The sequence below is a fragment of the Vanessa cardui genome, chromosome Z (assembly GCF_905220365.1).
Source record: "Vanessa cardui chromosome Z, ilVanCard2.1, whole genome shotgun sequence".
In the NCBI taxonomy this organism is placed as follows: Eukaryota; Metazoa; Arthropoda; class Insecta; order Lepidoptera; family Nymphalidae; genus Vanessa; species Vanessa cardui.
The window spans coordinates 8030254-8174432 of NC_061154.1; the positions used below are offsets into that span (position 1 = coordinate 8030254).

Genomic DNA, 144179 nt, shown 5'->3' on the forward strand with positions numbered 1-144179 from the left:
AATTCAGAAATGTATCTGTATAATTATACAGGTAATGATGTAGACTTTATGCCCCTTTTTGCTCTCCTGAACACGATACACGGATTCGCCGGTGGCCAGGTCTTTGATTATGCCAGTACACCCGAGTACCATGAGCAGTAACCTCACCATCTCTTCGGCGATTACCACAGGATCGTTTTCTGCTATATGCTTCTGTGAAGCATATTTCACCTAAATTTTCATCTCGCTAGGCATTACGCTTTTTCCCCACGTGGAAGTAGGTGGGAGTGACATGATTTCCGTTTCTTCGGCGTTTATTTAATACTTTTACCTAATTACCCAATACCATAATTGCGGAAGTGTAGGTACGGTTTAGAATTTAAATATTAATTTACGATAATACTGCATAACGCGTTCTCAAAAGCGAATAAAACTTGGTACTAAATTAATACGGTTATATACCTATATTAATTAACTACTAAGTTTTTTTACCTTGTTCGCTATATACATATGAAAACCATAAGATACTTTGATACCTATTGAATTTGAGTAAATAAATCCTTATAAAATAATTTGTCCTGACTAATTATCGCAGCAAAGTCTTTACTGAGATTTTAAATTTAAAAATAAAAGCAGGAACTTAGGTTTACATAGGTTTAAATAGGTATCCGTTGAAAAATTTTTGTTAATTTAACTTTAGGGATTGGAAATTTTGGTTAACTTTGTATCAACTTTTATCAATTGGGCTTTATCAATCTTGTGACTTTTATCCTAATATTGTTTGGAAGATTGTTCTCTTTGCTTTATAAGACCAATTTTGCAACGTTAATTTTTTTATTAATTTATAATTTTTATTTTGTAAAGTACATTTTATTGTAATTAAGAACTCTTTAAATATATTAAAACAAACCAACTACTAAGATAATTGACAATTACAAACTGTTAACGGAGTTTAATTACACTTAAATTACTTTGTATAAAATCTCGTAAACTACCTGTCTCTTTGCGAGTAGATAAAACTTATTAACACGATGTAGGTTAGCAACGTGGTTATAGATGTTACAGGACAACAGGCTTTTTGACAAGGCGAAAAATAAATTGTGAATTATTGTAATCAGTGTATATTATGAGTTTAAAAATGGTTATTTACTAACGAAAGTTGAAAATAATACTTAATTTATTCAAAAATCCATAAATAATAATGCATTTTTTCAAATGTTTGTCACGTGACACAAAACGGTTCTCATTGGCCGGGCTTATGATGAAGTCACTTTCTTGTAAACTTTGCTTTTCTACTATATGTACCACAGATTAAAATACAGGAAAGTGACGTCACTGACCCCATTGCAGCGCCATATTGTCCAAGTAGCGTTTTTGCGCGCTATTTAAATATGGGATTTTTAATATGATATTTAAATAGCGCGCAAAGAAATAAAAAACACAACTTTTACTGGGTTCCTTAACTTCTACTGAATAATATATAAAATTGATTTTAAAAACCAGTCAAATAGCCTATTATATTTAATTATAATTCATATATAAATACACTCTAAATAAAAAATAACCACCCAAACTGTTCATAAATATCAAAGTAAGAAATGTAAAAAAGTATACAACCAAATTGATAATTAATATATATATATATATATATATATATATATATATATATATATATATATATATATAGGATGACAAAAAGCGGATAAAATACCCGACTCCTGGGGGGGGGGGGGATGTCGGGTTATGTGAGATTGTACCTACTCACTAAAAACCCTGCGATGGCCGCCATCAGCTCGGACACGGAGAGGCTGCGGGAGTGGTTGGTGGAGCACGACTCAGATGTCATTTTTACCTATTTATATTTAATATAATTGCCTATTTATAGTAATAATCTATTGATCATTATTACGTTTTGTTCATTTACGTTTTTTTAATATGATATTTACTAATAACAAATACACCAGTTCACAGAATATTTATTAATTATTTGTTTTATTTTATAAATAAATTAATCCTGAAGTTAAAATAAAATCCAATTTATAAATCTCCTATATTGTCGTTACAAAAATGACTCATTTTTGTTTTTTAAAAAATATATTACTCGGGAAAACGGCTTGTATTATTTTTAAAGTGTTACGAATGACGTTTGGAAAGCAATTACACGTAATTTTATAAAATTGGATACAATAACATAATATGAGTATAATAAATATATACTTAATTATAAACGTAACTACAGAAATAAATATTTCTAACACTAATGGTCATCATAGTAGGTGTGCGATTGAGTTGTGTCGCTACCGACCTTGTAGTAAATTACCAAGACGCATGCGCAATACAGATCAGTATTGTTTTGTTTTCACTCTTTTGTTTCTTATTTACAAGTACATAAGAAATCAAATGATGATTGTATTAGACATAATAGATTATAATATTGTATGCGCATCTGAGTATCTGATAATTAATTTAAAGTGAGTTTGTAATCTATCGAGTTCAAGAGATAGATTACAAACTCACTCGCATAGTAGTGGAATGTGAGAAGTTTGACCCACTTTACACTCGAATCATCCTAAAATATCCTTTTCAAACTTTTACCATTCAAAACTGATATTTTTCAAGATTGTAATTTTTTTACGTATGTAGGTACTGATATCTTATTTTGTTCTCTAGCAGAGGTCATAGTTGTGTGACTACGGTTTCAAAAAAGTGACACATTGAACATAATCATACTACAAGTATTTAATAATTAATTGAATGCATCATGGAGCGAATAATTTAATTGGCGTGGTAAGTAACATAAAATAAATTCCATAGCTGCACTATGATACGCATACCGAAACAATGCAAGTGATGAAAAATTACGTTAGCAACTCAAACATTAATATAGTGCAATGTTTCGTATTAAAATCACATGTTATTATTTTACAAAATTGCTAGTAAAATCCATTATTCATCGGTGATTCAAGACCATCGTTTCATTCAAAGGAATCATAAATTACCACAATTTTCTAATTAATTTTATAATTCTCAAGGTAATAAATTATGTAACTTGCATTTATGTTCTTACGTGCTAATATTATATTATTTCATATTGAGAGACGTACTCATATATAATTAGAGGACACATACAATTTAACAGTACTTATATTAATAAATTGTAATTTTTTAATATAAGGCCTGGTTGGTCGATTGGCCGATAGCCCTTTTATTTAGGACATAAATGAAGATTATAAATATAACAACATTCGAAACAAGAGCTCAGTAATCAGTCATCAATATCTAATTGACAAAGATTCAAATATTCTAAATTTAAAAACAAAAAACAAAACGCATTTAAGAAACAACAATCTAGAAGACATATTCGTACACATATGATGGATATATCTATTATATAGAATAATACAATATATTGTGATAATCAATCGACAATTGATAACTATTAACACTGGACATAGAATTCTCAATGCTCGTTTGGATTCCACGGCTATTTATCGACTATAGAATTGGAGTGTGGGAAACAACACATTTATTTAATAGAAACCTGTACCCCGGACTTCATAATTACGTAAGGTAGTTTCTATATATCTTTATCTATCTATAACACTTTATTAAGATAAAGAGTGTGTTTTGTTAGTTTCATGAACCATACTTATTTATTTGTTTCTTTTTTTGCGTTCTATCTAATTTTAAGACTGTCTTAAATTTAAATAATTAAAAATATCGACGGCAAATAACTTTCACAAAACTCGAAATAATACTTTAATATTGTCCGATATATTTTTAAATTTTCTCATAATGCCATTCTTTTTATTTTTTCGATAACGGCTGTGAAGTGACCGACGCCATTTCGATGCTAATCGTCTGGCCATTTCTCCACCCAAATTATTAGATCTACTGAAGTTCATAGTGTTGAAGCACTTTAATTTGTAATTAAACAGTCGCTCCTGTGATATATAGACCACCTGAATGTTTCACTATAAGGTTTTCAATAATTTCACTAAATTATAATGAAAAAGAAAAAACATTTGTAAAGTCAGAATGATTTTGTTTAAAACTCAATAAATTGAGTTATTTAAAATTATAATGAAAATTAAAGATAACTCAATGTATTGAGTCTCATAATATGCAATTTACTTTGATAAGGGTAAGCACGTTGTGATATTTAAATTAATAAATTCATAATTACATAGGTTTCGTCACTATCACTCATAACATCTTTGGGCAGCATTCATGTTCAACTCAAACAATACTTCACTTGGTGGTAGGACTTTGTGCAAGCCCGTCTGGGTAGTTACCACCCATTCATCAGTTATTCTACCGCCAAATAACAGTAGCTACTCAGTATTGTTGTGTTCCGGTTTGCAGGGTGAGTGAGCCAGTGTAACTACAGGCACAAGGGACATAACATATTAGTACCCAAGTTTGGTGGCACATTGACGATGTAAAGAAAAGTTAATATTTCTTACAGCGTCATTGTCTATGGGTGATGGTGACCACTTACCATCAGGTGGCCCATATGCTTGTCCGCCAAACTATACCATAAAAAAAACAAACAGAACTGATCCTTTATTTCAGGTATAATAAAACCGTTCATTATAGGTTTGAACTAGCCACTGCATTACCGCACCAATTTGAAGGTAAAATTAAATTTTGTATGCGATAATAACGTATCGTGTCGGACAGCCTGTCTAATGAAATAGACATCATCATAAGTAATTCAATAGCGGTGTGTGTAGGCATTCATATTAAATATCGCTACCTTTGTTCTATCACACAAAATGGTCTATCATGTATTTAAAATTAACGTGATTTTTTATGATATATATCTATTTAAAAAATAATAAAAGTAGTAGTAGCATTTCATAGTAGCTCCATTCAGTATCATTAGCGTTATTGCTTTGTCTTTGCTGACACCAGATAAGGTAAACATAAATACGCCCCCGGTGTGCGGTCGAACGATAGTAGGTATGTAACTAAAAATGTTATTCATACTCTCGGAATACTCTGCATCGCCCAAAACATTTGTCTGAGGCGTTCATTGGTCCCACAGCTGTTAACTAAGCGTGATGCAAAGGTAGCGCCAAATTCGACTTTAACAAAAACAAAACAATCACAAAATAAATTTAATATCACGGAAGCATCATAACACCTTTCTATATGATTTTATTAATGAGATATATCACGTTGTTAAAATGTATACATTTCTCTATTATTTTATAATCCTTTAACTTTCAAAATCAAGAAAAATTCGATTCAAAGAAATATGACCGATGACAGTCATCTGTAGATTTGATAAAAGTTTAAATAGTAAAATAATACATAGTCTGCATAGTGCAATGCGACGGAAGTCCAATCCAGACATAACTACTATTCCATCGAGGTCAGAGTCAACTCCCCTCGTGCCAATTATTTAGTTTATTCTCCCGTCCTCGCTTGCAAAAGCCCCCTCTTTAAACATATATGTCTACTAGCGGTGAAACTGTACGTTCATGTAAGATGGTAGTAACTCCCATGATTTTAATTTAATTTAATTTCAACTTTAGACGATGGCAATAAGACTCAGGAAATCCGATCAATAGTGGAACAGTTATAGCGTTTTGGAAGATAAAATAAAACTGCAAATTAATTACTTTTTTATTCATTTTCATAAACTTCATTTAAAATGTGCAGGTTCAATTATTTCTATACACTGTTTTTACTTAAGGAAAAACATATATCATTGGTAAAAAATATATTTCAATATATAATACTTTAGTACCCTTTTCGCGTTTCAATTTCTAGTTAAATTTTAATTTGTTGAAACTTTGAAATCAGTGATTAAAAATAGACCTCCGCAGTTGTTTTTAGATTTGACTAAAGGACAATTTGATAGGCCCTTACCAGCCTTAATTACTCTCGACAGTAATTGTAAATTAGCAAAAAAGCTGATGGGTAGTATATTCTATGATCATTACGATGTTATATTTTTTTTTCCAAATATTATAATTAATCAAAACAAGTATAATTGCTAATTAGTTGGAACACGTACTTTAAAATTTTCAAAGCGCCTAATCCTCGAAGATTCATGAAAATACATTAATAACAAATTAAAAAATAATAAAATCTCATAAATTTTCTTGTTCATTTTTTTCATACTGATTATTTATTTCATTTACTGCTAGGTAAAACTATTCATTTGAGCATTCCTCATAATAACAAAAATGTGACAAAGTAAAAAACGTGTATTGTATGAAGATACGACTTTTAAACTTATATATAGTACTGAGATTGTAAATCATGTTTAAAAGCATTAAATTACCTAACATTACTTGTCCTGTAAATTACTCAACCTAATGGAAAATAATATACTTACGGGTAGGTGAAAGGTACATAAAAAAATGTGTATCCCAATTAAGTAACAGTGATTACGAATCCAATAATTGAGCAGTGACAGTGATATTCGATTACCAATAATTAACGAAATTGGAAATGTTTCTTCCGATTAAGGGCATAATTTATAGGCTGACATTCGCTACTTACTTACAACTAGCGACAACCAGTGACGGAATACTTAACAAATGAAAATGCATTATTAATACTTGTACATGTAAATGTATTAAAATATAGATCGGACATTATATAATCTTTTCTACAATATAGCCAAAAATAATTCGTTAAATTGCAATCATATTTTACGGATCACAATATTTCGATCGACTAACGAATTTTGTAATCTTAAGGTGACATATGTACCAAATTCAGATTTTAGAAAATATTTCACGTTGCATAGTTTTGTTACACTTTTAAGCCATTTTCCATTAACGCGCCTGGAAGCAGTACATTATTGACTGATTTTTGTAAGCCTAACTTTTAATCAATGTACTGGTCCCATTTTAATATTCAGATTTTAAATTGTTGTTTTGATTTAATAATTTTTAAACAAAATTGCAAAGCAAAAGCAGCTTGCGCCAAACGCCAACAATACTAATTGACTGAAGGCAGATTTTTTCGCGACACAATAAAATAATAGGGAACATGCAAATATAATATTTATGAACAATTTGCTATTAAAATGTTAAAAAAATATACAAGACCACTTCAAGGTTTATATTTGATATAATTTTGTTTCTTTAGTAATAATTACAAATTAAAGTAACGTGAAACAGGACGTATTTTAAAACACTAAGAAAGCGTTCACTGACGTGACTAAACAAAAATTAATTGCGTTTTTCGAATTAAAATGAAAATTGGGTTTGTCAAAGCAGACTCCAGACTCCAATTTTATGTCAGAAGGTCTAGTCAAAAACTATTTATTTGAAAACTTTATTGAAGTAGATGAACACATTGGCACAAAACATACGTCAACAAAGTTTTTTTCGGAATATCGATAGTCCGTTTTAAACTTTCACAAATGTATCTCAAAGGTATAGAAAAAATGCAAAATTATGAAAGCCAGTAAGAACAAGTACGATAAGCCCAGTAACAGACAGCAGTGACGGCATACGAAATATAGATCCGTTTTCGCGAGAAAATTTAAATTTACATTTTGAAACCACATTTTTTGCAGTAAATTACATCGTTTTAGATTTTTAATATACTTGCCGTCTATCCTATATGGAGTTCTTTAAAATAAACACAAAAATAAAAAGTCGATAGAATTATTTTCAGAAAATTCTCCTTACTAGTTGTAGTAAAAAATAAGAAGAGCTCTGTAAAAATTATAATATTTATGCCCAAATATTAATAAAATATGTAGATTATAAATTAATATGAAAATTTTATCTCATTTAGTCAGGGATACCACTACATAAATTGTCTTTGATGGCGGTCTACATTTTGAAACTAATCAATTGGGCTTTGTAACTAAAGTTTGATGTTATTGTTTTCATAACAGGCTACAAAGTCGCAATATTTAAATACAATAAAGATTTTAATGAAAATGTTACAATTAAATGTGGGCTTGCCAGCTAAGAGTTTAAATCATTATTAATTTTGTTTATTTTATATCAACACCACAACACTGCTGCCGATAAACATTACTGGCAACACTGAAAATGTATTGATTAGTTGTTTGTATATACTAATGATTTATTGATTTTTCATACCTATTAGTTGTATTTGTCCTTGACTTAACTCTTTTTCATCTGGCATTGATGCAGAGTGGACCGTTTATATTCAGACTTGCAGACAAGATCAGGTAAGAAAAAAAATGCTATGCGATATTACTTTGTGGTCTTGTGCCCTTGCGAAATGTAATATATTTAATATATACTAAAAACTATTATAATTAATATTCCGTCAGCTGGCAGCCACTTTTGACTAACGTGTGAGGTACCTTTTTGAAATGGCGTACGCTTGATTTAAACCTAGTAAATTAAGAAAATCTTACTCTGGCAGCATCAAAGCAGTTGGAACAATACTTCTTTTTATTTTATGTTAAATAATTTTCACTATAGGTCTTATTGAATATTTAATGCTCGAAATTTCTCTTTATAAAAATTCCTGGCAGAGATATTTAAAGTTGTCAACAAAGATTTCATTGTTTTGTTTTGTTTATACTTTATAAACAAAATTTACAGCCAAATTCTATTGGAATGTAGGAAACATTCCAATAGAATTTGGTTAAGGGCAAAATTTTCTTATGGTATCACAATGAATATTATTTTTTTATTGGCATTGTGAAACAACATTGTTACCTATTTTATAAATTAGGTATGACTGATCGGGTAGAGAATCATCATCTATAAAGTGACAATATTTTCAAACCCCAGACTCATCTGAATAAGTAAGTCTAGTTCTACATTAATGTTAAGGCACGGATCAGAGTAAGATTTTCTCTTAAGCAATTTCACTTAAATATTATGTTAATTATTAACATTTTACCTATTTCCAACCAACGTTGCTTGAAAGTGCTTGCCGGCTCTTTCACTATGGTATTTTATATTTCTATACATTCATGAAAGCCAATTACCACATTGTATATATTTCTGAACTGTCATTTTTTCAGGAGCCATCTTTTATGTAATGTATTATCTTCAGGGGTATTGATGCGGTTATTTCTTTTATTTTTGTGGCGGTTTTGCTAAAGATTGTACTTTGTGTTATATTGAAGTCAATTTCTCGTAAATCCGCTGTCTCTTCATTATAATGACTTGGTAGTTTGCTGAAAGCAACATAGAATGTCGGCATCTAGCGATGGGAAACATCCAATTGTTAATCTTCATTGGATATTTATGCTGTTGGTAGTTGTTGATATTTCTTTGTCTCTTTATATTGAATGCTGGACTATTATTGTATTATAGGCAGAATATTTATATATATATACATAAAATAGCATTTTTAAGTAATAAATATTTTCCTCTTTACTCAGTTTTCTTATAAGGATTTTTTTCAGCAATATGTCAAAAAATATATTGTAAAATTCAATACGAACAACAAATAAGATAGATATATAATGATAGATAGATATTGATTTGCACTCTTTAAGCCCTCTCTTGATATTGTGAATGTTTTTATCTTTAATATGTTAAATAGCAATACACATTGCTGTGTAAATTTGTATTGTGAATGATATTTATTATAATTGGTCGGAGCCAATACAACTGTCTATCCCCTTACTGACATATCTTTTCACATATGTGATATAAATATCTTATTAATCAAATATCATATTATAATTTTTTTCTTTCAATGTAATGTAAAGTAAATATTATTATATATCAATTGTATTTCAAATTAATTGTATATGTATATTGTAATTGTTATCTTTAGTTAAGTTATGTTTAAAAAAATATGATTATAATAATTTAGCTGTTACATCTTTGTTAAATGCATGTTTTTGGTTTTTATTTAATATTATAAAGTTTTATTTTGTGATAAATATGAATAAAAATATTTAAACAGTTTTTCTTTTTTTTCTTTTACTTTTTATATAATTAAATGGCTACTGATTAATACGATATAGTTCTAGTGATCTGATGACTATGAAAAATATATAAATCAAAGTTTTTTTGGTGTTCTTTCAAAATATAACATGCTTAATCTTTTAGCCTAAGTAGCCTATATATGTATTTGAATAAATTGAATATACCTTTATGATCTATGGAATATTTCAAAGTCTTTATAATTTATATAATTTAGAAAAATCAAATATTTAATTAAAGATGCTCATAATATTTTTAAATTCTTATTAAATAAATCTGTTATTCAAATAAAAATAGTATAAACAAAAGAAAAATGAGCATATACCAAAAATGTTCAATCGGATGTAGGGCAACATACCCAATAGTCAGCCTTTTAGTGAGGAATTAAATTTAGTTAATTTATACTTTGAACATGAAAAACTTTGCATGAAAATAACCACTGTATTATGAAAAGTTATTTATTAAATTTTGTGAAAAAATTAACAAAACATGAAACTTCTGTTAGAATCATAGGAAAAAAAAGCCATAATCATAGTATGGCACTTTTTCCCAGTGCTCAGCCTCATTTCTCCACAAGTCAGCCATGACTTACCCTAAAGTCAGCCCCTCACCAACTTTGCATATTTGGCATAAAAATTTCTTATCACATATGTTTTCATACATATCCTCAGCGAATTCAGTGCATTTTAAATGGTACCATGCAGGGCAATTATCACAACCAATATTTTTCAGGTCGTTTATTTCGGTATCGCTAGTCATATCCTCTTCACAATTATTACATCTTATCTTGTTTATAGTAGGTACAGGTCCTATTGTTCTATTTCTTTTACTTTGGTTAGAATTCAACAGCATTTCCGCTTTCCTTTTTGCGCTGCTTCTTTCTTTTTTTGTTTCTCTTCTTCTTTCTTTGCCTTAATTTCAAGTCTTTTCAGTTTCTTACTTATTATTTCGTTCTTTTTCTGTTCCTTTATTTCTTCTTTTTGTCTTTCAAACTGTCTCCACTCTTCGGAAGAAATACCTTCTATTATATTCATTGATTTTATCTTATTTTTTGATCTAGTTACAGCAGGTAAGGTAAAAAACTTATTTAAAACGGGCAACACATCTCCAGCTTTCACAATCACATCAAACAATATTTTTATTTTGTTTTCTATATATATTATATTTGTTTTTGTTAACCTCGTGCAGTACAGGTTTCATATTTATTGTCACGTCTTGTTCAGTTTTGTTTTTGATAAAGTCAACGTTACTAGCTGTTCCTATGTCTTTCACATTATCCATTACATAATTATTATTTTCTAAGATCAATGCTTCTCTTGTATTTTCCATTTCATAGCAGGTATGTATTTCTTGTTAAACGCCTTCATTTTCTTTATCAATTATACCATGAATAGTACTTATACCTAGTTTGATGTCTTTCTTTTCGATATAGTTTTCCGAAATTGATTCCGATGTCTCATTTGTTGGGCATTCTTTAACACAGTCGCCGTCCTGATCACTTGCAACAAACATTGGTGTCTGGTCTTGAATTTCAAAAATTTCGAAATTTCGAAAATCACATTGGTGAATCACTGCAACGTCAGTTGTGATTTCAAACTCGTTCGAGAATAACGTTTCTTCAGTAAAGTTATCTAAATTATTTTCTAATGTGTAATCACCTATCACTGTCAAACTTACGAGTTCAGTATTTTCATTTGATCCTGATGCTATTTTTAATTGGTTTTCATCAATACCACAGGCAGAAATGTTATCAATTGTAGAAACCCTAGTTGAATTGTTTGTTGAATTTAAACTTTCAGGTCCTGTCATATTTATTACCGCTCTCAAAACATTGATAACAGTTGTTGTGTCTACTCCAACATTTTTAAGCTCATTATCTAGATGATTAATACACTTAATGGCGGTATTCAAATACCAGTTCTTAATTTTGGTACCTGAAGACTTTGAATTTTTGGTAATGTAATTTTTTACACATTTTGAGTAGTCCAAAGCGCTTGGATCGTATGTGTATAATCCACATTTGCGAAAACCGTTGATGATTGATCTAGACAAATTTTCTTTATCTAAGAGCTTTTCAAGTAATCGACAAAATGTGGCCTTGGTCAAAACACTATTGACATTTTCAGGTTGAGTTGAAAGGCTTAAACACACTCACGTCAGCGGGCTGAATCATATGTGTTGCATTTGGTGGAAGTGCATAAAGGATAATACCGTTATCGTGACAATATTCGCTGAGACGCATTGTTAAGTGACTCTTGTGGCCATCAACAAAAACGAGAACAGGTTTTTTCATTTTTTCTTTTTCCACCCATGCGTTCAGACCTTTATCAATGTAATCATAAAAAAATTCTAATTTCATCCAACCCGTTTCTGACTTTCCCAATAACCATCCATCAGGCATACTGTTAATAACATCTTTTGGTGGTCTTACAAAAAAACTACACAAGGAGTAAAATTTTTCCGGACGCCGATATAAATATCAGGACTGTAACTGCTTCTTTTTCTATGCCTTTTACCATTTGGTAGACATTTTTGTAGCCTCTTGGTGCAATCACTTTTCCAGTCTTGGGGCATATAAAAAAACTAGTTTCATCACCGTTAAGTATTCGGTCAGGGTCGGTCAAAATATCAGTTGCGTTTATATATTCTAAATGCTTCATAAGTTCAGCAAACCACTTCCGAATACCTTCTTCAGTTACAGCAGCTCGACCCTTAGATATATTTTCAGGTGTCCTCTCACTTAACTCGGGATTTCTTCTAAGAAATGATTGGTACCATTTCTTCCCTGGTCTATTATTTACAAATGGGTTAAGTATTTTATCTTCAGATATAATATTATGGACGGTATTTACCACTTTTTCAATGCAGTTTCTTCAGTTTTGGTGAGCACTGAATCCGGTCCCATTTTACGGGGTAAGTCTGGAACCCTTAAATGTAGTCGATCTTGTAACGTCCCTCGCGGAACCATAAAAACTCGACTAGCTTCACTAATCTTCATACCTTGTCTAATCTCAGCCATAGCCTTTGTCAATTGTTCTTCTTTATATTGGTGGATAGGTCTTTTGGACATGATGGAAATCTAAAACAATGTCCACACATAAATTGAACTCTGATTTAAGACTTTATAACTTGACTTTAGTGCAACAGAACTAACGGCTGTTTACTGGATTCTTAGACCCATCGGTGCTCGGCCATTAACATGCAATTGTATTTGAACGCGGCTGACTACTGGTAAAATACAGAATTCGTATTAGAAAAGTTAAGTCCAAAATATTAAGCAAAGGAAAGTTAATCCGCTCCGTTAATTTCAGCTAAATCTAAGTTATTCCCAAGAAAACTAGTAGTCAGCCACTTAAGGCTGATCACTGGATCTGCAGTCAAAAATCACAACCCAGTAGTCGGCCGCATACCATACATTACAATATATTAAACAAATAAAATTTTTACTATCGTTGTTTTTATAGTAAAATAATCATTTTATCATAACACAATATGATCAGCCACTGTAAATAACAACATATTAACACAAAAACTTACCGAATACTCGGACGAGCTTCATTAGGAAAAAAATAGTAACAATGGCGCGTATCGTCACGTCGGTGACAGCAGTGCATTTGACAGAATATTGGTTTGTATGTGTGCGAACTAGCCAATCATGAGACTAGGATTCATTCAAACACAATTTTAATGGTGTAAACAAATATTGACACTATTTATAAAAAATAAAGGCTGTAAAGGCTGAGTACTGGTACATGGCTGACTATTGGGTATTTTACCTATGTGCTAAACGAAAACTTATCAAATTGAATTTCTTTCTAAATTATTAACATTATTAATACATATTTTAATATCATGCTTAATATACAAGTAAAATCATGAGTTCAGTGAACAAAACAGCAGTGTAAACTCAAAAAACATAAACCCCTTTCTACTATACATAATAGGGTAGTTAAAAACCTTTATTAATATAGAATTCAGAAAACCAAATCTATGAATGTATGAACCGGGTACTAAATAAATATTCAGTAATTAAGTAGGTAAACCTACTTTTAGTTAAATGCCTATTATTATAAATACACTAAAAATAAAATATATTTAAAAACGACGCCCTTTAAAATCTGTCAAATCTATAGGCATGATATATTATGATATCACTACGATTGAACAAAAAGCGTAAACATATGATTTTTTCGGCACTTACGACGTACGGTGGCTAGAAAACTAATTTATAGAAGCGAAGTATATTTTAGATGCACTAAATGACATTATGAAGATTTATCCTTGCAGCGAAATTCAGTTCTAACTATTAACAGTATTTCATCAAGTTGTTTAAACCTATTGATAATGAACTATATAGTCATGATACTACTATTAATCATGATACTATCATAAAATTTTAATCGTGTTTAACGGAAAAATGTGAACAAAAAGGGGTCACAATTGCGCAACTAATGTTTTCTTATTTTTATAGGTTAGTTCGGAATAGTAGGTTTCCATAGGTACCAACACTGAATAGGTTCTAGGTTGGGTAGTTCTAGACTTTGTCCATTATTGACAATCAAATGAATGAATAAAAGTTATTGGAAATATAAAATTAAAAAAAAAATTAGATTTCTTAGAATCAGAAATTACCAAAAGATACATTCCAATGAAGGTTGAGTTAGCTTTGATGCAGTCCTACTTTATTATTTCTTTCGTATTTAATGTCAAGGAAATATAGACCATAGCAAAATCGAAACAACGGAATGCTTTTTATTTTCATACAATTCGCTCTATGTCTATAGACAAGGCCTGAAAATCGGGTCGTACGAATTTTTTTCACTAGTTCACACAGCAATTTCAACAGACAGCTTTTTCATAGCAGTATAATTGAATAGCAACTTATTAAGTTCGAACTTTCGGAGACCGATGCAAAAAAGTCTCGATTCGCTTATTAATTCATTACCGTCTGATATTAAATCCAGCCTTGACGATCTAAATCTACCATTTCGAGACCTAACTGAACGACAACGCCCCCCAATTTACACCGAGGTTTGACTTCTCACGTGATGGGAAATAAAACTGATTATTTTTATGTTTAATATTGCCTTATTACATTTCCTATAATTGTTGGACTTTAAATAAGACTTTATCTATTGGTGATTATTTATAATCTAGTATTAAGATTATAGTTTAAATTGCTTAATATTAAAAAGTCACCAAAGATGTAATCAAATAAAAGAAAGATCAACTTCACGAACATAAATACATCTGGTTATGAAAAATCGGTTGAAAGGATTAATTTGTATCTTTTCCTTTTTAAAATCGAGTTATGTCACAATATACATTCCTAATAATTTACACTACTAATTAATAATAATAAGTGACATTCTGATGTTGTTATAGTTAGTTAGTTAATTTATGTTTTAGGGAAAAACTTGAAAATGAGTGAAGGGCAGGAAATAGGTTCTCCGCCAGAAAATAAACTAAAAACAGAAAATAGTAATGATGATAATGGCGAGAACAACAACGCCATTGAGAACCTTCCAACATCTCAAGAACAAATGGATATTGATGATAAAATAGAAAATATGGCTCTTCCGCTGGAGTTAGATAAAGAAGATGGGTTAAAAACACAAAAGGAGAACTCCAAGGAGAAATCCAAAAAGTCTGGACAAACGTCGTCGGGTCAAAGTGCTGATGGTACTTCAAAAATTTATTAAACGTTGTAATTATTGTCTAATTCATTTATAATTAAAACATATGTTGGATCTTTGCTCGAAATCCTTATTTATATTTATTGTTTTATGTATTCTGTAAGCTACAGCAAATTAGTTTTATTGCAGAAAAAAATACTAAACGCGACTTTCTTCCGTCCGATTGGAAAGTAATTTGGCACGATAGTGGCGTACCGATATACATGCATAAACCCACACGTGTATGTACCCTTTCCAAACCATATGTTCCTGAAGCGGTAAGGATAGATAACAATATAGTTCATATTATAATTTCTATTTTTCATATATAAACAGAATTTCATTGAAAACCTTACTTTTAGAATAAGGGAATTCCAATGAGTTCTATACCTTATGTGTCTCAAAGACGCGCCTTGGAATACGAAGAGGAAAAGATATCAAGTGATCGTCTAGCCCAGGAACAGAAGCAAAATATAAAATCCACTGAAACTCAAAAAAATCTAAATTTGGGATCTGATGAGAATAAAATGGATGTTAGTAATCTGCTTGCATCTTCAAGCGCTGCTGTTGAAAAAGAACCGTCAAATGAAGACAAAGCAATGGACATAGTAGATGAGGATGAAGAAGGGAAACAGGATGTAGCTGCTTGCATAGGTTACTCTGATAGTAAGGGATTTAGAACCTGCAGTCCTAGTAGTAGTGGCAGTAGCCACGTACCGTTGAGTCAGGACAGCTCCGCGCCTGCGTCACAGCAAAGCGAATCTCCTAACACTAATAGTGAATTTCAATACCATGTACGCGCGGAAATAAATGAGGCCTGCATGAATAATATCAAATTGGAGCCTTTTAATCACGGGCGAACTAAGTAAGTGTCTTAAATTTCAAAATAAAGTAAAATATAAAATATTATTGACAAATACAGTGGCCGCCGCACAAGTCAAGCCTGTTTTGCGGTTACCAAAAGATTATTTCAATTAAATAATAGATATTTTAAAATTTTAAAAGTTATTTCCGGAATAAATATAATATTAGTAATATTTAGACGGGTAAATTTTTGCTTTTATCTGCAGTCATGTCGGCCGAGCCAGCCGACCAACGAAGCCGACTTTTCATTCTCGTCGAGATTCTAATTTTGCTTCGACATCCACGAGCTACAGACCACGGCCTCGACATCATGGTACTGTGGCTAACAATATAAAGGATACTATTTTTTAATAGTTTCAATGCCTACATTACATTAAATAAAATTGTTATCATTTTTCTTTAAATTACATTTTTTATTATATTTTTATCAATGTAGTTAACGTTTACTAAACAATTATATTATATAAACAGGATCTCGCGCTATGCCATCTATCCAGCCGGAAGTTACATCTAACGAGGCTCGTTACTTGTCCATGTTTCACGAGTACGTGTGTAGTACATTGCAAAAACAGCCAACTTTCGTGTACAAACAGAGCGGTAAGACGATCACTTCTGTGTAAATAGCCATAACGAAATATGCTGAAGTAGAGAATTGCTTGATGTAAATTGTTAGAAACCTCGAATTTCCATATGAGACCAACTAAAGCGATAGGTGCATCATTTTCCATTCCGTTTTTAATATAAAATGTACCAAAAACTATACATCAAGGTAATGTTTCATAAATATACTGTAGTCGTTTAGTTGATGAGGTTAAAACCGTAACGAAGATTTCTTAAAAACTTATAATTCTTTGTGTGAATATGTGGCTCGTTTATTAAAATAATTCGCTTGAACGCATCACATCTTTTAGCCATCTGGCCATTTTAGGTAGTACTATCTTACCTAAATAAAAAATAAGGTTTTATATCTTTAACCGGAAGATGTATCATAGCATCTGTTTATGATACTATTTTTTTAAATATGATACCTTGTGGTTAAAATGTAGGATGGATTCTGATTTTATCTGCTTTGTTTGTCTTCATTTACAACATCTTCTGCTATTGTCCTTTTGGGATCACAGCTAAGTCATCAATGATAAAAGCCACCGTGCTGATTGGCAACGATCAGTATGGTGTGGGATACGGCTACAGCAAACGGGAGGCTAAGTTTAACGCCGTACGCTCGTCCATGCAAAGGCTTATACCTGAGGTGCACCGTTTTCTTCTACAGCCAGTGTCACAGCGCCCAACCAGTCCGAATATTTACGTAGTGAGTTGTTAATATGTGATTTATTATTTCTATAAAAGCTTTAGTGTTATTTGACTACCTTTTTGCATAAGCGCTTACAAACACCAATCAATAGTAAAGAAATAGTAAAAAAAAGTAAAGTAACAGCCTGTACATTTCCCACTGCTGAAATAAGGCCTCCTCTTCCATTAAGGAGAGGGTTTGGAATATATTCCAACACGCTGTTCCAATGCTGGTTGGTGGAATGCACATGTGGCAGATTTTCGATGAAATTAGACACATGCAGGTTTCCTCACGATGTTTTCCTTCACCGCCAAGCACGAGAAGAATTATAAACACAAATTAAGCACATATATGTATATAGTGGTGCTTGCCTGGGTTTGAACCCGCAATCATCGGTTAAGATGCACGCGTTCTAACCACTGGGCCATCTCAGCTCACTCCATTTCCATTTTTATTTGGATTACATATATTCATCAAACATGAGCTGAGCGTGAGCGTTACAGTTCATAATAGTTATAAATAGTTGTAGCCTGTCTAGAGTAAGACACGAGGAATATGATTCCAGGGCTTTGATTATCTTGGGATCACAGACCCGATGGTCTTAGATTGTGACGAGGCCACGCACGAGACGGCTCCGCATGATGTGTTGCTCGCTTCTATGAGCAAAATGGGAAATAAGGAGTCCCATGTACAAATTCAGGTATTCGAATATTAATTCGAATATTTATTTTCAATATAAAAAAATATACTATCTTATGCTTTTTTATAAAAAAAAATGACAAATGACAGTAAATTTAAATTAAGAACATAATGATTTGAAAATTATGTTTTTATTCTCTTTTTAGACCAGGCGTTTAAAATATAACTGCATTGAGCTGACAATGCAAGTGAACCAGCACAGTGCCACTGTGCTCGACAACAACAGGAGATCCGCTAAGCAGCGTGCTGCTCAGGTTATTCTACAGGTAACTTTAAATAATTAGTTCTTAAATATTATTCATCTTAATATCCGTTATAGAGACCAATTTCAGGTTGATTATTAACCTAGTTAATTAGAAATAACAGCATCACATGAACATGCGTTATGTTTTGCATGTTTGATTTTTCGAATTTGTCAGAGTGATTAAATACTGACGGCAAAATTTCAATTAAACTACAATATAAGTTTCCTCTGAGCATAGTTATATAATGATACTTGTTTTTAAATTCTTGTTTATGTTATTTCTCATTCATAGAAAATTAAATAATACTTAAACATTGTTGTATACCAATTAGGCGCTACACCCAACAGTATTGTCGTATGGATCCTTACTACGTTTGTACGGAATAAAATTCGTCACAAGAAGCAATATGACAAGGCGCCAAAGGAGGCGCAGGATTCGTGGAAGATCCCACAGCGAGTCCCATCGATACATACTGAGCAGACTCCGGGATGAAATGATTATAGTTCGCGAACGAGACGAGATCTATGCCAGGGCGGCGGCCGGTAACTGGTTCTTTCAGTCCTCACCAGAATGTGAAACTGATTAAATGAAACATGGAATGCAAGCTACATTCAAATAAAAAAAAATCCTATTCAATACCTTCTTAGTGTCCTAACCTGTTCAACAGTACTCGATAGCCGCATAACACTATTTCAACACAAACTTTATACTGTTGTAGTTGATGTACACAACAAATCAAATCCCTTTAATATGAATGATCATAGTAGTGTATACTGAGTAAATACAGAAAACATATAGATCTCCCATTTCCTTTTTTAAAGCTGCTAACAGCTTAAATATCATGTTACGAGGATTTATAAAAAAAACATCTTCATATATTTCCCGTATTTATCTGGTTTTAAACCAAGAAATATTCAAGGGTGCAATTATTACGGCTTTATCAGTAATATGTCGTACGCTTAATCAAAAACAGACTTAACTTAAAAATTGAATATTTAAATGGTGATTTAATGATTAAACGCGTATGACAAATATAAGTATGATTGTATATACAAATACAAACAAGACATTTACGCGACTGCAATTAATATTGATAATGGTCATATATCTCTTTCTTACTAACACCAACGTTTTTGATGTCAAAACATAAATTATTTATGAGACTTGCACAAATCATCTATCCAAATAGATGTCGTTTTTAAAATATTCCTTTTTTTGATTAAGCGTGCGCTGTATGTATCATTATTACTCTTATTATATTATACTCGATATATTATACTCTTGTCTAGTAATTAAGCGTTTTTCGCGATTTAATGGATGTTGTCACCAATGTTGAGTAAGTATACGATTCCTAACAATTTCTATTTTATAAATATTTTTTGTATTGGTGAAATTGTTTTTCAACCAAACTATGCCATCATAATTTACACGTGATTAATCGCATTTTTAAACGGCTCATGGCTGGACTCTCCGATATAATGTATATTTAATTGAGTATTTAAATTTCATAAAGATATAATTACATAATATACTATATTATTAAATACACATAATTATGCTTGTAGAAGATATGAGTTGTGTAATGTAAACAGACAAATGTAAAGGCGAATCTTTTTAGGGTATTGGTAAAGTGAGTACTACATTACGCCGAAAACATACTTTTTTTATTTTTCCATATCAATCTCGTATACTTACACATCAGTACCATATATGTACGCACAATTTTAAAAGATTAGGAATAAATAGGTAAGAATAAATTTACTCATTTGTATGTACCTATTCGATGTTAGGGTGTAAGATGGCATTTACTTAGAAGCGGATTTAAGTTACGTTAAATCTTAGGCATATTGTGTGCTATATACTATTTTTTACCCTTTGTTTTTAAATTCATACCATTCTATGGTATATATATTTCTATTACGTTTATCTTTTGTTTTTGTTTAATTATTTTTTTTTATAAATAACGTCCACGAAAGTTTAACTACTTTGTACCAGAAAAGTAAGAGTTCTAAAATATTAGTAGTATATGTCATTATAACGCACAGCTAGGTAGGAAAAAATAAATGCTGCACTGACTAAATAGCTTGGGAAAAAGGAGAAGAGGGAAGACTAAATCGAATAGCTAATTTAAAAAATTGGCACTCTTCAACGTCGTTGCCAGTGACTTAAATCCGCTCCAGCATATTTTAAAATATGTGTACCTAATTTTAAGGCTAGTCGAATATAACCCCATAGTTGATAAATGTTCTCATTCCTTCCTCGAGATGAGCTTTTTGGGTAATTTTGAAAAAATGGCAGGTCTTTGTCTTATAAAGACATTATTATTTTTGTAATAAATACAAGATATATATAATCATATTTTAAAAAAAGAGTTTTGATGTTATAACATCTATAAAGGACAATGCCCATTTGTGACAACGCTAATGAAATAAGCTGTGCCCGTATATTATTTATTCATAATATAAAATTTGTATATTTTATATTTAACCATATATTACCAAACTCTAAATTCTCTTTAGATATCTTGATTATTTTGAAAGGTCTAAAAGTTATATATTCCTAATCTAAATTATCTCTTATTAATTTATGTTTCAGACAAAAGTTGTTCGTTCAATGCACCCAATGCATAAATTTGTACGAGAACGTTTATTGATTCTACTATGTCCACGATAAGCAGTCTTGGTTCATAGATCAATCTCACATCGATTAGATCTTCTTATTTTGTTAAGTTAATGTTTATTAATTATATTCAAACAATTATTGCTCTCAGCATCATTGTCTTTTCCTGGAGATAAAGAATTGTGCTTCGTTTGTGGCATATAAGTTTTCTTCAAAATCGTAGTCACCTTGTACAATTAAACCGTTCTGAGATGACATTCAACAGGATCTTACTCGTTTGGTAGGTATCAATTTTCATTGATTTCATTGTGGCACCAAAATTTTAATTAAGTCGATAAGTCGACATGGGCATTGTTCTTTACTCTATTCCGTCCTGCCAAAATTGGTGTTGTGACGATATAATCCGCCTTTGGTTGCATTATATATTAAATTATTAAGAACTATTTTTAAGTAAAAAAAGTATTTCTTTAGCAATTTTTATAATCTATTCGACCAACCTCAGTCTGAAGGTAGTTGACAAAAATAAAATATTGCATTATCGAAATGGAATTTAGAGGAAAATTTAATTTTCCAAACATTTTGACTATTTTTATATATTTAATTTTATTCTATCATATAACACTAATTTATTGTGTAATTTTTACCATAACTAAGGTTACTAGATTTAAATTTTATGATACCATACTGTAGGTTTAATTAAAATTAATATGATAAAATGTATGCCAAATAAGTAGATTATTTTTTTCCTAAAAAACTTTTGCCTAAGGCTGTATTACACTGGCGATTTATACACAAGTTCAAACAACTTAAAATATTTATAATTAATTTTGCTTATACATATTTTTGTTTTGTAAATATTAGCTATTGATTCCAAGATACTGGGTATAAAGCCCATGATAAAATATCCTAGATATACCACAGTAGATTATCCGCCATGATCGAAATTGGACTACTGAACGATTTCGGTCCTACTAAACATCATCATTTCATATTTGAATCGCAATTAAAACACCCATACTATTAAGTGAATTCAATGTATTGTTGTATTAATAATGTATTACTTGAATGCATTTCTGTTAATATTAAGTGATTTCAATGTAATGTTACCATAATTAATAATTACTTGAACTCAGTTCTAGTAAGATTAAGTGACTTTAATGTATCAAGTTTTCTTCATAAAGTATTATCTGAATCCAGTTTTGCTAATCTTAAGCGACTTCAATGTATCACGTTGTCTGAATAAAGTATTTCGATGTGGATTAATCGTATTATTTTGTCGTGTAAATTATGTAAGAAAGTAATTCTACCAATTCACCCCATAATTCTCAAACATAGCGATGTATAATTATCATTGAAAACATATTATATCAGTTGAAAAAAAAATTATGTAAAAAAGAAGCGTTATTTTAATTATACAGTTGCAATTTATATTTTTATTCTGAAAAATTCTACATTCGCCTGTCATATATAACGTAAGTTAGGTATATGTTTATATTTTTTTTCTATGCTCAGACAAACTGTACTGTACTGGTAAGTATTATTACATTTTAAAAAAATAACTTATTTTGCTTTCATTTTTAAAGCACTGATCGGTTTTTTTATATTTGTCTAATTCTAAATCAATGAGCTTTATGATTCGTGTAATTTAGGATTTACCAGTTATTTTAATCGATTTTGAATGCCAAAGATATTTTCTATACATACATACCATACTTATTTCAATAGGTATTGATTTCCAATTAATTGTAAAAAACGGCTTTGGAAATAACTTATAGTTTTTAACTACATTTTTAAAGTATCTTCTAAGGATCAAAAATCACACCGTAAATAAATAGAGTTATGATACAACACAGTTCAAAGTGTATATAGATATAGATTTAAAAAAAAAATACGATTCTGCAGACTATGATTTATCACTTTCTATTAAAAAATAAAAAAATATTTCGACTTATGACTGAAGTTATTCTTTACTCCTGTACTTAATTAATTTTACTATTGATAACAATAAAACGAAAAATGTGTTGTTTTGATAAAACAATGAAGAAGAGCTTAAAATGAATATTAAAATAAAAGTTAACGCATTAGTTTTTTTTGTTAATTAGAAAAAAAAACAAGTTACAAGACTGCCCTCGCCCACCGACCATAAATAAAAAAAAACAAGATCCATGGTCTATGAATTTGTCTTGAAGAAATTTGACGATGACACTTGATGACTTGACATCAAAATAATGATAATGACACTAAGATATTTACATTTTGAAGACTGCAATCCTGTATATAAATTTTATTGATTTATACTCACAGGAATAAGATTATTTTTATAATAAGTAGGTAGCTAAGAAAAAGATCGTTTTAGAAAATTTTAAGATAATTTAATTAATAACAAGTGAAGTCTGATAGTGAAAGGTGAATAAAATAAACAAAATGTTTTGGAAATTAATAATTGTATTTTCTATATTTTTTGTGGAGGTACCAGTCAGTCTATATCTGAAATAAATATATTTATTCCAAAGTTAACTAATAATTATATTAATGAACATTTTTAGACTCAATTATATGAAGATAAAAGATGTCGTTGTGTTTGTCCTACTCCAACTTCGATACTGAATAGTACAAAATCGGAGAGAACTCTTTATATTGCCTATGTACCACCTAGCAAATGGTAACTCTTTTTTTGTTTATGTCTGAAAATATGAATATAAATTGGGTACTTGATAAGGTTATAATATTATTTAAAATTCACCCCTGCTCATCAAATGATGAAAATAAATTTCATATTACAGAAATAAATTATCAGTTTTATGTTTAATAAAATTATAATAAAATTAACAGTAACTGTGATGGAGTAATTCTGCCAAAGGCAGCAGATGAAATACGAGATAATGCCCAGATGTTTTGTCCACGATGTGATTGTAGGTATGAGACTAGGAATACAACCATAATTATGGTAAGTACATTAATTTCTCATCAAGGTACAACATTTGATAAGTTGTTTATCAGTAGACTTCTCATTTGATATCTTAAATTTAAAGAGCAACTTGGAATTAATTGAATTTGATAATTAGTAAGGATTAAAAGCTGTCACTTTAATTTCAAAAAGGAATCATTATATTATAATTAGTATTTAGTTATGTTAATTAGCTTATTTTACAGGTTGTAGTAATACTCGTTGTGTGGATGGTGATGCTGCTACTAGGGTACTACATATTTTTAATGCTGCTTGAAATGCTTGTGTCGAAAAAATCCACTTACTCATATCAAATACAAACTGCATCTGATGAAGTAAGATTATAACATATTTTTTCTCATTACAAAGCAATTACTTTTATGTTTATATTTTTATTTATAAATATCTTAATTAGTCTTAATTAATGATTTGTTTACCTAGTAGATATGTGTGAATAAATTCCAACAATTTAATGGTAGTTCCATCAAAATGTAACAATTGAGCTGGACTTTTGCGCATACTGGGGCCTAGTGAATAAAATTTAGCATATAATGTATTATTTTCAGTGTTTATAATAAGGCAGTAGAATGTCCTTACACATTCAACTGGATTTGATAAATAGTCAACTAAGGGCATAATTACAAATGGAGACTGGATTCCTAACATTGCTAATGCTGGGCCAATCTTTAGATTTAATTTGGTGGTCTTTAATAATAACATAGATTATTAAGAAACTAATTATTTCGATATTATTTTAAAAACTTCATAGTATTAAAGCCTTAACATCTAGCATGTACATAGCAGACTCAACTGCAGCCTGAAAGCACATCGTCATGTGTGTCATCTGGTTGTCATCTGTTGTCATGGGTGTCATCTGGTTCGGTTGCACAAAATAGGTCAATGGCAGGAATCTAATTTAGTAAGGCTTATTAAACTTAAAACATGCGATATGAGTGTCAACAAATGCCATTTTTATAACAAGAGTAACCGTTGATTACTCAATGTAATTTGTATGTAACATGCCATAGTTATATAGTTTTCCAATTTTAAATGACATTCACAATTCTGCACCTGTTAGACAATTGCTACTGAATTTATGAATAGTGACCCAGATTATGCCAGTGCCTTGACAATGTTTTAAACGATTTCACTGTTAATGTGTTGAATTTTTAGATTATATATGTACCACATTTGCATTGCATTTTTTGGCAAATAGTAAAATAGGGCACATGCTAATGTTATATTTATGGAATTTTTGGTATTAAAATGTTGAAAAATTATAAGCAAAGTCCACTGCAAGGTTTATTATATTTGATGTAATGTTGTTTTTTTTTAACAACAATTACGAATTAAAGTAACTTGAAAGGGAACGCATTTAAAAACACTAATTAGCGTTCAGTGACGTCACTCCTGCTATAACTACTTATTTGAGGTTATAGTTGTAAAAAAAGTGAGCATTGAAATGAAAAATAATTGCATATTTCGAATAAAAATGGAAGTTGGGTTTGTCAAAGCAGATTCTAGATTCCTCTTTTCAGCTTGAAACCACTTGTTTCTCAGTTTTGTGTCAGAAGTTCCACTCATAAACCAATTATTTGAAAACTTTGTTGAAGTAGATGAACACATTGGTACAACACATATGTCAATACGGCTTTTTTTGGAGGCCGTTTTAAATTTTTACAAAAAAGTATTTCAAAAGTCGAGTAAAAGTGCATAGTGCATAAGTATAAAAGCCAGTGATGACAAGTACTCTTACTGGGCCAGTGACAGACAGGAGCGACGTCATACGAAATAAGGATCCATTTTCGCGCGAAAATTTAAAATTACATTTTGAAACTGAATTTTTTGCACTAAATTAGTGTTTTGGATTTTTTGTATGCTTGTGGTCTATTCTGTACGGAGTCCTTTAAAATAAACACAAATATAAAAATAGCGCATTTCCTCTATTGTGTTCTTTACTGTGAATATAACATTTATTTACTTTTATACAGGTTCAGGTTAATCTGAATATAAGATTTATGTTACTGATATATTATTGTAAATCAGCCCTGTGTTAACATACCAATAATAACAGCTGTAAAACTATAAATAATGACCATTATTATACCTTTCTGTGTAACTTTAAACAGGTGTAGTTTATATTGTGTAATTTTAAAAAAGGTTTTACACATTCTAATTCAAAAACTGATTTTATTTTTTCAGATTGAAAATTTACTGATGCAAAGTGAGGAAACAGAAGACTAAGGTGCAAAATAACAACAATATTTCTTTGACGAACAGTTTATAATCGAAAAACATTTATACAGTAAATTATTTATGAATGTGCATATATTGTTATATTTTGTTGAGAAATAATCAAATAAATTTATATAATAAGTTAATGTTTTAATAATATATTAAAAATATTACATTTAAACTTGAAACTGGTGAATGAAACTAAAACAAACTTCTGAAAATGGCCGATATAATAAAAAATACTACTAATTCATTTTAATATCGAATTTAATAAAATTTCTAATCCTACTTATTAGTGGCTCATTGGTCATGAGCGCTACTGCATTTAGAATCACAATTAAGGTGCCTCTATTGACTGAATTTGTATTTATATGAAGTTCAATTCCTATCTAAATTACATGTGAACAGATCATACAAAAGTGATTGGTAGCTCCCTAAACATAACTACAATGTTTTACTTTTACTAACATATATATTTTTGGCATTTTTCTTTTTCCCCCTTACTTTTGAAGCATATTTATAAATGAACATCGTCCTACAATTATAAAAGATAATATATTTAAGATGAAAGTTCGTTTTCAAGATTTTTTTTATTTCTTATGAATTTATCTTTCTAACTAATATGATAAACAATTGCATGGTATGGTCTAATGTATTAGTTTAAAACTACCATATTCACAAACAAGATTATTTCAGTGTGGAAGCAATGGTATGTTGACTAAGGAAATTCTCATTGCATTGTTTTGTCATTTTATTCACCAACACTCAAGTACTTTACCATGCAGCACATGGCAAATAACCATTCTGTGCTAAATCTAATAATTGTTCACATAGTCAATCATAACTTGCACTGCTAGATTACCTTAGGTATTTGTGACACAGTTGTTTATAGAACAAATCTTATAGGTTCATATCATGTGCTGATTTTTGTATAACCCAATTTGTATTGTGACTCCCTCATTATTTAAATTTTCGTGAATTTATTGTGAAATGCTTTGTTTGTCATGTTATGTTTTCTGATTTATCCACTCCTAACAATATTGTATGTGAATATAGGCCTTAATTACAATTTAAATATTATGTTTTTTCTTATAAAAATTGCACACAATGTATGTTAACTTGTAGCTCCTTTTGATAGGCAGAGACATTGAATTAATATCAGGAGCTTGATTGACCATTTGTATTAGGACTGTTTAAACAATCCATATGTATTCCATGCTAGTTGAGCATGGTGTGTCTATCATAAATGTTGCGCCGCTGTTCCCTGACTTGACGCTTCCACTTATCTTGTTGATGAGTGACACGGTTCAGTACATTTCCACGTGTCCCCATTTGTTGTGATGAACCACTGATTGTACTTTCGTCCTGAAACAACATTGCTTGTGTCTTGTTAACATGTTAAAATTATTTTTTTTTTCTCTTAATATGGTTCAAATATGTTTTATTAAAGCTATGATCAAATCCTCATTAATATCATAAAACTTACATCTTCATTTGTGTGTTCTTGGTAGGAAGCCTTAGCTCTTTTGTTGATAAGTGGATCAAGGCAGATTAGGAAGCCCATGTAGGCTACCAGAAGCATGATGACCCATATCACAATGATAACGACAACCTGGATAATACAAGAGATTAATTTTATTATCATTATAAAGGAAATAGATTAGAATAAACTTTATAATAGAAGAAAAGAGTAAAATCAAGGCACTAATTTCTAATTTGAAATGATTTTTTAGATAAAGGACATGTTGATTAAGCAATAAAGAGATTTAACTGGAAAGGAAATTAGTTACTTAACATATTTGTTATATAAAAATTATATAAAACACTTGTTACACAACACAGAATTCAATTAAAGTTTCGACTATCTGCTCATATATATGTAAGTTATCGGTAAATTTGGTTTAGAAAAGAAGAATAGAGTCGAACCATCTTGGTTTCAAGTTTTCAATTGTGTGTACATTTCAAACCTTATCATCTATGTAGAGGACCTAGCTTATTATTTGCAGATGCACAAGGTTTGTTTACATCTCTACTCAGGTAATCAATATATAAAAAAATATATTTTTTTGTAATATATGTAACACAAAATTAAATCTATCTACTTTGATTATTGTGGTATTCCTGTTTTCATATTTGCATTCACAACGTGGACAAAATTCTTGTTCTCGTCCTTTGATCAATTCACCAACACGAGGCAGGATCACTCCATCACAGTTGCTGTAATTAATAACATTAATTTTTGAGTATAGAATCATTTACACTTAGAATCTAAAGAATAGTAAATATTTTAAAAATTTTTGTAATACATAATATGATATGCCATCATACTGCGACTGCTCCTATTAATGAAGCCAACCGAAGTCGGGACAAGTTCATAGTGTGTTATTTTAAACTAGTCCTCGCCTGCGGCTAATAATCATTGTCAAACATTGTTTTTTTATTACATTCAAAAACAAAAGCTATGTGCAAAAATATACAACATTCAAAATGTAAGTGACACAATTAATCTATTGATTTGAATTGAGACATGATAGGGTCTTTTATACTAACCACTTATTTGGTGGTACATTGCCAATATACAGTTTCCGGTCTGAGCCCACTGTGTTATTCAGGACAGCGGCAGGACTTGGACAAACACATTTACATCTTTTATCTTCATATGAACCCTGTAATTGTTACACAGAAAGTATAAATACCAGGATTTTGACACAATTTGCAAAACACATTATATGTAAAAATTTAATCAAATTTTAAAATAAATAGTATGTATAAAAGTGAAGCAAATTATATCAAATAATTATTAATAATTATTTTTTTGAAATTTTATTTTCTCAAAAATCTTTTTATTTTTTTCAAAAAATGGAATATTTAGGTCAAGGCTTTAAATAAAACATTATATTACATGCTTTCAATTAAGCATTCTAAATAAAAGTAAATTAAATTTATATTAATTAGCACTGTAATTAAAAAACAATTTATATAGTAACTAATTAAAGTAATTAAATTATAACTTCATATATTTCCTGCATCGGTAGGTAACAAAAAAAATTTCACCAATAAGATTAGTCCATAATTAAGAGACAAATACAATTTTTATTCAATCCGAAACATTTTTAAGAATGTATCTGATGTTCTTAGAAGTTTATTTATAAAATAATATCCCTTGTCGACTATTATTAAAGAAAATAACTTTTATTTTATCAATAGTTAATTGTGTGTATTACTAAGATTTCCCATTCTTTGTTAAGGAGATATGGGTTGATTGTTGTTACTAAAACTTAATACGACTTCTGTAGTTTTGTTTTCTTTCCATAATTTAAATGTAAAAGTAAACACAAATGTTTTTCATAGAATCATTTCATAGAATCTTCTTACAAATACACATCCCCTTTTATTCTAATGTATTATTTTGATTAACACTTACCGATACCAAGGTGAAACATGTAATTATAAATACAGCTGATATCAATTTAAAGGACATTTTGATATTATTTTATATGAATAGAGAAACTAACATGGAATTAAAGCAAGAAACTAATATAGAATTTATATATCGACGAACATTATACACTCCCGTACTACTACGATTTGTACCAAAGAGAATATACAAATATATCTAATAATATACAATCACTACGTTTTATCGTACAGGTACAACTACAAACTTCAACCACAGAGTATATGCTACGTTTGACTACAAATTTAGTCTATGAATACTTTTACTCTATGACACTAAGACAGCATTGCCAGGTCATATTATAAATATTCACATTAATTTTTGGTGACCCAAATTATCATTTATCATTTATGCTTAATATAATTAATATCGATACTATAATTTATAAAATACGTCAATAACTATAAACGATGATTACACCAAAGTTCTTTCTGAAATAGATTTAGGAAATAAAATAAATAAAGTAAGAAAGGACAAAAAGACGTAAATTAAGGCTTTATATTGAAATTTGCAAACAATTGCAAAAGTACTTTTCCGAAAAAGTAACTTTTTATTGAAATATCAGTATGTAAGTGTAATGTTTCTATATAAAAAACAATGTGAACCTGAATGTTACTGGATATTCAATTGCTGGTACATATTTATATACTTCGACATATATTCTTATCAGGTTAAGTCTGTGTAAAATTTAATGTTTATAAAGTGTTCCCTAAATTTCCTGTTAATAAAATGGTTTTTTTTTTTAAGTTTATGCCTTATGAGTTCTTTATAAAAATACTTAACGTAATGATTGCAGAATTATGTTATTATATCTATTATTAACATAACAAAATTTTCTTAAGCTTTCGTGATACTAAAGTATTGGTTTAATTCAAAGTAATTTAACTAGTAAAACTCAATGCACGAGAGAATATCTGGGTTCACGACTTTTGTGTCCTGATATTCGGTGAAGGTCTGTCTGAATTTTTTTTTCTTATATGGTATGGTAGATAGATTAGTATGAAGAGCTCAATTAGGCAAAACAAATATAATTTACAAACACATTTACTAAAAAACCGACACCTAACACGTATCTTAATCCAAGTTGTTCAAGTCCAGGCAAGCATCACTGATTTTTCATGTGCTTAAATTTTTTTTTCTTTTTTATGGTATAGGTTGGCGGACTAGCATATGGGCCACCTGATGGTAAGTGGTCGCCATCACCCATAGACAATGACGCTGTAAGAAATATTAACTATTCCTTACATCGTCAATGTGCCACCAACCTTGGGAACTAAGATGTTACGTCCCTTGTGCCTGTAGTTACACTGGCTCACTAATTATCTTGTATTTGCTTGTGAAGTTGCATCGATTTTCAATGAAATAACGCCAGATACGTCCAATAATTCGAATTGGATCAACGAGGTGGAATAAACCCCAAAACTTTATTATTTGTGTAGTATAAAAATGTTGTTGTAAATTAATTGTTACTTAAATAATCTCAATACTTTAATTCCTCGTACAATATATGCCATTCATATTTTAACCAAATAATGTACGTAGTTTATTAATTATTTATCAACGTTATTTAAACAATATAATAGTGAAATTTTAAAATAAAGAAACACAATAGTACTATCACGTGAATCTTGCTTAGCATTTTTATTTGAAAAATTGTGTTATCTGATGACATATTTTTTCATACAACTCATTAGTTCTACTGCACAGAAACGTTGTTTATATACAATTTGAGTCCGACGTCTTGCATAATGACTGCGCTTGACTTCTTTAAGATGGGTTCAGCCTTGCTACTTATCGTTGTCATTATTATGTTAACTTTCTTATAATAGGCTATTTGACTGGTTTTTAAAATCCATTTTATATTATGTAGTAGATTAAGGAACCCAGTAAGCGTTGTTTTTTATTTGTAAAGTAAAGTAAAGTAAAGTAACAGCCTGTAAATTTCCCACAGCTGAGATAAGGCCTCCTCCTCCATTTAGGAGAGGGTTTGGAACGTATTCCACCACGCTGTTCCAATGCGGGTTGGTGGAATGCACATGTGGCAGAATTTCGATGAAATTAGACACATGCAGGTTTCCTCACGATGTTTTCCTTCACCGCCGAGCACGAGCTGAATTATAAACACAATTAAGCACATATATATAGTGGTGCTTGCCTGGGTTTTGAACCCGCAATCATCGGTTAAGATGCACGCGTTTTAACCACGGGGCCATCTCAGCTCATGGCTTTTTTATTTGTAGTACATATTTGCTGAAAAATATCAAATTAAAAATTCTATATTTAACTAGCGCCCGAAAACGCTACTTGAACAATATGACGCTGCAATGGAGTCGGTGACATCATTACCCTGTATTGTAATCTGTGGTACATATAATCCACATACAGTAGGCAAACGAGGTTAACAAGCAAGTGACGTCATCATAAACTTGACTAATAAGGAGCATTTTGTGTCACGTGACAAATGTTTAAAAAATGCAATTTTATTTATGGGTTTTTTTAATAAATTGATTATTATTTTCAAGTTTTTTTAGTAAATAACCATTTTTAAACTCATATTATATACTGATTACAATTATTGACACTTTATTTTTCGCATTGTAATAGCCTATTGTCAAGACTTTTTAATCATCGAGATCCTTTTGTTATAATGAACATTAAATTAAGCCTTATGGCTTACATATAAGACATATTATATGCCCAAGTGACTAAATTTTATCAAAACAGCCCGAAGAAAGCGTAGTATATCGAACAGTAATAAAACTTTTCTCTAAGTCCGTTTACAGGTTCCACTTATTTACTATTTATGTATTGTAAACACTATACAAAGGAAGTGGTCACATAGGAACGGAGCGCTGCTATTCAAACTTGGGTTCGTGCTCGGAAATATGACAATGTTTCGGTCTACACCAATGTGAACATACCTTTAGGAAAATGTCGGACCATTAAAATGTAGCATATATTTATTAGTGCTTAAATCTTATTAACGTTGTTGTATTTTAATAGGATTGAAAAATATTTATTGTTAATAATGATTGTTGCTGGTATTACCGTATTTAATTCACACCAAATTAGCCATTGTTGATAATTTGTGATATTATTTTATTTTAAGTTGTGCTGTGACGAAATTATGAGAAATCATCATGTTTTTAGAGAAATCTTGATACTTGAAACTACACTGTACGTACATATATCCACATTGCTAGTGCTGTATGAAGTAGAAGTCTACATGGCACTTTTCCGTAGCAGTCCAACGGCCAATTCATTTAATTATTTAGCCATAACAACAATATCCTAAATATAATAACTAATTACAAGCTCAATCAGTTGGTTATTAAATAATAATGCAATCTATTCGCACGCTAGTTTAACTTTAATAATACTACAATTCAATTTTGTTGTTATACAATAAATAAATGTATTACATTCGACGTTCATAATTTAATAATTATAAAACATAATTGCTTCAAGACGTGGAATGACATTAGTAAGTTTTGCTATTTCTTACGTAATGCGGCATTTTAGTGTGTTCACAACCGTTATTGTTCCCAGCGGGGCGGGCGCGCGAAATTCAGCGCAAAGACTACCTACCTACACCTCCAAAGTTTATTGCGCACAAATTGTATGCATTATTTATTTAATTTAAAAGCGAAGAAACCCGAGCGCGATCATACGGCTCCACGCCGAAATGAGAACGCGAAAGAGTGCAAAGTATAAATAAGTCCAGAGCATAAAAGTATTATTATGAAAGCATGTATTTCAGTGAAAATCTACGTTTTTCATTTAATGGCAATCATATAATAATATACATTGTTAAATTATATTAAAACCTTTTTGTTTCAAAATCAAAATTAAAATATATTTTATTCAGGTAGGCTTTCGCAAGCACTTTTGAATTGTCATATAAAAACTTTTTTTATATTAAGTAAAGCTACCAATTTCATAATGTGAATTTGACCAACAAAAGAAATATTTTAAATAACCTTGTTATCTCTTGTTTATCTTTTCACGTATTTAACCGAATACTAGAAATCATTGATGATATGTTCTTTCAATGTATTATACAGCAAACGTGCTTTAGTTGATTTTGTATTTTTACTTCACGTGAACTTGTACTTAAGTCGTAAAAACGTACGTAACTAACGCCGGTCAAAGAAACTTCCAGACGTAGGTATTTATTACACTTTAATTTCGAATCTAATTTTGGTTACTCGCTTTTCGATCTAGAATGGAATTTGAATATAGAATAAGTATTTGAATTTTTTTTACATAAATTCTTGAAAAAATAAACAAATAATACGGCATAATATTCATAACCTTAACCGATGTCATTTAAAAAATAAATTCCAATGACTTTGACATTGTGAATGTCAATAGTGTTTTAAATATCTATAACACAAACATATTATATAACATATATTGCTTGGTTTAGCGGGCTCATAATATATGTATTAGCGTCAACATTTGTTTCGTCTTGGCATATATTCAAAGGCAATAAATCTGTTTTATTCGTAAACTCACATTCTGTTCGTGAGCTCGATTCACATATTATATTTTTCCTTCGTAGCCTAACGATGACATATTGTATAGTTCAAGAGTATGTTTAATAGAATACAAAATCTATATCATTGTTATAAATGCGAAATTTGTGTTGAAAATTAGAAAATAAAAGATTTTTTTGTCTATGTCTCGGTCACCTCATAGAACCACTTAAAAAAATAGAATTTGTCTGTGCCATTGATTGTCTATGATAAGTAATACAGATTAAAAACTTTAAATTTGCATGTAAAATGATTGACTTTATATTTCATATAAAAAAACTATCTAACTACCTTATTTAGAAATACATTATAGGGTGGCTTGACCTCATGAAATCCTAGGTATGTTCGTTCAAAAACTATACAAAGACAGGTTCCTTTTCATAAAGCGTGCGCAACTCAATTTTCACTCATCAGCCACAACTACATATATAACACTAATCTTTGGCGTCATTTATTTTACCTTTCTTTATGATAAGTATTTGATATATCAATGATAATAATTATTACAAAATATACAAGTAAGTCTGATTTGTTTGGGCAACCATCTTGAAAAATGCTTTGCTAAATACATAAATTTAATAATACCAAACGATTCTTTAATATTGTTATTATACGGTAATCTTTTTGAGTGAATTGTCTCGAAAGTTAATATTTATCATCTACTAATATAATATTAAATAGACATTTACTTACGTATAATGTTTTTTCTTTCAATTAATTCTTATTGTTAATACACTCCCGTGCTATATATATAGTATAAATAAGATACTGCACCTGATCTCTTACCAGTTGAGTTGGATTGCCGTCTCAATGGATTATCGGAGTGAAGGAATAGATGCTTATATCTGCGAACTATAATCCTACGGTTATTCTCCCTTGCGAATGGCCACTGTAGCTGAAATTGGTCAGGACGACATCGTTGCGACTAAACCGCTGAACCACTAAATCGTAATTAAATTTGACATCTAATGGAGTTTTGTTGAAGTACAGGTTACGTGAATAGGTGGAATTATTTTTTTTCGACACAAGGGAAGACAAAACGAGATCACGTTATTCGATAATATTAATTATAATTAGTAAACTAGATTTAAATTATTATGTAACCAGTTTGTACTTTCAGCCACTCTTCCTATTCATCTTACCGGGTTTCCCGTCACATTCGTCTGATATCAAGTTAAATAAAGTGACTTTCTAATTCCATTAGTAAGTCCATTTTTATAGTTATCATCATTTTTTAGTCATGTGACAGAGAAATGGTTAAGAATAGTTTGAAAGAGAACTTGTTATGTTATTATATTATCTAAATGTATATGATGAAGTTATACATGTGAAAAGTTTGTCTCCTGAGTGACTGTGACATTACGTCTTCTTATTTCTTTTTGTTCGAATAAAAGTCTCAGATATTTAGGCATGCCATTATACTACGTTTTTTGTTCTGTTACTATCATCGTAAAAAATTATCGCCTGTACGTAATTATGTAAAGTACATAACTAAATACATTTAAAGTTTTCTAAAGTATTTTATTTAAAGGTCAAATCAGAAACAGTAGTCATACTAAACTTATAATCTTTCGAATATAAAATTTGTATGTAAATTATTGTGATCAAATCGCAAACTAATCTTCATTTTGTAAATTAAACTTATTGTTTTCTGTTTGCTTGTAACAAAGATTAAAAAAAAAAAATTACATGATATATTATGATTTTCAAATTTCGAAAATATTGTGAGCAGAAAAAAAACTCTCGCTAAGTTATATAAGTTATTTGGCATTCTTCAAAGTTTACGCACTCCGACCACGTCCGCGAACGCGATGGCCAGATGACAAAATGTCGTATAAAATACAACGAGCACGGCGAACGCTTTGCATGTTTCATGCACTATGTAAAATATGTGTTTAGGAGTATTATATACAAGAACATGAACGTGACAGCGGCCAATATTTTTATACGTCTTTAATATATCGGATGAATATTTTTTTCGACGCCTATAAAAATATATGCGAGTCAGTTTTATTCGAGAATTCTATTAATCTAGCTCTTTAAAATAAAAATAAAAGCTCAACATGGGTAATATAGTTTTTTGTCTTTTGAGTTCGTTTTTTAATAAATGACAGACGATACGAAATACGACGTATTTTCTTGGTGGTAGGGCTATACATAAGATCTTCTCGGTAGGATCTACACTCTCATTACATGTTCTAAACAATACTTAGTATTATTGTATACCGGTTTGATAGGTGAGTGAGACAGTATAATTGCAAACACAAGGAACAAAACATCTTAGCTCAGAAGGTGGAGGCATATTAGTGGCGAATGTTTATTACGGGTAGAACGGGGCGGTATTGAACACATACCACCAAGTAATTCATTTGCCCGTCTACAATTACATAAAAAAAACATTACAATTCTGTTAATTTTAAATTATTTTAAATTTGAAACTAAACTAATTAAAATTTTAAATTAAATTAATTATTTCTTGTTATTATAGATATATAATCGTAAAGTTGTAAATTCCGTTAGATTATGATCTATCTCGCGCAATTGTAAGATGTTGAAAGATTGTGAACGTTTATTCAACTTACAATAAATATAAGATTTCAATAGTTTATAAATATTGTGGTTTTTTTTATGGTGTAGGTTGGCGGACGAGCATATGGGCCACCTGATGGTAAGTGGTCACCATCACCCATAGACAATGACGCTGTAAGAAATATTAACTATTCCTTAAATCGTCAATGTGCCACCAGCCTTGGGGACTAAGATGTTATGTCCCTTGTGCCTGTACTTACACTGGCTCACTCACCCTTCAAACCGGAACACAACAATACTGAGTACTGTTATTTGACGGTAGAATAACTGGTGAGTGGGTGGTACCTACCCAGACGGGCTTGCACAAAGCCTTACCACCAAGAAAAGTTAGGTGGTTAGGTTAGAGTTATTATAATTCAACTGAAATTTACTTCGATAGATTGTAAACTACCAAATAATAATATGATAAAATGTAAGCAGTATGCTACAGTTTCTTTCGATGGTTGACAATTTCGCGATATAGTGATAGAAATATTAAAATAATAATAAACAGTAACGTCATAAACATCCCACAACTGGGTTCAGTCCTTTTGCTTCTCAACAGATTATACACGTGCGAGAATTTAATCCGGCTCAAACTGGTTTCCTCGCTATATTTACCTTCACCGCAAAGTACGAAATTAATTCTAATATAATAAGTACAGCGAAATACAATGTTGCCCTAATTTGATCTTTACTTATTTTAATTAGTCAAAACTAGGAGTATAATATAATTGTCATGCATCAGCTACAAATCAGTACAAAATCTTTTACGTAAGATTAGTATATGATAATTATTATTATTAATAATAAGTCAAATTTGTTTAGGTGCCCATCTAGTATATATAATATAAGTTTAAAATTTTTAACTAAAAAGACTTAATCTTTTTGCACCTATTATATCAAAATTACGAATCAAACGGAACAAAAATGCTAGTATCCTCGCCATTACTCCTCGCGGTTACTTTAATGAGCGTATTTATAAATATTATGTTAAAAACGAATAAAATTAAAAACAAAATTTGGAATACCACAAACCATTTCTCAACTCAGCTCATAAAATTGACAATGAAAATAATGTTAGGTCTATTAATTCCCTCGACAACCTATTAACAAGGGGTAGAACTCGTATTAAAATGATAAATGATTCTAATCATCATTTCTTTTAACCAGCATAGAATGATCTTTTTCAACCCAAGTGAGGTGGTTCACGAAATGCCTCACATAACTGGTTGGTTTTACCCTAAGGTTGTCGCTTCATGCGTTAACTTTTACAAATGACTGTGGCAATAAGAGTTGAGTTGCACAACTCAGTTTTGTCTGGCGGAGGCTGGTAAGATGAATTGTTCTTGTGACCCTTTTGTTAAATATTATCCTTATTTATAACAAGTTGTGTTAAAGATATATTTAGAGAAACCAACATCAGCTTACATAGGGGACAGTGTACTTATACAGTACAAAATAACTTCATATATCATCTAATTCAATAAATGAGTTTTTAATTCATACGTTTTTTAAAGTCTATTTATGGAATGAGTTGTATTATATGTATAACAGTTTTGTCGGTTGATTAATCCAATACAAATTAATACAAATATTTATTAAGAAAGAATTTCATCACTAGAGTTTGTAAACGAGAATCAATTCAAACTTGTGAACTACAACTAAAGGTTAATAGTCAAAAGATAAATAAATATAAATAGTTCAGCCTTGTATAATTTCTAAACAATTATATTTCCAATTGTAGTAGATTTGCTTTGATGGTTTATAATATCATGACTATATCATGACATTTCACATACGTTTTTTTTAAATTTATTTTCGTATTCGATTCAAGAACTAGGCCAAATCTTGAACAACAATAGGTGAACTGAATTTGGATATTCTTGTACAAGACTATTCCTAGGAGATGTTCTTATTTATAGACGTGTAAGGTGAGATGTGGTGAGCTTGAAGAATCTACTAAGTCGAGGTTGACATTAAAAGTTACCCACACCGTCATTCTCTTAACAAACGCTAATAAAGGCAACCGCTAAAAACGGAAATTCAAAAGTTGCTCTCCCGAAAGGGTTACCATTATTAAAATTAAAATTAGATTACGTTTTTCGGTTAATGCTGTTGTTTTGCGAGGTAATTATCTTGGAGGGAGTGAGGTGGGTGATTAACATCGTACGATCTAATTCGATAGCTACTGTAATATTTACAAGTATCTCGGTGAAGCAGTTTTTGGTACGTTTTTGATTGCAGTTTAGTCCCGATGATAATTACTTTTGGGAAAGGGTTGCGCAAACAACCTATATACAGGTGGTCATTTTGGTCATGATGTTTTTGACTTTTGACTTAATAATAACCATGAATTAACGTTAAATTAACTTTACCATGAATTTTAATTATTCTGTTTCTCCTAGGACACTAAAATAATAAAAATAAGGCCTTGAGCGGTAGTAAAAGTATTGTAAACCGCTACTTATGTTTATGGTGACAATAGGTATATGTAGATTTACGTCGTTAAACTTGCTTGATTAAGTGTTACCAAATATAATTTCCACACAGATCTCGTATCCTTATGCGTTGTGTTTGAGGAGAAAAACAAAGTTTGCAGTTATTTATAAGAATTAACGATAAAACAGTTTTTATATGCATTTAATGCAACTATCATAAGGCGGTTTGACGTACCATCAACGCGTTATATTTAAAATGTCAATAGTTCATTCACCTTGTACTCAACATTAATGATTGTAAAACAATTTATGTAATTAGCCATCCAACAAAGAGAAAAGAGTTTGAAACAAAAATTTCTTTATATGATTTTCATTTTCGTTTTTGGAGCAAATAAATAATCCACTTACATTTGAGTGAAAATTAATTGATGTTATGTCTAGGATTTAACATATCTATGATTAAAAGAAATATAATCAACTAATTTTAATACAATAAATATATAAAATAATCTTTAATTATTTATTGACTCATATGATTTTATGCTTTACATAAACCTAGATGGGTCATAGTTTCGCAATTAACATTGCAAACACAAGCATCCTGTAGGCAATACGCCTCGGCTGTTACTGTTATTGTGATTATGTACGGGGGAAGTTAACTGGGTACGCTATGACAGTGTATCACCCGTATACATTAATAATGAAATTACTTACAACTTGTACATTCCTAGTGATAACTTGCATCATATAAATGACGCGTAAGAATACTTATTGTGTAAATATTTAAATAATCATTTTATTTAATAATTAGATCAAAGAAGCCAACTCGTTAACTGCGAATTTATTAATGTAAAATAAAATATCATATATATAAAATACTGTAAGTTAAGTGTGTCAGTAATCCATAAAAGGATTTAAGAAACAATCTTAACAAAATAATTTTAGTCAACGGATCGTAGGCGAGAGATTTGTTTTTATTTTTTTTTATGAAAACTTCAAGGTAATCCATAACCAATCTGTCAACTTTGACGTTTCTTTAAAACGTTTCCATTCTAGCTGTAATCGGATACTTGGACTTGTTTTTTTTTTCAATTTATACCATCTTACATTTTTACTAAATACATTTTATGAATTTTATATATTGTGTTCGTTATTTTTAGGGTTCCGGATTTCACAAAATCAATGATAAAACGGAAACAAGGGTATATGGATTTAGGTATAGGAGATTGGCTGACATATAAAACAAATTTATTTTTAGCACTCTATATACTATACTTATTTTTAATTTAAAAGGCTTATTTTACAAAACATTTCTTTATTTGTTTGATACTTATAACTACACTACTACTACTACACTTATTTAATCCATCCTACGTGACATTGACGAAATAATCTGTGTAATGTCGGCACAACTAAAAGCCATTAAACTAAAAATTGATTACACTTATTGGACAAGAAAATACCCTAACTAGCGAAAGAAGACAGACATTATTTGACTCATCCTGTAGATTTTTATAATTTTCTACTCGTTAACAAATATGCTGAAAATCGTTTAAATACCAAGGATTCTAGGACTTATAAATATACTTTTTTTTTAAATATCAAGGACCTACAAATATACTATTTTTTTTAAAACTAAGTAATACCGAAGCTATGCCTATTTTTAGGTTATTTATTATTACAATTTTATCTGTTCTTATTGGATTGAGACCAATTTCTGTAAATCTACTATCGTCAAATCCATTTGTATGATCTCCAAATATCTGTTTTTTATATCTATCCTTGGTGGTAGGGCTTTGTGCAAGCCCGTCTGGGTAGGTACCACCCACTCACCAGTTATTCAACCGCCAAATAACAGTACTCAGTATTGTTGTGTTCTGGTTTGAAGGGTGAGTAAGCCAGTGTAACTACACGCACAAGGGACATAACATCTTAGTTCCCAAGGTTTGTGGCACATTGACGATGTAAGGAATATTTAATATTTCTTACAGCGTCATTGTCTACGGGTGGTGGTGACCACTTACCATCAGGTGGCCCATATGCTCGTCCACCAACCTATACCATAAAAAAATGTCTATCCGTGAATATATTCGTAAATCGAATGCAGGGAATACTTCTGAAATACCTTACCTTCAAGGATTCAAATTAATTAAAAAGTGTAAATCGATTAAACAACTATGTAATTTTGACGCGTACTTCCATAATGTGTTACTTTATTTAAATGCCGTATAAAGGCGGGACAATAATGTTGATAATACCCATTTTATTTACACCATTTCAGCTGTCAAATCACACAAAAGTAAATCCCGGTACTTAAGCTAGTCTTTGATGGGATAACGGTGAACTTAACGAGTAACTCGGAAAGGGGAGCCACGACTTTATATACGGGAAAGTATAAACCATAATGCATTCGGAATCTACGCACGGCTTTTCGGATATAGTTTTTAAAGTAAGTTAAAACGACCCGAACTACGGATGTCTGAGGCTGTTTGTGAGTTTATTATATCGAAGTGGTTGTGAGAAAATCAGAGCTTGTATATACGTATGATTTTTTAAACTACTAATCAATTAATTAAATTATTATTTTTTGATTCCACAATAATCGCGATATGATGATCGAATAAGAGTCAAGATGGCCCGGTGATTAGAACGTGTGCTTCTTAACCGATGAAATTCATGTACTTAATTTGTGTGTATAATTCATCTCGTGCACGGCGGTTAAGGAAAAGATCGCGAGGAAACCTACATATTTTTTTACACAAATTCTGCCACATGTATATTCTACCAACCCGCATTGGAACATCGTGGGGGAATATGTTCCAATGCTTCACCTCAAGCGGAGAGGAGGCCTTAGCCCAGCAGTGGGAAATTTACAGCCTGTTTTTGTATACACCACAAAAAATATTAAAATAAAATTATTGTAAAAAGTAGTAGTCTGTAATTACCTTACATTTGGACTACCGCTTCATTTCCTCATGAGAAGTCTTGAAGCTTATTACACTAGCCTGCTCAATAAGTGGATATCTTTTCAATGAATGCAGTTCTTTCATCTTTCATCTTCACGACGTTACTCTGCACCACAAGATTAATGTATGTATAAAGTATAGTTTAATTAGTTAAACTGTCTGTCAATATTTTTTATCACAATATAAAATGTTAGTATCTTAATAAATAATAGCAATGAAAAAGCACGTTGTCCATTAAAAGCGACAAGTTTTCTTTTAAATTTCCTAACATAAAGTAGGTAAGCAATAAATTTAAAATTATTGAATTACCGCAGAACGAGCGGAACAGACGTGGTACCCTAAGATTCCCCTCACTAGCACCATCTAATCGGCATCCTATGGTCTCTATAAAATCACATTAGGGCCTACTGTATACGCCTCGGGGCCGCCAAGGGCCGCCTCAGATATACTTGTATATTTAGATGTGTTACTAGATGTGCCTTCTAAAAATATTAAAATTGAAATCTAATAAATATGTCCTGATTTGAAATATACACATTTGTAATAATATACTATGAGTATATTTGTCCTCAACATAATAATAAAATTTAATACCATTATTATTAGATATTATTTAAGCGATTAACATAAAACAATAATACATACATACCGGAAATTGCAACTGTACATTTTTAGTATTAATAGTAATTAAAAAGGAGATAAAAAATCTTATATTGAAAAAAAGTACAAACTATATACCTAAAACATATCAATAATAGACAATATAATTTTTAGAGAATTACAAACACAGGATATTATAGTTATAAAAATAGGATGTTTGCTTGACTGACCTTATAAGTTTAAATGTTAAGAAATATAATTAAAGAATTACATATCAAAAAAAGCAAACGATAGTCGACAATTTCTGTTATAATTTTATATAAATATATTATAAATCACGAAATACAATATAGTAAAGTAAAGTAAAGTAAAGTAAAGTAACAGCCTGTAAATTTCCCACTACTGGGCTAATGGCTCCTCTCCCATTAAGGAGAGGGCTTGGAATATATTCCACCACGCTGTTCCAATGCGAAAGAATTTCAATGAAATTAGACACATGCAGTTTCCTCACGATGTTTTCCTTCACCGCCGAGCAGGAGATGAATTATAAACACAAATTAAGCACATGAATATAGTGTTGCTTGCCTGGGTTTGAACCCGAATTCATCGGTTAAGACGCACGTGTTTTAGCCACTGGACCATCTCGGCTCTGAAATACAATATAATATAACATAATTAATACTGCATGTCTCTTCCACGTCGTTTATTCTATGTAATCCACGTTCTGCGCACGTTTTTGTAGATTAAAAATGTAATTAATTTTTTATTGCGTACTCTATTGGCTTGTGCAAATGTTGTTTTTATTTTTGGCTCGCAAATAGGCCCGGGGCTTACTCCGAGGATTAGAAAGTTTGTTCTGTCTTGAGGTTGCCGATTACAATCTTAAAGGTGATAAAATATAAGGAAAAAAGTAAATCTACAATATTTAATAAACTTTATAAAGTCAATGTACATCCTGAAACGTTAAGATATTACGTAAGTTACATATTCATCTGTAGTTAGTACAAAAGGCATTAAAAACTTTTTTATTTGTATAAATATATCTAAAAAAATGTATTCGGTTTTCAACAAAAGTATTAGTTTTTTTTTTGAATGAGACAAACGATAAAACTCTTTTATATGATTACCGCCTTCTTAGTTTAAATACGTATATGTTAAAACTAATTATAACGGATTTAATCGCGTATATTAATTATTTTTTTAAACATCCCGACGATTCGAGCACTTTGCAATGTTCGTGGTCACGGGTAGACTGTCTACCCGTTACCCGTTATAATTAGTTTTATTTAAATGTGTAATAATCGTGAAAATTTAAGACAACATTATACGTATATGTTAATAATGTAAAAATAATGATTATGATCCGTAACAGAGGAAAAACAGAGTAGAAAGACGTTTCCGAAAAATTGAATGAAAATTGAATTGACGTCATCAAATCACTTGAATAATCTCTTAATTTAGTATACTCGTAGTGTTTGTTTTTGTCATTCTATACATTCGTGTATCGTTTATCCAATTTAGTTGAATATAATATTGATATGTTGTATTGTAGCTTTTCGTACTTGCGTAAAGTTTTCTCGATGAAGTTACATGACAGTAGCCAGGAATTCGATTTCACTGGAAGCTGCTAGGATGTGTTCGAGGTCTGGACCGGAGACAAGAAATAACCATCATCTTTTATATATTTTATGTGAAACGAAAGTAATTTAATTTGTGTTCCTATATTGTTCTAGGAAATCGTTATTATGAATGTGTAAGCTAATGTATAACTATTAATACTTACTTTAGAAAAGTATTAAAACAAATTTAGTTATATTGCAGTAAAATTACCAAAAATAAAACGAAAATATTTTATTTGGATTCATTAGCTAAAGCTATAATTTTTACAAATAAAATATTCCTATTGTTTCAGATGGAAAACTATACTTGAAGCTTTTATAGGTTAGGATAGATGTAAAATTTATATATTTTTTTTATATTAATTTTACATAATTGTTATTCTTTTTTATAAATTTTTTATCTCTACAGCTTAAAAATTAAACTATTTTTAATATGATTCAGTATTCTAAGTTAATGCTTGATATATATACCTCGTAAAATTTACTATTAATTCCTAAAATATGTTCGTACAATTGTAAAATTAGTTACTATTTTTTTTTATTTGAAATTCAAATATATTTATAAAATAAAGGTGAAGTGTTGCCATAATGAACTTAAACTTATACTATTACTTTCCACCAAGCATTTATCAGACGGCACGTCAGAGTTTAAATGCATATCGTAGTAAGTAAGAATGAAACGACAGCCGCTGCAGCGAAAATAATCAGATCAGGGGTACAAGTGGAAATTGAATTAGGGAAGTCTTGACCCATTGGGCGATATAAATATATTACTGGTACGCTAAAAAACACTTTACTTTACTTTTGTACAAAGTTTATAATGCAATGAATTGCTTACTTTTTTTTTAACATAACATATATTGCGCTCAATTCGTTTCGGAATAGAGTACGGTTTCGCACAATAACGTTTGCGTTTCAATAGAGGGGTGACCAGCGGGATCAATGCTTATTTGTATCTAATAGCAAAAAAACCAACAGATGCAGGCATTTTACGGGTAAAATAATGTACTTAGATGGATTTAGACGACCTCCCTTTGATCTCGGCTTTGCACTCTGGTGTAGCTAGCCTTTTATTGTCAGGTGACGTCAGATTATTTTTATTTTTGGTTCGGGATACGATTGGCTTATGATATAGGTTTCTGACTGCTGATAATAAATTGTGACGTAATGCTTTTTATGCAAAATATCTTTCGAAGGGTTAAAGTTGATGTGTTTATCTCATTTAATATTAGATTTTGTTTTTAAAGATAACTTATATTTATTTAAATTATTTTTTAAATAAATGCATTAGGCTTTAATTTATAACTAAAAAAAATTAAGTAGAAAATGAGATTCACAATGTTTAATTTTAATACTAATTTTTGATGTATTTAGTTAATTTATTTGCCGAAAATCTCTTTCACATCTGAGCGGAATCCCCAATTTTATTAGAGCATTACTTTCAAGATATTAAACAATAGTAACATATTTTGAACAAACAATCGACATCATCCCTTCAAGTACTCAGCCTATGATCCCAAGTGTAACGAGATATAATAAAACATAATCGATTATACACCCCAAAATTATTCCTTCAATAGTTTGCACAGTTGATTTTCTACTCGGATATAAATTACGTATCTTATTGTAAATGAAATAAGGTTCATATTTATCTGTTTTGAATTTAGCAATAGAAATGTTTAACATATTCGATATGAACAGTAAACTACGGTCACAAATTTTCATTTACTATTTTAGACCTTAAAGTATAAGTTTTAAAGCTTATTTTGCTTGCAGTATTTTAACATATTGTTGACAAAACTTTAACGGAATATGGTATAGTATGGTTAGCTGGCCCATTTCTCGGTTTGGGACCCCGTCTAAGCACATGGGCGGAATGTTGTCAGTGTTCGACTCTAATTTTATTGTTATTTCAATTCCATTTGCTGAACCCTAAATTTAGGGGATAATTTTTTGGTAATCATTATTATTTGTGTTACTGACGTTTAAGTGTTTATTGATTACCAATTGTCATTTCAACGTTTATTGCGTGTCCACCTGTTTTATTTGTACAATTTCGCCTACATATATATTTTTTTGTGATTTTTATCTGAAAAGTTACGTTCATAATGGGAAATATAATCTATTGAATTAATATATTTTTTAAAACACATCGTTTCTAGAGATTATGTTTTATGAGTGAACAATGTTTGTTAACTGTAAAATCGAATTAAAGAGCTTGCAAATCTCTATATCAATAGTGAAGAGTAAACTTTTTACCCTTTTAAGCATATTGCGAGCAAGGTGAAGTTCGTGATAGATTTTTAAAGTCGGATACATCGAAAAATATTAAATGGAAAAATTGCAGAATTGAAGAATTTAAAATCTCATTGGCGTGCTACCTAATTTGTAGAATTAGTTGTGTTTAGTTCTAAGTGCTATTTCCCGTATAATATAGTCTAAGTGAAAAGAGGTAAATATATAACAGATTTGACTTAACTCTACTAATTTAATATGATAATTTGTAAACAAATAAATGATTTTTGTGTTGGATACATAGAAATCTGTCATCTAGTTTTAAAGATATTTAATTATTTTTAATAAATATAACTTTAAAATACGGCATGCATATTGCATTTTTTATTGTACTATAGAATAGAATTGTCGTTTATTTGTAATATTTTTTAGAATGATTACTTTTTTTATTAAGAAACATTTCTTTATAGAGGTTATAAAATCTTAGGTTTTCTTCGAATGCAGTCGGTGCGCTATTCATCTTACAGCGCTATATAAACATGTAAGAAGTACAAACTCGGCTGCCTCTCACTTGAGTCGCGTCGTAAAAGTGGAAGATAGTTGCAAGCCACGTCTCTAAGCCATTTGTCAGGAGCCAGATGGACACTGCAATATATAAGGCTTAAGAGTGGAACTACCTTAAATTTGAATAAGGCTATTTGAAAATTGAACAAACCGCTGTCGTAGATATAAAGGTTATTCAATTTTGTTATTTTCCGTCTGTTATAAAACCTCATTTATAGAAATAAAATATATTTTATATAGATAATTGATAACATATTTGAGTAGCGTATTTTGATGTCGATGAAATATTTGAGAGAAAAATTATGATAACTTTCTTATCTCGTTTTGAATTCAGGTAAAGTTGAAGTCGAGCTCACCGAAATATTTCGCACATTACCTCTTATTTATTATCTAAAGTTGTCGGACCCTCATTTTGTAAAAAAAAAAACAATTTTGCAAGTTCTCGCGAACCGACGTGGGACTGTCAACAATTTTATTCGCCCGTGGAAGTTGCCGTGCGAAATAGTATCATAAAGTGGCGTAATGGACAAAAGAGGCTCTAACGATGCGCCGGCTGCGAGACCGGCTTAATCTCGTAAATAAAATATTAAGAAGAAATCACTGGAACCGAGAGAGGGGAAATGGTGCAAGTTTACGGCATGGAAATTTCACAATATCTTCGAGAGATCTGTATTACGATTTTCACAATTTTCTCGAGACGCTCTTATACTTTATTGTTTTTTCAAATAAGATACCTTAAATAGATAATCGTTTATTTTTAAATTTTTATTCCTCTTAAAATAAGACTAGTATTGGTGTACAAAATAACACATAAATTATATGATTTGATTTCTAAAGAATTGAAATCGTGGTAGAGAGTGCTCTCTGCAGTTATCGTACGGCATATTTTCGTCGTCTCCTTATCAAGCCTACGCAATTCTTCCAAGGCCTCCCTTAGGTTTTTTTGTCATGAATAATTCTGTCTCTTTCCTTTACAAAGACATAATTAAACCCCACGGATAACAATTCGGTTAAACTGGCCTCTTATACAGTATTCCCTTTGGACTCCATTCGGTTTGAATTTTAATGCGCACGAGTCGTTGGCGAGTTTTCTGTCATATTAACGTGATTGCTGAGTACTTGTTATGTGCTTCATTTAATTGGTACTCTAGAAGAAATTATAAAATTGCCGTTGCTTTGTAACTTTTGATTGGTTAAGGGTAACTCAATAAATGAATTAAGCTCCAGGCTCAGAAATTCCATCGCCTTAGGTTAAAATTGAAAATTATAGCTCACAATGACGTTAAATGGATGTGTATAGGCCATTACAACATTTTGTATGTACGGTCGCAACCTGCAGCTCATAGTTACGCATACGCGGAAAGCTCAGGAAAATAATATAACCTAATTTGCATATAAAATTCATTAAAATAAGTCTTTGTGATTTTTAATGTCGTAAGTGAATAATAATTTATTTATTAAATCAATTTATTTTATACAATGAATTGCTTTTAATTTTTATAAGTAAAATCGACCAATTAAGTAAGTAGTAACTTATTTTGTAAATCTTATTTTCCGAATAGCATAAATGAACAATAATAAAATTTAATATCCGTAATTAAACTATATGTTAAACAATATTATAAATTTCAGTGATATTTTATTAAATACGACATAACAACATTTCAAATAAAGTTATGAGATTAATTAAGTAAGCTAACTAAATTGTCTATTGAAAGCAATCATATCATATAAACTTTACCAAAGTAGTATTTTTTTAAATATTTATAAAGGAGTTGAGATTATCTACCATATTATTTAATAAATATTAGTTCCTCTAGAGCATTAATGTAAATAGCGTTACATTTATAATTTATTTTGTCTTAAAAATGAAGCTACAGCAAATTGTTGTATTAATTTACGTTTTTGAAGAAAATATATTACTATAGCGCATTTTTTTTAATTTAGAGACTGTAGGGTAATTTTATTTAAAATTACCTTTTGATGATTTAAAGTTAAGTTACACGTACTTTAAAATACTACAAAAACACACTAAGATAATCTTTATATTAAAAAGTAACACTTCACTAATATTTTAAAGATATATTATAGTTAATGGTAAGATTTAAATATTTGGATAAGAATACATATATTAGTTTTATACGAGTATAAGAAAAAACAATAAAAATTAAACTTTAACAATACAACTATCGTATATTCATATAAACGTCAAATTTATTTACACTGTTAATAAAATAAATAAAATTAATATCAAAAAACAAGTTTGTATGTTTAACATATGACTCAAAACAATTCACATGAATCCAGACTTGAGGGTTTACTAGTGTTGAATTGTCGTCCGGTATAATATACACCTTCATCTACATACCCCTTTAGTTACAAATACATACGTGAAAGTAATGACGTCGACTGTAAAAATAAATAATATTTCGTTAGTTGAAATAATGCCATAGAAAAAGAAATGACAGTCACGGGCTCAGCGGAAGCAGGTCTCTGCTTTTGAAATATTAAGGACGAATTAGTTATTGCGCTACAACTCGATAGACTGCAGATTTAAAGATAGTGAACATTAATTATGTAATTAAAAAAAAAAATCTTTTCAAACACTAAATTATTCAAATATTTGTATTGTTGCTCGAAAACGTACAGCTATCGATTTTAAATTCGAAATCGTTCCCGTTGTAAAATCATCCAATCGGATTATGAGAGTGAGGAAAGAAATGCACTTGCGTTAGCGCATACACTTGTAAACTATAACACAATCTGCGCAGCTGGTGGATCTCCCCTGCGAATAACCACCGTGCCCGAAATTGATAGCTATCGCAAACAAACTCACACACACAGCGATAACTTATAAATTTGTATGTGAATTTCGGGGAGCATACTTTACGTACATGTAAAATAATATAAAAACTCATTTGTTGTTCACTTACCGCTTTCTTGTTTTTTTTTTTTTTTAACGATATTACGTGTACGTCATTGAAACATCAGGGGTTGAGCTAGATCATGCTGTAGAAGTTAATTTACTCTTTATTTGGTTGTTAATCTATTCCTCATCATCATCCTACTGCCCTTATTCTAATTTTATTTCGCTTCGGCGCAGCATGTCTTCTTCCATGCTTCTCATTCTGACGTCATCTCACAAGTAACATTTTTTCCAGCTATATCTCTCTGTCATATCTGTCTATCACCCGTTTTGTTAATCAATTCTCATTTCAAAATATAAAATCGATGTTCATAGCTGTTCTATGGAGAGTCAGCTCTGTTGTAGATTATTGTTAAGCCCCCATGTAAGTACTATCTCTCCAAGTAATTAATATCTCTTTGTTATAACGCAATACGTGAGATTTTATTTCACATAAATACCAATTAAAGAAAATATATTTTACGAGAACTCAATTTTATAATAAAGCCGTATAAGCAATTAAAAAAAACATTGCAGAATTATAGAAGATTTTTTGTTTTATTTTTTATATTTAATGAGTAGACAAGTTTCATTTGATAAAAGTTTTTACGATAGTAAAAGGGCCGTTCGTAATATAATTCTTGTCATTTATGGTTAACAGCGTTAAACATAAACAAGTTATTAAAAACTAAAGAAAATTACTTTTTTAATGACTTTACTGTTCTGACGTAATTTCAAGTTAATTAAAATTTGATATTTTTTTTATTAATTCATAGTTTATTTTTAACAAGTCGAGATATTTTGTATATTATGAATCTTAATTACCTATCTACTAGTCTGTAAATGACCCTCGTAAAGGCTCATATGGCTCGGTAGGAAAGTAAAGAAATAAGCTTTTTTTTCTATATGTGTTTTGTGGATTTTACCAGTACCTACTAGATGATATCACAAATTAAGTATTTTAAAGAGTGATGCTTGGCTCCGGTTTGAACCCATTATCTTTGCTGAGAATTCAGAGATTTTAACGACAGAGCCTATTTCAAAATATTTTAATACATAATATATGAAAACTTATTTAAAATAAATTAAAAAAAACTACAGTCACCAAATAATACTTTAAAATTGCTTGAGGTAGTTAAAATTTTAACGATTTTTTTTTGTCTTTGATATTGTCTTTTTATTCGACAACCAATTTTTATGAACCTGGCTAACTTATAAACTATCGAGATGGATAGGTCAGACTAAAGTGGGTAATACATTTAAAGACAAAGACTAGCTGTGTGGCCTTCACGTGTTCACGAATTTAGTTCAACAAAGTTTACATGACATCGGCTAGGCTGTTAATTGTTGACGATAGTGTTTCCAGTTCAAAGTGGAACATAATTAAATATTTTAATGAAGTTGTAGAACTACATATTTAGCACTCGTAGTAGCGTCAGTGAACTACTCGATCTGAGCAGAGCCGGATTAGCCATTAAGCAGGCTAACTACACAATGCACCTAGAGCCACGTCGGCGGTGGGCAAAACATTGGAAAATTTGGTTTTGAAATTCATTGGCAATAAAATTATTCCAAATAGGAGAAACATTGGAATATGATACAGGTATTCATAAAATAATTAATTGAAAAATATTATAATTATAAATTAAATTGCGGCATAGTTGGTTAGGTAGAAATATAGATATTTGAGGAAGGTAGAGAAAAGTAATAGAGCTCTGAACCGTGCATTCCGGAGCCACGAGGCAATGTTAATCCGACTCTGGATCTGAGTTCCAATTTCCACCTCTAAATTAATAGTCGCTAAATTAAATAAGTTTATGGTAAAGTATTCGTACTTTGATTTTATACTGGTTTATTCAAGAGCTGAATAAATAATAATTTGAATGTATTCATAGTATTCATTGTTTTCTATAGAAAGAGGTATTGCACAACACATTTCATTATTTATCAAATAAATATATACCCTTTTTGGTTATATAACTTTATCGATAAATAAATGTTTTTACTTAATTTAATATCGAAAAAGAAATGTGCGTGCAAGTATAACCTCAACCTAGATATTTATGCAGTCTATTATGTTATCAGGTATAACAGATGTTTTGGTAATTGAATCACGATTTCAAATATACAGCTCTTTTTCGACTTATTTAAAGTAACAGTAGTCTGATTAATAAGATTGACTGCATACATACTAATACGGTATAATATAATTTGTTGCGCCTGAAAAACAAAGCGTCAGCTGCTAAAACACTGGTAGTAACGATTTATAACTAAATAATAAACTCATACGATGTACACATATACATCTGTGTTGTATATAGGCTTAGTCCTACCTAAACTAGTGAGATATTGTGATGTGGAAACTCTACATGCGATATATAAGTAAATTTTACACGAATCCGGACACGGACGAAAACAGTGGAAATTAAACCGATTTATTCCAGTTTTCGTTTAATCTGTAGTGTTTCTTCTAATCTTAGTAACTTGTGTAAATAACAACTAACTTCATTTATTTATTAAAAATTGCATTCCATCATTTTTTTAGATGCAGTCGTTTAAATATAAAATTATATGAATGAATTCTCAAAAACATATAGGTATTAATGTTTTAAATCGAAATATATATTTTTATTCCCTCAGTTAAACTTTAGTTTGCCGATAAAACTCGTAATGTTGCAAAGAGTTTTAAGGGAACTTCTATAACTGCGCTAGATTTGGAATATTGTAAATAATGATATTATTTGCTTATGGCAAATGAGCAGAACATCGAAAAGGGTTTAGCGTTAATCGATACAATTCTGTCTATCTGTGTAGAGTGCATAAACTAATCTATTTGCGATAGGCATGACGCGCGACGTGCACGCGCCAACTCTCTCGAGACCCGCTGACATTCATTTCACGTTTTATGTGATGCGCTCGAGACGTAAGCCACACATTCACAGACCTTAGTGACCCTCTATACTTTATTTCTAGTTTTTAATTTTCAGCTTAATCAATTTACGCAGAAAACATGAGTACAGAAAGAGATATCAGAAATATTTTGAGCGAAATATTATAATAATTTTTTTTTTGTGAATACTTATATCAAAATAATTTAAATTACAATATTTGAAGTAGGCGAATATGACATTATACACGATATTTTCCTTCTCCATCAGTTTACTTCACTTTGCAGTGTCTAACGTGACTATTATAATTTTCAGAACCTTCACATTCCCACTCGCCCTCTATTGTAATACTCAAATTTCTTTACAGCTATAAGTGAATAAGTGCGTTACAAGTGTCCCAATCGGGTAGTAAAATAATTCGTACACCCTCATTCGCCCTCAACCGACACGTGACCAGTAATCATACAAATTGAGACATGCTCGCTTGAACTTGATGCCGAAAAAAAAACAATTAAATAAAACGACTAGACAGACACCGTGGGATTAATGTACTTATTTATATGTAACTTTATATTTAAGTCGGTGAACTTTGCATTGTATAATTTGATAGAAAAAAAAACTGATATACTTTAATTCATTAACGAATGCATCTAAAACGTAGACAAGAATATAATATAGCGTACGTTTTAATAACAATTTACTCCGTAAATCCTTAATTTGCGCCTCAAAATACGTCCGGTAATAGACAGACGGCACGTGTCAGCCGGTATCGCTTCCTGATCGCACGTCGACTCTTAATTCGAAACTAAATGACGTCGACGAAAACATTTTGACCAAAAATAAGTGTTCATTCCTGTATTATAACAATTTGTAATGATTTCTGCTTTTAATAAAATTAACAAAATGTTACTTCGTAATGTATAAAGTTATCACTAAATAACCATATTATAATTTATGTTTTTTAATACATGTCGAGTCGAGATGGCACAGTGGTTAGAACGCATGCATCTTAACCGATGATTGCGGGTTCAAACCCAGACAAGCACCGCTGGTTCATGTGCTTAATTTGTCTTTATAATTCATCTCGTGCTCAGCGGTGAAGGAAAACATCGTGAGGAAACCTGCATGTGACAAATTTCATAGAAATTCTGCCACATGTGTATTCCACCAACCCGTATTGGAACTGCGTGGTGGAATATGTTCAAACCTTCTCCTCAAAGGGAGAGAAGGCCTTTCGCCCAGCTGTGGGAATTTACAGGCTGTTCTTTTAATACTTGTCAATGTAAAAAAAAAAATTTAGTTGTAAAGAATTACAATACAAAAGATGAACAATCTTTATGAAATTATTTTTGCAAGTTCAGTAAGGCTTAGGTATAAGAAAATAGATTTAAGTATACATGTGTTTAAATTATCGCGTATCTCTCAATTACCTTCAAATATAACCCAAAATAAAAACATCAAATCAAATGTGTGGATCTAGTGTATGTTCACTACAATTTTTAACCAAATATTACTAGACTAATGACCTTTTGATGTTGGAATCAATATTATACACTGATAATATAATTAAGTTTAAACGACAATAAATATTAACAGGACAAATTTTATATGTATCTTAAAAACAGTCTTGCTTATTTAAAGAGCTTGCTTATTTAAATTGCTTATTAAAAAAGATAAGAGGTCGGTTTCTTGGTTAAGAAAACAAAAAGACCATCGAGCACGTGATATTTTACTAACCAATTGTGTAATTTCTTGTATTTTAATCATTTGGTTATATGAATAAAGAAATTTGAATAATTGTTTATCAGCTTTTATATTAAACTTATTATTTATATAATAAGATGGTTTTTGGTCTTGCCTTTTGGTTTTATATGTGTATCCGTCAACACGTATTGGAGCAGCGTGGCGGAGTAAGTTCCGAACCTTTTACTCAAAAGGGAGAGCAGTGTTATTTTACAATATATACACGTATATTATTAACACGAATAAAATGTAATTTTTGCACGATATGGATTTTATACAGTATCTATATAAACAGAAAAATATATATTTTCAACTTTCTTACCTTGTTTGTTTTAAACCAGTGGTAACTTTAAGTTTATATATATAAAGCTGTACAACGAACAAGAGTTCTAGTACAAACCTACAAAAAATGCGAACATTTTGATTTTCATTCTACACTTCTCATTACAATTAACAATTTTATTTTTGCACAGAAGATAGGAAATGCGTTTCAACGGGGAAATGCTGCTAGATTTCTTACCACCATTCCACGCGGTCAAGATTTATACGGTAACTAGTTTTAGTCCATATTTGTGTATATTTAAGCAATTAGCAATTATTATGTTAATAAAAGCTATTATTTTTAAAATTTGCACGACACAATGTGCATATGTGTTGTTTCCCCCAAATTTTAAATAGAGCTTATACAATTAATAGCCTATCTCAAAATATATTCAAATCTTTATTAAATATAATGATGTTTAAAAAATGTGTCTCGTAGTCGTTACTCATATACTTTATTGACGTAAGTATGTAATTTGTAAATCAATTTATCCGTACTTTTGTATCACGATAAATAAATTAGTGTGTAAACAAAGAGAAATACAGCAACGAAATACAAAAGAGAGTTATAATTGAGATTAGCGCTCGCTTTTAATTCAACGTTAATTATGGTTTTAATTGAGGGTACGCGAATACATATTTTCCCGTTTTCATGAGCGTTCTCGGTAGCGATAGCAAATTACGTTTATCAAACTTATTGTTTACAAAATTATATGTTTAAAATAATTATGTTTTACGTGTATTTGTTTTGTTGTTTCTTTATTGAACATTAAAAGTTTAAAAGTAAAAAGCATGACACGGTGACTTTTTCATGAATAAAATTATTAATATTGATCTTATTCTAAAAACAAATAATAGTTTATTTTGACATGGTTGTAATATAATATAAATCGTTAAAAAATATGTTTTAGTATTACATAATAATAAGAGGCGATCCGAATGCCAAGAAGTATGTGCTCAAATTATAATAAATAAAATCCGATAAGTTATTTTATGAAATGTTTTATAAAGATTCTATGTTGACATAAATGAAATAAAATAAAACAAAACAATGAATTTCCTTGCAGATTGTATCAGTGCGTGCGCTGGGAAGGCTTGGGCGCTTCCGGGGGTGGGGTGGGGAGACCACATCCTCCGGAAGCTGGCCCTCTCTATGTAAACGTCCTACTATTTCTCGTTATTCTATGCGTATTTATATCGTGTAGGATTCTTTTATGTAGCATTCTTATGTTAAGTGGTCTGCTTATGCATGCGTCTGGATATTGTAGTGCATATCAACATTTATATTCAATCATTTTTAGTTTAAAAACAATTTAACTTATAGTTTTATCTTAAATTTATCTCATTAGAAAATTTAATTTAATATAAAACCACTATTTCAAAGGAGAAATAACCCGTAGTTTTTTTTTTAATAGAATTTGTAATAATCCTTAAGTTCAATGTTTAAAAAAGAATTTGTGAAAATATAAAAGACAAGTGCGTATAAATAGCATAAAGTCAGACTGTTGTTACTTTTAAAGTCACTATTCTGAGTTTACATAAATTCTAATAACACATTCCGCTCTATACTCTATACTGAATAAAATGTATTTATAATTTATTTATAATATTAAGTCAAAAATGTCACCATACATTCAAATCTTCTGAAATGATAACAATAAAAATTGAGAGCTGATCCTATCAAAATAAACAAAGGTTTTAAACTGCGTTGCGTATTTTTCATAGAGCTTATGACGTCAACAAAGTCGAATAATAGTAATAAACGGATCGTTTTTTTTTGGAACGAGCTCTGAGTTTAAATACACTACAAAAATATCTATGTGTTTTATGCCCAAGTTACAGAGAACATTTCTTTTTTTTAATGTACAATATTTAGTTAAACCATTTACTATTGTTCCACAATATTAATTCTAATTACAATACCTATAAAATGATCTGATTTTTTTTTTATGGAATAAGTTGGCAGAGAGTCATATGGGCCACCTGATGGTAAGTGGTCATTGGTCATGGTAAGTCATTACCCATAGACAATGACGCTGTAAGAAATATTAACTATTCCTTACATCGTCAATGCGCCACCAACCTTGGTAACTAAGATGCTATGTCCCTTGTGCCTGTAGTTACACTGGCTCACTCACCCTTCAAACCGGAACACAACAATACTGCGTACTTTTTTTTATTTATTTAGTTCAATAGTTTCAGTGGGATTTAAGTATGTTGAGTGCATAAGAAGTAGTAGCATTTGCTACTTGTAACGGCCATAGATGAAAATTTTAAACCGGATTTTTTCTAAAAAAATTGTTTTTATCACTATACTTATTGAAGACTTCATAAAACTTTAATCATACACGTGCAGTTGTTAGTTAGCTCATAAAGGTTACGTCAACATGCTGGAAAGTACTTGGAAAATATCATTTAATATACGAGTATCATTAATTTTATAAACTTTGAAATCAGTTGCTGAAAAAGATTACGGATTCGAAAGTTTTACAGATAATTTAGTTACTTATTTATTTTTTTTATAAATAATAACCTTTTATTACGTCACACCATCGCGATACCAATCTCGGTAGGGATGTGCCTGTATTTACACTGGATCAGATCAGAACAAAACACTAAGAGTTACATTTTGGCGGTAGAATATCGATGAGTGGGTGGTACCTACTCAAATGGGTTTATACAAAGCCCTACCATAACTGTAAGAGGCTGATTTTGAATATTCCGTACGTTACCTACACAGTTTATAATTACAAATGTATTCGAACATTTATATGAAAAAGTTAGTTAACATTATTTTGCAGGTCTTTGACGAAACAGTTCTTTCGAATTTTTTGCTTTAAATACTATTCGTATTGTACATTTTGCTCAACGAATCTATGCATAGTGGTTTAGCGCCGATATGCGAGACCCCAAAAAGGGTACGCGATCACGCTGTCACTTATTTTATAAACTTTGAGCGGAAAATTTACTTATAGAACATCGAGTTAACACTTCTGACCTGTTTATGATATCAAATAGTAGTTACGTTTAGAATGATTACTTTTTTATTTTTAATTTTAATGTAGAGCAATATCACGTTTATAATCGCAATGCAACGATTGTATGAAATTGATAACATTAAGTTTAGTTCGATTAACAAGTCATATCGATAGAATTATCGTATAGTTTACATTCGTATCGCTTATCGCAACTCGCTGCTACACGTAACTTAAACTTCGCACAATAAACTCCCGAAGGAACCACAGCGAGCGATAAAAGCGTCATGCATAATGTACGGGCGTCCGAAATCGAAAAATTAAACTCCCGCCATCTGCCGGTCGGGCGGGGTAATTACGCGAAGGGTTGCTCTTGTTTTGACATGTATCCATCGGTTTGCAGGGTTATGATCTTTACTAATAACGCACATCGCGTATCATCACGACTCACGCTCTACCATCTGGTCCCGGCGGAGTTCGTGCTAAAAACCCTTTTAGACTCAACTTTTGTTTCGATTACTAATTGACTGTACGGATATTAATGGACGCTGATTTTTGTTTATAATTTTGTTAAAGCTATCTTTTAATATTGGTTAAAAGTTTACAAATGATTGTTGATACTTTAGCTGTATATTTGAATCATTCTATTGTATTAATTGAATGTTTTTGTTGTTAGAATTATTGAACATTATTTTTTATTCGTGATCTAATATGATTTTTCATTTTAATTAATTTTTTGAAGGGATTGTTTCACGTCTTCATCGATTAATTTCGCGCAAAAAAATTGTATATATCACCACATATGACATACATTTAAGTTGATCTCATATATAATTAGTATTTTTTATGTTGATTGTTGTAATTGTAATTCATGTTGTGATTTTAAGTTATAAATCAAAATAAAATTGAAATAACACTTAATTCAAGTAGCCTTTTACAAACAGTCTACAAAGATGATTTTACTCAACTGTATTGAACGTTAAACTAGCATCGGAACAGAATGTAGGCTCGACAGGCAAGAACTGGCAGGAAACTCAGGAGTAATAATAAAGAAAAATCGATTAGATCTTGTAATTTCTAAGGAGAAAGAATATTTGTATTAATATTTTAGACCAATAAAATTGAAATTGTAATTTTAATGATTTTAATGTTAAATAAATAATTTATTTACATATTTTCCTTACGTTGCTACCTATTTAAAAATTATAATCGCGATTATTCCAACGATATAAAGGACTAAAAAACCGCTTGAAAATTAAAGTAGATAAATTTTTGCATCTGAATAAAAATAAGATTGAGAATTATTTTTAGTTGCAATTATTATTATATAAATAGAAAGCAAGCATTGTAGCTTGCGCAATGAATATTAAGGACATGTAATGTACCTTTTCGGTGTAAGCTTTTTTTTTATTTAATTAGAGATTGTTCGTGTAGTCGGATTTGAGATTTCTAATCAACATGTAACCACGGTAGAAGCATCTGTTGAAGCATCATAGCAACTTACTAGGTTCTTCATCTTTCACCGAAAATATAGAATAATTTTCGAGAAGTTGTATTTGAGCTACTTAAATCCGATACCCGACTACAATGGTTTAGCAATTTATTTTTGGGAATGTTATTATAATATTATTATTACAGTTGTTTTATAATATATAATATACATAAATATATGGATTGTTAAAGGAAGTTACAAAAACAACTAAAGTCGAATTAAGAACCTCCTCCTTAATGTTGTTTTAAAATTTCGCGATTATTACACATTTAAATAAAACTAGTTATTACGGATTTTAATCCCGTATATTAATTATTTTGGACATCCCGACGTTTCGAGCACTTTACAGCGTTCGTGGTCACGGGTAGACTAAGAACCTCCTCCTTTTTTGAATTAGGTTAAAAACTTTTCTTGGTAATAAAATGATGGCTTGGAATTTGAAAACAATAACGGCAAAGACCAGCTCAGTTTATTTTGTTGGTTATTTGCTACTACAAGGTTTTTCTTTCCGAATATATAATAATTTTTCGCCCATCAAAAAGTAAATATCAACTATGCTAAGCTACGCTTCGATGTTTACTTTGAATGCAGTTATTTATCAGTGGTTTTAGTGTATCCGTATGAATGATTATATTATAATATTTCATTAAATATTTTTAAATACGAGACAACATCACATACATTACTCTGATCCCAAAGTAAGCTTGTGTTATGGATAATCAGAAGTAACGACGGTACCACAAACACCCACCCAAGGCGACATAGAAAACTAATGATAATCTACATTGACTCGGCCGGGAATCGAACCCGGGATCTCGGAGTGGCGTACCCATGAAAACAGTTGTGCACACCACTCGACCACGGAGATCGTCAAGTATGTAAGAATAAGTTATTTTCATTTATATACCCTACTGAGGAAGACTAACAATGGATCACCTCTGCAATAGGCGCCAGAGACATTGGCGCAAGAATGCTTAAACGTTCAATACATCATCAATGCACTAAACTAGGAACTAAGCTAGTATGTCCCTTGAGGTTGGCCTTACACTGCCTTACTTACCCTTCAAACCCTTCAAGCCAGAACACTTAGGATTACTTTTTACACGAGTCTAACCACCTCTGTAAAAATTCTATGACGAAGGCCAAATCTTTTATAATTAATTATTGTCATCTAAAGTAGAGCAACAGTTTTATACATAAGTTCATTTTATGTGAGCACTGAATAATGCGTTCCTATTGTTTTCTCAGATTGAGTTGTGACTTTGTATCGCTATTGTCGGTACTTACTTGCAGATCTTAATATAAATATATCAATAATAATACTTCAAGGAGACTAAACGGATATTTCATAGATTTAAATTAAATAGAAGAGTTATTGCAACATGTGCTAAGCATTAGGTATATTCGAAGTTACAAATAACACATAAATAGTCGACTTTATTGTGATGTTTGGCAAACGAATAATTTATCATTTTTGAATATACCCCCGTACTGCTTGAACCTATTCCTGAACGCTTCAAATTATTCAATCGTTACAATATGATTTGACTACTGTATTCTGATTTGCAACATGTATAATATTTTAAAATGTATTACAAGCAATTTAACGTAAACTTAGTAATATTGTATGGTATTAAACATTTACATGATATCATATTTTGCTTGAAGACTTCAAATTGTGTCATTGATAGTTTTATTGGAAGGAACTAAAATATAAGTGTTTGTTTTTTTTAACGAGCGTAAATATTCGAACATAAAAACAACACCAGTGTTATTTCTACGTTTGATATTGTTAGAATTTGATATAAATTGAGGGTTAATTAGGATTGTGCCAATCGCGTCACGGGCAATCCGTCAACCTTTGCGAGCTAGAAGCGTGAAAAGGTAACAGACACGAGAAGTGAATGGACCAATTAAATAATTCAGTTAATCGTGGAGCCGCCGGCGGCGACGTAAACATGCGTGCGAGGGACGAGGTGTTGTCGTAGGAGGGGTCAGTGGAGGGGAGAGGGCGTGGTTCGTAACGTCACGCAGCACCCTCTTCAGTCGGTTATCATCCGGCGCACGGAGCGGTCGCGGCGACGCGTCGCCTTTTTTTAACCCCGAAGTACGATAAAGTCGCCAAAATTTTCGACCGGCAGTATCACTCACCCTCCAAGGTGTTAAAGTTGGAGGACGATCCGTGGGGGTCATGTGCCATGTACTCCCCGGACAAAATGAAGTCCGGTGGGGGACTGATGGCACCCCCCGGCTGTTTTCCAGGCCGGTACAGCCCCACGTACCGCAGCTCTGATCCGCGGCGCTGCGTGCCAAATCCATCCGTGAGTATCTTAGTAACCTATCATTACAAGGAATACTGATAAAACTTTCAACGAAAACAGTATATAACAGAGCACAATAACTAAAATAAAAAACAACAAGTTATTCGAAGAACACTAATAAATTTACTTTCAGGATGTGTTTGCTGTGCGTATAATGTATATCTATGTATGTATATATATATTATTATTTATATATGTATGATGTTCTCGTGCTGGCTTGCTTTAGCGACTTCACATGGAGCTCCATTAACCTTGTTTTCTTTTGTCACAGCGAATTTTATTTCTCCTAAAACTTGGTTCTCAATGGTGTCAAAAACTGAATATAAATAAATAAACGCTCATTCTTTTGTTATTATAAAAGCACAAATACAATTATCTAGACGAATACGGTTATTATTAAACTCTTATTAGTTATTAATCTCGGGTCGTAATAAGGGTAAAATTAAAATTCATATACCGACGGCGGTCTGTCAAAAGCAATCGAGTTTCCGACTAATTATAATTTATTGAATGTATAGAATTGTTTTCGATTTCATTATTTCTGTACACATTGTTTAGAGTTTTACTGACGTGTCTTTACATTTGTCATTACTATTTTAACTTAATGAATATAATAACAATCCATAATAATCTATTATTTATTAATGAAAAGAAGATACTTTAGTGACGAAACGAAACGTTTGGTTATTACTTACTATACAGTGTCTAGTAACAAGCGGTAAAATATTTTTAACGTGCAGTCGTTGAAATCTTTTTCATGATTGTTCGTAGCTCTGAACATAAAGCCGACGGCGGGCGGATGCGACGGCGGCTACGCGCTACAAGATCGTTCACGTAGCGCGATTGTAGGCCGTAGGCAAAAAGGGAATTATAACATTTTGTCGTATTTTAATACGATTTAATTAATATTAATAGTTCGATTAAAAAGAAAAGTCGTTTCATTTAAAACAATTAATCCGTAAAAATTTATTATCATAAATAGGTAAACACGTTGAGAGCTTAGTTTGTGGAGTATGTTTATAACTTCTTTTACAGGAAATTTTATTTTAGCTGCAAGAAAGAAAAAAGAACGCCGTGGAACACTTTTATTTATTTAAGACGACATAAACAACTATGATTCAATGGGAAACAGGTATTGGGTCGTTTTGTTATGTACAGAATCTTTATTTAGACTTATCCTATTTTTATATTTAACCTAGTATATTAATTTTGAATAATCACTATAAAGTAACGTTTTAATTAACACCGTTATAGAAAAAATTAACACTGATAATTTTGTTGTATTTAATATTGAATAATTCGCCCCCTTTAGGAAGTAAAGAGTATTGTAACGGTTCAGTATAATTTAAACGGTGATTACAGTGTTGTATAAGAGCCTCTAAAACTTTTATAGGGTAATAGCGCGGTGACTTCTGTCAACTTTATACGTACTAATCTTTTTGTTTGCGGGTTAATATTAAAATGTCTACATAGTAAATATTCAACGTAAGCACAATGGCACGATTACTTTAGATTCGTGAAGTTTTAACGATCACGTGCACTGAATACATTGGTGGGATCTTAGTGCCTCTTTTATATACCAGTAAATTGTATGATATATTCTGATATCGAATTATATAATGATATCGTGATATCTGGTTTTACAACGTTATATGATACGAAATCAATCTGCGCTCATAAATACTTATATATAACCTTACATTAATAAATTAAATATTTTCTTAATTCGCGTCCCATACATTCAATCATTCACTTTTTATAACGTTTTAAATGAAGACGGATAATTAAATTCTACTATCGTTTTAAAATTATATTTATTACATTCTTGGATATCAAATTTTTTTCTAAATAATGGTCTCTCTGGATTTGTATACTTAACATGTATCTAACATTATATAGTAGCAAACATATTTATATTTGCTAAATCGACACTCCTCAAGCTAACTTACATGTACTAATACATTAATATCTTTTATAAACATCGGACTCTGAAAACAACCTTAAATTACAATTGATGCACTGTTCAGCATTACCGTAGGTGAAATATATCAATGTTTTGTATCAAGTTCACAAATAACCGTTCGTCGCAGTGACTTTGATTGTCATTATTGCTGTCTTTAATTATTTACTTGTTTTTAAAGCTTTAAATAAATCGAGCTGCTGGCGTAATGAAAATTGATTTATGAAATTATCATTTCCTTGCTTTAAATAAGTGTTTTTGATTGGTTATTTACGAGTGTACTGCAATGATTTAATCATTAATTAATTATCAATTTCGAACGATTTTTATTTATGAATTAATTTTGGTTGCGATTAATTGCTCCCAATAAATTGAAAATAAATTATCGTAACGTTACAACATGCGGTTTAAACGAACGAAGAGATAATTCGATTATCGCACATATGATTTAATAAAACTTATACTTAATAATACGAATAAGCGAATCGAATAAGGATCAATTTCGAAAATCATGTTTCGTCAAACAATCAATTATCCATGAATAAAATTTCATACTATGCTATCAGTTTAAAAATACGTTTTTCTAGTCATAAATGTTCATTGAAACAATACCATTACTCTTTTACGTTTATTTACGTTATGGTAGTTGTTGGTTTTTATTTGAAATTCAGTCTAGAGTTGTGATTATTGGTCGTCCGTCGGATTTTTTATTCTTATATTTTTATAAATTCCTACTTGAAGCTTCCAATCGGGATATATTAATTTAAATAATTTTAATTTTTAAATGTTAAAAAAGAGTAACTACTCAGTTTCTTGTGGGTTCTTCTCGGTAGAATCTACTTTCCGAACCGGTGGTAGATTCACTTAATTGTAAAATGACGATTCAAAAGTGCTTGTAAAAGCCTACTTGAATAAAGTTTATTTTGATTTGATTTGAAATAAAAATTGTCTTTTATGAATAATTTTATATACGATTATTTGTACCTACAGATCTTTATTAAATTATTTATTCTTTATTAATTGAATAAGCATACATAACTAAAAAGAACTTTTTCTTTGGACTATCTGCTTGAATAGTATTGTGAGGTGTGCCCCAGAAAAACACTCTGCAAGCGAAGCAAGTATCGCACCGTCGGCTCTGGCACCGTAACAAAATATAAAGACAATTTTTCAATTCATCTAGAGTGAGCTTATTTTTATACTAACAGTTTTACACACAACCCAGTAACACTGAATCAATGTACATATATTCCAGTAACCTATTATAATTACTGGCACAATATACTATGTCAAAGGTAGGCAGTACATTATCGATTAAAAAATAATGTCTTACAGTTCTTACCGTGCCAATGATTCTATACCGCAAAAAGACATCATGGAGTTTATAAATTTATAGATATGTTAATACTTAGGAATTTTAAAGACTTTTTAGAGGACACATATTTAGTAATTTAAAAATATATAATAATTACAATTAAGTGAATTAATAAGAGTGAATTAATTAGAAACAATGTCTGTTAGTTCTTGTAAATTTGAAAAATGTAATAGACAACTATTTTTATTAAAAAAAAAAAACCATAAGACTTGTAAGAACTTATAATCGTTATGGTACAAGTTTCAAATGTATGCAATTTGAGGATTTAAAAATAAATTTAAATGTATATTACAATATATAAACGTGTATCAACGAATACTAAGTCCAAAGATTTTGAACATTTACATATTCTTTTTATTTTTTATTCTTGTATTATTCTTTTCATATTTTTATAAGATTTAAAGTTAATCATTGGTAAATAGGCATCAATAGGACAAGATACATATATCTGTGAAATTTCATTAAAGAAACGTTAAGTTTATCCCAGAATGGATATTTTGGCTTGATCAGAAACGTGGTATGTTATCTTTACTTTTATTTTTTGAGTTTATACAATCATTGTCACTGACATTCCGATAAGAATTTAAATTATTATGGACTTACATACAATTTTAAAAAGTAACAAATTGTGGTCTATTCGTTGTACAATATCCCAAAACCCTTTATCATATTTACCAAAAAATAGCCGTCGAAAAACACCCATCCTCAGTAATTTAAAATTTAAAAAAGCCTTGAAAAATTCTTTCCATTATTGGAAAGTTATTTACTTGTGTACAAAGTAGTATGATCAAAGACCTTCAACTTTATAGTTTATATAAAAGCGTATCGTGCTCTACACAATCAATAGCCTTGGATAGGTGAATCACTGAATACGGCAATTTTATTTTGTGATTTTCTTTTGCATTGTTTGTACGTTACTTAAAGATAATCGTTTTTGTTTTGAGTTTACAAAGAATACTGCCATATTCCCACTCCAGATAGTCAATGAAATAAAAATTCTAAATACAAAAAACGATTTGTAAAGCGAGATGCTAATTAACAGTTATTTTTTAATTTTACTTGTAACTCTAATTTTGAATTTACATTTGTATATATTTTTTAAAAATATTGTTAACATTTGCTGATTAAGTTACAATAAACATTATAAACTACATCCCTGCTTTGGGTGATTTTATCACTTCAATTAAGGCCTATGTTTTTAATATAATACCTATTAATAGATTTTTCAAATACCTTTTAAGTTTTGAATGGCTTAACATATAACATGTTCTAATACGTTTGTTATTGTTTCATATAGATAGTTCAATCCAAGATGACGCGCCCCACTCTTTTTCCAATCGCTACAGAAAGTGTGCATTGTAAGCTGCTAGTTCTTTTACTTCGTACACACTACCTGTATGGGCACACCCACATTAAGCACCAATAGAATTATAGTTCACTGGAAATATGCTCTACGACAAAATTTCCAACGTAAAATAAGGCTGTTATTTTTATGAAATGTGTTATAGAATTCTTTAAGAATAATATTTATTTTTGATTAATTTTTCATCATGAATTATTTCCTGCAGTAAATGTAATTATATTAAATTCGGTTGATTACGGTTTCACATTCCAATAGCTTATGCAATTTACCAGCGTTCAGGGGTTATTTTTAATGATATTAATTATTACCTTACATGAAAATGAAAATATATTAATAAAAATTTATACTTTTAACGTGCATAGAAATAACAATTGTGAGTAGGAAATAGATTTCAACTAGCCGAATATTTAATTTATGAAAATTTAAATGTATATTAATTCTTGGATTTAAAAATAATAAAAAATCATAATCACAAATACTAAGTAAAGCAACTTTTCCGATGTATCAAGATCCGACAACGTGACCTAAACTAGCCATATGTATATACCGCGCCATAGTCGACTTAGGCTGACCCCACACTGAGCTTTACGCCTACGAAAAATAGTGGGGCGCGTCATTGCGGATTGATATTCTATATAACTTATTACTACTGCTATATTTATGCTAATATTACAATACCCAGGGCAATAAAATAATAAGAAATAAGTTATTTCTATCAAATACATTTCATGTAAACCAAGAAAATAAATATACAATTACCTACATTAAGTTCATATATTCAAGTTGGATTTAAAATTGGGTCTGTTCATAATATTTGTCTGAATAATTAAATAATAATAATAAGGTAATCACCTTATATAATACCTCGCTTATCTTTTTAAATCCGATCCTTAGCTCTTTTTATGTACACAGAGATATTTATTAATTTTATAAATCTTATTTAAAAACCACTTCCAATGTCGTCCTAACAATCATAAATTGACAACAGGAAGTATATTATATGCAAGCAGAAATATATCATTAAAATTTCTCACCACTTAGTCTAAATTTAAACTCAGTAGATTGAGATCAGACGTAGTTCACATTGATTCTATTTGGATTATTGAGTCGGTTCATAGTATTTGTTTGAAAAATTAAATAATAATAGTGATAAGGTCAACACTTCGCTTATCTGTTTAAATCCGATCTCCGTTAGTCTTTTTATATTCACGGACATATTAATTAATTTTATAAAACTTGTTTAAAAAAAAAAACCTCCAAAAATAAATCTTAAACTCCCTACATGTGGTACATGCAAGCAATAACATATCGTTAAAATTTCTTACCACCTAGTCCAAATGTTAACTCTACAGATTGAGATCAGACGAAGCTTACATTGTATTTTTAAGATTTATAAAGTACCTACATCTTTACGAACTGGGCACAAACTCGCATGCATTCACTTAACGTGATTTAATTTCGAATGCTCGGTATTTGAAAACTAAATTCCGTAATACACGATATTACATCTGGATTTATAAATATTCAAGTAAGTAGGCACTGAGATTATTAGATGTTTTTTAATGAAGATTGAATTATTAGATTTACCAACTTTGGTTTATATGTATATATACTTTTTTAGGGATAAATTTCAAATCGGTTGGAACATTATTTTATCAATAGATACGCAATATTATTCACTGTCAGTGTAATGTAATTTAGAAGTAATATATAAAATAATTGCTAGTACAATGGAAATCATTATAATGATGAGGATTTTGTACAACTGTTGTATAATTGAATGTGATTTAAATTTTACTGATATACCTAACCTTTAAATTATTTGATTTTTTTAGCATAAATGTTAATTTAAATATAATTATCATAGTACATTAATAGGTTATACCATAGTACCAAGTATATTAATCTAATGCTGACATTAGTACAGGGATACGCTTATCTCTCACGTGTTATCTTTCACGTGAATACACAGAATGGAATCAAAGAACTGTCTCGGTATTTTGACTGATGGATTGTTTTTAAATTTAAGACTTCTTCATTAAACTAATGACTTCATCATGTAACGTTCTTTTGCTCTGAAGATAAGTCTACTAATTTTGCTGAACTTGCAAGCAGCCACACTTTTTTTTAAATTAAATTCTCCAATGTAGAGATGCGTAACAAAACAAGATTAGCAGTCGCCTGTTGTTCTAAATATTTTTGTATGAAATAAAATTTATTTCTATGAAATATAAATCTTTATGGATAATTAATGTGAAACCTGTTAATGTATCACTGTTGAGCTACTGTCCCCTCTTTTCTTGACGAGAAGGCGGTTCAGCTTTCATCATCACGCAATTCCAATACCAGCAAGAGGATTCACGTGGTTTCTTCATGATATTCACTGCTAAATACGAGATGGAATATAAACATGAACTAAATTTAAACCCATGATCAAACTCAGCTCCCTTGTAGAAAATATTATTTACTTTTAAACCCGATGATGATGGGCAGTCTGTAAGAAAGCAAACTATTGGTTCAAAAGTATTGTAGGTTTGCTCTGACTAATGTTAAGGGATACTAACTTAATGTGCGGGACAGATTATACTGCACAAATTAAGTTAAAAAAATATGCCAAACTACAAAAAAGTCGAGTTTGCAAACAGTTCAATCTGTGGTCGTTAATATCATTCTTGCCAGCGTAAGAAAGTTCTTGTGAGAATCAGCATGTGACGAATGAAATTCTTAAACACGTATATCTTCCAATAGCACAGCCTTAATCCACATCAGTAACAAAAGAAAGGTGTTCCTTAATAAAGGGACATTTACTTTTTGTTCTAAAAATATTGCTTTCAAGTTAACGGTCATCTGTATAAGCATTATTTTTTCCAAGTCGATATTATTGTAAAGGGTATAGAGTACTGAAACGGCATTAAATTAAACCTAGAAGAATCCTTGTCTGTGCATATGTATGTCCGTTTATCTTGCTTATCTTGAAAACAAATTATAATACACTATTACAACACAATAAGTGCTGTAATAGTGTAATCAACGGATTTAATAAGTTTTAATTTAAGCTTAATTATTAACTATATGTATACCTCCTATACATAATCACATTGTTTACAAAAAGGTTAATTTATTTTACAATGTTCGTTAAGCAAAATTTTCTACCCAGGAGTAATTTGTTAATATATAACTCTCGTGTGTACTATAACTTTGATTAGTTCAATTTGTTATCATATTTAAATAAAATAAATATTAATTTCAAACTTAAACAATTCATTTTGTAAATATATTCGAATGTAGTTAAATAACACATAATCGACTTAAATCTACTGGCCTACAATTGTAACTGAAGGTAGGTAGAATACACTATAAAAAAACTGATAAACTTTTTCTTCGTAATCCACTTACTAACATTAAGTTCTCTTAAATTTATACAAATATGAACTAAAAATAGTTACTGAATAAATCTTGACGGCGTGGAACGGTGGTAAGAATGCTAGCAGCATTTCCCCGTTGAATCGCAATGCCGATCTTCTGGGCTAAAAACGAACCAGCCCTCCTGTCACACGTGGAGGGAATAAGGCGAGGTGTTATACTTTTTATGAATCTTTTTGCACCAAGTATTTCGACGGCAAATGGAAGTTAATGATTCCACAGTAGCCTAGTTAGAATAGTAAATCTTATAAATAAATCATACAAATAATACGTTTCCAAAGAAAAATATAGTACCTAAATGATTTTCAACAATTCGTTTGAACAAAAATCGCATTGAACTAAGGGCTTCACAGTGAGCTAACAAATGCAGAAACAGAACAGAAACAAACTTTTGATGTTTTACATCCGAATTGAAGCAATACATTTTGTTCCAAACTACATATGTGTGCCGCTTGGATTTGAAATACTCTATCTATGACGTATGTGTGTGTTAACTTTTTAAAACATATAAAACCTTATTATTACCTACGCTGGTGACAGGAAGAATAGTTCATTTTTCGCCCAGAGTTGGCGTCATGTTTTAAATTTAGATAATATAAAGGTCATAGCATGAATTTCATGTTAATTTTCTTATATCAATATTAATGCAATTGCTTTCGTACTTATTCTTTCTTCGTCTTGGAATACGAAAACCTGGAGGTTTGAGTGGCTTTTGTTATCTTCTAAGTGCTTAACTTTAACGCGTCATCCCCTTATGGATGAACCCATTACAAATATATTATCCAAATGTTATAAAATAAATACCTATTACCCCCATAATTTTAAGAGGACTATAATTTTATATCTAATCTTAAACACGTAAGTATATTCTTAAAACAATATGATTATAAATTTATCTTATAACTTTAAAGATGAAATTATTGTATGTTACTTGGTATTGGACAAATTTCCAATATGCTATAAAATTTAGTTTTTTTCAAGTCAACTGCTACATAGTTAGCTTTAACTCTAAAAGTAACCTAATTGTGTCTAAAAATGATTTTTGAAGACATATCATGGACACGGTTCATTGTGAGATCGATAAAATTTTCCGCAACAGTATAATGGTCGGGTTGTTTGCGTGTTTCTTGGAAACATATTATTTTTGTTTTCAGTTAGTAGTCGACTAAATTGCACTTGCAGTAAAGGAGTTTGTGGAGGGTAATAGTGGACTCAAAGGGCTCCATTAGGGTGTTTATTCGTAAATGACATCTAACAGCTTTCTGGCGTGACTGTCGACAGCCCCAGTACATAACTAACCAAGGATGCGGTATTTATTCGATACTGATATGTTTACAAACAAAAGATTTAATTTTTTATTACCTATACTTTCATTGCGGCCGAACAAATTTACCTACTTATGTAAAAGTATAAAGCCTATTCTACAAAGGTGAACCGTAATTTCAACGTCTATATACATCCCTACTAATGAGGCAAAATGAATAGATAAAATTTCACGTCACTGATTTTGCTATTCACTAGGCAAACTCAGCATCATTAAATCTAATCAAACAGGAATTATCACGTGCGCAAACCGTCTGCTATTGAAATGAAACAACACACCTACTTAGTATAGTTAAAAACTATAAGCTTCTATATACGGGTAGAAACAAATCTCTCGTGTAGGCGCAGGGTTTTATTGCATTTCTGTTTTACGTTAACTATGACTTACTCGTTTTGCCAAATAGCGTAATTGGTGGTGCGGAGGGAGACAGGTAGAGTCTGCCTGCGCTATCTTATTTTATTCATGGAGGCGAGAAACATTCCGTGTGATGAGACGGGTTTATGCCAGGTGCTTTGCGAAAGGCAAGGACGACAATACCTCTCATGACCGACTGCAAACAAAACAACGTCGAGGGTGAGCGGCCACGGACGATTGTTATTCGACTTAAATAGTAACGTCTACGTTCATAAAAGGAAATGATAATAGTAATAAAAACGGAAAATGTATCCATTGAATCTTCGAAACAATATGTAAACAATATGCCATTTCATTTTCTTTCTCTTTTTAATGGCATTGGAAAATTAAAATGATTACATTTTTAACGTTTTGTTTACTAATTTTGTTTTACCCATTTATTAATTTAAATTTACTTTTGTTTTCGTATTTTATATAAGATAAAAAATACAATAAAAAATTATATAGGTAAAATAAACCTTTAAATTTTGATATTCTTTTTAATATTTTAATTAAGCATAAACAAATCAAATAAAAAATATATAAATACTTTTAACCTTTTTATATAATAACTAACTAAATTGTCGAATCAAATATGTATTTAAGGGCTTATAACAAAGGGTCCTTAATATCTTTTACGATTCGTAAAAATATCGTAAAGGTAAAAATAAATTTCTAGTTAATCTAGTGTTTTCGGATCAACAAAAAAAAACAAACAATACACGTGGAATTCGTATAATATGTAGTTCTCCTGGGGATTGTTACTCGATCTTAAAGATAAACAAACTATTTTGAACCTTATAAACAGAAAGAAAAATTCATTCATTCAAACAGAATTCCGGTACAAAAGAAAATGGAAGTTATAAAAAAAATTCTAACAAGAGATAGACTTACTATATCAATTATTCATGTTTGTTTAGTTGAGTATTTGAGAGGCAGCTCAATATAACACAGGGCGATTATATTCAGTAGATATTGTTCAAACTTTACTTTACGAAAATGTTAAGATAATATTTTACTCTTGTTAGACTATTTGACGACCTCCATGGTCGAGTGATGTGTACACCGGTTTTCATGGGTACGCCACTCGGAGGTCCCGGGTTCGATTCCAGGCCGAGTCGATGTAGATTACCATTAGTTTTCTATGTTGTCTTGGGTCTGGGTGATTGTGGTATCGTTACTTCTGATTTCCATAACACAAGTGCTCCAGCTACTTAAATTGGGATCAGAGTAATGTATGTGATGTTGTCTCATATTTATTTAAAAAAAAAATTTATTATCTGTCTCATTTAATAGTCTTTAAATTAATATATATTTTATTAGCAGCGATAGCTTAGTTAATTATAGACGCGGATCTTAGTGACAGATCGTGAGTTAAAACCCGAGCACCACTGAGTTTTCATGTGCTAATTTGTGTTTATAATTCATCTCGTACTCGGCGCTGAAAGAGAGCATCACGTGATCTGTCAACCCACAGTTGTACTCCGAATCATCTCGTCAAGGCGACCCTTGTCTATCAGTGGGACACCTTAGCAGCCGTCACTTAAGTATTCAAATACTATTTTATCTTTACTTAAATAATATTATCAATTTCATGACGATTTCAATGTAGAGTCGAGGTAAGAGAAGGTTCGTCACCCTAAGGTATATTATCGTATGCTCAATATGAGCGATAATCTGCTTTACCTATCGAGAAAATATGACACATACAGACTTGTTTGTTTTCACAATTCAGTAGAAGATTTCATGTCTAATTTGAATTTTTAAAGCCTACTTACGCCATTAAAAAGGTTTCATGTTGATATAAAATTATAAGTAGTCTAAAGATGTTACACTATTTTGAACCAAGTTATCATACTATGTAAGTTTAATTTTAAATGCAGTTGTCAGTTTAGTGCCTTAGTTTCAAAAGGTATTAAGAGTTTATGATTTGATAAAGGAATAAATTTGAAAACTGACGAAGGTTTTCTTACTCTGAGTGTACATGCTCGATGCGTTTCCGCACAGCTTCGTTTGTGTTTTGAAAATATGTCACACATAATACATATGCATAAATTTATACGACATGGAGTCAGTTTTGTTTAAGTTCGTCTGAGCTGGTCGCACTCACTTTCATTCAAACTGTTCTACTGCCATCAGATATTATTCTGCCTGTAGCAGAACATCATGTAACCGTCCGTTGTTATCTTGACGATTTTTTTTAAACGAATTTGTTACTACATACAAAAATAAATTAGACTTATTAAGTACCTACGTTTCTTAATATCTTTTAATTGAAATCGTAAAATATAAATAATCAATGAAAGACGAACCGTGCCAGTCTAAACGCAGCTAGCAACTTTTCATCATTTCGACAATATACTATAAATAACATTTTTTTTATTGAATATCGTACCTTTGCCATTTTTAGAAACCTTAAATTAATAATGACCTATCTAAAAATAACAATCACTTGCCTTTTTTTTACGTATTTATATATCATATAAATTCGGTATCTATTTTGTATTAGTTGAATACAAAATTAAATCAAATTTCTATGATATTTGTCACATGCAGGTTTCCTCACGATGATTTCGCTGCGCTTGCGCTGAGCACGAGATGAATTATCAAGACAAATTAAGCATATAAATCAGCGGTGCTTGCCTGGGTTTGAACCCGCAATCATCGGTTAAGGTGCACGCGTTCTAACCACTGGGCCATCTCGACTCCCAACAATGAGCAAGCCGATCCAATATTGACGACTTGATACCAAAATAAGTACTTTTTTTACGAAGTTACTTAGGATTGCGGCACATTCGCGATGCAAGAAATAGTTATTAATTTCCACAGCGACGGCCTATTCGCTAGTCCGTCTACCAATATCAAAAATAAATATATGAATATACCCTCTTTTCAAAACACGATCGCTTTTTCGTATTTTTTTGAAACCCATACACGGAAATGTAATATAAATAAAGGAATTATGGTAATAGGGTAAATTAAAAATGTATATTTTGCAACCAGTACGTGAAACGCAAGTAATTAACCCTTTTTTATATATTAGCCGCGCCTGCGACTTCGTTCGCGTTGGTGCGCATGTGCTGACGTAATAATTTAGTCCTTATGACGTCAGCTATCTGATCTATATCAGAGCAAGTTCTATTAAAAGCCATTCCAGAGATTAGCATGAACAAACAGACAGACAGAAATTGAAAAAAAAAAACATTTTATGATATGTACCGTGTACCTTACATACAGACACTAGAATTTCATCATACATTTAAGTCTCAGTTTTTTGTATATTTGTTGGTACATTTATTATTTTTTGGTTCCGGGAAAACATACCACCTGAGAGTAAGTAGTCCACTCCCCATCGTCCATAGATATTGGCGCTGTAAGAGATATTAACAATTTCCAATCCATAACACCAATGCGCCTCTACACTTGGGAACTAAGATGTTAAGTCCCTTGTTCTTGTATCACTGGCTCATTCACTCTTCACACCGGAATACAACAATACCCAGTATTGCTATTTAGCAGTAGAATACCTGGCGATAGAGACTTCGCGCTAGATCAAGACCAAGATCTTACCTCAGTATAGATTTGGGAAGATACTTGTTCTAGGAGTGACACGTGTCCTATACAGTTGCGTATTCGTAGGTTACACAGTTTTTAGACAGGTAAAGCATAGTTAATAAAGAAAAATAAACCGTTCACGGATACTCAGCAAACTAACAATTCGGTTAACGTTGCACACTCAATTATGAGTTAACTGCACCACGAGTTAACTCGGAATGTGTCGCTAACTATAGTTTAAATATTCAACGTGCTGCCGTATTGTGTGAAGTTGTACGGTCGATGAACGAATGTGAGCCTAAAGTGATTGTATTAGATTTCCTATTGTATTACGTTTCTTTTAACGATTCAAATTTGATTTAGAATCTTTTCTAGCACTATTAATATAACGCGGAAAAAATATATCATAAAATATATAAGTGCGTATAATGATTTTTCTTATTCGTTTTGTTTGCAATCGATTCATTTTACAACTTTCATATCAATTTAAATATATTGACTTACATATAAGTCCATAATTAAAAATAAAAAAACCTCAGTATATTATTTTGTTTGATTAGAATATATAATAGTAAATTTATTCGATATATTTGAACAATGATAAAACTTTGCAAAATGCTTTGGTCTCATATGGTTCTCATGGTCTGTTTCGCTTTTCATTTTAGGCAACGTATATATTTCTTTATGCTGATTAGTGACATGAATGTGGATGCGTTTAAAGAGAGGTTTCATTCCGAAATGAGCCCGTTACTTCATTAGCGATTCCCACTGAGACTAGCATGTCCGACTAACATCCGACCATTGGTAGGGCTTAAACTACATTACGGTCTTAGTATTGTACTGGATTTAATCTAGGATTTAAACCATTCCTGATCCGTTCTCTGCCGTACCACGCTCTGATGCGTTATACATATTTTAAAGGTATCGACACAATTTTGACATAGTTTTTTTTAATATTGACAAAGCTTTAGTGCAAAGATATTAAGGCGTTACCTTCAATTTGTATATTTTAGACTTCAAAAATGAAAATGGATCACGAAAATCACCTCATTCTCTATTATTAAAAATAGAAAATGAAGTGATTTTCGTAAAGAAATCGCTTTAAAGTAAGTAGGATATATTTTTAATATGAATACATTTTACTATAGGACAGATATATCAAAGATAATTTATTTAAAGATAAAATCTTTACGGCAAAACTTTTTCATGCATAAAGATAAGATATATTTGTACGAAAACGAGCCGTCTAAACCATGGGCAGAGTTAGGTATTGAGTTAAAAGATCGTTCTTTTTCGAACGGCAAAATTTAACTGAAGCAAACAGGCGTAAAATAAGCCATGTAGCGTTTCAAATTTTCCTCAACAGAGTAGTTCCCAAAACCTATTAAGCTCCAAGATGTTAGTATTTTAATAACTGAGCGCACGTCGGCGGTGCTTCGTAAACTTGAAATTAACTTAGTGCCCACGGGAGGGATATGCATTCTGCCATGAATACGGCTCCAACTTCTATTGTTACTTGCTATAATAAGGTTCTACGTACCTACTTTACACTACATTTACGTAAAGTCCTTCCTCCGGTATAAGCTACATCCATAACTTATAATTAAATTTTAGGTAGACATCACATCATACATGCATATTGTATACGTAATGAAAACTCTTATATTAGTCAGATTGAGTTGACGTATATTGAAAAGCAATAATAAGATTGAAATATGTTTATTAAATCATTGTGAGATTAGTATATGCAAAGACCGATTTATAATAAAATATAAAATAATGCAAATTTAAATTTCGAATTAACTACTTTGCATGACATTTTTTTATTTGTTAGATACAGTTATAAATGCTTTAAAATTTTCTTTTGCTTATCCGTTTAAGTATTAAACAATTGGTAGGATATTTTAACTTGATTATTTATCTTAATAAAAATAAAAAAAATAATTATTTTATAACACTATTAAATGGTATATATTATACCATTTTGCTGTTTTTACCATTTTGTAGTTTGCTACATGAAGCACGGGAGATTAATTTAAATATTTATAAAACCTTTATTTTAATTGCGCTTAGATATGTATCTATTGATACTGGTGTACAGTACGTTATGCATTTAATAAAATACCAGTACTAATAGAGTAACAAGTAGTAATAAAGTAAGTACCTTCTATCTCGTTGAGAGATCACTGAAGTAATTTTATTTTAGACAAAAATAATGAAACCTTGAAATCTCACTGGTGTTCTACTAGATTTGAACCTGTGATATTCGGTAGAGATCGAAATTTTTACTCTACCATCGGCACTTTCGAATTATAAATAACGTGCTAAATAAATAAATTAGTTTAGGAAAAAAATATTTTTACTGACCCTTTGCAAATTTATGAAAGCTATTGTATTCAATTTTGTTGAAAGTTGAAACGTTTCCGCTCGTATAGCAAAATACGAGTGAAGTGTGTTCGTAGACCGAACGATGAGAAACAAAAGCGAAGGCGGAACTTTTTGCATTCGCTATAACTCTCAGTTCAGTTTAAAATTCTGCAATCAGACAAAAATTCTTCGCAAGCACTTATAGTCGAACAATTTTTTTTTTATTATTCAATTGAAACTTGATTATTAACAACAGTAAAAAGGTTTCACTACTCGAATATAAGTTGAATACAATGACATATATAAAAAAATTATACACGATAAAAACTTCTGAAGTGTTTGATCAATAACGACTATAATGGTATTATAGTTCGCAGTTATTTGTATTTTTTTCCTTTGTTGTAGTTCCCTAGATGGCGCTGCAGTACACGAATCAATTCTCTACAGGTCAATCGATCGCCGTTACAATTGGTACTAAAATATTTGACTATAAACATCATTAAAGGTTCTCAATCCATTAATTAGAAACGTCAGTCCGTCAGCCAAAAAAATGTTTCCTATATAATTTAATTTGTAAGGTATTAATAACTGACAGAACGGTCAACGACGTATTTGATTAACTAATTTTGTACAAATATTATGTATTGACATTTTTTTCACGTTAATACTTTTTAACACGCAGTCAGCGTGCGTTAGTAAAGTATATTCGAATATTGATGAACGAAATAGACGTATTTTCTGTCTTTGTCTATGAAATAATATCACGGTGTTATTATAAATAGTCTTGTGTATGTTTTTTTTTTCACGTAAACTCTACTAACCCGATTGATATAGAACTTTTATGTTATAGTAGTTTTAGATGGTATAGTTGTATATCAACTTATTCATTGAGTATATTGTTCGTGAAGTAAATGTAAGCTCTACCATCTATAAGAGATAAACAAACATTTCGTAGATTTGAAAAACTATAAAATGTATTTAAAATAATCCGTGTCCAAAATTACAGAACAATGAAATATAACTATAATTCGATTTTTATTTTTCAATTAGCATCCATTAAATAAAGACCTCAAAATAACGTACTTATTTTAATCTATGATTAAAACAAATCGATATGGACCGGTAGTTTTTTGAATAAAGGTATGAAAAATAACATTGTATAGTGACATATGGAGATGTAATTAGTCTTTTAAATAACTTATTATGACACTGTCAAAAATAAGGACATGACAAACGAAATACTGCCAGAAACAAACAATAGAGTCAAAATTTATACAGTGGAAGTCGTATAGGGATGATGTCAGGATTGTAACGTTCGTACATCCAAATCTGTTTAGTTATTTAAAAGTTATGGTGGAATAAAGAAACTCAAATACATACGTGAACCAGGATAACATTACACCCTTTTCTGAACAGTTTGTAAAAGGAACAGAGTAAGGCTGTCTGTTATTTTATATACGGTATCTGGACGAAACATTCGAATCGATTCGATTCGATTAAATTCAAATCGATTTTTGTTTGATATCGCTTTTGAAGATGAATGCATATCCTTATAATTCTAGTATCTGTGGATACGTTGAACATAAATAGTAATAAATAAAAAAAATCCTTTCGAATAATTTACTACGTGTTCGAATCACGCCGTCAGATCAGATGCATATAATCATATCTACGTTTTACGGTTGAATTTACGCGTGTTATCATTTTTACGAGCGGCCCAAAAACATCGTAACCTGTCAGCTCGTTCCTACGGGGAGGGTTCAATCCATAGTTTTTGATCCAAAATATATTATGCATTCAGATTGCTGTACACGTTTTATTACGGACTTATTTATTCTTAGTTTCAATTCATTTCACTTTTAATTTAAAAAAACCACACACATAGCTGGGCTAAGGCTTCCTCTTTACTCTGATCTGATAACAAACATTTATCAGATTTTCATCTATTATATGGGATTGTTTACAATATCTTTATTCACAGCCCAGCATTAGATGAATTATAAACACACATTATCGACATAAAAATTCAATTACCGAGCCACTTTCGTTTAACGAAGAAAATACAGGAACCTTCACTTATTTTTATAATAAAAATTAATGCAGCATATTTAAAGTACGTACTTAATAACGCGAAGAAATAAAACGTGAAACATTTTCATCAAGCAATGCGATATCGATTGCACAGTTGGTTGTTGGAATTACTTAGCCGTATTATTTAGGTTATAATTGTCGTTGTTTTACATCCAGGAAACATGTGCTTAATCCCACGCTTGGTCACGTATTCCGATAAAATGTCTGCTTCGTAAGTAGATGTATTGTTTCTGGTATGATAGGTTTTTGTTTATATATATACTTCACTTGAAAGTATAATATTAGATAAATGTTAAATACGTCGATTATCTGATCTGACTCTTGCATAAAAATAAATAATCTTTTCATTCCTTTTGATTAAGTATTTTATAATTATTTTATTTGAAGTGATTACCTGTCAAACATTTTGATAATTTGAATTACGATATGACTCAATATATAACGTTTCGTTTGAAAAATACATATTAAATTAAAATAAAAAATCCAGCTAGACATATTACAATTATCTAATTTCCTATTATATGCATGTATTTTATATATAAACCTTATTGAAGGTCTCTATTTATTGATGAAAACCACATCAATAACCGTTAAGTAATTTAAAAGATCTAACCGTAGAGACAGCGGGATCGATTTTACTTTATGCAATGTAGAGATGTTTTTACATAGTCGAAGGAATTGCAACATCCAGTATATATCAGTGGAATAATATTATCTTTATTGTAACCGAATCTTATTCCCACCCTCCGATCGTATGGATTGTATATACGAGTCAGCGTCATGGAACCGCATAGCGTCCCTCGGGCTGTTTGCTATGAGGGGGCTGAGAAAGCCTTCTTTACCTTAGATCTCAACCCTTTAAACTCATTTTTGATCGATTTTGCATTTATGATTCAAAACAGAGTATTTTATGGGAAAGAAAAGTATAAAATCAAAATATAACGTGTTCTAGTAGAGTCATAGTAGTCTCACTCTGAAATACGTTATGATTTAAATTATAGTCAATCTTTTTAGGTTCAGATAATATTATTTAATTCAGTATCGAAAACTCAGTAGTTAATCAATTTCTAATATGAAAATACAAAATAAACTAGACACAATTTAATAAATATATGGAAATAATACAAAGCCAACATTTATAAAAGGTCTTCTATAAACTATTTATTCTCTTCTCTTACTTAACTTTTTTAAAAATAATACTCAATATTATTAACAGAGAAAAATAAGAATATTTATGAATTTTATTACAATGAATACCTTGCTTCAAGAAGGACGTATTTAATTCACGGAGTTAGCAAATTGATGTTACAAGCTTTATTTCATTGTCGTCTTTATACAATAATTGATTTTCTATCAAAATTAACCATAATATTATTATTAGATGTACTGTGTGGATATATTTAGTACTTGTACTCGACGCCGACTTTGCTCACCTTTTAGAGTATAGTTTGTCACGTTTTAGGCAAGAAAAAGGAGCCTATGTCCTTTCTCGGAGTTTAAGTTTGCTTCATACCAAATTTCATCAAATTCGGTTCAGCGGTTTGGTCGTGAAATAGCGTCAGACAGAGTTACTTTCATATGTATAATATTAATATAGATTGTGACGCAAATGTATTCCTGTAACTGTATTGTTAATAACGATCCGTATGTAGTCTCGAGCGCCCAGACTGTCAATAGACCGGGTAGCTCTTTTCATATAATAAATATAACAATTTATTTTAATACTATTAACACATTGAATATTATTTGCAATATTCTTGGTAAATGTTGTAAGTTCTAGACATAAATATATAACAAACCCGTTAAAATAGGTATACATTTTATTGTATTGTATGATTTTATTTAACTTGCAATGTTTATTTTCTTAGATCAAATATTGTAAGACGAATCGTCTCGGCGTAAGTCGTGGATTTGAATTTTAAGCGACGGATCATTTTTAATGACAATGCATTTTTATTGTAATCATGACCTCATCTGAAAAAGATACAAAATTTTGCAATAAAATAATTAAAAAAAAAAGATTTCAAATTAATTTATGTTATTGGTTGTAGGTTCATCTTATGTCACTGAACGTTCGATGCTCGACTCGAGAACTCACTTAGTATATCACTAATGAAATATCTAAAATCGATAAATACTAGAATAATGTAATAATTTCTGACAATGCCGCATAGAACTTTGTGATTGAGAGGCCTTCTAAAATCAGTGAGTTTCGAGTCTATTTTTATAGAATAGTTCTACTGATAGTAGTTGAAAAGCGATAATTTCGTATACATAATACGTGTCACTTGATATTAAATCAAAGTACGTTTTTAAATATCTCTTTCGCCTGAGTTAAGGGTTTACCTTAAGGTGCTAGAATGTCGCTAAATGTTGTACAACAAACGGGGACTTATATAAAGGTTCTATTTATATTAATTTATTTTATTTTTATGCTAAAAGCAACAATTGTCCTCGATACCTTTGTATGCATTAAGTAAAACTGCATAAAACGCAAGCAAACTTAATTTATTCAAACATACATAGACATACATACATACATACATGTATGTGTATGTATATGTATTTAATGTCCTCAGATCATATGTTCCGACAAATTAGTTTTTCTATACGTGAGATACATAATTTGGTTTTGGTGAAAAATATAAAATATTTTCAAGACCTAGGGTAAGTATTTAAAGCTTATAATTATATTGAAGCAAAACGTCTCAATAAGTTTAGATTGGCAATTAATAACGTTAGAATTAACAGATATCTTTTCTTAACTATTACCATTAAACTTAACTTCGTGGACAGTGACTGACAAAACCTTAAAATATATTTATGTTGATACCATGTCGAGCGTCGCTTTATAATTCTGACTTAAAACACAGGTTATACTTTGTAAATTGTATAAACATTTGATTTCCTGCTCTGGTAATAAAATATTATTCAACACGGTCACGCCTAATACACAAAAAACAATGTTTTGTATATTCAAGAAGGCATCACATACAATATTGTATTTAGTGTTTTTAGACGTTTACAGATGTAATGTATAACTTAACTTGCAGATAAAAAAGCATAAAATACACCCGTGATACTTAATATTTATATATTATAATCTACTTACTACTAAGTTATAGGTATGGACCAAATATAGTGATTATTTTCTCGAACCTGAATAATACTATCACAGGGCCGTGACGTCTAGCATAAACCGGCTTTTGTCATCAAATATTTGATAAAAACTATTTAGTTCTAGTGTTAATTATATACCATTAATTCAGAGTGTAGATGCTACAAAATCAAGGAAATCATTCGTACTATTATTAACGAACAAAGTAACGTATATCGTGTAAAACAACTGTTTAAAAAATCAGCAAAAGCAAAAAGTTTATCAGAGAGTAAATACGTTATTACTGGCTCAATTTTATTACATACCCCACGCTGTCATGACATCTAACCTATCATTTGTTACGTCCGATTGTTTCGTTCTATCAATAAGTATTTTTTTTTCATTTATAAAGGTTTCATTTATATGGTTATGTAACTGAAAAACTTAAAAGTCAACGACCACAAGTTAATACTTTGTCGCCAAGCCAGCTAGCCGCAGTTGTTTTGAACTTTCCTTGCAACCGATAGTTAACAGTTTGAAAGTTGGAGTATAATGAAGGTCGTAAGTTACCTGGAGTCCATTAGTGATTTTTATTTATGTAATTGAGTTAAATTTAGTTTTTACTGAAAAGTCGCTTATTTGAAAAAGTTTGGTTGCGTTATAACCATTTCGTCGTTCCTTTGTTTTTCCTCTCCGTTTATTTATTTATTCTCGTTGCAACTGAAACTTCATTAGTTGAACGGAATGACGCGATGGGTGTGATTCCATTTACTTTAAACTTATTTGTATACACGATAACCGAGGCTGAAGAACGGGATATGGAACAGCGGGAAATATTAATCTGTTATAGTACTCTTTCCAGCTGAGATGTCCCAGTGGTTAGAACGCGTGCATCTTAACCGATGATTTCGGGTTCAAACCCAAGCAAGCACCACTAAATATATGTGCTTAATTGTGTTTATAATTCATCTCGTGTTCGCCGGTGAAGGAAAACATCCTGAGGAAACCTGCATGTGTCTAATTTTATCAAAATTCTGCCACATGTGCAGTTCACCAACCCAAATTGGAACAGCGTGGTGGAATATGTTCCAAACCCTCTCCTTAATGGAAGAGGAGGCCTTAACCCAGCAGTGGGAAATTTACGGGCTATTTACTTTGCTTTACTATAGTACACTTTTATTTATTGTGTAAATTTTATATCAATATTAAGTAAACGCATAATAATACAGGATAAATATTATTGGTTTTTGTTGAAATTATTTTAAAAGCCTAAGCTGATTTATTAACACAATAAAACATATTATATTTATATTGTTATCAAAAATGTTTCAGTCGAGACACAAATCTCATAAAAAGACCAAGCGAAGTCGAAGACAGAACACGTTTCAAATAAAAGAGTTAATATTATCACAATGTGTATTCGAAGTTTTAATAAAAAATTCCTCTGATGTAAATTATACGGTTGGAACTGTTTTACACAGGAAAATAGTTGTTTAGCGTGAGAATTAAGAACACGTGTTTTTAAAAGAAATATATATTTTGTAGGATACATTTTTTCACACGTACCATTTACCTCCGATCTTATATATATCATTAGTTTGTATAAAAACAAAGTCCGTTACCGCTGTCGGTCCTTATGTATGATTCGATCTTTAAATTATCCAGCGGATTATTTCAAAAGATAGAGTGATTCGAGAGGAAGGTTTTTGTATGTAATACATGAACAATATAGTTAACAAAATATTAATAATTTTAGAAGTTTTAATATGATGTCGTAAATAAACAAATTCTGCAGTATATTTAATATCATCATTGCACCCGTGCGTAGCCTGGTTGGGTTTCTAGTAATATACTACAATTAAAAGAAACTCTTACTATTTATCCAGTTTTTAAAACTAGTGGTCGCTCATTGTAAGATATTTGACCATATGTTTTTGTTAATAATAATATAAGATACGTTGGTTTGAAAAATCAGGCTGAACGGGATGATACCCTATCATTAACACAATAAAAAAAATCAAATGTCAAAACAGTGTCATTGCTTTTTAACGTTGACATAACATCAACGTGTGATGTCATATGTATGTAATGTTTACACGCACTCAGTGTAATGATTTTTTATTAATATAATTTATTTTTACTCATATTATATAAAAAGTTAGCTCTCCCCATTTATTCTCATAAGCTTTAACTGTGCCAAATTTCATACACCATGACGTAATTTTTGTGAAAAGGATTACAAAAAAGATGGTTTTCGCCTTACTTATTAATATAATATAGATTACGAGGCATTATTAAATAAAGCGTATGACGTAAACGGATTTAGTCCGTAAAACGTTTATTTAATAACAGGGTTTATCGAACAAAAAAATTTGTCTGAGTACCGATAAACATAAAAATAGGGCTCTTAGTGCAAGTATAATTCCATATAAAAGATCGATAAACATTTATTTTAGTTTAGAGTTTATAGGTAAGTAGTATTAATGAAACAAACAATTTACTCGATCGTCATGTAACTAATAACCTTTTACATAAATTAAAAAAAAAAAACCTCGGAATGTCCAACTAATGCTTATCGTGACAATCTTTTCATTCTTTGAGACCACCGTAATCGTAATTTAACATCATTTTTTATGTAATAGAATCCAACAAAATAAATATAATATTTTCTAAAATCATTAGATGTTCGTTTTATAATGATTTTAATTTTATACGTATTATTTTTAAACGTTTAATAATTAAATATCATAATGTAAAAAATGTTTTATAAAATATAATTTACTGTTTTTATTGAAGGTGCGATTAAAAATCATAGGGAAGCAGTAATTAGTCGCACGTGTGTTGTAGTAGGCGCCACTCGGGAACGATTTGGGGACAGCACCGCTTCCGGTCACCATCACGCGATTTTCACTGATTCTTCAAACAGAGATCGTAAACTTTTGGTTATGATATTCGATAATATAATTAAAAAAAAAACAATATTTTTTTATATAAATGGTTACTTTTTAGTAAATATTCATTTAAATATAGAATCTGTTCTATAATGTAACTATGATCACGAATTTGGTGACCGCGGCCCGTGATTTTGACAAGCTAACTTCAAACGATTGCGTGTCAATAAAGCCAATAAAATTGTCTAAACTTGCTTAAGTACCAACCGAACACAATTTATCGATTTGAGACGGCCTATGCTACCCTAAATGTCACTTTACAGCCGATATTGATAGTCGGTGACAGCAGCCTTACTGACTTCCCCCATATCAGCTTTAGTCGCTCCTATTTTAACTTTCACGCTCACACAAATCTCGCTGAATTGAATCTTATTACCTCGCAATAAGGCGTAAACTCGGCGCCGTGTCAGTAAAGGAAAGTTTGTGAATACAAGCGAAACTTACGCGACATCTAAGGAAATATTTTCTTTGATAAAACGTGCTGAGGTTTTTCCTCGGTTGCGGGCTTAGGCGGATTTTCTTTTCCTCTCTCTCAAATGCGGTCTTTTCATAACTGTCGGGGATCGATTCGACCAAGAGATTTCTAAATCTAGTTTCAAACAGTTGCTACAAGTCATTGGTATTGAATGTCTAAGATTTAAAGTAGTGTTTGCTCCAGTTAGACTTTTAGATCTATTTATATCCGTTGCGCTTTATAGACTTTAAATTAATATAAGTAACATCACGTACAATACAAATAAAACTCGTTTATTTATTAAAAGAAGTAAATAAAATTTTGTATTAAAGTTCCAAATTTAAGCTCGAAATAGCCTCTTCGTCTTGAAAATTTGTTACCAGTACGAATGCGCTCTGCGCCTTGCAATAAAACTTTAATACAATTTGTCGACCGTTGACGACTGCTGAATTTTACGTGTACCGTAGCGGAAGTGTATACTTAAACAAGATGGCGGCCGGCGGTCACGTGACCACGGATTCACCCCGGTTTCCGGCGCTCATTCACAAACATGTCAAGTGTATTGCGGGTAGTTTGATAATTATCGGCGTCATTACATCAACCCCTAATGTTTTTATGAGTTGAATTTTATAGCGGTGCATCTGTTATGATTTTGAATTTATTTGCAAAAGATAGCTCTTAGGATAAATTAAAGTGATTGTTTTAGAAACACTAACAGTTTTTTGTTACGGGATACAAGCACAATAAGATAATTTTGTACATATAAATAGACTCCGGTGCCAAAGTTAGCTTATTTTTATATTTATTCATATCGCGTTCGATTAAAATTATATTTTTAGTAGAATGTTTTTCTATGTATACTAAATAATTGCAATGATAGAATTTTCTTTTTTATTATGTTATAAATAATTACGACCGAAATTATTTCTACAATGGCAATAATAATTGTAATATGTTCCAAACCTTCTCCTCAAAGGGAGAGGAGACCTTTAGCCCAGCAGTGGGAATTTACAGGCTGCTGTTGTTGTTGTTGTTAAAACGAAGTTCACCAAAATAAGTTTATTTTATTTTGAATTAAATGACATATAAATCAACGTGCGAGTCATTGCTTAAAATACGATTTATTTTCAAACGTACAACCCTGAAATGTTACGTAAACAATAATTTTCCAGTTAGTCGTATATAATTCTGCTGATTGGAGCATTAAATATAATATTTAACCCATTTCCTCCATGTTACTAGCCTAGAACAAAAGCCACGTCAATGGTTTGTCTTGTGAGTGGATGAAGGGGCGAAAAATCAATAGATAGGCTCTGCATGTCACAGCTACTTAGGCAGCGTTTTAGTAATTCGGGTCTGATGACCTTTGTGAACTGTCGAATCTCGAACAATTTATCAATCCGAGTTCCATTCAATTTATTTTACGGTCTGTTATTAATTATATTCACATGTATTTAGCGTTCGTCTTGGAACTGAAAAATTATGACCTAGTTTTTAGTAGAAGGAAACATACTGTATGTATCGTTTTAAAAGAGAGAACGAATCACATAATTATCTCGTGTTAAGTGGATAAGCAAAATTTTCTTTGTTAATTTGTAGTCTCTTTTGTCCGACGATTACGCAAGTGTACATGACACAATTTTTTATACAAATGTAAACGATGTCATTTTAAAAATAACTAGTGTTGCAAAATTGAAATAAAGAAAATAATTATTATTAATATTAAATAAACAAAACATTTGAAACAAAGCGTTTTTTTTTAAATAGTTTATAATTAAATACCGTAATTTATTTTAATATCCATAAAAAAGAACGGAAAAATATTACAATTATTATAGCCAATGAAATTGCAAAATGAGTCTGTTTCGATAAATAGAAGAACGCGTTGTATGTAAACATTTTTAAATCCGTAAAATATAAACGGTAGCGGTCGTTTGAAACAACCTGATTTTAGTTCGCTCCTGCTAGGAGCAGCGCTATAAACCAAAAATACGGAATTTAAAAACTACACCGTTCAAAAGCCAATAATTGCATAAAATTAATCACCGTTACGTTCAACCAGAATCCCCCTGTCTCCCCTCAAAGGACACAATAAAAAGCCGCCAAAACGCTGTGCGTCTGGCTGTCAGACCGTCTGTGTCAATCAATTAGACATGCGTAGAGCGCAGAGCGCTACGCAGCGTCAAATCTCTAGCCACGCCCTATATTGATCAGTCCCGCCCCGTTGCGCTGAAATTCGTGGTGCGCGTTTTGCCCCAATCTACTCTTTCGTGAGTTCCCGTGTTAGAAGGTACCGCTGCTGTTTTGAATATGTTTCATTTTTCATGATACCCTTTAAAAAAGTTTTCCTTTACGAATTTTTAATTAAGCACACTACACATACCGACCCGAGTGGGACGTCAAAATGATTATTATTATGGCAATTTTTTTTTATATACACATTAATAAATTATTACGATAATATCTATCAATTACTCGTATATATATTTTTCATGAATGTGGAGTATTTCACGTTAAAACTGTCTCGATGAAATGTATAAAAAAGAATGACAGTATATCAGAAAGTTGAAATGGATAATTTTAGTTTCAATTTGCCGCTTGGGTTTCCTGAACTATGATAGTTTAGTTTAGCGAGCTACTTGTATTGACTCTCGAATTAATTTGCGTTCTCGTTTGATTTAGACGAAGTACAGCTATTTGATACATACTTGACTTCTGACCTCCGGGGGATTATTTCTTTGCGAGGAGAAAAATGAATAAAGAGAAAATGAATTAGTATTATCGATTGTATGAGCATATAAGTAGATACTATATATGTTTATGTGTGATACCCGTGTGTTCCTTAAGGTTTTTCTTTTAAATAATGGAATTAATGTAGAGTTTAGTTCACCTCACTGTTCGTAGTGCGCGAGTTACACATGATGAAACAGGGTTTGAACCTGCTATATTTAATAAAGCTAAGTGTTCTAGAATGGAAGCATCCCAAGCTCGAATATTTAACAGTGATTTAAATAATGTTAATTACAAATGCAACATTAATAATAAAAATACTAATTAATTCGTTTCGTCAATTCTATTGTTAAATAAAAACAAATGAACACTAGCTCGAGGCATTATCTTGTGGTATCTAACAGCACCACTATTCGCCTGTTAACTCTATCTTTAAATCATCTTTGTCGTACCAAGTTATATATATAGCATCGACATACGAATTACATATACTTACTCAGCTTAAAATCGATATTATAGTAACTTGAACGTTGAAATCAACATTTCAATTCATTTACTCGTTGACATCATTATTTGTATCTGAGTGTAATATTACTTAGTGTGTAATTTCTTCTTCGTTTGGATGGACTGCAAATTTATTTAAAAAAAAATTAAGTTAGTAAGTATCATTACGTATAGTAAACGGATTCAATTGTTCTACCATTGACATTTTTATTTATTCCTATTATTAGCCAGATAAAAGAAATTACAGATGTTATATTGTCTGTAATTAATTAACACAAAACTATCACCCTTTTAACAATAAAAACTCTTTAAATAATCACTAAACGCGTTGATTTCAAGGTGCCTTAATATTACATTATGTTATAACTCATGATATTGATTTTATTTTTTATTAATTACTTATAATAGTATCGTAGGTGACAACTGAAAAACTGCTTAATATATTGGAATCAAGATTATAAATATACGTCTCTAAAATATATTTTACTAAATATATCGACATTATTTCAATGAATTCGAAATTCGAATCATCATTAGATACAGCTGATTACATCTTTACTGTCAAAAAACAAAACTATACCCACGTTCGATTAGATTACTGCAAAATGTATGAAATGTATGTATGTATCAAAATGCTATTATTTTATTCTTCTATACAGTGTGGGGTCAATCATAATGTTGATAATTTATAATTATGTACATAACTACAGTAACGATTCTAAAATGTGATTTTTCTTAAGTCTTGAAAAATGTTTTGTAATGATTCTATATGTTGCATTTAATTACTTTTGATAGTAGTATAATAGAGATATAGTTCAAACTAATCAGAACTAATTCGATTTGCTTTATTCCCGAAAGTAACATTATATAAAAACAAATGCTATTTTTAATGCGTTATTAATTCCGAGAGTCTAATGAGCTATGTCGAATGGAATAATTACTAATTTAATTTATTAAAACTCTATACCAATGGATGTTTTTCTTGCACGTAGGTTTCAAAGTAATTTTGGATCCCGCAAAGAGATTTTTTATTGAAAACTGTAATCAAGAAGTTTTTATATGCGTCATGGCATATAAAAACTTCTTTGTTACAAATAGTAACACCGTATTTTATGTACCTAACACGAAGTTGGGAGTGACAGTTCATTCTAATCCAGATTCTCAGGATCTGCTGTTCTATAAACTCCTATTCGCAACTAGTAGGTATGTAAATCATTCATAGATGTCGATTTTGAATTTATTTATGTGGTTCAAAAGCGTAGCAAACATTTTAAGATATTGAAATAAAAATAGACTTTAAGTGTTAGTAAAGATCTAGTCGTTCGCGGAAGCGCGTTAAATGTTTAAATATTATTGGCAGGCATTCGTATGAGTGACTCTCGTACTTGCAGGATGTTTAGTGTGCGTAGTCAAGGATAAATACTCTAAAATACTCTAAGTCTATTTTATTAAAACAATAATTAAATCTGGTACATTTTCTTCAAAATAAGTAAAATATTAAATTCAAATTTAAATTATCTAAAAGATCTCTACATACATACATATATGTATGTATACATATATTGTATGACTAAAATAATTTCACTAAATAAACACACAATCGAACTCTATCGACTCAAACCATCGAACATCTTTTTTTATAATATTATAATATAACAGGTAATAAGTTCGTGGACTGGCAAATGAGCCACTTGATGTGAAGTAGTCACCACGGGCGACATTGGCGCCAACCATAGAAACTAGGATTTTATATCCCTTGTACCTGTATTTACAACAATATAAAGTAATTCTACTTGACGGTAGAATACTTGATTGGTATCATCACCACCAAGCTACTCAGATGTGTTCCCACAAAGTTGTCGTGATGTACATATTTGTCAAAGTATTATAATAACGTCAAAATAAAAAGTTGAATATTGTTTTACATTTTTGACGGTCTGTTTACGGATATTTTGAAATACTAGTTTGCCTTTTGATTTTCCCGTGTATAGGAAGGATTATTTCAAACGAGCTTTAACCCCGAGTTTATTCGTTTGGGCTTTGTATATTTGTATATTATGTATTGCAATACAGTGTTTTTAGTGTACCTGGAAACGTTTATCCCATCGACGATATAATTGTATATTCATTTAATTTTTGCTGTTTCTGTTTAAATTAATCAAACATTATTCTGTTTGATAATAGTGTAATATATTTTAAGTAGAGTAGATACTCATTTGTGCGGATTTATATGTTAAAATATCATATGTTTTTTACTGTAAATATATATTTTTTATTTTTATTCAAGGCAGATCAGTTAATAATTTATACATATTGAAGTAAAAGAACAATGTTTTATATCCCTTTATTTAAGCTAAATAATATTTATTTTTTGATGACTCAAATATACATTGTCTTTTGTTTTCTTAAAATTAAAAAAAGTAACAGTGATAATAATTATATAAATTAAATATCCAGTATCACTAGAAATTATTTAAACATTTTGACAATACTAAATACATCCAGACCTGGGCAGAAAAAATAATGACCTATATATTCATTCATACAAACACGAACTATCAAAAGAACACACAAATATGAGTAACGTAAAAAAATATTACTTTGCACACATTGTCTTAGACAAATTAAGCGATGTTTTATTCTAACCTTTATAGACTTTATTAGTAGACCTATTTAGTTAAAGAATAATTCATTATATATAATAGTATTTAAAGAAAAATAGTATGTTACTCAGAAGCCTGATAGAGAGGCAGCTTAAGACATTACGCACTACAACATATAAATTACGTTCATTTATTAGACACTAAATATATAATAACATACCGATTTAATAAACAAAGAACTAAATATATTAAAAGTAACTAATGAATCCATGTTTATGTGGACCATATAAATATATAGGTTTACTTCCTTAGCCTCCAGTAATTTCGTTCGTTAAGTGAATAAGGAAGTGGCTCCATCTGCAGTGTTAAAATCTTGCCTTCCTAAGTAACAAGCCCATTGGCAATAACAATTAACGCTTAACGGTTATTGTTACAGCCAACCGCTAATGCAACGTGTTATTTGCTGCTGGTATTTGGCCTCCCTTTTAAGTTCACTTACCCTTATCGTGAAAGAAGGTTTTAGGTACCTACTTTAGCTATATTTATTCCTTGATAATATTTAATGTTTTGTTATAATTATAAAAGTTTTAAAAGTGTATTATTATGAAATACGTTTATATGTTGTCATGGTTTTTCGTTAACTAGGTATATTTTTCAGATGAAATTATCCAATTGGCTTCTCTATACTTAAACGTTTATAACGCTTTACGTTTGTGTCAAGAGCTACGTTATACGAAGAAAAATATATAGATAGATTATTATATACTGGTGTGAACCCGTGAATATAATTATAATATAAATGACTTAGTAGGTAAGAATTGCAAGCGTAAAAAACAAACTCGCTTTCCAATTTATAATAATAGTAACAATGTAATTTAAGAATTAATACATTCAAGATCGTAATTTGACTTGATTAACAATATATCCATATTGTTAATAAAATATTCATATTTAAATCTAGACTGGGAAACAAATCACACTGTAAAGTAAAGTAGATCGAATATGATGGTACTTTGCATAAAATTCCTTATAGAACGTAGTTTAGCACTAAGAGATGATTATATCTCGTAATTTGTTAAATGTGAAAGAAAGTTTGGTATGGAAGTGCGTAATTTTTGTAAGTTACAAATGTGGAATTCGGTATTTAGACCAGTGTGTTATGATAAAAAGAACTATAAGAACATCAGCCAAGGGTGAAATTGGGAATCAGGTACGCGTATTGTGCTGTGGTCGAGGTAAAATAAGTGTATGTGTAACACAGTTTTACACACACTAAAAATTGATATTTTCATTAAAAAAACTTTAGGTTTATATTTTTATAATGACAATTTAGTTAGTCTAGTTTTATTTTAACCAGAAAACAATGACACAAATTTCGTAATTTCTGAATAAAGCAATAATTCTTATGAACTATCAATCAATGATATACTGAATAGATTTTGTTTGAAAACATATTTATTTTATATTTAAAATACGTAACAATATATAATCACTACTACGAGTTTACCCTTTCACAGGGATGTTGACTATTGGACGAAAAACAAATCGTTTCTTTATACAAACACAAAATAAGAAATACAACATTTTCATCACACATATACATATGTTACATCAGACGAATACAAGAATTTTCATATCACGAGGAACGTTGAATAAATTATTTCATTCGTTTATGTCTCCGAAAATATAGAAATAAAATTGAAAATAATATAACATTACCTTTAGTTATTTCAAAAGTAATTATCCTGCTTTAAATAAAGGCTTCTTTGTACGAATGCATAACTGATTAGTTTCACCACCTTTACTCAGAACATTCACACTCGGAGAGACTTTGTACATTAGCTCGGACAAATTGCAACATTGAACTAACGAACACGAGACTTTATTATTTATTTCAAAATTCTAACCGCTATCTTGTAATTATTTTCATTGAAGATTCTCATTGTGCGACTACTGCTTTCATATTACTGTAGCTAAACGTGTCATTAGCGAAGTCGTACCTTACTTGACTCTGTAATTAGTTTAATATGATTTGACCTATCGTAACATTACATAATATTGATAATATATAACAATCAGTATGCAATTTTATAGGATTATCGATTATCATCGCCTTACAATAATAATCGTTAAGGGAATACCCGGCAGAAAGACAAAGAGAGTGAATATCGATTTTGTTATTCTCTACCCAATTATATCTGGTTAAATAAGTAGTGGGTAGTACCCGTATAACTTTATACTATGTACATAAAGTCCATTTCCGATGGGAATCCGCTGATGCGATTTGAGATCGAATCGGATATTGGCCTCGGATTTATTTCGGTTTATTGTAATTTAGTAAAGTTCATTATCATTATTAGAGATTATCCTATCGATAGTTCCGACATTTGAGTACTCATTAATGTAATCTAACTTCATGGATTTTTATTTTGTTTCTCTGTTTGAGAAATAGATATCTTAATTGTCTTTATTTTTGCGTATAATTTTAAAATAACATTAAAATATGCCATAACCTCCCTTATATCTTAGGGCATAAAAAACGATTTCAAAGTGCCGATAGAGTGCACCATAATTATCAATTCACAAATAGAGCTCGCATCGGAGTCTTTTACAAGCCCCTCCAATCCCTCTAAGCCCCAATGACGCCCCCAAACAACTCCTCTCCGAACATTAAATACAATATCTTTAAATTGCTTCTAAGTACCGCCACCCTCATTGGGTATTTTTACCGTCATTACCATAATCTCCGATTAGATGTCTCGTTCGTTCCTTTAACAATTTATATTTTCTTCTCATTCCAACAAAGCCTTAAAATTCTACGTTAAATTTAAGGCCCATTCTCTTATGATTTAGGTAAGATTGTTCGCAGTTCTGAGGCACTTCAGACACGATTATACTGGTGTAATTGCGGGAATGGGCGGGAGTGCTTTCGACATGTAATTTTTACAGCTGAAACTTTTTACTTCATGTGAAACAGTTCAGCTGCTTCGTTTCCTGAACTGCGTGCATGTGAATTAAATTGTCAGAGCTAGTAACGAATAATTACATTGTAAAGCCGTCGAAATGCCCCGTGAGGGACTGTTTTATAAGTAAAAGTACTGAAGCGTTTTACCAGTTGTCGTGTTCTGTGGACAATAAATTATGGTTATTACACTAAGGGGTTTTTTCCAAATATAAGTCAAAACTCAAAGAATAGCACATTGAAAGTTATTATACTGGTCTTTATTGAACCGAAAAATTAGGATAATGCCTTCAGAAATATCGAATATTTAAATAAACAATTTTCTTTTTACTTGCCATCTCAGACGTCATTACGTTGTAAGAAAAAAACAAAACTTAAATATACCGAGACCAAAACGTAAAGGGAGTATTTAATTAATGTGGTATTGTAAGAAGTTTATATATTATACGGCATACTTACTACAATGTAACTTTCAACAGAAGAATAAATTTGTCTGTTCGGCTGCTTTCTAGATAGATATATACGCTTTCAAAGTTAAAACATAAATTGAATTAACTTTAACAAAATCATTACGTAATAAATGAGTGTAATCAATTAATATAATAAAATACATAGATAAGTTACAGCAACCGGTTTTATGTTATACTCGCAAATATCAAACGTAAATGTGATTCTTAGTTATCATACAGTATTAATCTTTATCATAATAAGTAATTAATACATTTTAAATCTTAAACTTTTCTTTACGCGTCGGTAAGATTTTTAATACAACTGAAATATATTTGTATTTTTACAGAGGCACTAAAAGCTAACGCCTCAGATTATAGTGATAATATATGTTCTTATTTGAAAATTGTATCAATTGTTAAAGCCTTAACAGCTTTTAACTCGATAAACTTTTATTGTTGATAATGTTTTTACTTACATTACTTACTTATATAATATTGAAATAGTAATTAATATTCCGTATTGTTATAATATATAAATAATATATAGTTTTATTTAGTAATTTTGTAAAAACATTTAAAATATTAACGTTTGAATTGATACCTCTAAACTGTTAATATTTAACACATAATTAATAGAGAATACCATGTATATACTTGTAGTATATAATTACAATATTTTTAAGAATTAAGTATACTAATATGTATATAAAATTCACCTATGTCGACCCTGCATAACAATAAGTCGTTAGATATATGCTTAATACGGTTTCAAGCACTCAAATTTATCCCAAACAAACGTTCAGTATTAAAAGTTTTCGGGGAGGAAGGAGGAGGGTCGACCCTCCCTTATTTAGTCACGCCATTTAACAAGCGCGGCAAAGGGCTAAGAATTAATTATTTATGCGACTAGGCACGGAATCGCGCGGAAGATGTCACAGTTATCTCTGGACTCTCTCATATTTTCGACGTTTTTCGGGTCAAATTTTAATATTGATTTACTTGCTTCTGACAAGAACATTCTACGTAAAATACAAACAATTTAGTCGATTATGATGAAAAGTAAAACTGTAATTATCTCAGATTTATATATCTTATCCGATAATATCCACTTAACAGTAAATTGATTGAGAACAAAAAAAAAGTATTTTATAAAACCAAAGGAAGGATCTGCACTCTTAATTTTTTTTTTTCAATCTTCGCATATACTATTTTTATTATCACAAGGCTCTTATTGAATTGAAACATAAAAGAATAATAAAAAAAAAATCAAAGTAAAACTCCCACGAATAAGGTGGTAATCACATAGAATAGTCTCTTTAATTAAGGCAAAAAAAATATTTCAGAATGCGAAAAAAGATTGAAACGTACTGAAATAGCATGCAATTGCAGCGAGTATAATTTCGATAAGTTACTTGAAAGGAAAATTATAGCGCTTGTCGAAGATAAACTGGAATGAAGAGAACTTAAATATTCTATTGAAATCGTAGTTGCTACTGCCTCAACAATTGCCGATCACAGGCCGTGTAAATGTCTTCTATTTGAAACTGCTATTACAAAGTCTTAGCCCGTATTGTCCTCTTACTGAGTAATATTATATTAAAAATATTTCATAACAATCATTTGAATTATTTTATATAATTAATTTAAAATACATTTCTTATATATCCCTTTTAGGACGCTATTAATAAAAACATTCGAAAATATAATTTATGTATAATATAACTCAGGTTATCTATGATTATATAAAAGTAAAACGCTTATATTGCCAAACAGACAAAAATACCGATTTTTTTTGTACAATATTTTTCTTTTTCGGCAAAAACATTTGTATAATAAAATTTCAGTTGAGCTTTTTGTGGAAATAGTCAAATAATCATTCGAATTATCTCTATCAGCAACAAAAATAAGTTTTGAAAATTAATTATTACTTATTATATGTTATATGATTATTTATGTTGTAATAATATTATGTACTACTTTAATGAAATGTTTATATTGTATGTCGTAACGCGCAAAGCGTTTGGAAGAAAAACTTAAATATGCATGCATAGACATAAAATCTTTAAGCAAACTAAGGTTTCTATTTGCAGAGTCGAATATTGGAGGACGCGTCGTTGATGTGCAACTCGTGGTCACCGAGGCACAACGTAAGTGTAAACGCATGAAAGATTGATACAGATAATATGTAGGTATTTAAATTGATTGCCATGCGACCGTGCCCGCGACTATCTTTGGCCAAAGATCCTCTTTTGTATATTTTATAGTCTGCGATGCGATTTTATTTGCATTTATATTTTTTGATATACTTCTTTTTTTGTTATAGATTTTGTTTTTTTTTTTATATCGTGCATGATGCTTTTACTGAATAGTGACCAAAAGACTATTTAATATTGTTTTTGTTGTATAAAAAAAGAGAATTAATTCTCTTTTTTATATGTGTAATATAACACCATTATTGTTCGAGTATAAATAAGAAAGAAATCAAAATATATCGATGATATCCTCCTTTTTATACATTCGTAAGTTATCGGGCTAATATATTATTCCTTTTGACTGGATTCAGAATATAACATAACAAATTGTAGACTAAATCGTAAGGTTACCATATAACGTTCGTACATAATCTAACATCATTCACATATCTTCCTTTTCATTAAGTAGCCAATTGTTATAGAGAATATATTATAGAAACGTAGGTAATTTTACACTGTCTGTGTAAAACATCACTAGAATTATTTATTTTTAAATAACCAGCTATTGACCTGTTCCATATATAATGGTATAATGTTGCTCTTTATCACAGCGCGGTGTCATAGATTATCATTTAGTTCCGTATAATCTATCAGGAATCAAAGTATACATTAATTCCAAAGTTATGATTATTAAATCAGATCTATTTATGAACCAGTATTCTCGATTATTTCATTCTCTGCAACATCCATTAGCTGGATATCATCTTGAGATAATAAGCGCAGAATATCTATTAAATTCATAGTTAAGAAATTAATAATAATTGACAATGAAACTTAAATTTTTATCTAGAATAATAACTTAAGTCTTTACACCTACATACACCCTTTAGATACCTTTTTGCCAATTGCTGATTGGTCAGAGTTCAAGCTTCTGAAAAGTCAATAGTTTGATAGGTCTCGTAATTTTCATAATCAAAAGGCGTGCAACTCATTTCAAACTAGATAAGGGAAATTATTTATCTTGTTACTGTTAGCAATTAAGTCAATGAAATAATACTGTTATGTAATGTATAGCAGTACTTGCCAAAGAATGGTTGAAAAACAAACATATTATAATGTCTTAATGGCTTTAAGACGAACCTAATTTAAAAGTAGATATTGAAGAAGTTTTTAAATATTATTTAACATTACTAATCAATTTATAGCCAGTTTATGTTATTAAAAACCAAAACAATATAATTTTTATAAATAACTTATTTTATAAAATCGAACACAAAAAAGTAAAGATTGTAATTAAGACGTAAGGAGTTATAGATGTACTGGATGTTTTTACTAAAAAGACAAATAACAATTAGGTTTATTAGGACATAAATCATTATCAGAATTATATAAATCGATGCTTTTAATTAGATAATATTGTTAACCATTCGGTTCTGAAATGATAATCAAAGTTAGTTGTACTAATTTAGTTAGATATTGGACTCCCATTGCCTAACGCGTCATAGACTACCATCGACTAATGACCACTCAGATTCAACTCGATTCAGTTTAACTTGACTTTGAATAGCCTTTCAGAAACAGGAGGTCGGTGTTTCAGATAAAAATTCAAGTAAATGAGTATAGAAAATTCCTAATTATTTAATTATTAAATCTGTGGTTTAATTTAGTTTTAAGTTACAAAAAATGATTATCAATCCTAGAATTTAATAGATCAACAGTTCTTTTTTTAATATAACTCAAATTTAATTATATTCAACTATCATGATACTCGGATATATTTCTTAGATCTGTTTTATATAATACGATAATAATTTAAAATCGAAATACAGTACTTAAAGAAGCTCTTCGAAGCATTTGAATCATAACTCATAAGATGAAATTAAATGTACCTGGAGTTCGAAACGTCAGCTCTCTTAATCCTCGGTGTGACACATGAAGCTGGTGAGTCGTTCATGGCAAAGATTTGCAAATACGTTTTAAGGGGTGCTGTAATCATTCTACAGGGTCATGATCATATTTGAATATCAATCTGTTTATATGTAATTAGTTGCCCCCGCGACTTCGCTCGCTTTTTACGGTGATGGTTGTCACGCATATTAGCCTATGTCCTTTTTTGGAGTCCAAGCTTGCTTCATACCAAATTTCATCAAATTCGGTTCAGCGGTTTGGTCGTAAAAAAGCGATAGACAGACAGAGTTACTTTCACATTTATTATATTAATGTAGATTAGATGAAATATTAAAATAAATAACACAGGATAGGTAATATGTTATGTACCTAGTTAAAAAAATAACTTTGGATAAAAAGGTTTGGAGGTTATTTCACCAAAGTGCTCGTGCAAAATACACATGTGGATGATTTTTAACGAACAAGTCCTGATTTTGAAACGATGCATTCTTCTGACCTCGAAATAAGTTGGAAAAACAAATTAAACATGATAATACAATAGTGCTTGACTGGAATTTAATCCATAATCAATGGTTAATATTACGTGACAAAAAAAGAATGAACGTGACGTAATGTGTAGTTATGGCATCGACATTAACAGAGAATGAGGTGTAGCGTGAGCTTAATGTCTTACGTATGCAAGCCTAGATAGAAAGATACATTTTTAACAAGCATTTTAATTAATATAAAACAACCTTTCCAAAAATCATTTCGTAATTTGAAACTGAAAACGAAGGTTCCTTGTGTATTGTATGTGACGTAAACATTTGATATCTCACCTTAGTAATACACTATATAAACTTTATACTGACTATGGTCTACCTAGCTTCCTGTTAGCTACTGTATTCCCTTTCTACGAAATTACTCCAACAGATTGCGCGAATGCGAGAGGTAAGATGATGCATATAAAAAGATAACACTTATTTTCTCAGTTATTCGTAAGGGGCAACATTCCACAATCATACAAAAGGGCGAAATTAATCCTCCTGGCTACTTTTTTGGCCATCAATTGCAAGAGTCATGCACAGGAAATATATAAGTGCACAAACAACTCTATCTCCTACAAGATAGAGATAAGCCGCAGTAGTAATGTCTTCAAGGACTTTTCATGTTAGGGAGTGTAACACTATAACTTACTAAGTGTTGTTACTAAGATTTCTTGATAGAAAACTTTAATACACTAAGCCGGGGATTTGAGCCCAGATTTTTTTGTAGCAAAGGTTTTTCCAACCTGGCAATCTAGTCACCAAATGGTAAATGGTAACCACTACCCAGAGACACGTGCGCCATGAGAAATGTCCTAACATTTATTTCATACCATGTTTTAGTTACACTGGCTCACTCTACCTTCAAATTGGCAAAAAAATATAGATGTTAGTATTGCTGCTAACTGGCTGGTACTGCACCAGAGATTGGCACAAACGAAGCCTAAACACAAAGTATAAATTATGTCGAATATTATGGTTTAGATATATTTACCTCTATTATATATCCACTTAATATTTTAATACTATTTACAGCCAATCATAATCATTGTCAGATAAGGTATCAGGCCGCGATCGTTCGTGCTTATAAATATAATTTTGAACCTGTCTGTAGACTTCAATGCCGGTTTGACATTTCCATTCACGTCCCCGTGTAAAAAGTGATCGCCGTAAAAAGTTAATTAATACTCAACTTGCCAATATCGTGATATGTCAGTAGGCGGTACGTATTCGGAACTGATTACAGACTCAATGAAAATATAATCGTATTTACTATTATTAATAAAGAATTGGCTCTTAATTGAAAGCTGTATTCTGTTTTCAATGTTTTTACTTTATACATTTTCAGTTGATATCCGAGTCTGATCCATTTTTTATCTGGCGTTTCCATTTTCATTACTGTGTTAAAGGTTACGTATTAATTTCTCATAAGCCGCTTAGTATTGGCGTGCTAGCACTATTAATAGAGTTTTATAACATCGACGACTGATATATAATTATGGAAATAAAATAAACCGATTCAAGTACATTTGACGTTGAACGTAATACTGTATTGAAATAAAGATTATAAATAATCAGCTGAACTAAAAATATTCTAACGCCGTATAAGCACGTAAATAATAAAATATTTTAATTCAATTACAAAGTACGCTCGATATGAATATGCAAACGTGCATCCCATAGTAATAGCAAAGGCCCTCTCCCGCTTTTAGTTCTCTATGACACTTGATACTGCCATTACGCGGCACAGATGTATCTGGGGATCAGAAGATGTCGCCAGTTAACCCTAAAATGAGAACGTTGATGAGTAATAATAGTAATGGATTATTTCAGTGCTTAAGGGATTGGGGCATACCTTTGTTTCTAGTTTATGTGTACGCTATACAGCCTGAGTGGAGCATTCCGCAGTCACTTTGTTACGTTATGTGAGCTCGTTTAATGATTGCTCACAATTGTATATATTATTGTTATTATATTATTTACGTACTGATACCCGATCTATTCCAATATTTTAGATGATTTTGATGTTACTGTACTGTTTTTTTGTGTATATTTTATTTTATGTTCACATAGATTTTTTACTTCAACTTCGTATAAGATAAAGAATATTTTTATACATTAACAACTGTTGAACATAATCATATATTTTTGATTAGTTATAATATAGATAAGAATAAGAACCTCCGTACCAAATAAGACATTAATAAACTATAAGTCGTTTGTTTTAAATTAAAATACATGAGCCATTTATTCAAAGTTCAGACGGTACCGACTTCACTCCGAAGGCACTTTAGAGCAAATTATTACATATTTCACATAGAAGCGGGGTCAATTTGTTTAGCAATTACAATTAGACGGGGGCTGAATGTAGAATCACTTCTGTAACTCGATGCTAATGATTCGTATAGGGTGCAGGGACAACGCTTTGTTCCCACGGTCGATTGTCATGTTTTTTGTTATAGGATTAGGACGAGTGATAGATTTTAACTCGTATTGAAGTGGAATTATCGAATGAATAAAAAGTATTTTCAAAAGTATTTCCACTTTATAAAATGTAAAAAGAAAAAGACATAATTAAATATAACATTTTTATAAGTACTCCATCCATCGTTTATTGTATTCATAGAAAAGATAAAGGACAGCTTTCTAAAAGTTACATACATATATATCACTAGCTGTGGCCGTGAGCCGTTTAGCGCGCGTTTAAATTAAGCTGAAATAAAAAAATATATAGAAAAAAATGCATAAGGTACTCCTTATTATATCAGCTATCTGCCAGTGAAAGTCCCGTCAAAATCGGCCCCGCCGTTTCACATCTTAGCCGAAACAAACAGATAAAAATTGTAAAAAATGTTATTTTGCTTTATATATCGTGTGTACATTACATTTGCATTTAGTAAAAAGACGGTCATTTTAATGTTACAAAGACTCTCTAATTCTATTACATGTATAGATTACTTGAAATTATAGACAGAACGATTACATAACGAAGCAAATTAATACAATCGATATTCTGAGCACGTTTGCATGAGACAACCTATGTTATACACGAATTTCATTTCGTCTTCAAAAAACAACTCAAACGAAATCAACAATTCAGTTGCAAGTTCCGTCTTTAAAAGGGGACGCTGAAATAAAACCAGCAAACGTGTGTACCACCGGTAAATCGAAAGGAGAAACTATCACTTTAAAAGTAGTCCCTGGTTCTATAAACTGCCTATTTAAAAGTCGGTTCGCGCACGAGGCATCTGTCGGGAAACCGAGGAGAAGGCGTGGAGCCGGGTAACGAGTTACCAAGGAACTCGAGGTCAGAGTCACTCATAAATAATTTAAAGTAATCCGGGAAAAACCCCTGTCCGCGGGCCGCCGGTTGAGCCGCCATGACTATTTGATGTGGCCAACGTATTACGTCTCGCGAATTAGTGTTGCCCTTTTGAACTAGCTACTTTAGAGTTGCTTAATAATTTTGTTTAATCTCGATTCTTATCCCTGAAATAATTTATTTAACTATGTAAATCTAACGTTTTAACTATAATTAGCATGGCATGGATAGAATTATGCATGTTTAGTTCTTTTAATACAATAGAAAATATGTATTTAAGATACAGGCCATTTTAAGTTCTTCATTCAAATACAAAATTTAATCACAAAAGGTAATGTTTTTAAGTCAACTAAAAGATACATTACATTTAAAATAACGTTATCGAATTGCATTTTTATTCATCTATTAATATGACATTTAATCATCAGGGCGATATATTCGGCGGCCTCAATGATGGTCTGCTGAGTAGAGCGGAGGCCTTGGCAGCCGTGGACATCGGCAAACATCAGTCGGGGCCTCAGCCCGGGCCTCCGCTACCGCAGCTCAAGCACGACATGGTCTACCACCACGGTGTTGGCGGCCCTCCTCCGCACAACGCCCGGCCTCATCAGGTAGAATCGTTGTCTTCGCCACCTACTTATTCCTAAATAATATTTCAGAGACCCTAACGTATTTATTAAATACAAAAGAAGGTTTGGTAGAAAAAAGATTTCATTAAAAATAATTTTAGAATAACACAAACAATTATTATTTAAAAGCACACTTACACACAGATTTTATGAGCCTCCAATTTATGTCTATAATTTTAGCCCGTCATACAAATTATGTATATTCACTGTAGGGTTCGGCAAATGAATGTGAAATACAGCATCAAATATTATTTCTTCTTTTAATATGATATATTTGAAATTCATACACCGGTATTGACGAGGGGAGAAGGTCTATTCCAATCATTTGAATCGAATTCCTAGACGATAAAACTAAATCGCACTCGTAAAATTGTTGCGAAATTGGTACACTCCACGCCTCTTTTGGCATAAATAATAATAATAAAAGTAAATGCATTTCTGTATGCCCCGTACACCTTGGAAAATCTTTCAGTCTTCATATGTCAGTAGCTGGGCGAGGGTTAACTCCTCTGGGAGTACATTGGCGTGGGGTAGCGGGCTGTAATGTGTAAGAAATATACCCGCTCCGCTATAAAAATGAGGTAATTTTATGCACTGTTCGATGTTGTGTTGTCGATTGTGTACCCTTATATTTTTTATCTTCTCATATGTTGGGGAGATAGTAATTGTTACTGAAGATTGCTACCAGAAACATTTGCGTTCCATCGAACATAATTGTGTTTTTAAGACGCCGATATCGACGCATAAGGTCACGATACTTTTTTGGTCATATTTATGCGAAACTCTATATTCTTAATGTAATTCCTAATTTTAGATTTATTTATTGTTAGGTAGATTATACCTATTGATATCATTCCAGTTTTGTTAATCTCTATTTATGATATGAGTTGATTATCTCATACAATTAAGTTAATTTAAATCGACATTTAAAATACGATAATAGCTATACAAATAAAAAAAGCATTCGCCGTAAATCAACCAACATACACACTATATATACATACGAGTATTTCATAACCAATCAGCGTGATTTATTTTCAAGTAACCAGCTATTTATGACTGCGATGTACCGAAAGAAGTAAAAAAGACCTCCCAATTTTCCATTTTAAACCCAACAAACAAGAAAATGGTCACAGGTTAGTCCGTGTTAAATATTTACATACTTACATTATTTATATAAAATAGGAGCAGCTCTATCGAGCCACTGTTGCCAGCAAACAAACGGTAGGTTAAACTTAAACACAAACTGTAAACTACTTGAAGGGGAAAACAAAAAAAACATGTTTACTCATGGGAATACAGGACATATGAACGTTTTCACTGTTACTAGCAATTGTCACCGTCGCCGCTGGGGACGCGACGCGTAGTTGAAACTAATGTTCAAAACTTGATCAAAATTCGTCACGGCAACTTACGCGTGCTATATATAAAAATAAATAAGAACTTTATTAAACTCCACTACAAAAATAATAAGCATTATCATTGATAGGGATATATTAGGTACTAACTATTTTTTATTTCAATTTATTGTACTAACAATATATTATTATGTATATTTTTACGTTTGCATCAGCGTTACTTAAATTAACAATAAAATCAAAAGTATTCGAAGGGGCTTAAGTTAGACACAATTATTACTATAACATACAAATAAACAATAGCAGACTGACTATAGCACATACGCGTTAGGTTTATAGTAAGGTTCGATTTTAGATAAATATTTAGTAACGCATTATGAGAGCCATATATGTACATAGTGATCTTGACTTGAGTTTTATAAATGTTATATTATATATAAATAACAGTCAAAGTATACTTGGACTTATGTTATTACTATTTTTTTAAATACGTACGAAATTAAAATATAGATACTACCTAGATAATAAAACCATATTTAGGTAATCCTTTTAGCTTGCTTTACGTTCAGTAGGTTTTCCTTCGCAAGCGATAACATTGTCATTTACGAATTCAACTTTGAATGAAGATTACAGATATTTAAGTTAATAAAATGAATCACAACATCGAACAAAATAGTAGTGATTATTATGACATTAAAATTATTTATTAGCGATTTATATTTGTTTTTTTTTTTTATAATTTCCTTCGGACCAATATGTAAGACAAGTAAAACTTCATCATATCTTAGGGCTAGAAGACCGGCAGAAGCTCTGGGCAATACATGAGTAATAACTCCAATGGGAAACCACTCCGCATGACAGCGTCACTGAACATATTTATTCATAGCTTTAGATCTGATTGAAAATAAAAGTGAGAAAACATTTATTTACACGTTCGGTAAGCACGTTAAAACTAAAATCAGTAATCTTACACACGTCTACCTGGCTAGCAACGCTTTACTTCTCACAATGGAACGTTGACAATAATTTTAAAGTGATACGCTACTTTTTATTTAATGTATGTTTAATTTAAATGTCATTATTATCATTATAGTCAATATCGTATATCATTTTTTGACATTTCACGATCGTGTTCCCTGATCAGTAGGGCTATTCTGTAATAAGAATCTCACCGAAGAACACGAGTGTAAAATGTCAAAATGTAATATGTAACAGTGACTGTAACAACTATAAATGTATACAATACACGTATCAAAATGGCGTATCACTTTAAGTCATTTTACAAGTGACATACGATGTGAATTCTTACAGAATCGCGCTGCTGTTGTGTGGTTAGAGCTATAGAGCTTCGAGTTTGTTTGATCACAACAACAATGCAATAATTTTAATTTAGTTTTGACGTTCTCGTAAACGATTTAATTTGCTTAATTATATGTAATTAGTGCCCAAACAAACTTTATCTTTGCTTCATCGAACTTACATTCTGATCGAACAATACGGCCGACTGAAGAGCATTAAATCAATGGCAATATAACAATAAAGAAGCTACCGACCCGAACTAGGTTTTCAAGGCCTCGATATCCGCAGCCTTATAAGCTAGCCACTAGATCAACTAGGCATTTTTTTCGAATTTCATTAAATTCATAAATTAAATTATATTTGTGGTATAAAAAATATAGTAAAGTTGGTCTACTTATAATGTTAACGCTCGAGTGCCTATCGCTTAATTTTTAAAAGCAATATTGTTATTTTTGTTTTGATTATACATTTTTATAGTAAAAAGATATATTAAGTAAAGAGCCTCGAAAAACGATAAATAAATACTTTTTGATAGACACAAATAATGAACAAAACATTACGTCCGCCGTTTTCATAGTCCCCACATCGCACCCCATCGCATCCCCACGTATATTCGACCACTTGTTCAAATAATAACAGTGCGATAGAAATCACTATTAACAGAGTATAATTTATTTAATATCCACTTGGAACTGCATTGTGAAAATTTTAAGTGACGTAGCGCTACAACATTTATATAAATCGTAATTGGTCGAGTAAATAATTGTTGACAAATTATTAAAAAGACGATTTCAGATTCTACGTCACTAATGTGTTGAAGTTTTTTTGCTCTATTTGCATGACAATTTGCAAACTAAATAAAGGCAGAAGTGCACATTAAATGCCATCACGGCAAATTATGTAAATTAACTTAAACGCGTATTGACATTTTCCTATTGCTTTGATTGCGGAGGCTATCTTGTAATACCCCCTATTTGAATATCTAACGATGACATTTATCGATATTGATTTCCTATAATGCATTGCTTGAAGTTAATAACAGTTTATTTTTCCTTTCTTCTACAAGCGCAATATCTTGGGTAGCACTGAATTGATTTTATTAATGCACAACTTGTACAAAAATAGACGGACTGGAAATTGAAAACGTGCTTATTTTTTAATACTTTATCCTTTAAAATCAAATCCGTTTATCAAGATTTGAGTTCAAACAATCAATTAAATTAAAAGTACAATAAGTATTAAATGTAACCCAGTGGATATGACCTGAAATAAATATATTATTTATTTTATATTTCGGTATAAAATTAACTAATTAGTTGATTTTAAAATCTCTTTTGTATTTGAAAATGTCTTTTGTATTGATTGTTATTTAGAAATTAAGAAATTAAATATAAAAAGTGTTAAAGGGAGAAAGTACACTGCGGAAAACTAGATAACTCTGATAATTTGATAACAAGCTTTATATACAAAAGTTACTTATTACTTGTATAAGAAATTTTTGAATAAAAAAAAATATTTAAGTTTGTTTTAGGTTTTATTTGTAGTTATGTATACAGACAAACATAGAAATACATACATTAAATGTACATATAAAACTACAGATGACAATTAAAAAAATATATATTGTAAGCCCTGTAACATGTAACATTACGTGCTACACGCGTACTTATACCGGATAATTGTGATCTACCGGTCCCCGGGGAGCTCGTGCCGAGACCCAATGCACCTACTGCGCCACCCCTTAGAAGCGCCATGGAAAAATTGCTAGCGAAAGACTTACGGCCTGTTCTTACACTGAGATAAATTGCCTCATGAAGATTGCTAGTTGTTGCAGTTTTTATATAAAGATTTAAGTCGCGTTTTTATCTTCGTTTTTTATACAATAAATATATTTCTCGAACATAAATAATACTTATTTGTAATTTATTCATTAGAAAACCAAAAAATATTACATTCGTATATAGTAATACTCTTTATTTATAAATAGATTAAAAATAAAAAAATATCATAATAGTAACAGATAAAATAAAAAACTTTATGTTATTTAATAGGTCGAAATATAAAAGAGTCACATATGCGCGTTCGACTTCTAAGCATTGCAAACATTCATTTTCGCTACAAAGCCGGTCAACGACATAAGCATATTGGTAAAACACTTGCAACCAATCAACGTCACAACAGATTCACCCTCCTATGAAAAAACAAGTGTTTGCACTCATAAAGAATGAGTGCAAATCTGCACAAAGATGATTGTTTATGTTTCCATATCGTCCCCGAGTGCGGCCATTGTTGCCGCCCCCCTCTCTGTTTACAATAAAACGTATGATTTAACATGAATACAGAAGTTAATTCGGCGAATGACAATAAAGATCACGCCACCCCATATCTATAGTAATCCTTTTAATACGAGAAATTTTGACAGTATGATAAAAACGAATTACAAAAGCCGTTTTTTCCGCAGATGGGCCACCACGGCATGGAAGGTTTGGATATGCTTGACCCGCTCACGTCGTCATCCATGACCACCCTGGCACCGATGGGAGAAGCGGCGCCACCTCACCACCAATTGCATGGCTATGGAGCTATGAACCACGTTATGAACCATCACCACCATGCTGGAGGCTTATCTCATGCACCACCAGCTCACCTAGGTCATCCATCAGCCGCTCTTCATCCTGATACAGATACAGACCCTCGAGAACTCGAAGCCTTTGCAGAAAGATTTAAGCAACGAAGAATAAAACTTGGTGTTACTCAAGCGGACGTCGGGAAGGCGCTGGCCAATTTGAAGCTACCGGGAGTCGGAGCTCTGTCTCAAAGTACAATCTGCAGATTCGAGAGCTTGACGCTGAGTCATAACAATATGATTGCTTTAAAACCTATACTACAGGCTTGGTTGGAAGAAGCAGAAGCTCAGGCAAAGAATAAAAGACGAGATCCAGATGCGCCGAGTGTATTACCAGCCGGCGAAAAGAAGCGGAAGAGAACATCCATAGCTGCACCAGAAAAGAGGAGCCTCGAAGCTTACTTTGCAGTTCAGCCACGACCCTCCGGTGAAAAGATTGCAGCGATTGCGGAAAAATTAGACTTAAAAAAGAATGTCGTTCGAGTATGGTTTTGTAATCAGAGGCAAAAACAAAAGCGTATGAAATTTGCGGCGCAACACTGACCGGCGGGAGGCGGCGCGGCTCTGCTGTACCCAGGAACTGGGTACGGCTACTGAGTCGCCGGCCGCACGGACATGGCCATGGCCTAGCCTAAAGGGCCACATCAGTGACATCGGCGCTTCACCGCCAACAATACTTTCTCGTGAGCAATAATAAGATCTCATTTAAAACGCATCTACATTTTTGCATTTAAGTTTTATTTAAAAATCGAACGCAACGTAGTCACTAGTGTAGATATCGTGTAACGTGTCTTATTTTCTTTCCGTGTGAATTAACCTTCATGTGTATATTTTTCGAGACACAGGGTATATAATTGATTATATACATATCATTAAAATTAATACAAGTCGCTTTTTCATACATTGTTAATTTGTAACGCGCCGAGTTTTGATGTTTTTGAACGTCGAATTGTACATGAAAATCAGGATTTTTAAGAAAATGTGCCTTGCAAAATAATCAATATTCTGTGTTTAATGTTAGTAACTTCATCGCTGTGTTGCGGATTCGAAGTGGACACATTGGATGAGATGTCCTGTCGAAGTACCATACATCGAAAACATACGATAAAAATTTTACAATTGTACAATAGACTGTTACTAGATTAGGCGAAGAGCGTACGAAACAAACAATGATTTGTTATGTACTTATAATTTATTCATTATTTTAAATAAAATTATTTCCTTGCTCCTAATCTAAATACAGTCTATTTAAAAAAATGTATTATTATTTGAACTTGTTCTGTTCCTGTATTATTAAAATTTGTACAAAGTAATTTTAAGAGTGCCCTTTTTACAAGTGAAGTGTAGATAGCTATTTATGTTCTAGAATTACTTATGTGAGAAAAGTGTTTGCTTTACTTTAGTTATACATATATTTTTTGTTATAATTTCACACTTTTCAATCACTATCACAAACATGGCACAATTCTTATACTAAGCGGTTATTAGCGACATTTAGCCAAAATAGATTTAAATTTCATTGTAAATAAGTCACATTTCGATTTATATTTAGTCATTAGTAAACCATAGTTACTAAATTGAATGGAATTAGTACAACGCTAATGAATTCTAATTTTAATAATGACTATTAATAATATCAATAGTAATTAAAAACCCTTTTGATTTTATGAAAAAATTGTTACCAAAGATTTATTTTACTCGAAACATTTTCTACAAACATCTCATGTGAAAACGTATATTTTCTCGATTATTTAAATCCGCACCGACATACTTAGGAATCGTAGTAACGCAAATACAACCACAAAGCTTAAGATAAAATGAAAAAATGCGAATTATAAATAATATTTTTAAATAAAAAAAAATTGTAAATATAGTACATTATTAAGGTAAAAAGAACGTGCAATCTAGTAATTACAATTAATTGATTATAACTTTAAATTTGCTCATAGGAATTTATTTAGTTTTACACTTAACTAACGGTAGGTTTTGAGAGCTTTAGTCTGGCTGAATCTAGTCATGAGTTTTTTTACAGTGTTTTTGTATTTATTTTTAAAGATTTAAAAATCATGTCTTTATTATACGAAATGTAAGTTACAGTAATAGTTTTATTGATTTCGATTTGATTTGATATTGATTTCGATTTGATTTTATTGATTTTCGTTCGTTGGTGATAAACCAACGAACGAAAACAATTCCGAACGATTATTATTTTGAATAAAAGTACAGTTATAATAATACATAATGTTATCGTAAAGGTTCGGAGCGAGACTTACATAATACCTGCGACTAATTTCCTTTAGACCAACTGATATTTCAGACTATAGTGTGGTTAGTTTAAGAATAAAACATCTTTTTGTATAAGACGTGGCTGTCCGTGGAACATTCTTTTCTGCATTAGCGTTAACATATCAAAACATACCTTGAATAAACAAATAAGGTTCCCAGAAAAGTTTAGTTATCTTTTTAAATAATTAAATTATGACATTACATTTACTATTTATATAATTTCTAAGCATCAATGCTTTGTTTAGATACCACATTTGATTATGTCTTAAATGCAAGGTTGACATAATATCAAAATGTACACAGGTTTCAAGCTTTAGAAAATACTATATAAATAACCTTTAAGATACTTCGTGATCGTAGTTGCTATATGAAATTTTATTATTTTGATAATAACAATAATGAGCTAAATATTTCTGGGTGCCTCCCATGTGTATAGTATAATATGTGTAAGCATGAATCTTATCAATGTGGCAATAGAACCTGTCTTTTTATATAAGTAAGACATCAATGAAAGTCATTATAGACTCGCGGCGACATCGATATTATGGGGGCCAATAAATTATATATAAAATACACTTTCAGACAGATTCAAGGTAAATTGGCTAGATACGTAAAAATATAATAGTTATATCTACATTCAAAAGTTATCCTAAATAGATATATGACACGAAATTTCGCCAGTCGCATCAGTTGTAACTAATGTTGTTTTGTTACAAAATAATCTCTCTGACATTCCGAACATCGAATTATTACACAATTGTGACCAATGAAACTAATAAACTATTAGATTTCAACTAAATCAGCGCTAAGTTTAAGTAGTCATTAGTGGATTCTCTTGCAATTTATTAATTCTTAATTACATTATTATTAATAATAATATTATTAAAAGAGCAAAATCTTACTTGGAAGACGAATAAACAATAAATTAAAAAATAGAAATATTAGTAATACCTTGTTGTTTTATTACTCCCTTTTTCTTTACGACTTACAAAGGACCCATTCGGTGTGAGAATTGTTTACATTGCATTTCGTACCGTAAAAAAACACATAACCATATCGTGATTAAATTCAAAAAAAGAACAAATGAAAAATAGAACGTGTCTTATTTTTTTTTAATCCCCTACTAACCTTATTTTATTTGTCACCTATTTATAAAAACAACACCAAATAGTCCTAGAAAAAAATAGTATCATTTATACTTAGTGACCAATATTTTAACACGCAAGTAAAATAAAATCAAGATAACATTATCACTCGATTTCACGTAAATACCATACTCTGTTCATACATAATACCAAATGTCAAAATAGCACCTTTTCACGAAGGTAATTAAATTGTTTCAACGTCAAACAAGTCGTGACCTTAACTGTATATTTATACATATATAGACGTTCCATCATTAGATAAGTGATATTTAAAAAAAAATATATATTTCTTAATGTGCAGGAGCAATTAAAAATAGCTGTTTGTCAAGCCTGGCACCTGTGCTCAACGTTAATTAGCGTGACCTCTGCTAAACACCTGAGTGCACAAAACGACGCAAATTTTCGTCAGCTATATAACATGTACGAGAGAAAATAGCTTTGTTGTATTTAAATACAGAAATATTTTGCTGAAAATTCAGCTGAAGTTTTTAACAATTTTAAGTTCAAAGTTTGAAATGTTCTTTTTTTTTTAAAATACAACACAAAGGTATTATATCTGTTGACAGAATATAAAATCTGTGTACAAACAACGATATAAATGGCTACAGCAATTGTTACGTGAAGATAATGAAAGTATAATGACTCTTTGTTTATAAATCTTTAATAATATAGTTTCGTATATAGTAGTTAGTAAAAAGTAGTAGAATTGTCTTTGTATAAATCTTATTGTCTTTAGTTGGTAAAATAGTAAATAATATTAGAAAGCACACCAGCAATCTACGTTTGAGTAGAGTCTATCTCTGTAGTAATAATCAATAGTGTAAATAGTATTATATTAAAAGTATATAAAACCTCATTAGTGATAATAAAATGAAAAATTAAAAAAAAGGTCACAAGAATACCATGAGTTAAGCTCAAAATGACAATATTCCTCTTATACAAACTGACTATTAGGTTACGTCTTCACATATCAAGATCACTCTTTTGAAAATTATTAATTAATCATCAGCTTTTATTTAACATCGCACTTAATAAAGTTTGTGTCAAATCTTACGGAGCTTCTGTACCGGTTCCAAGATATTATCAATTATCCTTCTTACTTTATTTGCTTAAAATGGCCGACAACTAAGCTTGTTATTAAAAAGGCTTTAATATGTATACTTATTTTAAACTCGATTAAAGTTAGTTAAAATAAAAATTGAAATTATATATAAATTATATATATTTAATTATATATAAATATTTAGATATTTTTTTAAAACATGTCATTTAAAACATTTTTTTTTTACATATTTCGTATTCATACCAAATTGTTTATTGATGTAACTACTCGTACCATTACATAAACAAATCTAGGAAATCGATTTATAATTACTGTGGCATATATTTGAAAGTTTGAGACGTACCTACATACAATTCAGACTATAATAAAGTAATTTGCTATCGATCTGGTACAATGGAGTCGTGGACTGGATCGTATAAAAGTCTTGAATGATTACTATTCCACCGATTTTCGTGCGAATTATTTGGTGTTTATATGTATCTTGTAAAACAAAAAAAATAGTTACTGACAAAAAATCAAATAGTGTAGAGTATTCAACTTTCCTTATATTTTCATGAAATTCAAAACATCAATTAATATATACCTAACCAACCCTGACTCTATCTTAAATAAATTAAATATTTAACTTTTATATTACAACGATGTATTTTTTATTTATTATAAAATATATTTTATTTATTCGTATCTCAACGACTTTTGTCATATACAGATACATCTGTTGAATTTTAGCCCGTGTCCGAACTCTATGAGGTAATGAACTTATATTTATCTGTAAGGGCTATAACTAGAAAGATGGTTGTATAATTTAATTCGCTTCTGTCCGACAATAAAATGTATCGTCGACGTCGGTCGCCCCGACGGCCGGCCCCTACTACACGTGCGACCTGCGACGTACTTTCGAGATCTACAATAATATAATCACACAGAAACATTGAGATTCTGAGTTTGGAAGGTAAATTTAAGCGCACACAATTAAAAGAATTTATGATATAATATAATGTTGCGTTATTCAATATTTTTAGTATCAAACCCCTACTATTTTTGTATTGTAATGTAGAACTAAAAATCATTACTTCCATGGAAATATAATGTAATGTTTGAGATTTAAAATTAAATAGTCTAAAATAGGAACGATAATTCATAACACAGTGTGACTTCATATTAAATTATAATGTTAAGACACTTAAATGTAATGTTAAAAATAATTAATTCGATATAGTGAAACATAGTAAAGCCTTTGTCGAGGTCAGCTATCCCCAGAGATGCATGACGTATGGCGCCGGGCGGCACTAACTCACACACGGCAGTGTGCGCCTACCTTTATACACCTCGCTGCAGTATAGTTACCATCTTTACTTCAAATTGGATTCTGAAGATCTTATAATGCAAAATAGGAATAACATCTCAATAACATTAGTCCAAAAATAAAATAGACTAAAATTTTGCTTACACTTACACTGTAATTTTAATGTATTTTAATGAAAATTCTGAATCATCTTTAGATTTTCAGAGTATCTAATTTGATATTTTTAGTCAGTGTTTAACCTACGCAGATCTACCTTGCCTTTCAAAATAGGCGAACATATCAAGTAACATAAGGCTCAAAATCCTACGTATACCATTCAACCACTTATTTTATTATATTAAGAATGTTTTCATTACAAAATATTAAAATGGATTTAGAATCGTTGAAGCTGTTAGTGAATAAGCATAACACAAACAATAAAGAGACGAATTATTGAAGCAGCTGGAAAAATATTTCAAAATTTCAAATGTTTCAATAAATGATTGAAATAATCTTTTGAACAACACCTTATTTTAGTTATTAATACCTCAAATTTAGTACTAAATATTAACGAGTAAAACGTTCAAACTCCCGAAGTAACACTTCTTCATATTCCAAATTTGAGTTCAATCGGTTGGTACAAACTGTTAAAAAAATGGTTACGAAATTTGACCCCATACAAGCTATCCAAACAAGCACCACTTTTCACCACAAAGTGAAACACATCCTCAGGAAATCTGCAAGTATCGGAAGAAAATCTGCCTCATGTTCCAATTCGAAATGCGTTGGAATAAGCTACAAACTGACGCGACGCTTCATAAGATGAAACAGACTGCTGCAGACTAGCAGAATTTTATACTTGACTAACGAATAATAAATGAAATATTATCACATTGATGTTGCCACATCTAATTAATTTCTTTTTTTTTAATTAATAAAATAAAATTCTGTTCAGGTTTTATTTTAAACAAACCATTCTTGACATATTTTCTTATACACTAATTTGTTTTCAAAAATTTCATTCTATAATCAACTCTATGAAGGTTCGTTTTAGGTTTTGATCTTCTACTAAAACCTTATAAACATAATGATGCAATATGTTAATGTGTGAAAACAATAAATTATTTAGAAATGAACATTTTCCAAGAGCCCGTTCAAATTGACTTGCAACATGTGGCTTGTGTAAAAAACTAATCAATTACTTTGTTTAAACTAAAATTCATGATTTCGGGCGTCGCCTCGAGCGTTACCGTGTTTCGGTGTTTACCCTCTCTTAATTCTCTTAACATGTTTAAGTAGGAGACCGTTACATAGAAAATCAAAGCCACAATTCAAACTAAATAAATATACGAGCTTAGTGTACGGTTTTAATATACGTTTATCTGATCTAATATATATTTATCAATATTTTTCGATAAGCTAGTCTTCAAATTATTATATTCATTAGCTATACAGCATGGCTATATATTCAAGAAAGATTATGAATCGTTCATTGACCTATTATAATACAAAATCAAAAGTTACTTCGTAATGTACATTACTCGTACGTGTTAATGAGATACGTAACAGCATTTACCTGTAATCAATTATGTCAGATCTTATATATGTATTATATATGTAAATATCAGATTATTGGATCTGTATTGTGGCTCATTATAATTTAGCTTCTCTAGATACAGACGTAGGTTGGCCTTTGGAGGTTTGTTTGATCAAGCCGCTGCCCGAGGCGCACTCACCCCTCAGTTCGATGATTGTTACTCCCTAATATTGGATGTATGGAGATTGGTCTTGTATTGTGTAACACAAACAATATTTGGCTAATCTAGCTGTTTGGTTTAACGGTCTAATTGGATGAATGTTTGCCAATGTTTGGAACGATTCGGTATGCTTACCGAGAGGAATTGAGATGTTCTCTCCAATGTCTGATTGTAATCGGACAATGTCGTCATTGGTAAGCCGTTTGTCAATCGTTAATTCCATTTGACTCCAATGTTAATGGCTACTAAATATGAAATGTTTTGTTCCCAAATTGACAAAGCTTTCAAGTAATTTGTTAATTAAATTATTAAGTAAATTTTGAAGTTACAATCCATTTTTATTAACATACCACTATAAAAATCTGAGCGAGATTGAAGTCAAGATAGCCCAGTAGTTGCCAACCTGCCTACCTGAAATAACCGGATCTTGACTGAAACGCATTCAAATAATATTTTTAATGAAATTTTGTCTTGTGTTCAACTTTGAAGGAAAACGTAGTGAGTAAACTTCGTATATTCTGTATATGCAATCACCAATCCGCTTTGGAGCAGCGCGTCTACAACGTTTCACATATTTTCCTCTAAAAGACTAAAGCCCAGCATTTGTACATTTATATAATATAACTTAACTTTACGAACTATATCAAACGAAAATATTGATAGAAACAAATCTCTTTGGAATATTGCTAATTGATAACAACATATGCCTATTTTGAATTTCATATAACTTATGATTACTGCCTTCACTTCAATACGAAATAATAAGAATTTTTCGATAGTAACCATTAATACATTTGATAATTAATAATCGAACTACTTAACGAAAACAATACCAATTACACAGTATCGCACTTATTAATAGTTGAAACGTATTTTCGTATATAACACTAAATAATAACAATTACTATGAAAGCAATAAGCGAAGCCGTTTCTGCTGTCTGTAACAACAGCGTTATTGTACTATGAATATTAAAAGGGGCCGACAGAGGATAGCAAAATTTGAATTATATGCCTTGTATCCACTAAATTATTTGATGAATATATTTAATTAACGGTTTGTTAAATAAGTATGTATTTTAATATAAATTAACTAAATCAACTCTTATCTAGAATTGTATTGCTATTATTTTTATTAAATTAAATACCAAATAGCAATTTTGACTATTATATATTTAATAAAACTCTTAGGTATTAAAAAGTAATATATTTTTTATTAGACCTGACAAAAAGTATGAAAATTTATTACCGTTTAAATTGAAAGTACAATATTTGATGTTTATAATAGCTATTAGTTTTTATATGTGCTGAAATCTTTAATATAGTATAAATTAATAAAATATTAAGATAAGAATGTCTCTAATGTGGATCTAATATGTTCACTGAGAGAGCGAAATCAAATCTTTTAACCTACTAAGTGGCATACCTGACACGGAACCAGAAAACTCACTGTGAGCTATAAATAAATCAATTCACGGCCGCGTGGGGTGTCCACATAGTCTGGGGAACCCTAAATTTAGCTAGGGTGTCACTAAATCACAGTTATTGTTAAATGTAATGCCCGTTAAGGTATGGCTGTAATATATATACTCTTGATACTGTTATTTGGTCCATATTACTTGACCACTCGACTTGTGCAGGTGGCGTTAAGCTTAAAATGGAAAGATTTTTCTTCGTAATCTTGATTCAACATACGTCTGTTATACGTTTTATTCTCTGGTATTGTAATTAAGTTATTTGTTTACATATTATAATTTATAGAATAAACATTTGCTTTTACTTTTCTACCGATCAATAAAAAAGCCAATATATTACATGAATATGGGTGATGTAAATAATAAAAAAAATGTATTTTACTCATTATTTCTATTTACTATTTTGTCGTGGCAACAACTGCTGAAGTGATCAGATACGATACGTCAATTTTTAAATGGCCTCTCATAAAATCAAACATAATATAATATTAAAGAATATATGCAAAAAATGACTTTTTTATGATATAGATAAACGATGGTCACCAGATAATAATTATTTCATTTGATTAATGAGCGTTTATTTCTATTATCAAATTTATAACAGAAATGAACGCTGTAAGAAATTTTAACCATTGGAGCTAAGATATAATATATGTATATGCCTGTAGTTACACTCGACCACCCTTTAAACCGGAACACAACAATATTAGGCATTGTTTGGCGGTAGAATATTTGATGAGTGGACACAGAGGGCCTTGCACAAAAAACTTCGAAATGAGTCGATGTTAAGTTGTGAATTAGCAACTAATTAACAATAATAAGGAAACCAGGTTGATATAGTTAGCGGGCGGAGGCACATCGTCGTAAGATACAAAGACAAAGCTAACGCGAACACAATAGGGAGACGGCCAGAGCTAAGACGTACAATAGTCGTTTACTGAGTAAAAGCTTTCGTCTGAATTTTTACAATTCATTTCATTGTATATTACTCTAAAAATATCAGATTTTTTTCATATATACAAATATCATAAATGCGAATGTACTATGTATGTCTGTTGTATTTAGAAGGAAGGAAGCTTGAGCCACAAGCTAAGGTTACTTTCTTATGCCTACTAATTTACTACCAAAAAGGCAAGCGAAACCACGGGCGAAAGTCAGTACATCATGTTTGAACTTTCGTTGCAGTCTAAAGATATTGAAAGCTAAAGCCAATAAATATAACTTAGAGAGGTGTTTAACAAAAGTTGAGTCTTCTTCTGTCGAATATAAAATCAGTGATGACAGAAAGAGATTACCTATTTCGGAATGGATGTACGAAATGTTGACTTATATGAGTTTCAATATAACCTTTTTCGCTGAAACTTATTTATATTAATTAAAAACGTTTATAGCATTTTAAATTGTTCGAAAAAGGTTTAATAGAATTATTAGCAAATATAAATAAATCGAGAACGTTTCTCTGTGTTTACGCAATTATTTGATCTTAAACTAAATATGACAAGATTTCCTTAAGATCGAAAAGCATTCACAGGTTTGTATAAGGAGATCATCAGAACATATAAGCATTGTATTTTATAACCATTTTTTTAACATAACCAATGCATATACAACGCCTTCCTACTGTGGGAAGACCGTGTTTTTTTTAATTGTCACATTTAAAACGTCATTGTAAATATAATTCATAAACGTGCATTATTAACGGTTGATTTACAAACACAATTATATTTTGAGTGGATAAGCTTTCGTCAGGACGCGTTGGTCAGAAGCCGACGTATGCCGGGACGAGTGGATTTCAGATTGATTTATAATACTTCTGACATCTTCCTATTGAAACAAGACTGTAGATAGTGCTGTGAAAGTATCGATAAACAACTCTTCTTTATCATTATTAGTAAGAGTTTTAACAATAATTAACGATTATAAATAAAATTTGGATGGGATTTGTACAAGTTAGGTGATCTATATTTGTATTATGATCGATTTAATTTATAGGATAAATATTTCAACAATATTTAAAAAGCTATTATTTAAAATAATTTAAAAATTCTTTTAAATCTATGTCGGATAAGATTAGGTTAGTTTTCTTAAAAGAATTAGACAAATTGCTCCTCAACTATTTTTTCCCCTCATCACATATAATCCTCATCCCTTATAATTTTTTTTACAGTTTTAGAGGTGTACTCAACATCACTAAGACTGTAAAATTTTGATAAGCGGCCCTCATTACCAGTTTTTTTTTTCTCGTGTGAATATTGCAGCAGTTTTCCTAGTGATTTCCAGATCTCAACGGACGAACGCTTCGCAGCGTAAAAATTTCTATTCAAACTGTGTCGTCAGAATTTTTTTATGAAAGTCTAAAATATTACAATAGAAGAATGTAAAAATTTTAGGAATAAAACATATTTGTTGCAAGTTTTTTAGCGTTGGCGTATTCCTCTTTTACGTGTAACATATTCATGGAAATATAACCTAGCTACTGGATGTTGTTATGTAAGAATTTATTGTATATAACATTTCGTTTTGTAGCGGCGGCTGAACATTAAATGTCGTTTATACATTAAGTGAGAAATTTAGGATGAAAAGTAATTGAAAATGAAACCTCCCCTTCCGTTTCCTAACCTAAAAACTTTAATTAAGAAGTAAAGAAATTTCCACATGGGGGCGTTAGAAATAAAAAAATTACCATCTTTTTACGACACTTAAAAATAACTTGGTGCCGAATTTTCCCTACCTTTCGAGATTTCATTAGGGCGTAACTGACTAATTAATTTTTTTTTTCAGTCCAAATTAAACTGGCAGCGAACGATGTTCATTCGTGCGAAAATTTGAAAATTTATACGCTATTTTATTACGAATGAAAAATTTTAAACTTCATTTTAAACTTGGACTTGTGCTTAAATATATTATTCATTATGTTTTTTTTTACTGGGGTAGTAGGAGGAGATCCGAAACCTGCCTTAAGATTACTGTTTCATATAAGTATCATTTAATTATTTGGGAAATTAAATAGGTAATCGAGTCTCTTGAAATTGGTCAAATTTAATGAAAAAAAAATTGATACTATTAGTATCTACCTATACATAATACTTTTAAAACCACTTTAGGAGGTTTTTGACAAAGGCGTATCGTGAATGTTTTATAAATTATTGCAAAGGGAAAGCAAAAATAAAACAATCACCCTAATAGATTTTATTATGAAATAAATCATATTGTACAACAATTACTTTTATAAACATTTATGTGTTTATCATTGTATTATGTCCTAATAAATTTCTCTTTATGTGCAAAAGAAATCCTAGCCATATTTATTAACTAAACAACATATGTTATGAATATATTAACATATTTTCTATATCTGTTTATTTCCTCTATCTTAAGGTTGCCTGGTTGAGATCGCTTTTAGCGATAAGGCTCTTGTAAATAATTCTTAAACATGAGCTACACTGCGTGATTGCTGGTGTACGATAAAGAGTATTATATTTATACTGATTTGATTTGATATGTAACCTATCGACAAATACATTTCGTGTTAATTCGAAATAAAATTTAAATTGATTCATTCGTTTTATAATACAATAATATCATTGACGGTGTGCCCGTTATTGTTGAAACTAATGCAGTGTCATTTCTAATATCAGTATCAAATACTGATAAAATTATCGTATACATTAATTACATATATTTAGTTTGTAATGTACATGATAATCTTTCACTATATTTTTTCATTCAAATAGTGTTATTAATGTCATTATAGCATAGTTTTTCGATATTTTGTGTTTACGATATACGTCCGGATTACAACCTGCAAAGTTTATATAAAATTATCTTTTTCGCACATGCCTTAGACTGAATCCTCTGCTTATATATATTTATTATTATTTATTACTTGGTGGTAGGGGTTTGTTCAAGTCCAACTGCATAGGTTCCACCCACACATTAGATATTCAACCGCCAAACAACAGTACTTGGTATTGTTTTGTTCCGATTTGAAGGGTGAGTGAACCAGTGTAACTACAGGCAAAGTGACATATCATCTTAGTAGGTTGGTGGTGCATTGGCGATGAAAGAAATGGTAATGTTTCTTACAGCGCCAATCTCTATGGGTGGTGGATACCACTTACCTTACAAGTAACACATATGCTCGTCCGCCAACAAATAGCATTAAAAAATAATCTATTATAGCTGGGTAAATATGACACATTTAATGAGTATTTATTACAAGTTACAACATCAATAAATCTGAATCTATGATATCTGCGGTGATATATTCTTTGTTATTTAAATCTATTGTCTTACGATTCAGTCTTGATTTCTACTTATAGAATTGTCACTTTGACCTTTTACGAGATCGTAACAACTCCAGTTGCAGTTAGGTTGAAGTTGAATCAAAATAGAATAAGAAATCTATCGCATCCCCTCAACTCAGTGCGTGGGCTTCTAATAACACTCGTATAAAACACTGGATTATAAAATTTTCTTATACTTGATTTCAAATTGTATAATATAAGAGTTTTTCATGAATAAATTATACTTAGGAAAAACTTCCTGTGTACTCATTTCGTCTTGCCAATCTTGAGGTCAAACGATATTGATTGTAAGCCAATTACATACCATGTGGATATGATCCACATCGTTACATAACATAAAGTCGCTTACCTCAGCTTGATTTCCCTAAGTATGCTTAGATCTTTAAAATTGCGAAACGTATTTGGATGCGATTTTTTTAATAGATAGGGTAATTCGACAGGATTATTTTTTGTATATTATACATACACAATATGGTGAAGAAAGAAACTGGTAATTTTAGAAGTTTCTAATATGATGTCGTAAATCAACAAATGCTGTAGTATCTTTAGTACCAGTATTGCACCCGTGTAAAGCCGTGGCTGGTCGCTAGTATTATAATCATGGTCGCTGTTTAAATTAAATTAAATTATTTGTTGGACAATTAGTTCAATTAATTAGTCGAAGACAATTTGCTTTTTAAAATCACTATGGTTGGTTTTAGTGATTCAATTATATGAGTAAATCAATGACGGTTTTTATAAACGTACATATTTCTCTGCACGGCAAGCGCTCAGATTTGGTTCACCTCGCACCTAATTCGTTTAGGGAGTTAGTTCCTACGTATGTAATTAAGAAAACTTTTCGGATTATCCCAGTTTTTCCACTAGGCGCAACCAGTTTAGTATGAACCAGCTTCCCCTTTTTTGTATTAATGAACAGGGACGCAAGGAAAGCAATCACCACTAAATTGTAGGTCATAGTATATTGGTCGTTTTATCCCATTTTTCGGCCACTTATTTAGTTTTAGTTTATCGCCGTATTTCGGAAACACTGAACCCCCAGACAGTGAGAAATTTGCCAATTTAGTTGTTGCAAATTTGTTTTGTTAGTAGTGTTCTTTCACTAGAAGCCGTTAGCGTTACTAATTTATTTATTTTGTAGGCGACGAAGGTGTTAATTACAAAAATGAATACAGACACATTTAAATAGATAGTTTCATGAACAGTTAAAATGTTGTTACAATTTATATGACTACAGTATTAGAATAAAATAGCTCCAAAACAAAATGAAAATTAAATATATTCAATTAACGTTGGACAAATAATTGAATTATAATTTTACAATTTTGTCAAATGAAAGTCAGCTTAAATATATTGAAAATAACAAATAGAGCAATTAGGTACTACCTCTATTATTAAATTTGTGCAGGACATTCTAGTTTTGGATATTGAGAGTTTAAAAAGAATTAAAAGCAATGATAGTTGATTTCATAAAACGAAGACTTAAATCATCAGTTTACATTTCTGGCAATAGTTTTTATTCGACACTTTACCCAGTGTGCCCTTTTCTAAGTCATCGAATATTTAATTTATGAACTTGACGACTTTTCTTTTTTTCTTCAAATCACTTGATCTGCGCATCAAGTGCTCTGCCAGCTATTTCAGTTGTTATCTATTTGCCTTTTACAAGTTTCGTCAGATCCTGGCTATTTACGGGTAAAAAGAGGTTTCTGGCGATTTTCAGGCCTTATTTTCCAACCGTCACTAACTATTTCCCATATGACAAGTCAATTGTATTTTACGGTCTTATACCTTAGTCTGTAGATTATTTGCTTTCCCTACAACTCTCCGGAATCACAGCCGCAGCTACGGATAGCGAGATTAATAAAAAACAGTAATAAATAGACACTGCTTTTTTCTTTAATATACTTTTTGTGAAAGTAGAAAATTGCTGAAATCCGCCGCAAGTAGACTGCCCCCCCCCCCCCCCTCTGTCTCGAGTGCTACAGAACATAAAATATATACAAAGCATCAACGTATGTAAATATGTGTAATATAAGAGAGATATGTAAAGCAAGAACGTTACTTTTGAAAAAACAAAAGAAAATTCAGTAGAATGCTCGCCATAAATTGTTCTTCTCGCGGGAGTTGTAGCGTTTGCATATCCACCGAGTAGTGTGACCAAAAATATTACTGGGTTATTTATTTTAGATATAGATACGACCCAGACGAGTCAGGTTTTCTGACAGTAATATTTCTATAAATAGATTCATATGTTAGCTCATGATAGTTTTCCCTCGAGGGACTTTGAATATATTCAATAATGGTCTGACTCTACACTGTTATGTTATAAGTCCCATGTCCTATTTGTTAATTATGCATTTTTATTTGTCTAAAATATAAAAATACTATCATCGTACATAAAGCATTAACGCTATATATGTAAATCTAAATCAAACTAAAATACGGGTGACAGACTAGTTTTGAATAAAATTTATTCACTCACCCGCGGCTTCTTTCACATTTTTGGGGACGTTCGTGAGGTGTTATGTATAAAAAAGCAAAAAAAGAGCTCAATTAAGCAGATTGCTTTACAAACCAAATATCATCAAATTTGATTCAGAGGTTTGACCACGAGAGAGACACAATAATACAGGCAAACAAATGGGCTTACTTTCGCATCTATAATATTAAATAAAGATCAAAGCATTACTCTATCTCACTCCAACACGAATTAACAAATAAAATACCTGTTTCTTTTGAAAATAAAATGTAGTACGTGTGTTATTTCAAAGTATAAGTTTGTTATATATGAGAATATACTGTGGAATTCTGATGCCTAGATATTACCTTTTACACGACATATTTGTAACTAATAAACATAAAAATTTCCTTGAAAATTGAAAAGCATGTGCACACTGTTTTCGAAGATTCACACCCCTGTATCTCACGCACACATACATATCACACCGTTTAGGACCAAGCTACACACTACTATTTTCACATTGGAAGTACAACGTTATTGCTCCAGCCTCGTGATACAAACATGATTTCCCGCGTGGTCGTGCCCTGCAATAAGTTTATCATATACTTTTTAATGATTGCATTCGATTGTTAACGCAAGTCTCTTGACTCGACGTTTATTAATAACGTTACAATCCAATATTATTATTATTTAATACTATTATATTATCTTGTTTTAATATACGAACCCAATAAAGATAAGGAGTAAATTGAAAGAACGATTTTTTTCTTATTTTTTTATTACGAATAAATAAGCTACAATTAAACCTATTTTTAGCTAAAAAAGTTGTATTCGATTGGAAGTACAAGTACAAAAATTAAAAATAATAATATTCTAAGTTACACCACTTGTCATTCATCTTCTTTGGCGAAATACATGTAGGAATAATTTTGAATTTGACAAATTTCGTACTAAAATATTTTTAGTACATACATTTAATATATATTTTTAATATTTACAAATTTTACCAATAAATTTATGGCACACTAAAATAACTGTTTGTCTTAATATAATTTTTAATTGCATATAAAATCAATACATTTCATTTTAATTACAATACATTCAATACTAAAATAAATGCAGATAAGAAAAAGATCGTGGGAGATTCACGAAGAAACACTTGAAAATCAAGACTTGAATATATTATAGTAACCAATAAAAAATTGAAACATTTAGAAAACCTGAATGAGTAACTATCACTTATATTTTGATGTACCTTATATAACGATTTAGAGTTATGACTTAAAATATAGACCTCATAGAGCTTAGTACAAAATTGAACTAATTCATGACACAAGATAATCTATGTCATTTTTATAATTTGTCTCGTAGTGCTGTTTAGTTGGCAAACATTTATCGTATCAAAATGAACATACCATTAAACGAATAGGCAAAAGAGCCAGTACCTCTATGGCGTATTCTATATAGATATACAAGCTTCAAATTTTTTTTAACTCAATTAAATGTATTATTTTAGCGTTACCAAAATCATAATCTTCATAACATATCATGTTTTGTTTCAACAGAATTTCTTGATCAGTATCAAAAGGAAACGTATATCATGCTTTGTTAAATTATCTATCTAAAACTAGCCGGTCTACTTGGTCCCTCGGTTGGTTCCAGAACGATCCTCTTAAAACATCCATCAGGTAGTTGGTTCAAAATATCCTTTATATTTTCAACTTCCTTGCCAAGATTGTCGTGTTCATCTTGGTATTGTTTCATCCATCTGATAAAAACACATCATTATTATTACACAATCAATTCATTGTAATTAAATATTTACTGATATCAACTGTTAATTTGTAAAAAATAGCTTCGCATAAATACCTTTGATGGTTGTTTTTAGCTTCCGTTAATGATTTTATTTTTCCATCCAGGTCCACCTCACGGAGTGCGCTTTCAGCCTTGTCAAGACTTTTCTCTATGGACATAATACGTAAATAATTAAAAAATATATCCCTAATGAAAGTTACCAAGCTGGAATTGAATTTCTACTAATTAATTCCCTTAGTGTGTTGAATAGTAGAAAACCGTGTGTTTTAACAATTACATTAATGAAACAGTCATTTCAACATTCCTAAAAAACACTTCTTTCAAATAAATTTCAGTGTTTTTTGATAAATTTGGGAAGCTTCAACGTGTAAATTTCATGGTCCTGATAGTTCTCATTCGATTCTCGCTTCAATTAATAACTTAGAAAAGATCAGCGCAGATCTGCCAAAAATGTAACTCCTGAAAAGAATCTAATAACCATGATAACTTACGTAGCCTATCAAGTGCAGCGTCGTCTAATGTCGGTAAATTTTGTAACTCGTCCATGATAACTTTTAAATCTTCCAAACCCTTAGATACTTGTTTCTCAGCCTCTCTAGCATCTGTGTTAGCTTGACCAACCTGAATTAATGGTATAAAAATATAAGAACATAATGTAAATTTTCCTCATAAAACAAAAAATAAGATTTTCCAAAGTGGGTCATAAAAGATGGAATTCTTAAATAGAAAATATAAAAAATACAATGCAATTGATGACTTTCGTTTGAACTTGGTTAAAAGCATATATTAACTTTAATGTAGAGGTTCTCATTACTTTTCTGAATTACAATAATAACTACAAAATAATTTTTTTACCTTCATTTTAGCATCACGCGTCAGCTGTAAATTCTCTTCTGCTTGTTTTTCCAGGTCTTCGATTTGTTTCGCAGTTCCCTTTACTCGTGCTTAAATAAAAAATAACGTATTTAAGTATGAATATCTTCAATATTTGAATAACGTTAATTACAATTACAAAAAATACTATACTTGAGAGTTTGTCGGCCTCATCTCGAAGATTAAGTGCTTCTGCCCTTGACCTAGAAGCTTCTTTTCGTATGTCATGGGCAGCCTAAAATTAAAAGGGTATTTAAATAGATAATCTTGATAATAATGAAAAGTTAGTGTGTTCATTTAGTAAACATTTACCTCTGACGCTTTACCGGCGTATTCCTTTTGTGCCTGCTGGGCTAAATCTCTGGCTTCTTTAGCCTTATCACTAGCTGTGGTCAGCTCTTCGGTGATGCTGGTAATACTTTCTTCAGCCTCTGCAACTTTTTGTTGGACTCCGGGGACATCGAGAGCCGCCTGTTCAGCTAATTGACGGGACTCATTTACTTGGTCGCTGAATTCTATAACAATAGAAAAATTATTACGTAAGAAAGTCTTTCCTGATAACAACCTAAACTAATAGATTGCCAAAATCCGCTAAATGTCACAAAGAAACCTTCTTCAAAAATTACCTTTTAAGGTTTTATAAATCTCATTAGCGTCTTTGAGAGTAGCTTTAGTGAGTTCCACGTCATTTTGTGCCTGGGCTCTTAACTCGTCTAGATTAGCTAAAAGGTCGTATAACTCATCTTGCCTGTCGTGACCTTGGTCTAAAAGATCTTTGCCCTTACGAATTTGTTCGTCCAAAGCGTCAAGGGTATCTTGAGTAACGACCATGAGTTGTTCCAATTCTGCTGATTTTTCATCAATCTGTAACGATAAGGGTTTTCTAAGCACAACTCAAAAGCCAGTATTAGCCAGAATTATAAACAAAATACACTTACTGTCCTATTCATTTCAATGGAGTCCTGGCGTAATTTATTAAGCTTGATATCTGGCAGCAACGTTGTATTTGCTTCAGCATATAATCCCAATGCTTCGTCATACACAGTCTTAGCTCTTTTAAGTGCTTGTTCAGCTAGTTCTGCCATACTACTCAACTTACCTGTAGCCGCATTAAGTTCATTAGCCAAGATTTGCACCTCATTGCTATAAAATTGAAAATTTAAGTAAATTTATACGAAAAAATAAATAAAACAAACGTACAAAGTCTGGGTCTGTACATACCTTATATTGGCTTGTTTTGTTATACCATCTTTAGCAATAGAATTAGCTGACAAAGAAGTGTTTAATGCTTTTTCTGCTATATCTCTAATGTTCTTTGCATCGTTTTCCAACTTTTCAGCGAGTAATCGTGATTCCTTAGCTAAAGCCGACATGTCGACCGATTGTTTGCCGAACTGATCTGATCTATTACGAGCCTTTGCCAAAGCAGCTGCACCTTCCCCATCAAGGTACTCTAATGCACTCTATAAATTTACAAATAAAATAAATAAATGTTCTTTAAGAGTATTTCTGGTAAACATACTAAATGCTAAACAACTTACATTGATTTCTTTTTGTGCAGCTTCAATGGTATCTTCGGCTTTAGAAACGTTACCTCTTATTCCTTTCACCGATTCATTACCCTCAAAGCTTTCATCTTCGATCTTAAATAACATGTTTCTGAAACAAGAGTAGGTATTGTCACATTTTCGAGTATTTTCAAAAAAGTAAATAATTGTTTTACTATTGATATTTCTAAAAACATCGTTTTAATTTGCGCTAATGTTCTAACCTGACGTCAGCAAGTCGGTCTGCAAGTTCGACCAAGTTATTCGTGATACTTGAACCAGGACCAGTACCAAGTTCAGCTTGAGCTTCTTGTACGAGCCTGTCGATTTCTGCCCTCACTCGCTGAAGCTCGTTATCGAAATCGGCATTTTCTACGACTGTTGGAGCTTTCGATATTTTCGCTAGTATCTGTTTCATATCAAAAAAGTATTATTATGTAAGAATATAAGTTTCTACATTTTTCAATAATATGAAGTTTATAACGAAAGTTATTTAAACTTACGTCATCCAGTTCCTTCAGTTGTTTCCTATGTTCATTTACAGCATCCTGAACTAGGTTGTAGCAAGGCGGACAATCTTCACAGCCTTGACCATCAGCTCGACGTCTCTTGTTTTCCATACATCTAATAAATTTATATACTTTAAGCAAATTTTTAAATTATTATTATCATTGTTAATTTGAGCAAAATTAAAGTTATTTTTACTACTTTAAATACTTGTTCGAACTACAGAATCAAAATAAATTAAGAATCTTACTGGTCACATCTTCTGCCTTCAACATTTTCTTGGCAGGAGCACTGTCCGACCATGTCACATTGGTAGTTGGTAGATCCCCATTCGTCGCAGTCACAGTCGCGGCATCCTTCACCCGAAAAGCCATAGTGGTATGCCCGGCAGCGATCACAATGAACACTGAAATAAATTACGAAACACTAAACAACGGCGAACTACGTGGTCGAGTTGTGTGAGCATCGGTTTTCATGAGTACGACACTCCGAGGTTTTGGGTTCGATTCCCGGCCGAGTCCATAAAGATAACTTCATTAGTTTTCTACATTGGGATCAGAGTAGTATGTGATGTTGTCCAATATTAAATAAATATATTTACTATAATTTGGGTTCCAAAATTTCTTAATACAATTAAAATTTAAAACGTATAGAGATGGATATAACTTTACCCGTCAATTCCAGGTTTACAGTAACATTGGCCAGTAACGGGATGACAAGTCGTGTTGTACGAGCCTTCCATATTACAATCGCAGGCTTTGCATCCTTCACCAGAGTTGATGTCGTAATAACCTTCCTGTTTGAATATTTAATAAATATTTAGATAAAAGCGATGAAATTTAATAAATATTAGTTCAAAATAAGAATTCATACTTATTGTATTAAAGTGTAATAGTTCTAAATTTAATTTACCTCGCACTTGTCACAGTTCTTGCCAACAACGTGCGGTCGACAGGAACAGAAGCCGGTAAGACCGTCGCATTGTGGAGGCCCTTCTACACTTTCAAGTGTACCAGCTTCATGGCACTGACAAGGTTTGCAGTCACCCTTCTTTTTTTGATCAAGAGCATCACCGAAAAATCCTGGTCAGCGTGAAAACAAGTAAACATAAATAAATTATTCTAAGTATCACAATTTATATTTCTAGTACAGCTAGCTAATCGTGTGTTCTTTCATTAATAAGTCAATCAATTGCTTAAGTATAATAATCCGCACGCTCCAATAAGTGGATTTTTAATAATCCGAGAAAAATACTGTCTATAAATTACTATATTTTAAATTAAATAGGTCCGGTTTTTAAGGTAAGTTAGATCAGAATACAATTTCTATGTTTTTGATCCTAATAAGGATATTAGGGTAGCGGGACGGTTAATATATAGGGATACATACTATACGCCACGCAATTATCCTCACACGATCAAACTTTTTTACACTAATGACCACAAGAAAAGTCTAATGTCAATTATCATCTCATATGGGATAACTCAATAAATGTTTTATATAAAGTTTAGCCTCTAATTATCTTTTCAAAACACCAAATACTTACCACTCAAACATTTGTCACAATGTTCGCCAGCAGTATTGTATATACATTTGAGACAAACTCCAGTCGTTCTGTTGCAGTTGCCGACTGCGTTAGGGTCCACGTTGCCGTTGCACTGGCACTCTTCACATTCTTGGCGCGGACCAAACTGGCCGTTTGGATCACCGAAATGACCATCAGCGCAAACCTCGCAACGTGGTCCTTAAAACAAGGGTTAATTGATTACATCATTTAAAATACAAAACTGTCAGTAATAAATCTCGAATGAATATATATATTTTAAGTAACGAGATAAAAACATATTTAATGACTAGTTACTATCCACGGTTTTGGAGAGGGAGGAGATGTAGACGTTTAGTATCACGGTCGTAGTATCAAAAGTCAAAGTCCAAATCTTAATTGAATATAAAAGAGTTACTCTTACTTAGTGATTTTTAAAATTCTGAAATCGGTACATAATTAAACACTTTGTACTAAGAAAAATCAGTGAACGAAACTTGATTTTTTTTTTGTTTCATTTGAATGTTTTATTTTAAAATCATAATATTCATACAATAATATATACGTAACCAAAGATAATATTGTTTATAAAAATAAATGTCGGATATCTTATGGGCATACAATGATCATAAAACAAGCTCACCCGCGTAACCGACCGGACAGTCAGTACAAACGATGCTTTGATCCATCAACTGAATGCACCCGCTGTCTTTGGGACAAGGGCACGGCTTGCAGTCATCCGGCGTTCCGGCTATGGCGTTACCATAGAAACCCTTCGCGCAAAGTTCACAATTGCTTCCAGTTGTATTGTGCTTACAGATACAAAAACCTGTAATTATATAACATAATACATTAACAATAACACGTTTTTACAGTGTATCTTTGAATTAATGATTTATTGCTTGTCAAAGTTATAATAGAAATTAAATTAAGGATTTTTGTATCGCATGTTATGGAAATATCAATCATATCTTAATTAAACTAAATGGGAAGGAGCATAGACAAATAAACAACAAGATACATTATGGTTTCGTGAACAAAATAAAGTTTTAAACGTCAACAATGTAACATAATCAGTTCCTTTTATATATTAAAAATAATTATAGCAATTATAGCTTTAAGAAAATCATGAGAAATTCGTAAATCTAAGATTTCTTTATCGTTATGCAGTTGGAATAAGTTATACATATAGGACCTTTTCTCACCTGTTGCCGTGTCACAAATGTGAGCATGCCCGTTACAGTCACAAGGAATACACGTCGAGTATGGACCGCCATTGGCAGGCTCGTGTTTATAACCAGGGGCACATTCCTCGCAGTAATCACCAACGTAGGCTTTAGGGCACACACATTTCTCCACCCAATTCGCTGGTGCCGAACCCTTTTCTCTGCCAATCTTTGCGGTATCTAGCTTGAAATTCATTAAATATCCATGACCACCTTTGTTATATGTTCCCCTGATTTTAATAGCTGTCAAATTTTGAAGAATAGACATGAACTCAAAGTTGGAGAGAGTGGGCGTCCAACCATATCTTGGATCTTCGTGTAATCTAAATTTATATTCTTGTGCCTGTAACAAGGTATCATTAATGTATTAACGTTATTGTCCATTCATTATAATAACATACAGAACTATAAATTCGCCGCTTTGTGATATTCGCAAAAATGCCAAAACACAACACAAATAACGCATAGCATTCGTTAAATATTTACAAACCTGATCAGAAGGCTCCGGATTATTTTGTCCATAAATGTTCATAGATATTGAAGTTCGGGCACCTTCGAGGATAATATCTTGAGACGACGGGTAACCTCTATTCTCGCCAAGGCGCAAAGTAAATTTCAGGTCATGATTATATGAAGGTCTTTGATCGCCGAGGAATTGATTTGATGCCACGAAATAAACTACTTCGGATGTTTTTGAAGAAACGGCTGGAAAATAAATTACACAAATTGTTTATAAGTAACAAAAAAAAAATCTTGCAAATTTCAGTAGTTTTATTTCTCTTCAAAACACTTTATCGTATCTAAAGACCAACCTATGTTCTGTGTGTTTGCATTGAACATCAATTGTGTGGATTTGTGTTCACTGTCTTCAGCGTACCACTTCTCTGCATCTCTTATAAAGTGTGCGCTTAGCTCATGCGCCTGGTATTTTGGAGCGGAACTACACTGTGAGGAGTGTCCGAAGCAGAAGCATGGAGTACATCCGAATTCATTCACAAAATCGAGGTTGAAGAAGCCAGGCTTACATCTAAAAATCAAAATATTAAAAATAAAAATTGTTAAAAAATCTAAAAATGGAATATTTGGTATTGGAGTATGATATAAACAGACCAATTCTAAAAAATAAAAATTTAAACGCAGCTTACAGTGGTAATAAAAATTTATAATATAATAATATCTCCAAAATTTTAGTAACTTATAATAAATAATATATGTAATTAATAGGTAAGAGCTATGAATTCACTGCGTCGTTAAGCGCGTTTACCTCACAAAATTTAGAATCTTATAAAATAGTAATATGTATATACGTTGCCATACTCACTCTCTACATTGTCTGCCTTCTACATTTTGTTTGCAAAGACAAACTCCAGTTTCAGAGTCACACTGAGGAGTATTAGCGTAGGAACCAGACTCATTACAACCACACGGCTTGCATCCCTGATTCGTGAACTCGTAGTGGTTTGGTGCACATACGTCACACTTATCACCCGTGACGCCAGGCTTGCATTGACATTTGCCTTCAGCATTACATTGAAGACTACGTGAGCCTGAAAAAGGAATAGTTTAACTTTATACTATAATCACTTGGTGGTAGGGCTTTGTACAAGCCCGTCTGGGTAGGTACCACCCACTCAACAGTTATTCTACCGCCAAAAAACAGTACTCAGTATTGTTGTGTTCCGGTTTGAAGGGTGAGGTAAGGAATAGTTAATATTTATTACAGCGTCTTTGTCTATGGGTGATGGTGACCACTGAAAATCAGATGGCCCATATGCTCGTCCGCCAACCTATACCATAAAAAAATATATATCAATAGATACTATTATTCGGAATTCCGAAAACAGTTGAAAACAAAAACAAGACTAGGATTCCTGTCTAAATTAATGTCTTATAACAATTTTTCTATCAAACGATTCTTTATTTATTTGACAAATACCTTTAGGCACTTAATTTATTTACATACTTTATATAGATAGTTAAGTTTCATACAAACATACATACATATATAAGTTACTCTTATTTGATTTAAGTATATTTCAATACAAAATATATGACCTAAAACGGAAGTAAAAAAGCGCGGAAATCTAATAATAGATAATCTTAATAAGAAAAACAAAAATAGGATAAGAGTTACATCTCACCGGTAGGGTTGCAGTTACATGGCATGCAAATGTCTTCTGTCCCTTGGAAGAAGTTTTCCTTGCACCTTTCACAATTTGCTCCGTCCCTGTTTTCAGCGCATTCGATACAGTGGCCGCCATGGCCCGTCCGTTCGTAAAGATCCTTGTCGAAGTAGCACTTGTTCGAGAAACCGTTGCAGTTGCACGCTGTGGAAGTAAGCATATACTGAACAATTTTAATATAAATTCTTAAATGTATGTTTGCACGGATACAATTAGAAACTTCGAAGTACAAATAGCAGCGCATGCTTTGCTAGCATGCGCATGTCTGTTTGTTAGAAGCATTAGCTGCGCTTAAATTGGGTTGATCTTGCTTGCAAAATCATTAAAATTGAACATAATTAAACAACTTTAATGTATTTTCGAGTCTAACATATATTATAGACAAATACTGCAAATCAATTTTTATATGTAATTTGACTAATTTTATTGTATGTTTTATTTTGGTTTAACATTGTAGTAAATTTCATGGATGTTTTCTGTTAACAGGTTATACTCCTAAATAAAGACTTATAATTCCATAGAATTATAAAATTCAGTCTTTGTTTAAATATGTCTGTGTTTGCGTTGATTTTGTACCAAGATAATTAATATTGCTACCAAAGAATATTTAAATTAGAAATTTCGATGCGTGTCTGAATAATTCCAAGTGTCCAGCAATAGGAAAATTTCATTTAATACATATTTGGAAAAACTGATTGTCTCATAGGTCTAGGGTCTATATAAAAGCCCAAAGACTTCAAGATCCCGTGCTCCCAGATCTGGACGACGAAAGTCATTGATTTCTTCTCTTGATAAAAATCTCAATAACACTCGAAGTCTCAAAGTTTTTACAGTGTACACACAGACAGCATATCTCTTCTCGGTCTCGGGTTTATTATCTCATCGGATTATCAGAATGTGAGAATAGTGCACACCCATGTTTGTGCAAATTAGCAATTTAATCTACTATTTTTGCAATTTTATCCTACGTAGTTCGTTTGTTTCCCTTCAGACTGGCTGACGTTAAAAATACCGATCAGGACGACAGCGTCATCATTTGTAGATGTATAAAGTTCATATTATTTTATGATAACAGTTTTAGTAGCACGTTAATTAATCTATTGCAATCGCAATCGCTAAAGGAAATTAATAGAAAAGTTACATTTAATAAATATATAGTACATATCAATACATAGTGTATTTAACACGCCAAGCAATTGGTATTTTTGATCGTTCTCATTCAACATGAAAATAAAGATACAGCATGCTATTTATAAAACAGCTCGAGTTAAAAAAAATACGTTGTCATGAATAAAGAGAAAAATATTTTAAATGAATAATAATCAATTCTAACAGATGTATTCTACGAGAACTATCTCGAAACTTACCGCAGAACACAAATATGAAATATCAGGACATAATTTACGACTATGATTTCAGTAATTATGAGGATGCACGGACCAAAATGGCGTATCATAGAAATAAACTCAAACAAAATGACTCTTAATGTCTCTGATTGTAAAAACAAAAAAGAATTGAAATTCATTTACATACGCTAAAGCAATTGTTAACATAAATACGCATAGCAACCAATAATTCGCTAAGCTAGACAAGAATAAATGTGTATCATCACTTCAATACTCAATATAAACAATACCAATACTTCGAAAACACGAGGTCGTAATATTCTTTTTATACTTCTCTATAGTATATAAAGAAGTACTACATCTGTCATGTGTTGTAAGTTGACACATTCTAAGTAAATATATATCGAGTACTTTAAGTTACCTTTGCATTCGTGAACGTTTGTAGGAGACGCCCGACCCCATGGCGCGTCATTATAAAAGTCCAAACACTTCTCACATTCACGACCAGCAGTGTTGTGCTCACATCTAAAAGAACACACAATGTTTCATACATTAATTATTCTCTGATAAATATTTAAAAAAACGTTCGGGTACAACAGATATTTGAACACTTTTTCATGTCCTTAACTTGTGTTTATAATTAATTTCGTACTCGGCGGTAAAGGAAAACATCGTGAGGAAACCTTTTTTTACTCGCTGGATAAACTCATTACGCACTTCCCCCACGTGATGGAAAGTGGGGGGGGGGTGTGGGACTCCCCGGAGCCCTGGACGCCGAGTGCACCCAAGTACGCCGGGTTTACCCACTATAAAACCAGCGGTACCCTCTCCGTCTTTCGGCGGACGCCACGGGATCGCTTACGTATGCTACCGTGACGATTGTGAGGAAACCTGCTTGACATTAATTTCAACGAAATTCTGCCACATGTGTATATACCAACCTGCTTTGTAGCTGCGTGATGGAATATGCGCTAAACCTTCTACTCGAAGGGAGAGAAGGCCTCAGCAATGTGAAATTTACAGGCTGTTAATGTTGTATGTATATTGTAATTTTGACTAAATACCTGCAATATCTGGCCCTGGTTCCGTCAGGCAGTTCTTGCATGTCACAAACAGACGCGTGTCCATTACATTTACAACGTGCTCCAACTGCCACATCGGCTATAGCGTACCAATAGGACTGCAACACTTGTACGTCTCCGAAGATCTCGTCACCGAAAGTATTTAATCGATCCAGTGATATACGCAAGTCAGTGGCCGTCACCCATTCCTGAAACGATACAATAGAAATAAATTGGAGTAAAAACAATATCATGATTAGTCTTACTGAGATTTTTCACTGTGGAAACAAAAGCTAGCTGGCAACACACTAATATTTCTTTTGTGTGACCAATATTTAGTTGCTTAGTTTACCACAGGTTTAGTGATTGTTTTATTCATTGGAGACAAATGAAGCCAACAAAATTAGTCTTAAGTTATAAAACAACTTTAGAAAGATAACGCTATACAATTAAATTAAAATTAAATATTTGTCATCCAGGAAATAAATTCTGATTTTCTTTCTCACCGAACTGATTATTTTGCCATTTAAAAATCAAAAGCAACTCTTTCTTATGAAATAATGTTTTTGACTTTGATTATGACTACATTTATATGACTAACATACCTACATATATTAGTTGAATTACACGATAAATTTCCTTAAAAATAAGAGCTGGATATGAAAAGAGCTTTAATACATATAGCCAATCTTTATAAGTTACTATACCTGTAGTTCTGGACTGTTGTCAAATGTGTAGGCAGATGGTCTGCCCTCCAGTGTTGAGAAAAGAACATTTCCACCGGACAGCGGCGATATGTCGGAGTATTCGCTTGTACACAGTGCCCTTGTCTCTGCTCCCAATTCAGCTGCTCGCTGTTCCAGAACTCCATATGTGTCTCGACACGAGGCACTGATTTATAAAAAAAAAACCCACATGTAACATCTGGTATTCATTTGACTCATATTAGTATACATACATATGGTCATCGTCAGAACCATTTGTATCATAAGACGTTATGAAACAAACATTTGATTACTTGTTATATATTTCTTTGTTTCTTTAATGTACCCAATAACTGTTGTGTAGTATGTGCTATGTATAAAATAAATTACTCGTCTTGAAAAGTGTACTATACCTAAAGTACTGGTATGGTTCCCAGTCCGACTCTTCGCCAGATTTCTTGTAAATCGCAAAACTTTGCGGTCTCGGTGAGTAGAAGACGATTCGGACGTAAGTTATATCATAAGCTTTTCCTGTATGAATAACATTATATGTTTATATACAAAAATCAACTCCACTTTATAAATTACATTATAATACGTAGTACATACAATTAAACAAATTAATAATAAGTATATTATGGAGCTACATAATTAAACATTAGTATTATGACATTGGTGTCTGGTGAGAAAGAAATTTATATATTAAATTTATTTAATATAATTCGAATAAAGATAAAAATTCATATATGAATTTTATATTACCTAAATGCAACGTTAAATTGACTTGATTGGGATACTGTATGCCTTCCTTCATCGTTTCTGATTGCCACCACGTCTGGTTATCCTGCTCGTAGTGTAAGTCAGTTAGGTAGTAGCTGGAGAACTGTCCCGGTTGGCAATAGTCACAGGACCTACGTAAACAAAAATCACATAATTAAGTGTCTTAATAATTAATCATCATCCTCCTGCCTTATCCCAATTTTTTTGAGATCGACGCAGCCTGTCTTTTCCTTCTATACATCTCTGTTGGAAGTCATCTCACAAGTAACATTACTTCTAACCATATCTTCTTTCACTTCTACATCAATCCACATCCATGCTCAAGACCTTCCTTACTACCTAGTCCTCATTCCTACCTCAATAATTAATATAAACTTTAAATAAATGTCTACATTATTACATGAAATTACTATCGGCCCGGCTTTCCCCCTTTTATTGATATCTTTTGTTGCTTTTTCCGACGTCTTTAACAATAGTCGTTCTATTTCAACTTATTTACACAAAGACCCTTAGTATATTAAATATCTAAGCCTTCCTCATGTCTTGCTTTGTCTACTTGTGAAAACATTCAAATTCGTTCAGAAGTTTTGGAGCTTATCGCGAACATACAGACAGACAAACTCGTCCGAGGGACTTTGTTATAAAATACATATGTAGCAATAATCCAAGTTTACCGTGTCGAAGTACCAGCTGACGTCTGAATGCAATACATCTTCACGCCATTGTCACCACATGTGTTGGTTGCCTCCATTTGCACCATAAACGCAGCATTTTCGAACTCCGGTATGCATCTCTATAAAAATAACACAGACATTTGTAAATTAATCCAATATTTTCGTTTACTATAGGAGACATTTGATGACACGGATATAGTTATTCCTAGAAAGGCTAGCAGCGATAGAGCGAGGAATATATGGTTTGATAATACGGAAACGGGTTTACGAGTTTCGTTCCAGATGATAGTTTTGCCGCCAAAATAGTTGCGCTATAAATAGATTCTGTGCGGCGCAGGACGTTCACATTGCTCTGATCGTGCAACAGCGCTTTCTCCAGCTATCACGACGATGCTGATTAATGTTCTAAATAGAATACAAATTTAATATACTATTTATTCGTTTCAGCTGTAGCCATTGCTTGACTGTATTAATGGAAACTTCGCCGTCTTTTACTTTATAGTATTCTATTATATTTTTTTATTACTAGTTCTATAAGTATAGATTAAAATGTATCTAATGGGTCAGTCATTTACTTTGAACTTGTAACATTAGATCGTTAGGTATGTGCAAACACTCAGTACGACCGAAGAACCGGTCTCGCAAGTAACAATTAATAAAAAGTGTAAATAACATTTACTTTATAACATAGAGATAAAGAAGGACATTTGTTTCATAAAAACATTAAAAGTGCTCTTAAGTGCTCTCCCTTTTTTGACATAGTTCATATGAAAACATGAAAGAAATCATATCAGATCTATAAAAACTTTATTTGATACAATTTGTACGATTTAAAAAAAAAAAAAAACAAAGTTTCGTTCTACAAGTACTTGTCTCCTCGGTTTCTTCAGTAATCCATAGCACATGCTCGTCATTCTAAAATAACTAGCCTTTTAGACCAACAATTTCGAAGTCTTATAACATTTTAATGCGTATTATGAAAGTATTATGACGAAGCTTGGAACACGTAATGTCAATATATTGAAAGCTACACTGTAAGATAATCTTGAGGATAATCTTATTTCGATAAGGTTTTACGCTGGAGCATCCTTTCTTCATTTTAGTTTTAATGCTTTATTTTAAATACTAATGACAATTTTTACTTTATAAATGATCGTTAAATTTAGTAATTTATTAAAATTTGTGTATGAAAACTATATTTTAATTTAAATAAAAGTTGTAAAATTAATGCTATATAACATTGCTTGGTATGTTCAACGGATGTGGCGATAAGCCCGTTCCGTTGGCCCCTGATAACAAAACATTAGGCTCTCAGAGTAAACGAACTCGGTGTAGTATCAATGGTCTTACAACATTTACTGTTTTACATCGATAACCTTACGATAATCTGCCAAAACCGAACCGTTAACGACAGGGCTTTTATCGTTAAATAAAAAACCGTCTAATATTAGATATATTTGCCCAACTTAGATAATGGTTAAACTATGACCGTCAATTTAAAACTAACATAGAAAAAATAAACTTCAATTAGGTATATTCATCTCATTCATAAATACAATTTATTTTGTTTTAATAATGTTGTAAACTATAATAGGTAGTGTGAGTTGCTCTGTAGAGTTCTATGATCTGTGCCTACTGTAAAACAAGTAGGCCAATAAACTAATTACTATTGAAATACAAGTTTTAAAAACAATAGACATACGATTTTAATTCACCAATAATAAATCAAATATATTTATCAATATTCATACATTATATGAAATAAAAACCCAAGAGGCACAGAGGCTTTGATTTGAGCCGAGTGACGAGTTCGAAACACACTGAGCATAGATTAAAACAACCATGTACATGTCAAAATTGACACAAACAAAAAGTTTAAAAAGCTCCACTTAAACATTGTAAACTTACTTGTGGCTGTCCATCGTTGTTGTAGCACGAGGCAAGTTTTTGTGAACCAATCCTGGGTGTGTGGTAGTAATCATTTGCCGATGTGATTGCTATAAACGTTAGAAAGTATGTATAGATGGAGAGCCGCGCCATTTTGTGGGAGCGCGTAAAGCCCGTGTCGACGCGCCTGCTGGTCGGCCGAGCACTGACGCTCCGCTCGTTTCACAACACTGGGCCAAAGATGAGTTAAATAGGCATCAAATGCTGTACCACTTTGTCTCGCTGAGGACAAAACGAGCTTTTTCGAATACATTTAGAGAAATACATTTCATTTTTTTCTTAATTTTTGACATGAACTTTCTGTGAATAATTCTAATCTTTAATAAAAAAAAAAGCTTCGATAATAAATAAGTAACGTCGTATTAATTAACTATATAAATACACCATCCAGTTCTCATTCCTTGTATGTGGTAAGAAAACTGTATATCCGTTTAAAGGCTTATTTTATACTATAATAAAAACTTTATAATCCATACGACGTAACAATAATCGCTTTAATCCATTAGGTACCTGAAATAAGACCTACCCGCGTTTTGTCCTAATTTATTTCGCAGTTAATGTTAAAGTATAAATACAATAGAAGTATAGAAACTTGTGTACGTGAAACACAATCTTTGCACACAAGCGGAACGCATTTCTAAGCACGGCGCGGTGGCCTCACAGCGACCGTTTTTTGTGAACGAACCTGAAAAGGTCTGAGCTTTTGTTTTCTGCTAGAATGCCACCATGTGCTATCTAAGCGAAATATATAAAAACTATATTCGACGTATTTTAAATATTTTATTAGTAAATTATTTTTACAAATCTTGATATTATATTAATTATAATTATCAAAGTAATGATTAGGGAAATGTTTTCTTTTTTTTTTTCAAATAGTTCAATTAAAATGTTCGAAAGTTGACATAGATGTGAATATATCTTTTCAGCATATACTATGTACATACAAAACGTATATCAAATTATGATATAAATTAAATATTGGAATGATTATTTTTTAATATAAATAAAATGAATAATGTATCGAAAATTTCATTGAATATGTGATTTTCATTACAGAGTCCGTGCATGCTGACGCAGACGAGTGCATTAGGTCATTGAGTAGTTCCCTCCCTTTCTCTCCTTACTTTGTCTCATTCACTTAAAATCTTGATGACCGCCTCCTTTGATGTTTTCTACCTGACCCTCTAGAACAATTTAAAGCAACCGTTCATAAGCTCATTGAGCAACTTATCAATTAATATACATATATGTTTGAACATGAAGCGTAAATGTGTTTTAAATAAAAAAAGATAAGAAATAGTATTATTAAAATAGAACAACGATTAGAATAAAAAATGATTAGCAAAGCTGTCACGAATATTTTTGCAATTTATCTTTTATATGTACGCAAAAACATACGCATGCGAAATACTGGGCCCCATTTATGATTTAAATTTATAAACAAGTTATTCCCTTTTCTTCCTTGGTGAAATTTCTTTTTAGTTATTTACTTGTATACTTATCTTAAAAAATAATTAATCTTTAGTCTATATGTATCTTATATATAGACTAAAGTTTATTACTATAACCTACCAACGAAAGAAATCTGTAAATCTTTCAAAAGAAACCACTTTAAAATATTATCAAAAAAAAAACGTATTTATAAACACCTCTCTATTTTGTCTATTTCTAAAATTGTATTCTTAACTTTATAACTAAATCCCACGAATCGTTTATAATGACTAGTTATTTCAAAACCTAATAAGTTTAGACTACATGTGGCAAACATCTGGACATTTTAGTTCGTTCAGTATTTGGTGATTTATTTTGTTACCAATTATTAACAAAGTCATTCAAAACTTCAAACGGATTCATGAAATTAATACATTTTAAATTCAAAACATTTTGAAATAAGAATGTTGAAGAACATCAAACTAACAGTTGTAAATTATATTCTGATAACACTTAATAAAGTAGTCTTAATTTTTTTCATACAATATATTATTATGTAGTGATAAAGTTAGACCTAATTTTGGTCCATGCGGAAGCTGGTTTTGTAATAAAAATGTTTAAGAGAACATCCAAAACGAAGATAACAGGGTTCAAAGAACTCTACATAACCCGGAGAATTAGTTTCGTTTTAATCGCGTCCTAATTTTCAGAATAACTTAAAAATAGTAATAAAGTTTATTTAACGTATAATATCTTAATCAAAATATATTACACTTAGTAATTTAAAAAGAAAAAGACTCTTACAAACATTTTTAAATAGCCATTTTCATTACTACACTTGTACTCCTATCCAGTAGAATATGATGCTGGGTAGTAATCCTCAACTAAAATTATAAATACGGAAGTTTGAAGGAATCTAGTTTCTTTATTAAAACAATTCGAAACGATTAATTTTAACATATATTAGTTATAATTATTTACTTATTAAATTTTCAAATGTTCGGTCGCAACGATAAAAATGACTTTCATTTTGATTGTTTTTAAAATAAATAAAAATTTTAACAAAAAGAAAAACCGACTTCAAACAAAAAAGCATTTTAAAACAAATGAATATGCTCTAAAAAGTAATAAAAATAATTGCGTATTCAACATATTTTTAGAGTCCTCCTAAGTAAAATGAAATGAAAAATATTAGACTACTTAAAAGTTGATTTA

At 31.0% G+C, this 144179-nt stretch overlaps 5 protein-coding genes across 7 annotated transcripts; 3 read left to right on the forward strand and 2 right to left on the reverse strand.

The window, feature by feature from the left end:
- The first annotated feature begins 8013 nt into the window (after positions 1–8013).
- Positions 8014–20074, forward strand: LOC124543345 (microprocessor complex subunit DGCR8-like). The gene is made up of 10 exons (XM_047121546.1): positions 8014–8155; positions 15291–15563; positions 15707–15834; positions 15919–16421; positions 16627–16733; positions 16892–17017; positions 17542–17729; positions 18277–18411; positions 18557–18676; positions 18987–20074. Exons 2-10 carry the CDS (start codon positions 15305–15307, stop codon positions 19239–19241), a joined length of 1821 nt encoding a protein of 606 aa, XP_046977502.1. The 5' UTR covers positions 8014–8155; positions 15291–15304; the 3' UTR covers positions 19242–20074.
- A 3429-nt stretch (positions 20075–23503) lies between these two features.
- LOC124543072 (proton-transporting V-type ATPase complex assembly regulator TMEM9-like) lies at positions 23504–26597 on the forward strand. The gene is made up of 5 exons (XM_047121104.1): positions 23504–23743; positions 23821–23936; positions 24107–24221; positions 24428–24556; positions 26424–26597. Exons 1-5 carry the CDS (start codon positions 23699–23701, stop codon positions 26463–26465), a joined length of 447 nt encoding a protein of 148 aa, XP_046977060.1. The 5' UTR covers positions 23504–23698; the 3' UTR covers positions 26466–26597.
- A 430-nt stretch (positions 26598–27027) lies between these two features.
- Positions 27028–30145, reverse strand: LOC124543071 (uncharacterized protein CG1161-like). The gene is made up of 5 exons (XM_047121103.1): positions 29881–30145; positions 29007–29122; positions 28559–28673; positions 27943–28068; positions 27028–27821 (listed from the first exon to the last, which is right to left on the reverse strand). The coding sequence occupies exons 1-5, from the start codon at positions 29935–29937 to the stop codon at positions 27675–27677; spliced, it is 561 nt and encodes a 186-aa protein (XP_046977059.1). The 5' UTR covers positions 29938–30145; the 3' UTR covers positions 27028–27674.
- A 31795-nt stretch (positions 30146–61940) lies between these two features.
- Positions 61941–110370, forward strand: LOC124543235 (inhibitory POU protein). Of its 3 annotated transcripts, XM_047121375.1 has the most exons (6): positions 61941–62089; positions 65863–65874; positions 68120–68126; positions 97767–97837; positions 104065–104247; positions 109384–110370. In XM_047121375.1, the coding sequence occupies exons 1-6, from the start codon at positions 61967–61969 to the stop codon at positions 110089–110091; spliced, it is 1104 nt and encodes a 367-aa protein (XP_046977331.1). In that variant the 5' UTR covers positions 61941–61966; the 3' UTR covers positions 110092–110370. The 3 variants fall into 3 exon arrangements, with proteins under 3 accessions (XP_046977331.1, XP_046977332.1, XP_046977333.1); XM_047121376.1 differs by lacking the exons at positions 65863–65874; positions 68120–68126 and having other exon boundaries at positions 97781–97837; XM_047121377.1 differs by lacking the exons at positions 65863–65874; positions 68120–68126; positions 97767–97837.
- Positions 110371–126097: 15727 nt separating this feature from the next.
- LOC124542997 (laminin subunit gamma-1) lies at positions 126098–141675 on the reverse strand. The gene is made up of 29 exons (XM_047120976.1): positions 141495–141675; positions 139587–139705; positions 138895–139043; positions 138546–138663; positions 138136–138319; positions 137432–137637; positions 136789–136892; positions 134980–135165; positions 134160–134385; positions 133651–133865; positions 133329–133543; positions 132818–133181; positions 132256–132441; positions 131616–131813; positions 130982–131151; positions 130741–130865; positions 130320–130475; positions 130066–130186; positions 129787–129971; positions 129557–129674; positions 129237–129478; positions 128954–129158; positions 128642–128879; positions 128328–128530; positions 128169–128250; positions 127998–128086; positions 127634–127763; positions 127197–127290; positions 126098–127095 (listed from the first exon to the last, which is right to left on the reverse strand). Exons 1-29 carry the CDS (start codon positions 141624–141626, stop codon positions 126945–126947), a joined length of 4911 nt encoding a protein of 1636 aa, XP_046976932.1. The 5' UTR covers positions 141627–141675; the 3' UTR covers positions 126098–126944.
- Positions 141676–144179: the final 2504 nt, after the last annotated feature.

What these genes read in the sequence shown, in the direction of transcription:
- LOC124543345 (XM_047121546.1), top strand. Translation starts at nt 15,305, where the DNA reads ATGAGTGAAGGGCAGGAAATAGGTTCTCCGCCAGAAAATAAACTAAAA. An exon ending in TTTAATCACGGGCGAACTAA is followed by an intron (nt 16,422 to 16,626) that starts GTAAGTGTCTTA and finishes TTTTATCTGCAG; the next exon opens with TCATGTCGGCCGAGCCAGCC. An exon ending in CCAGTCCGAATATTTACGTA is followed by an intron (nt 17,730 to 18,276) that starts GTGAGTTGTTAA and finishes ATATGATTCCAG; the next exon opens with GGCTTTGATTATCTTGGGAT.
- LOC124543072 (XM_047121104.1), top strand. Translation starts at nt 23,699, where the DNA reads ATGTTTTGGAAATTAATAATTGTATTTTCTATATTTTTTGTGGAG. An exon ending in TTTCTATATTTTTTGTGGAG is followed by an intron (nt 23,744 to 23,820) that starts GTACCAGTCAGT and finishes GAACATTTTTAG; the next exon opens with ACTCAATTATATGAAGATAA. An exon ending in GGAATACAACCATAATTATG is followed by an intron (nt 24,222 to 24,427) that starts GTAAGTACATTA and finishes CTTATTTTACAG; the next exon opens with GTTGTAGTAATACTCGTTGT.
- LOC124543071 (XM_047121103.1), bottom strand. Translation starts at nt 29,937, where the DNA reads ATGTCCTTTAAATTGATATCAGCTGTATTTATAATTACATGTTTCACC. An exon ending in GGAATACCACAATAATCAAA is followed by an intron (nt 28,069 to 28,558) that starts GTAGATAGATTT and finishes TGTATTATCCAG; the next exon opens with GTTGTCGTTATCATTGTGAT. An exon ending in AAGAACACACAAATGAAGAT is followed by an intron (nt 27,822 to 27,942) that starts GTAAGTTTTATG and finishes ATGTTGTTTCAG; the next exon opens with GACGAAAGTACAATCAGTGG.
- LOC124543235 (XM_047121375.1), top strand. Translation starts at nt 61,967, where the DNA reads ATGTACTCCCCGGACAAAATGAAGTCCGGTGGGGGACTGATGGCACCC. An exon ending in CGTGGTCACCGAGGCACAAC is followed by an intron (nt 97,838 to 104,064) that starts GTAAGTGTAAAC and finishes TTTAATCATCAG; the next exon opens with GGCGATATATTCGGCGGCCT. An exon ending in ACAACGCCCGGCCTCATCAG is followed by an intron (nt 104,248 to 109,383) that starts GTAGAATCGTTG and finishes TTTTTTCCGCAG; the next exon opens with ATGGGCCACCACGGCATGGA.
- LOC124542997 (XM_047120976.1), bottom strand. Translation starts at nt 141,626, where the DNA reads ATGGCGCGGCTCTCCATCTATACATACTTTCTAACGTTTATAGCAATC. An exon ending in TGTAAACCTGGAATTGACGG is followed by an intron (nt 130,476 to 130,740) that starts GTAAAGTTATAT and finishes AATTTATTTCAG; the next exon opens with TGTTCATTGTGATCGCTGCC. An exon ending in GCTAAAAACAACCATCAAAG is followed by an intron (nt 127,096 to 127,196) that starts GTATTTATGCGA and finishes TGTTTTTATCAG; the next exon opens with ATGGATGAAACAATACCAAG.